This window comes from Anguilla anguilla, chromosome 8 (genome assembly GCF_013347855.1).
Source record: "Anguilla anguilla isolate fAngAng1 chromosome 8, fAngAng1.pri, whole genome shotgun sequence".
Classification (NCBI taxonomy): domain Eukaryota; kingdom Metazoa; phylum Chordata; class Actinopteri; order Anguilliformes; family Anguillidae; genus Anguilla; species Anguilla anguilla.
The window spans coordinates 48791300-48934048 of NC_049208.1; the positions used below are offsets into that span (position 1 = coordinate 48791300).

The window sequence follows — 142749 nt, forward strand, 5'->3', positions numbered from 1 at the left end:
ACGGGTTTTTGGAACAAAAATATAGCTGCCTGGCCAGTATAGTTTAAAGTCCTGCAACATTTTATGCTCTTGTGCCTTCAACAAGAACTAACTGGTTACATACCCTCACATACAGACTGCACATTAAACAGCAGTATTCATAAAATATTCATATTGCTGTGAGTTCACAGCTTATCAGAATGCACAAACAAATAAAAGACAAACATTAGCATCACTTAATAATTTAAACAGCCACAATAAAAAAGTAATATGCAATATTACTTTTTTATTGTGGCTGATAATATCCAGGACTTTCCAGCCTATACGGAATTACGACATATTGTAATTATTATCAAATATATTATTAAATATATTAGCAATTGGCACCTTTACACACTATGACATTTTACATACACAAAAATTGTATTCTTTTCTGCATTCTGTATACAACTGGCGATCAATAATATGTTTATTATATGCTCAGTATTTTGAGATATATCCAATATATATGCAATGTGTATTACATACCATACACATTAGATTTATCATTTTACAATTAACTTACATGTGGAATATGATTTTTTTTTATTAGAGCGCAAAACATGGCACAATAGGCTTATACCTGTATCATTCTGAATGGCAATCGTACACATTTAGTTTGTTATATTTCAGAAACCCTTACGGGCCCAAGTGCGGCCTTCCCCTGTGTATTATCGCTCACTAAAGAGGGGTCGCCACGGTTACGTGCACACTGCAGTGTGCTTAGCAAAAGGGCCCTGTTTGAAGCTCTCACACACGGATGATGTCACAAGCATGGCTGTGCATCCCCCCCCACACACACACTAACACAAACATAACTGACAAGCAGTCTGTATAAATAGTGAATATGGTAATGGCAGGACATGTTTGGCAATAGCTTTGATGTCTGCAGGAGATGAAGATAGATAAAGAGAGACAGAGAGAGAGAGAGTTTATGGGGCATGATTACAGTCTTCAATGATCCAGGCTGTAAAACTATCATTCCTGCTCACTGAACCCGGGAAACAAGAGAGAGAGAGAGAGAGAGAGAGAGAGAGAGAGAAAGAGAGGAAATGTTGTGTGATGTAACATGTTAGATGTATGAGGGAGGGGTTTGTGTATGAGCTTGGTACAGTTGAAAGCGTTTTACCGCAGCACAGAATGAAATTCCATTTGATATAAAACAGAATTTAACTTAGAGTAAGAAAGGGAGAGGTGGAGTAGAAGGAGATAAAAATGGAGGGAAAAAAATGATAGAGGGAGAAGGAAGAGAGATATAGGAAGGGGAAATACAGAGGACAGTGACACACAGAACAGAGAGGTGGTGGGGGGGGGGGTGGGGGGTTGGGAGGGAGACGGGTAGAGAGAGATAAAGAGAGAGGGTTTTCCTCTTCTGCAGGTTTTTTTCCCCCGATGATGCGCAATACTCTATTTTTACACCGTAATATTTAAACAGCTGAGGCGAAACTGGAGCGCCCCTGCCCCCGCTCCCACCCCCCCCGTCGCACGCGTTCGAGAGAAAAAAAACTGAGAGCTGCTGCTGATTCGTCCGCTCGAGGGTCTACATCACCAGCGGAACGGGCTTCGGGTGGAGCAGGGGTTTGTCCGTCGGGCAGGTGTGCCGTGTTGTGCTTGCGTGTGTTTATATTGCAAATGGAATGCCTCCTCCTGACCAATCTCCGTCCGCGTCCGCAGGAAGCCTCGGGGTGAACACCGAGGAGCGATTGGTGGAGCACCTCCTCAACCCCGCCCATTACAACAAACTGATTCGTCCGGCGACCAATGGGTCGGAGGTGGTGACCGTGCAGCTGATGGTGTCTCTGGCACAGCTGATCAGTGTGGTGAGTGAGCCGTTAATCCCCCAGTGCCGGTAACGCCATGCTGTTCTCTGCTGCCCTCTAGTGCCCAGTATGTGCTGCTGTTCTCTGCTGCCCTCTAGTGTCCACCTGCTGTCAGCACCTGAGAATTCTGAACTCAGCTGTGCCGACCTGCTCTTGTGACAAGGCGGCAGTGTGACACCACATGCTGGCGTAAAAACGTTATTTTTTCACGTCACACGTTCTGTTCTGTTCGCCGCTTCTCCCGCCACGATGGCCTCCCAATGAAATAAGGACACCTCTTTTTAAAAAGACATTCCTTATTGGATGCTAAAGAGCGTCTCGTTAGCGTAACCTGTACCATTTTCCATTATCGGTGACGTCTGCTGTTCGGTTTTCCATTCCAGCACGAGAGGGAACAGATCATGACCACCAATGTCTGGCTGACGCAGGTGAGTCACCTCATCACTTCCTGCCTCTCCCTTACCTCATTTCCTGTCAATGTCTGTACTGCCAGGGGATAGAAATGCCGCTTTTGCTCAAATATGCACACTAGAGAAGCACACACTACTTCAGTGGCCATTATCTTCCCTGGTGGAAATTCCAGCTCCCAGGCTAAGATGGAATTTGTTGATGGTTTGTTGTCGGTACAGAGCTGGCCCACCAGTTAGACATGGTCTTGCCAGCACGGTTGCTAGCTGAGTCATTTTGTTTCCAGCTTGTCCATCTCCAAACCAGCTTGAAACCAGAAACACACATACTCACACACACATGCACACGCCTCGCAGGCCGACTGTCTGTTATACCCTCCCAGGGCTGACTGTCTGGTTTACCCTCCCAGGCTGACTGTCTGTTATACCCTCCCAGGGCTGGCTGTCTGTTATACCCTCCCAGGGCTGTCTGTCTGTTATACCCTCCCAGGGCTGACTGTCTGTTATACCCTCCCAGGGCTGACTGTCTGTTATACCCTCCCAGGCTGACTGTCTGTTATACCCTCCCAGGCTGACTGTCTGTTACACCCTCCCAGGGCTGACTGTCTGTTATACCCTCCCAGGGCTGACTGTCTGTTATACCCTCCCAGGCTGACTGTCTGTTATACCCTCCCAGGCTGACTGTCTGTTATACCCTCCCAGGACTGACTGTCTGTTATACCCTCCCAGGGCTGACTGTCTGTTATACCCTCCCAGGGCTGACTGTCTGTTATACCCTCTCAGGGCTGACTGTCTGTTATACCCTCCCAGGGCTGGCTGTCTGTTATACCCTCCCAGGCTGACTGTCTGTTATACCCTCCCAGGGCTGACTGTCTGTTATACCCTCCCAGGGCTGACTGTCTGTTATACCCTCCCAGGGCTGGCTGTCTGTTATACCCCCCCAGGGCTGACTGCCTGTTATACCCTCCCAGGGCTGGCTGTCTGTTATACCCTCCCAGGGCTGACTGTCTGTTATACCCTCCCAGGGCTGGCTGTCTGTTATACCCTCCCAGGGCTGACTGTCTGTTATACCCTCCCAGGGCTGACTGTCTGTTATACCCCCCCAGGCTGACTGTCTGTTATACCCTCCCAGGGCTGACTGTCTGTTATACCCTCCCAGGGCTGACTGTCTGTTATACCCCCCCAGGGCTGACTGTCTGTTATACCCTCCCAGGGCTGACTGTCTGTTATACCCTCTCAGGACTGACTGTCTGTTATACCCTCCCAGGGCTGACTGTCTGTTATACCCTCCCAGGGCTGACTGTCTGTTATACCCTCACAGGGCTGACTGTCTGTTATACCCTCCCAGGGCTGACTGTCTGTTATACCCTCCCAGGGCTGACTGTCTGTTATACCCTCCCAGGGCTGACTGTTATACCCTCCCAGGCTGACTGTCTGTTATACCCTCCCAGGGCTGACTGTTATACCCTCCCAGGACTGACTGTCTGTTATACCCCCCCAGGGCTGACTGTCTGTTATACCCTCCCAGGGCTGACTGTCTGTTATACCCTCCCAGGGCTGACTGTCTGTTATACCCTCCCAGGGCTGACTGTCTGTTATACCCTCCCAGAGTTGTACGGCTGCCACTAGAAAGGGGCTGAATGTGTTTTAAATCATTATGGTACCGGCCGAGTGATGACAGGGAAAAGAGAGAGGGAGAGAGCAATCCAGAGAGAGAGAGAGGGAGAGAGGGAGAGAGAGGGAGCGAGGGAGAGAGGGAGAGAGAGAGAGAGAGAGGGAGGGAGGGAGGGAGGGACAGCCCACTAATGTTCTAGGAGCTGCTGAATGCGGACACTGGGAGGCAGTAAGGACACACAGCCCATGTTCTGCCTCAGAAGGCTACGTTCATTACCACGGTAAAAATGGTGCTGTCTGTCAAATGTGCTGAATTCACATAAATCTGTATCATTACCTTCATTTCCATTATTCTAAGGAATGTATTTTAAGCATTGAATATACCAAATCACCTGGCCCAGATAGCACAATATTCTAAATATTTCCACTCATTTGGGATATTGGCTAACATTTATGGGTGTAATTTCCAATGCATGTCAATTAATGTTTAATAATATTGTAAATCGTGTGTACAATGGTTTCAAGGCAGAAAAAAACATATCTGCTATACGTAATGCTGTATTTGCAGTGCAGCATAAGGGCATAACTTTAGTTTGAATATTGGGGGGTTTAAATGTATAGACCCTGAGAACTACAACTCTCTAGGGGCATGCTCCCTTCAGAAGAACAGCTGTAAAATGATCATTTCTGGTGAATTCTAAAGGGAAATATTTTAGATTAGTGGTCAGTGTATCCCACTCACAACTGAAATCTCCATCTTTATTATAGGAAATTCTTATTTTGGCCTGTTTTGTAATAACCCTAACCTCAACCCACCATAAATTATGCCCTTTAAAGCATATGCTGCCTATTCTCACCAAAAAAAAAACTAAAATGAAATAGAAACTTTATTGTTCATGCACAGTGAAGAAACCTGACGTTTTGAACACTCCAGATTTGCCGTTCGAGCTGCTTTTTTTCTCCCATGGTTCTGTGTTGAGGAGTGGCAGGACTACCGGCTGTCCTGGGTCCCCGAGGAGTTTGACGGTATGCTGAAGGTTCGCCTGCCCTCCAAGCACATCTGGCTGCCAGATGTCGTGCTTTACAACAAGTGAGTGTCCCGACCCCCCCCTCCCTTCCCCCCTCGAAACCACCCCCCCCCACCCCCCATCCCCCCCGTCCCCCCGCAGAGCCTCTTCCACCACCCCCTAGCGGGTGTGAATGAAGCGCTAAGTGAGCTAACGCAGGCCATTCCCCTGTAATTGTCGCCGTTGGTGTTAAGCGAGCTTAAGAGGTAATCACACACGCGCGTAACGGGACGCGTACGCCCAACAAATACGCCAAACTGTTTCGGTGCGGCGCTGGGGGGGGGGGGGCGCGCTCGCACCCCGCCGGCACTTTACCGAAACGGCGCCGGCGGTTCACCCTCGCAGACACGCGCGCGGCGCGAACGCCAGTCATTTGCGTAGAAATGGGCTTGAATGAAATGAAAGAACTGCTGGAGCTTCGTGATGAGCCCCATTGAGAAGAGTGCCACGGGATCTACTGAGCGCGCTCGCGGTGATGTCACAACGCGATGCCGTTTCCCCGCCAGAGAGTTTCCTCCGGGGTCCGTTTTCGACCCGGGCCGGCTTTTGAAGGTTGGGGACCGGATCGGGGATTACACGCCCCCGCGCCTGCAATCGGACTCCCGCGGAGTAACCGGGGGCGACGGCTGAGTGACAGGCGCGTTGCCGCGGTGTCATTACAGGCGTGTATGGGCCACTTAATGCGGAAAGAGGGGGCCCGGAGAGAGAGATCTGTCACCTTTGCCATCCTACCCGAGTCTGACATCAGCTGTCAGCTTTCTGCACCCTCCCCCCCCTGCCCCTCGCCCCTCCCCCCCCCCGACCTTGACCTTCAGCTGCTGTCAAAGTCAGAGTGCTGGAGAAGACTCCGGATGAGCCCGGATCTCCCCGGACGAGCCCCCCCCCCCCCCCCCCCCGCCCCCCCGCCCCCCCGCGTCAGCCTCACCTTGGGCTGAGGTAGCAGTGGTCGGGGGGCATTTTGGGGAGCTACTCGCGGGCAAACCTGGGCTTTTGTGCTTCGTTCGTTCAGCAGACGCTCTTATTCCGGAGCGCTTTAATATGTAAGCGAATGTAAGCGTATCCGCCTGAGCAGCGGTAAGCAATGATAGCGAACCGGGCGAACTGCGGCTGTCTTGAGTGTGCTATTTTTATTTTGGTTTTTTTCGGAGGGAGCCTCACCTTGTTGGCTCTTCACGGCTCTTACCTTTCGACTGCGCGTGGGTGGGGGGGGTTGGGGGGGGGGTGCAGTACCCCCCCCGTCCCGCTACCTTAGCCCGCCGATCGGTGTGACCGAGCCCCGCCCGCCGGCCCGCCTGACCGCACCTAATTAGCGCGGCTTCTCCGCCTGACGTCTTCGAGACACCTTACCCGCCCGGCGGTAACAGAAGTGTCCCTGCTGTCCTTACCTGACTCCCCTCTCGCCCTGCCCCCCCCCCCTAACCTTCCCACCCCCCCCCGCGAATTCTACCTGGGCACGCCGGGCTGCGGATCCTCTTGCGGGACAGCTGGCCGCCGCCGCGGGTGTCTCTGTCACCCCCCGCACGTACCTTGGCCGTCTTACCCAAGGGCCCCCCCCCCCCTCCCCTCCCCGCTCGTCGCTAATTTCCTACACCCCCCCCCCCCCCCCCCCCACCCCCCCCCCCCCCCCGAGGTGGCAGGTAACCAGCGCACGGACCGCTTGCCCGCGACGTACAAGCTTTTTAACGAACCTTCTGCGCATATACGTTCATACGCTGATTTACATCAATGTGCTCGATCTGTTATTTGTAACACTAACCTGTTTCAAAATGTGCTTGTGTACCATCTGGGTGCCAGTTAATCAAACAAAACAAAAAGAAATTACAAATGTATGTCTCTTCTACCAACCACTGTAACAAAATTCTTTGTATCTCCTTCATATCAAAAAAGAATAAATATATTTTTTTTACACTTGCTGCACCAACCGGAATGATGGCTTTTAGCAGGGAACGGGTCTCATGGGGACCGTGGAGGCACAGTGCCGACTCCTGCACAGACGGGGAAGCTCGGGGGGGGAAACTGCCCCGCACTTTAATATTGATTCCGGGGGGCCCTCTAACTTTATTCGACCGTCTGAACCTCACCGAGTGTGACGCTGGCCGGTGGCGTAGTGCGCGCTTCGAAGTCGAGCGCAATCTAAACCGCAGCTTGGACAGTTTATTTTTAGCTTTGGGTCAAGACTAAAGCTCCCGTGGTCCTGCTGTTCCCTTTCTGAGTATCGTTAATATTGGATAGCGTTACGTAAACACAACAGCCGGGGGATGATCCGTGCGGCTCTGTTGTTTTTTTGGGGGGGGGGGTGGGGGGGGGGGGTGCTTGTTTTGCGGGGAGCGGACGTGTGCCGCGCGGCGATAGCCTGACGGCGCGGGGGCGGGGCGCAGGCTGGCGCGGTGTCACCTTCGCGGCTGGCGGCTCTCGTTAATGTTAATTCGGCCTTTCGGGGGGTCGGCGGGTCCAACGCAGGGGACGGGTTCAGTGTGCCCGCCCTGCCGTGGAAACATTTACACTCGGGCAGAGAGACACCGGCTTGCCACATAATCTGGGCTCTCTCGGGCACATGTTCAAACAGGAAATGACGTCATACCCGACGAGCTGACCTGCTGAGCGTGAACGTGAAGACACTTATCGAGGAGCACCCAGCTCAGCTACCGTAGTATAATTAATGTGGAAATTCCATTAGCGATTCTGTGCTGTACAGATTCTGTGAGGAAGATAGTCACTGATTGGCTGGTGGCCTGGTTTAAAAATAGCAGCTATGCATTTAATAGGTTGGGTACCAAGTCATTGCTACACACGGTACTACAGCCAAACTGTAGAGGTCAAATAGAGGACGTTTTGAATTATGGGATGATTTTCAGTGGGTTTTTTTTTTTTGACTGTACTGCACAGCAAAAAGCTCACACTTTAAACAACAAGAGGCCATTTTAAACATCACCAGGGGTGGGCAGTGAGGAGAGGTTTAACGTGAAAGTATTTCGGCTAATCAAACGTTTAATACATCATAAGTACGCAATAACGTGTTCACACAACATCTCTGAGTGTTTTGGCTAATGGGGACTGCTAAGTGGCTAAATTTAGCGTGGTAACGGGTGCCTCTCGCCCCCTCCCCACAGCGCGGACGGGATGTACGAAGTGTCCTTCTACTCCAACGCGGTGGTCTCCCACGACGGCAGCGTCTTCTGGCTCCCGCCCGCCATCTACAAGAGCGCCTGCAAGATCGAGGTGAAGCACTTCCCCTTCGACCAGCAGAACTGCACGCTGCGCTTCCGCTCCTGGACGTACGACCGCACCGAGATCGACCTGGTCCTGAAGGCCGACGTGGCCAGCATGGACGACTTCACGCCCAGCGGCGAGTGGGACATCATCGCCCTGCCCGGGCGGCGCAACGAGAACCCGGCCGACGCGGCCTACGTGGACATCACCTACGACTTCATCATCCGCCGCAAGCCGCTCTTCTACACCATCAACCTGATCATCCCCTGCGTGCTCATCACCTCGCTGGCCATCCTGGTCTTCTACCTGCCCTCCGACTGCGGCGAGAAGATGACCCTGTGCATCTCCGTGCTGCTGGCCCTCACCGTCTTCCTGCTGCTCATCTCCAAGATCGTGCCGCCCACCTCGCTGGACGTGCCGCTGGTGGGGAAGTACCTGATGTTCACCATGGTGCTGGTGACCTTCTCCATCGTCACCAGCGTGTGCGTGCTGAACGTGCACCACCGCTCGCCCACCACGCACACCATGCCGCCGTGGGTCAAGCTGGTCTTCCTGGTCCGGCTGCCCGCCCTCCTCTTCATGCAGCAGCCCCGCCACGGTTGCCAGCGGCAACGGCTCCGGAGGAAGAGGCAGGCCTTCGAGCGCGGGGGCGGAGTCGAAGGGGGAGGAGGAAGGAGACTGGGGGGGGCGGCGCCGGCGGGGAGCGCGGAGTACCCCGCCCCCCCGGCCGAGAACAGCGACCCCTGCGCCTGCTACGTCAACCAGGCGTCCGTCAAGCAACTGGGGGCGGAGTCCGGGGGAGGGGGAGGGGCCACGGAGGGGCAGAACGGGCTGAGGGAGAGGAAGGACAGCGTGGGCGTGGGCTCCGCCCCCCTGCAGACCTCCAGCCTGACGCGGCCCGGGAAGCAGCCCTCGCCGCAGCCGTCTCCGCCCATCCTGACGCAGGCCCTGCTGGGCCAGGCCTGCCCCGGGTTCGAGGAGGCGGTGGAGGGGGTGCGGTTCATCGCCAACCACATGAAGGGCGAGGACGAAGACCAGAGTGTGAGTTGTCGATTATTATTGGTCATACCCCAGTAGAAGACCAGAGGGTGAGTTGTCGGTTTTTATTGGCCATGCCCCAGTAGAAGACCAGAGTGTGAGTTGTCAGTTTTTATTGGTTATTCCCCAGTAGAAGACCAGAGTGTGAGTTGTCAGTTTTTATTGGTCATGCCCCAGTAGAAGACCAGAGTGTGAGTTGTCAGTTTTTATTGGTCATGCCCCAGTAGAAGACCAGAGTGTGAGTTGTCAGTTTTTATTGGTTATTCCCCAGTAGAAGACCAGAGTGTGAGTTGTCAGTTTTTATTGGTTATTCCCCAGTAGAAGACCAGAGTGTGAGTTGTCGGTTTTTATTGGCCATGCCCAAGTAGAAGACCAGAGTGTGAGTTGTCAGTTTTTATTGGCCATGCCCCAGTAGAAGACCAGAGTGTGAGTTGTCGGTTTTTATTGGTTATTCCCCAGTAGAAGACCAGAGTGTGAGTTGTGGGTTTTTATTGGTTATGAATTCTCATGTTTTTATTGGTTATGAATTCTCATGTTTTTATTGGTTATGAGTTCACAGGCTTTATTGGTTATGAGTTTTCAGCTTTTTATTGGTTATGAGTTCTCTAGTTTTATTGATTATGAGTTTTCAGGTTTTGTTTGTTATGCCCCAGTAGCTCATGTACTCTGCTAAGTGTAAGTGGGGATGGGTATGGGGGTGGGGGGGTGGGGGTGCAGCCCTGGTCCAGTAGAGTTAAATTACTGGCCAGGCGCCGGCGGCGCACGGTCATTTGAACCGGGATCGTCGGGTAAACGAGCCTTTTAAGTTATTAACGGCGGGGATGAAACCTAGAGCCGGAGGACACCGTAGCGCCCGTGGCCCGGGGCCAGGGGCGGGGCCCCGTCTCGCGGCGCGCGCCTGTCCTCGGGTCCGATGTCTGCGCCCCGTGCACCCAACACCCGTTTGGGGAAAATAAATAAGTGCAGGGCAGGTGGCCCCCGAAGCTGCCAGGGGCCAGCGGGGGAGTGGTGTCTGCTCTGCTCCGTGAGGCCTGCCTCTCCTCCTCGCTCTTCAGGCTTAATCCCTCATATTTATTTTATCGCTGCTTTTCCTTTTGTGTTGCTGCGTTGTCCGCTTCTGTGTTGCTGACGTATCTGTGAGGATTGTTATACAAGGGGAGGGGGGGGGCACTTAAAGGATGTGGTGTGTCAGCACTTTTACATCTGGCAACTTTTTTTTTCTCACACCAAAAATTTTCACTCATCAAAATGCTAGTTAGCATAGTGGATTGAGAAGACTGCGGTTGATGTTGAATGTGGGTGTAAATATGCAATATGTACTGTAGCTTGCCTCTTTTGAATTTGGTGCTCACTTTCATGCCTCTTACCAAACACCCTTTAGGAATCACCGGGGAGCTGTGGGCTTGATTTCCAGGTTGGGCACTGCAGTTTTGCCCTTGAGCAAAGGCACTTAACCTGAATAAATCCAAGTCGCTATTTGTCTGCATAAATGGATCGTAAGCGTAAAAAGAAGCAATGCGACTCAATACCAGAGCGTTTGTGACGATAACAATAATGGTTTTATGTGTGTATGGCTCCTGTTGTGGCTCGCTCCTTAATCTACGAGGCACGGCGGCCATTTTGCACCCGACCGCTCAGCGCCCAGCAGCTGTCGGGATCTCCTTTTGCAGCAGCGCGAGGCTCCGTCCCTTTTCAGTGTTCAACCACGGTTACCAGGGTAATGAATGACATCATCGGCGCATGTTAAAACTCTTTCTCCAACCCCTGAACCCCCCCCTCCCCCCCAGGTGAGCGAGGACTGGAAGTACGTTGCCATGGTGATCGACCGGCTGTTCCTCTGGATCTTCGTCTTCGTCTGCGTGGTGGGCACGCTGGGGATGTTCCTGCAGCCGCTCTTCCAGAACAGCGCCGCCAAGCCCCTCGTCCACACGCCCGGCTGACCAATCGGCGCCTCCGCATCGCAGACGGACACTGCCAGCAGCCAATGCTGATCGAAACTGGACAGGAGGGGGGTGGGGGTGGAGGGTTAAAAAAAGGAAGGTCCTTTCCAGAAAGATTCTTTATTAATTTGCAAACTGGACTTGATGGAAAACCCAAGAGCAACCAACTTCAAGTTTATACAAGGTTTAGAAAATTTATATGAAACTTTTTTGATTTTTGTTTATAGATTGACAACCCCTTTCTTTGGGCGTTCCTTACCCTCCACACCCCCAAAAAATTGTTTTGAGAGACAACAGCACAAGGCAATCAGGAAGGGGGAGGGGACACACTTCTGTGATCCCTCTCTTCTCTCTATGCAGACAGAAATATAAAAATGTCTACTCAGCCCCCCTCCCAACCCAAAATGCTTCGAGCTTACAACAAACCACTGGAAACTTGGAATGAAGAAGCACACTCTTAAAACAGCAACGGAGAGAAGGACAGAAAAAAGAGGAAGAAACATATTTTTTTTGTGAAAAACATTTTCTAAAGCCGTGGTATGAAGGTTGAAGATATTTCCACATGACCTAATGAGACAGTGTCTTCTATATAGACAGATATTGATACAAGATATTGTGAGATACAATTATTTAGCTGAAATAGGAAATCTGACATTATGTACGACACATAAAAATACACGCACAAAACATGTATTAATACACTTCTGTATGGAGACAGTGCAGGGCATGTGACCAATCAGGTTTAGCCACTGGAAGAAAATGCTGTGATGTGGTGTATAAAAACAAGGTTTGAGCCAGACGTGTCTGCATGCATGTCTGTATGTCTGTCTGTCTGTCTCTCTGTATGTATGTCTGTATGTCTGTCTCTCTGTCCGTCTGTCTGTATGTCTGTCTGTCTGTCTGTCGCTCTGTATGTATGTCTGTATGTCTGTCTGCCTGTTTGGATGTATGTATGTCTGTCTGTCTGTCCATCTGCACTATGAGGAGTGGTTGCCGGGGTTGACCTCCCTGGAAACGAATCCTCAGACGACCGGAGCATGTGAGCAGGAAATCGAATGAGTTGGGGGGGGGGTGGGGGGGGGGGGGGGTTGGGGGGGGGCGGTGTGCGGCCGAGGTGCAGACGTGTTGGAATGCGTCGAGCGGAATGTAGCTCTGGATCAAGGACATTTTCTCCCCCCTCAGACGGGCAGAGGCAGTTTGGGTTCTGCGTCTAACTGTTCCCTGTTTCTTCCGCTTCCACAGCATAACAGAGACAGACAGTGTTTTTATCTTCCTGTTCTCCTTTCCTCCAACTCCCACTCCTCCCCTTCATCTTAACGTCTTCAGGCTTGGCCCCATTGCTCTACCGCACCTTTTTGTCTTTTTTCCTCCTTTTTCTGCCTCTGCCTCAGTTTTTCCACGCGTCCATCTTTCTCCTTCCTGGTTTAATCGGTCTGTCTCTCTCCCTCTTTCTCTGTTCAGGTATTCCTCACACCATATATTCCACTATCTCTCACTCCTCCATCTCTTCTTCATCAAGTCCCTATTCTTCTGGCTCCACCTCTTTTCCCACAATCCCCCATTTTCCAGTGTTGTGAGAACGAGGCTTCGTGAACCCAAAAATGGGCGGAGCTCAACTGCACATACAGTAGCCATATATTCCGTATGTACTGATATACATCAGTGACTCACTAATTTGAACAGTGACTCACTGTGGTCTGCCGTGGCTACCAGCACCCATCTATTGGTCCAGAAAAAGAAATGATTGACAGGCTCGCTCTAGCCCCGCCCATTGTGGGTTCGGTAAAACCTCGCTCTCCCATCGCGGCGGCCTCGGTCTCACCAGCCGCTCCGCTGAAGACCCCCCAGTGCCGCAAGCAGTGAAGAGCGCTCGCCTCCTCCCCTCCGCGTGTCAAATAAAGATGCTACGTCCAGCTCCATAGCGTCTGCTTGCGTGATAATGTGGGCGTGGCACTCATTCAGAAACAGGGGCATGAGGAGATTCAACCCATACGCAAACAGAAGCATACAAAGAATGCATGTGTGCACACAGTTAAAAAAAAAAACACAAACACACACACGAACACACAAACCTTTCATGGCTGCACAGTAATCTGTTTGAACAGGAGAGTTTGGTCTATGGATTTGTCCATTCAGCACAGGATAGGTGTAAAGGGGGTGGCAGTTGGGTTAAAACTTGTTTTTGTACCAGCAGCTGGTGCTGATTTTCAAGTCGAAACGTCCGTCAACGAAAAACCATGGAAACGCGGTCAAGGCCGAATGAAATGCAAATTCAACGGTCCAAGAAAACTGCAGCAGGAATACATATTCTTTTAAAAAAAGAGCTGTGCCCTCATCGCAAGCCAAAGCATGGAATTTTGCTCTGGAACCATTAGCGTGGTTTATAACCATATATTCCGTGGGGTGCTAAATATAAAGTAGAGCACATCACGTTTTTCCTGGGCCTTTATATTAGATCTACCATAAATATGGCATTCCCCCAAAGATTTATGCTGAATATGCCGGCTCATTATTTGGCCTGGCTGGCCAGCAATATTCAGCTTCACTATAAAATGTGAGTCAAGGCCACCAGAAGTAACAGTTGCCAATATACCCGAAACATATCCCAAGCATGTCATGCTGACCATAAATAGCTACTGTGGACGTGGACTATGTTTGACATGAGTACACTAGCTAGTTAGTTAGCTAGGTAACCTGCTACAGCATTCACAGATACTTGTAGCCATAGGCTTAGTCATGTCAGGCATGCTAAATGATTATTACAGATGCTCTCTGTGTGTATCTGAATAATCTGTGGAAAACAGGAATTAATATAGTCCTTGTAACATTAAGTGTCACAGCCTCGCTAGAAGACCCTGGAGCCATTTCTCCTCCTCCCTCCATTGGATGTCAATCATCAAGGGGCGGGGCTAATTAGCACATCTTTTAAAAAGATTCAAATGAAAGATTTACATTTAGCTAAATATTTAGTGTACAAATGGAGATATAAGATACAAGATAAATATTTCCTTCGGAATAAAGGATTTAAGATATAAATAAATCGTTATTTTTGGCTATACAGTTGGGGCCAAAAGTTTACATACACCCAGGATAAAGACATTCAAACTCAATTTTTTACAACTCCACACATTTCATGTTACTGTACAATTCCTGTGTTAAGTCAATTAGGATAACTACTTTATTTCCATAAGAGGTCATTTCAAAATAATAGCTAAGAGACAGATTTATTTCAGCTTTTATGCACTATTTCAGATTTTCAGTGGGTAAAAAGCTTACATACACTTTGTTAGTATTTGGTGGTATTGCCTTTTAATTGCTTAACTTAAATCAAATGCTTGGGGTAGCCTTCCACAAGCTACTCGCAATACTTCGCTGGAATTTTTGTCCATTCCTCCTGACAGAACTGGTCTAAGTCAGGTTTGTTGGCCTCCTTGCTTGGACATGCTTTTTCAGTTCAGTCCACAAATTTTATATGGGATTCAGGTCAGGACTTTGTGATGCATCAATCCATTTTGTTACAACTTTGGAGGTATGCTTAGGATCATTGTTCTGCTGGAGGACCCAGTTGCGACCAAGTTTTAACCTTTTAGCCGATGTCTTGAGATGTTGCTTCAGTATTTCTAGATAATCCTCCTTCCTCATGATGCCATCTATTTTCTGAAATTCACCAGTCCCTTTTCCAGCAAAACACACCCACAACATGATGCTGCCACCCCCATGCTTCACAGTTAGGATGGTATCTGATGCCTCCAACTTCTTCACCAGTTCCTTTGTTGTTGTCTTGGGGTTCAGTCGAACCTTCCGGACCAAAGTTCGTTCAGCCCTGAGAGTTAATTTGAACCTCCTTCCTGTCTGTCTGTGCAGTCCCAAGATTTTTATATTTGCAGACAATAGTTTGTACAGATGCTAATGGTATCTTCAGTTGTTTGGAAATTGCTCCTAAGTAGGAACCGGACTTGTGGAGGTCCACTTTTTTTTCTGAGGTCTTGACTGAGTTGCTTGGATTTTCCCTTGGTATCAAGGGCAAAAAGGCAGTGGCTCTAAAGGTAGGCCCTTAAATACAGCCACAGGTGCCAATTAATTCCCAGTTAACTTCTAAATATGACAGTTAGCCAATCAGAAGCTTCTAAATGTCATTACATCAATGTCTGGAATCTTCCAGAATGTTTTAAGAGACCCGTTGGAATCCTGACATAGTGAATTACGGCTGAAATAAATCTGTCTCTAATCAATTCTTTTAAAATTGCCTCTGATGTGAATAAAGTAGATGCCCTAATTGACTTGCCAAAAGAAATGTATGGTAACATGAAATGTGCGGAGTTGTGAAAAATTGAGTTTTAATGTCTTTAGCCTAGGTATATGTAAACGTTTGACCTCAACTGTATATTTAAAATTCTAACCAAGATTTGTAATAAATAAATGTTAAACCCAAGATTTAAGAAATAAATAAACACAAAATATTAAACTAAATATTTCAATTTAAAACACAAATTTGTGCTAAACATTTTTAAAATAAAATTCTGCACAAATTCAGCAAAGACAACTCATATTCAGCATAAATCTTTGGGGGAATGCCATATTTAGGCAAAATGTGAGAGAAAAACACAGGGAAAATGTAATGTGATTTACTTGACATTTGGCACCAGTTTTCACATGACTGTGTTTGCTCCACATAACAAGAGCTAAATATGTCTCCATTAATGCGGATTAAAGTGTATGCATTTCTCAAATCTTCCCATAGCTCCAAAAAAAAAAAAAAAAACTAAAAGTTTTATCTCGGATGTTGATTGATTTAGGATATTGTAAACTGGATCTAAGGCTGTTCCACCTAATAGAATATTACATTACAGGCATTTAGCAGACACTCTTATCCAGAGCGACTTACACAACTTTTACATAGCATTTTACATTGTATCCATTTATACAGCTGGATATATACTGAAGCAATTTCGGTTAAGTACCTTGCTCAAGGGTACAACGGCAGTGTCCTACCCGGGAATCGAACCTGCGACCTTTCGGTTACAAACCCAGTTCCTTACCCACTGTGCTACACTCCGTCCTATTATATTAATTCACAAGTGGGGCCTACAGTTATCACTTTTAGATCGCTCCAATGCCACCACTGAAGTCTCGTCCTAATCCGGTCTCTGAATGCAGACTCGGATTTCATATGTCGCGAGAAAAAAATATTTTGTGTGAGCAGAAAATCTGAAAAAACATGTTTTTTTTGGGGACCCCTCCAATAAGACTGTGTGCTGGTTACGACATCAGGACGTCTCCATCTTGTGGTGTGACATCACACTGCATTCATTTGTGTCATTTGTAATGGGCCTACAGCACTACCTGCCTATACAACACCGCAAGACTTTGGCACTTTCACAGGTTTGCAATACTGGATAATATTACCTGTGAACTTGAATGATGTAGACTTGAGAGTTAAAAGCCAAAGTCACTAGATTTTAATGCGTCTTATCTCTCTAAACACAATGAAAACTGTGTAATGAGACAAAGTCCAATTCAATTCAAAGACCAAAAATGGAAAAGGCACACAAGCTGGTTAAATATTAGGTTTATTTAATTAAATAAAGAGAAACAGTTTGGTACATAACAAAAGAAAACAAGTTATAAAGCTATAAAGAAGAAACCATTCACTCATTTAACATTGAATAAATAACAAATATTTATATCAATATTAATCTCTCGAAAAACAAAGTTCCTGTGGACATTACCCAAAATGTGTTATGTTACATTTGCTTTGGTCCCCATGGCTGAGGTTTGACTTTCAACAGACACTGAAGCGTAGGGTTTCTCATAGGAAGTAAGGAAGATAGGGACCGGGCCTCTGGCTCCGCCCCTGAGAGAGGGCAGAAGTTTGAGGAAGTGGAGTGCTGGAGGTGATGGCGTCTCCGTCCTTTTCCGCGATAGCGTGCCCTGCACCGTTTGATTCTTAGCGATAGCACACACCCCCGCTGTCGTGAGGAATGTGTGTGTGTGTGTGTGTGCGTGTGCGTGTGTGTGTGTGTGTGGAGGGGTTGTTTCTTCATCATTGTCCTCTTCCTCCACCAAGGTGTCGTAGAGACGGCTTCACCTCACGCTTTTAGCTTCGCCCACACTCCCGCCGACTCTGCGCCCCTACTTCTTCTCCTCGGCCTTCTTGTCGAAGAAGTCGTTGCAGGCCACCGTCAGCGCCCCCACCAGGATGATGAACTCGGTGAAGTCCACCTCCCCGTCGTTGTTGGCATCCAGGTCGGCCATAACTTTGTCCACCGCATCCTTATCCTGGGCGTTCTGTCGGACAGACGGACAGACAGACAGACAGACATAAGGGGCTGGTATCGGGGATAACCTGTGCCTGAGTGAGTGCATGTGTTTGTATGTGTATGTGTGTGTGTGAATATGAGTGTGTGTGTAAGTATGAGTGTAAGTGTGTGCGTATGTGAGTGTGAGTGTAAGTGTGCGTGAGTATGATTGCATGCGACTATGAGTGTATGCGAGTATGAGTGTAAGTGTGTGCGTGTGTGTGAGTATCATCATGTGTGAGTGAGTATGAGTGTAAGTGTGTGTGAATAAGAGTGTGAGTGTGAGTATAAGTGTATGTGAGAATGAGTGTTAGTATGAGTGTGTAAGTAAGAATGTGTGTGAGCAGGTGTGCGTGTGAGTGAGTATGAGTGTGAGTGTGAGTATGAGTATGTGAGTAAGAGTGTGCGTGAGTGAATATGAATGAGTAAGTGTGATTAAAAGTATGTGTGAGTGAGTATGACTGTTAGTATGGGTGTGTGTATAAGAGTGTGAGTGTGTGAGTAAGAGTGTTAGTACGTGTGTGTGTATAAGAGTGTGAGTGTGTGAGTAAGAGTGTTAGTATGGGTGTGAATATGAGTGTGATTGTGTGAGTAAGAGTATGAGTGTGTGAGTATGAGTGTTAGTATGTGTGTGTATAAGAGTGTGAGTGTGTGAGTATGAGTGTTAGTATGGGTGTGAGTATGAGTGTGATTGTGTGAGTAAGAGTGTGAGAGTGTGAGTATGACTGTTAGTATGTGTGTGTGTATAAGTGTGAGTGTGTGAGTATGCGTGTTAGTATGAGTGTGTGAGTAAGAGTGTGAGCGTGAGTATAAGTGCGTGTGAGTATGAGTGTGTGAGTGTGAGTAAGAGTGTGAGAGTGTTAGTAAGAGTGAGTGTGATTAAGAGTGTGAGAGTGTTAGTAAGAGTGTGTGTATAAGAGTGTGAGAGTGTTAGTAAGAGTGTGTGTATAAGAGTGTGAGAGTGTTAGTAAGAGTGTGTGTATAAGAGTGTGAGAGTGTTAGTAAGAGTGTGTGTATAAACGCGTGCGTGTGTTTCGGGGTTCTCACCCCCAGGTAGTTCCCCAGCTCCTCGGTCAGCAGCTCTTTGAGCTCGCCCCGGCTGAGGGTGAACCGGTCGCCCTCCTTGCCCGAGTACTTGTGGAAGGTCTGTATCATCAGCTGCATGGCATTCTCCAGGTTGGAGGTGGGCTCAGTGGACGACATGCTGCCGGAGGGAGGAGCCAGCAGGGGGAGGAGCCAGACACATAACAACACAGGACTTTATTTAACCTCCTAAGACCCGGACATGAGTCTCTGCTCTCAATTTCAAGAACCATACAGCTCTGGAAAAAATTAAGACCACCCCATATTAAAACTATATAAATCAACGTTACTCCACAAAATATTGATTTTTGGACCCTTACAAAATTACATTGTTATTTTTATTATTTATTTATGGGTATAAAATTTTTGTTTAGTTTGCATAATTCAGTGGGTAACAACATTTTTTATATTTTGACCAGTTGTCATTTTATGCAAATAAATGTAAATGAATGACAATATTTTTGTTTGGAATTAAAATCAAATATGGTCAATTGTTCATGAAAGAATATTAAAAAATGTGAAACTCAAAATTTGACATGTTCTCTTCATTTTTTTCAAGAGCTGTATATTCTACTATGCTGAAATCTACACAAGGCACATACAATAAAAATAAAATTCATTGAATTTTATTTTAAAATGAAATATTTTCTGAAATATATTTGAAAATATTTTCACTGGAACATGTTTTTATATCCAAGACACTTGTATTATGTCAAAAAAAAATATTAATAATAAATCATTTTAAAATTAATAATAATAATAAAAATAATTAAACTTCATTCTGCTGGGTTTCCAAAGGATAAACCTTTAAATGTGAAGAGAAGCATCACCCAGCCACGGGTTCAGTTCAGTTGAACTTAACTTAAAGCAACTTAAAGAAATCTAAGGCAGAATTACAGAGCATCTCATCATAATGTTGTGCTAGTAGGAACACTTTTCACTATTTGTCTTTTCAAAATGTACTTTTTTAAAGAAAGGATGAATAACATTTGCGTGTGTTCTGAATTTTGGCTTGAACCCTTACATTAAGATATCATCTTGCACAGATAGAAAAACCTTATTTAAGTATAAGAGTCATAATTCAGATGCTCAGTGGTCACGGATTCAAATAGCAATTTAATTACACTTAAAATGGCAAACACACCAGGAGGAAGGGGAAGTAACAAGTGCACGCACACACATACACACACACACACACACACACACACACACAAAATTGACACTATTCACATCATAAATTGTCAAACAGAATGCAAAACCTTGATACAAACATGAAACATTCCACTGATCTTCCTGGATGAGGCACCAGCCTCGGGTTTCAGATGTAGATTTAGTATGTGAGAAGAAAATAGATTTACTTGAACAGAAGAAAGTAGATTTAGTACTACAGCAGAAAGTAGATTTAGTACTACAGCAGAAAGTAGATTTAGTACTACGGAAGTAGACAGTAGATATAAAATTACAGAAGAGAGTAGATTTAGGATTACAGAAGACAGTAGATGTAGTACTATAGAAGTAGACAGTAGATATAAAATTACAGAAGAGAGTAGATTTAGCATGATAGAAGACAGTAAACTTAGCATTACCGAAGGTGGCAGATTTATCATTTAGCAAGCACATATAGGATTATCATAGAAGGAGAACCAAGGAAATGAAAAACCCAAAACATTATTAAGAAAAATGCATAATGATGAAAGGAACCACGGAGAGCAGACCACACACACCGCTGAGAGACAACAGGGAGACGTTTAGATGAAGGACCAGCAGCTCATCCAGCAGAAACCAGCACGCTACGGTACCCAGCACGGTGCATCACAGGCAAATACGCCACTTTTGTTCACTGCAAAATAACGACCACGTACAACCACCAACACGGCCCCCTGAAACGTTACAAAGGACTTTGATGTCGGCAAAGTTTTTGATCTCACACATACAGTAGAATGACAGAGTGAGAGAGACAGAGAGAGAGAGAGAGAAACTGCACCTGCTCGTGTGGATGGACTGCTCTGTAAAGATTATGGGTGTGGAGATAAGGAGTGCAGAAAAAGGATCTTTCGGGTTGGCCCTCAGCAATGACACGCAGTTAAAAGAACCCTCCGGAACCTCAACAATCTCCGGGGGTGAAGATGACCCCCCACTCCCTACCCCACCCCCCCCACAGCGATGACAGTAAAACAAAAGAGAATCGCTGACATGCATCCTGCAAATTGGGCCCCCCCATCGGTCGAGAGGGACAAAGAAGGAGCCCTCTCTCCTCCTCCTCCTCCTCCTCCGGTCTTACCTGAGTGGATGAAGGACGTGTGGCTTTTGTTTTCCGGTAAGAGGGAGAGGAAGACTGACGGGGAGAGAGTCCGCCGGGGGCTTAAATATCACCCTCCCTCCATCCCACCCCCTCCTTTCATTTCTCCATCCCTCCTTCCACCTGTCTCTTACCCTCCCCTATCCCTTTCTCCGGCTCCAGATACGATCTGATGATGCGCAGAGACACACACACACGCACACATACACACACACGCCCGCGGGCACACACACGCACACAGAGGTACACACACACATACACAGGTATACGGGCATGCATGCACACACACGCACGCACACACGCATGTGCGCACGCACACACACATGCACACACACACATGAACAGGTACACACACATGTAGACAGAGACACACAAGCACAGACGCGCACACACTCATGCACCCGTACTCTCACAAAGACACACAAGCACATATACACTCACAGAGACACACACACACACACTCATGCACAGGTACACACGTGCACGCACACGCACGCACACACACACACTCACGGTGCAACAGCAGAGCATTAACACACAGGAATAACAGAAGCGGCAGTGAGGACTCTTCCCTCGCGTTTTCACAGTTATTTTTTTTTATTATTATTATTTGTTTTAACAGACACAGGGGTGCACACATGCCGTGCTACGGCCAGTTGAAACAGCACTGCAAACGCACATCAGTCACAGCACAGTGAACGCGTACATCACATACACAGGGCATAGTGGTTCTTCTCGGATGGAGGCAGTGGTCTTGGCGCGGTGGGGTTGGTGGGTGGGTGGGTGGGTGGGTGGGGGGGGGGCTGTGTCTGAGCTGGGGTGTCAGCCCTAACTCCGGTCTAAGTCCAGGGGTTTGGAGTTTCAATTCCACTTTAATTTGGTCGAAATTTCTATTGATAAATTGCAACAAAAAAAAGGCCCAAATGTTGTTACCTGGGGGTGTCCTCCCCCCCCCCCCCCCCCCACCCCCAATTAATTACAAAATTTTAAATTATTAATCGCTTAATTTTGACTTAATTTCAATTCGTTTCCCCAACCGTGTGCATTGTAATTGAAACGGCCTCCATCCCCGTCTCTGACCGAGTGTCTGTCAGCCTGTCTGTATTTCAGCAAGCAAGAGTGGTTTACAGACAATTTGGCAACATGGCAATTTGGAGCGCGTTGGCGGTCGTGTCACGCAAAAGCGACACAGAGCGGCAGAAGTGGGGCAGGCTACTAATGCTACACGTGCAGTGGCTAGGGATAGGCCCAGACAGCCAGACGCGACAGGCCAGGTATGGAGACGTAAAGCTATACGTCCAGCTCCGCGCGGGGGGGGGAGGGAGGGCGGAAAGCTTAGCGTGCGGCTAATTTAGGGCGAAGCTAATGCGCGGTATAGTGTTTCAGGCGGCGAGCGGGACGGGGGGGCAGCGGTGCGGCACATCGCCGTAAGCGCCGGGCCACAAAGAGTCGCGCGTGCGTATATTTAGTTCGGGGTCCGGTCGCCCCCCCGGACCCCGAGCCGCCGCCGCCCGCGCCGGGGCAGTTACGCAAGTTAGCGCTGGAAAAACGCGTCCGGTAAAACGATACGGGGGCGTCGTATGCAATCCCAAGTCCCCGCGGCTGGATGGAAACTGCGGTGTCCCGGCGTCAGCGTGCATATATGCATGGGTGTCAGAGTGGATGGATGTCAGGATAATGTTTGCGACGTGCAGGACGCTTGTAATGGGAGGGGGTGTGGGGCTGTGTGTAGCTTGGATCCAGAACGGCGCGTGCAACGCTGGGGGGGTGATTAGGAGCGTGTCACTGAAGGAGTGCGTTCAGTGGAATCAGCCAAGGGTTTGTGTCACCGAAGGAGAGCATTTAGCAGGATTAGCCAGGAGTGTGTCACTAAAAGGCGCATTTAGTGGGATCAGCCGCGGGCGTGTCCCTCTGATAGCTCTAGGGACCTGGAGACAGAAGGTTATCCATTCAAAAGAATGGGCTGTTTTCAGCCTCAGAGGGCTACAGGGGTCCCCTGGTATTCATTGCCTCTTGGCCCTTAATTATTTACCCGGGGCCATTATATGGATGAGATGGCATGCACCTGATATTCCAGGCCTGGGTCCAAACGCTAATTGAGAAAAAGGTATCAATAAGTCAGGTATGGCGACCTGCGGCCTGCCCGACGAGGCGGGCGATGCCGGGGAGCACGCCGTCAACGCGCGTCGCAGCGGGCCCAATAGCGCGCCACGCACCTGCGCCCACATTGCACGTATGAAGGGAAGGGGTAGGGCCAGGAGAAGTCCAGTTCTAGGAATAGCGCTATTTTGCTAGCACTGTTATATGCTCTTTAAAAAAAATTTTTTTAAAAAACGAAAAAAAAAAAAAGCTCTAGATAAAAGCGTTAGCTAAATGCCTAAATGTAAATGTCCAGTCTTTACGCAAGGCACGAGGATCAGCTGCATCACAGACAGCAACCTTCTCCTTGCGCCTTCCTTCCGGGAGAAAATCTACAATTAGCTAACCGTGATCACTATGGAAATACACAAGGCTAACACGTGTAGTGCTGTACAGAACCGGGAAAGCAGTGCAAAAAAAATGGCGAGCACGTATGGAGCATCCAGATGTCAGCGTGTCAGAATGCTAATACAGCTGGCTACGTGGCGCAAAGTTTTATGGAGTGCACGCGTGTATGCGGCGCGCGCAAGTAAATGCTGTAGAATATGCTGTGTGGTGTGCATTAACACGATACGGTAAATTAGTGATGTGCACGTCTATATAGTATGCTATTTAAAATATTGCGGTGTATGGTTTTTAACTGAAAGGCATCACGCGCTTTCTCATATTTCACTCGTAACTAGCACTGGATAACGGCATCTGCTAAACGCCCGAGTGTGAATACAATATTATGTTTGATATCTAAAATAAAAATAAGCGTCGAAAAAGCGCACAAAAGACTGCGGTACTCCGGCCAGTAAAAGCCGCGACGTCCGAACAATGGAAGGTTCTCACCAAGCACCTTAGCTTTGCTGGAAGAACACCTCCGGCAGTTTTAGGAATGCTATATAGCCAAGTCTTCCCTTTGACCTTACACTAAGATTGCCCCCTGTATGCAACCCAATGCAAAAAAAAATAAAAATAATAAAATGTAAAAAAGAATAAGGAAGAAAGAAAAAAAACTATAACAAATTGCATTAATTGTTGTGAGTGTTCTGCATATTCGACTGGCAAACAATAAGCAGCAAATGCAAAATGGCAATAGACAGATTAATCATACGAGCTATGTAGTGTAGTGTGTAGTGATATACTGGGGTATGATGATTGGCATATTACGGTATATAACTGGTACGTGTTAACACGGTGGTGTGTGGGCATGGCCGTTGCAGGTTGAGGGGTCTATGTGGCCTCCTGGTCCCCCGCCGCGCCATCTCCCGCCTCTGGCGTCTCTGCAGGGTTGGCCTCCTTGGCGCGCTGTTCGCTAAGCGAGGTGGACAGGTAGCCAATCAGGGTCATGAATTCCGGGAAGCTGACCTTCCCGTCCTGGTTGTCGTCGAGCCCCTGACGCATGTCCTTAATGGCTTTGGAGCTGTCCGTGTCCTGAAACAAGCAACAGGGCGAATTAGCCTCGCGTGACATAACAATCTGACCGTGTCACAAGCCCGCACGAAACATTTTGTGACATCATTACATTAGAATCTTACAATTGTTTGTTACTGGGCAACCCGTGGACATTCTACAAAAAAAAAACAAAAAAACCAAAAAAAAACAAATTGTGTGTGACATCATCACAGTGGGTCTAGAGGTTGTTTGTCTCTTCGCCACTTTTAACACCTGCATTTGCTTTGTGTTTACCCCTGGTCTGACCGATTGGTTCCACTGATTAAAACAACCAGGGGATAATTGGGTTGTCTGTGAACTGAATAAGGAAACATTCTTTATTAAAAAAAGAAAAAAAAAGCTGGATCAAGCCTTATTTTTATGTATATTTTTATGTTATGAAATTTTATTTCAAATATTTCAGGGGCAACGTTTCAAAATTAAATTGTAATAGCATCAGAATTCCAAAACGTGGATGCTATCAATATAGACTATTTAATTGCATAACAGTTGTTGACCATATTGAATGTTCAGGGATTTAAAATTCCATTTAAAAAATCATCACCCATTCAATATTCAACCACTGCACTGTCATAGAAACGACTCTAGTTAACCTCTACATATAGTAAAATCATCAGTCAAACAGTGACAGATAAGGGCCATGGCCTGCACCTTTATGCAAATTGAACATACTCAGAAAATATACTGGAATCAAATATAATTGCAAGATATTGCAACACCTTACTAAATATGGCAAAATATAGAAATCATTTCTAATAATGAAATGTATACATTTAAAATAATATTCTGTAAAATGCATTTATCATTATATATTTCAAGAAGAAAAAGGCACAAATTCACAAGACTCTGGCTCTGGGTATTCCATTTCCTTAAGGCTGCGTGTAGTGGCTGGACAGTGACGTCTTTGACACCACACCATGGCTGAGGGCAGTGATGTAATTGACATGACATCATGGCTGAGGGCAGTGATGTCATTAGCACGAGGTCATGGCTGAGGGCAGTGACTTCACGGCTGAGGGCAGTGATGTCATTGGCGCGAGGTCATGGCTGAGGGCAGTGATGTCATTAGCACGAGGTCACGGCCGAGGGCAGTGATGTCATTGGCGCGAGGTCACGGCCGCGGGCACTGATGTCATTAGGGGCCGAAGGCCTGGGTTCTGACCGTCATGATGTTGTGCAGCTGCTTCTTGACCAGCTTCTGGAAGGCGCCGGCGCTCAGGCTGTCCTTCCCGCCGGAGGACTTCAGATACACATCCACTATAGTCTTAATGGCCGCCTCCATGAGCGCTGCTGCGGGGACAGGGAAAACGGGGAACCAATCAGACGAGCGGGTCCTGCATTCGCCACGACGCTCTGCCTGACGACCGCGGGGAGAGCCCCGCCGGTTACAGGCTGCGGCGATGAAGGCGGTCAAAAGGAACTCTTAATAAAAACCACTCAGCAGAGAGGAACACAAGCCATAACACAAACTGGACAGCGAAGCAGGTTAAGAGTGGAGACAGGTGAGGGGAAGGAAGGGCGGTGATACATGTAGGACTCTGGAAAAGTGAGCAAGTCAAATTATCTGTTCGAAAAAAGGAACACAAACAAAATATTGAGGGGCGTATGAAATCCCCCTCTCTCACACACACTGTCTCTCGCTCTCACAGACGCACATGCACGCACGCACACACACACACTCCCACACACGCACAGAGGCACACATATATGAAGCAAATCAGTGCAAACGGACGCTGACACATTGATGGCATGCCATTAGGGTGTGTATTCTGCCAATAATAGCATATGAATGGAAAGGTGATGTGAGAACACTTTAAAGGGCGACAGGGAGTCAGAGAGACGGACACGCTGCGATACACAATGACAGCTCTGATCTCTGATAGGACACCTGATCTACAGAACCACCACAAGGCCGAAGGCTCACCTTACCTGAGGGAGTACCTGCTACCTGTCTATTACTCTCTGTCTCTTTTTCCCCTCACACACACACACACACTTTATACACGACCCCTAACCCACACAGAAAAGCATGTACACGCAAACAGGTGAACACACATACACACGCACTCAGATACACACACCGAAGTGCAAGCACAAATCCACTCACATAAACAAGTGTGGACACACACACACACACACACAAACTTACAGAAACACGCAGAAAAAAAAGTGTGGACTCACAAGCACACACCATACACAGAAACACATGGAGATGCACGCGCACACACACACACAGATACACACACACACACCCTCCCCTCTTATGACCCCGGGGGAACCGGCAAGGCGATTTCTGCCAGTAGTCTCCAGTCTGACACAGATGCTCCACGCCCCAGCACACCCTAAAAATCCCCCTGCCCGCATTGTGAAACTCTCCCTCGGGCTCCAGGCCCGTTCAGCCACCGTATACCGTCCCACCCTCCATATCGACACATTGCGAGGCTAACCAGCTGCCACTGCGGTGACTCGTCACGCTTTTAGCTCGCGGGTGCCAAACTGAATTCCCAGGGGGCAGCAGTGTCTGCCGGTTCTTGTGTTTTCCTTTCAATCAGCTGCCAGTCAAGGCCTTGGCAACAAGGTGTGTGGATCGCTTAGCTAATCAATGACTTCACTGAACCACCGGTGCCGAGTACACACCGAAAACCAGCAGACACCGCGGCCCTCACGGACTTGAGTTTGAAACCTGTGCTTTAGCTTTTTCGCGACACTGCCTCCGTCAACTCAGCGGTACGACACATTCATTTAAAAAAAAAAAAAAATGGTACATCTGCACAATTGTAATTCAGGCTTCCAAAATGTGCCATCCAGTTTCCGCGGTTTCAGCTTGTCCTTTCAGAACAGTGCTAGCTACAAAATGACCACAGAAAGCGTGGTTCCATTGGTAACATGAATGGACAACGTTTCACAGATGTTCCGGTGGGAGGTCGTGGGTGGAGACTGCGTCGCTCTGGATAAGAACGAGCTATATTAATGAAATACAATGTAATATAACGGGCCGCGTCCATGCGCTAGGAATGAAGCGTGAAAATGGCTGCTTTACGCTCGTGTTCGATCTTTCAGCTGTTTTTAATTTTTAAATTTTTTTGCTTTAACCAGAATTAAAATAAATTAAAAAAAAAAAAACCGTTCACGGAAATTTCTGAGGGAGTTTGGACAAGGATTCAATATGTCACAGTTTGGTCTTGTTAGCCTACAGATTCAGATACTGATTCAGTTAAATGTTAAATGTTTTCGTAGGTAGGCTACAGTATAGATAAGCAACAATGTCGCATTTCTTAAACGTATACATTTCAATCATGTATTTAACACCTTTATGTAATAAAGAACAAGCTGACAGGTAGAACCATGACATTTCAAGGTCCCAATGCTGGCGGACAAAAATGTATTGTTCTTTTTCTGAAGAATCCAAATCATTCTGACAGAAGCCTCGTCGCAACCCGAGTCAGGAGTTTGAAATTTGGCAAACCAATCCAAGTGGCACTGGTGTTCAACGAGGCGTTATAAATCCACCCTCGATTTAAAAAGCCGCGGCATAGTTCAATGAACAACATTCACACACATGATTCACCTAATTGTTTCCAGTCTATGGTTTGAATAACATCCTTAAATCTACAACCGACCTGCGACAGGCCATTTCTCTTCCTAGATTTCTATGCCAAGGTCACAATTCTTGTCTTGCCATCTCCGGCTTTTCGGCACATTCATTATTAACAACCTAGCCGTTACCTGGCTAGGACGGGCGTGTAGTTAACAGACAGGCTCATCTAGAAACGCTGCCCGTGCCACCCCCGCCCCCCCACTTGCTGAAGGTAGGGCGGCTATATTGGGCCACACACCGGTCTTCAGACACTAAATTAACATAATATCCGTTAGTTACTGCAAACCTGCACTCCTCCAGAAACAAATAATAAATAAATAAATAAATAAATAAAGCAAGACTGAAATTAGTTAAATAAATTAACGGCGGGTTTCCGGTTTCCGCCCTATAACGTAAAAGAGATTGAGAGTTGGATTACCATTTGGGATAATGTGATATGTGTTCTCCCTGAGTAACGACAATACCGCCGCTCGTATGCTATGAAAAATTAATAGAGGAACAAGTTAGGCGGAGGCTACTGACTGCGCCAAACTGGCTAATAACTGTCATTTATTTTTCGTGGAATTAAAAATGCAATCGTGAGCCAATATAAAAGACAGGTACGATGAACGCATCTCTCAAAAGGTAACTTCCGTGCTTCCAGTTTACTGCAACCAAACTTCGAATCTCGATTTAAAAAAATTTAGCCTACGTTGGGCTACTATGTGAAGGTCCGTTGGGAGATGTGCGGTGGGGTGGAATGTGTGACTAATCCAAATGCACGGTACTCCATGATAACGGCCAGCATGCGTATGGTAACTTACTTGCCTATTACTGTTGAAAAGGCAGTTGTACTTGGCTATTTGCAGTCGAAAAATAGGCACATTAGTAACTTTTCCAAACCTTGTACTTATTTTAAAATATGCGATCTTTAGGCTACACGTTTTAATAAAGAGTACAAATCCATAGCTTACACATTATTCTATAGGCCTAATTTTAATCTACCTGTGTCATAAAGTCAACCATTTCCCCTCGATTTAACAATTATTTACAATCGTGCCGTGAAATACCACGCATAGCACAACACACATGATCCTGGCTTTGCCATACAGTTTCAATTAGTCTTTTGGCAAAGGAAGTTACTCTCTTCTAGCACTGCCTAACTTTTTTCTTTAAATCGCATAAACACATTGATTTAAATATGAGCATTTTTCTAGAATTAACACATCCCCTGTATCTGTAACCCTTGTGAACCTCGAAACGTCTCGTTGTCACTCAAGGGTGTCGGCTGAAACGTGGCCGTGGGGATATGATCGTGTCTTGTCTATAAAGTAGCTTTTAGCATAAGTAGCGGTACAATAGAGAACTTACCGTAAAATTTTGACCTAAAAAGAATCGACGAAACTTTTTTCTGTTTTTCTTATGCTATTCTCACTTTCCTTCTCTTCAACCCGCCTCTCTCTCTCTCTGAACCAGCAAACTTGCTAAACTAGACGGTCTGTGGAATCTCTTCCGTGCTGTAGTTTTTCTTAAACTTTTCCCCCCCGACAAGTCAAAGGGCGTGTACCTGGAAGAGTGTGAAGAGAGAGAATAGAGGGATAGGGAAAACGAACGCGCATTTGGGGATGCCAGGACAAGTACTGCAGCTTACAAATGGTTGCATTTTGCTTTTTTAATGATTGGAATGCAGGGTGTAACTTATTTTTGTTGTGCGTGATTTGAATGCAGTTTTCGCCAGTAAAGCTGGTTCGAATTAGAAAAAAAGGAGAGAAAAAAATCAGATTCACAGGACGCAGCTTCGAGGAGATGGGGAGGGGAAATGAGAGAAAGAGAGCGTGTCAACACAGGCTGCAGTGGGTAGGACAGAATAATAACCCTTTCCTGACTATAGAAAACCGTCGCTTCAAATGCCTCACCTTTTTGCCTATAGGCCTACGTTTATTTTAAAACCACTGTTGAGTTATATTGTGCACAACTGTGTCCTTGTCAGCGACAGGCTCCAATGTCGCAGGCTATGGAAAGCTGTCTGATTGCGCCTCGGGTACGTTAAAACAACGTGAGAGTGTCATTTATGTAGCCGTCAGGCTGCGTGAACGCCAAATGACGAACACGTACTGGCTCACTGAAACTACGCGTTCGTGTTGCGCAGCCGCCCAGTCCACCAGGGTGGAATGAGCGTTTTTCAGAAGCAGTCAGGCTTCAGCCGCGCCTTCAGTGTCAACAGGGAGTATTTGTTGAAGACTTGCCCCGACGCAAACTCCATTGTTTCAGTTTGTACTAACGGTGACCGAGGCCGAAGGTTTTAAAAGCATTCCAGCTCGTATTCATAATTCCTGAACGAGTTCTTGACATTCCATGAAAATACAGCATTCATATGGTTTTGGATTTAAATCCATTTTTAATAATTTCCCCAAAACCTTTTGCAAATATACGTGTACAAACACAACCTCCTGTATAAAGTAACGAGTTCACTTACATATAGTATAAGCATAGCCCTGTTACCCAATGAGAAGACACTATAGGCCTGCTGACAGAGTCTGTTTTTCACGTTTTGTTGAGAGTAGCCACATGGTTGCGAACGTTGTCGTTGCTGATTACAGGATGTTTTAAATGCAGGCTTAACAGTAGGCTTGGTGCATAATTAGCAATGATTCAGACCTGATTTATACATTTAAAATGAAGAGAGAAGGTGCATGTTAGCCCTGGTGGCTGAGAAACAAGGGCAGAAAGGATGAGAGACCGTGAGACACACAAAGAGAAGGTTTAAAATGAGAACAGCTTTATTATTACACTTCTATATCGGAAGAGGATTAAATAAATCATTTAGATTAGTTCTTATTAAAAAATGTACTGTATGATTACAACCACTTTTGGCCCAAATTTAAGAAATACCACAGCATTACAATGGATTTGCTAAGGAGAGCCAAATCACCCTGGCTTCTTATTGGCTGAAGCCCCCATGCTTGCAGGCCAATTTTCCAATCAGCTGCCAGAACTCCGGGAATGTAAGCTCGCCGTCGTTGTTTTCGTCCAATGAACCCATGAGCTGGTCAATTACCCCGGGATCACTGCTGTTCTGCGGACAGTCAACGATGAAAGAGAAAGCAGAAAATGTTCAGCGTGGCAGAAAGAACCGGTTGGGCAAAGAATGCTGAGCACCAGCGACACCTTGTGGCAGTGCGTGGTACCGCGCATTATTTTACATTCCTCATCCTCTCCAGATTAATAGAATCACCCCAAATTCCATTTTCATGTCTGAATCTTCTTTCACGGAGCAACAAACAGCACTGCTATTCAACAGAATACACTATATATCATAGTCTCTAGCTATATACACAGCATATTTTGTATTTGTTTTTTTTAGTGCTGGTTTTCAATTTTTTGCTTTACCTGACACGTTTTACCATGACCTGCTCCCATCAAAAATAAATAAATAAATAAATAAATAAACATACAGTACATAATTGTTGCCACATACACTTAAAGCTTTGGTGGTTTATACAGTAAGGGGCGTTGTTCTCGCTTTTTAACACTCCTCTTCTGTCATGTGCGAGCTAAATAAACGGGATAACAAGGACCAACGCATGGCACTGAAACTTCTAATCCATACATACATGACCTCAAGGCAGTACGCATGTGACCAGCCACTAGCTTGCCCTCCTTACTCCAGGTCATGGGTGTGAGGAGTAGAGAGGAACGGTGGACAACCTGCATGGTGCAACATAGCTATCCAGCGCCTGTTAACCCTTTGAAGAGGAAATTTCTCGGAATGTTTCTTCAGAGTTCTGTGTCAGTGCTCTAGAACTCCTTTGCTTTCAAGCACCAGTAGTGATCGTTACATCAGAATTAGAATGTCCAGTTAAGAACATTCTAATGACACATTCGTGATCTCACACCTTAAAGGGCTAAAAGTAGCCATCATCCACACGGCGGAGCGGGGCAAGTACGAGCCCTTCCTGCCCTTAAACTCGGACACACAGCCCCGACGACGGTCGTCACAGCAACGAGGAGCGTCCTTACTTTGACAAAGGTGGGCAGCTGGGAGGCGACCAGGCTGCGGAACTCCTCGCGGCTCAGGGTGCTGGAGGAGCCGTCCTTCCCAGCAAAGGTCTTGAAGTGAGTGACCAGGGTGCTGATGGCAGACTCCATTGTGAAGAGGGAAGGCAGTGAGGTGGCTTGGGAGAGAAAGGTGACAGGAAGTATGTTTTTGACCGGGGGAAACACCCCAGACCGGGGCTGCCCACCCTTGTTCCTGGAGATCTACCGTAGGGTGACCAGACGTCCCCATTTTTTGGGGACAGCCTCCGTTTTTGGTGCCATATTTTCTTTTCTCCCGGGAAATTAACTGAACAATTAGAGCTACTGATTGGCCAGACCGTCTTCACACCTGACTCCCAGGCAAAGGGAGGCTGGAAAACCAGCACGGCCCTCGAGGACCAGTGATTTGAAATCTGGTCACCTTAATCTACCGTCCTGTAGGTTTTCACTCAAACCCAAACCCAAGCCAAACAAAAGCACACCTCGTTCCACAGCTATAGATCTCCTCGAGTTGCTAATTATAGAATCAGGTCAGCCAAATTAGGGTTGAAATGAAAACCTACAGGAGGGTTGATCTCCCAGGAAGAGGGTTGGGCAGCCCTGCCTTAGACTGGCGGAGGCGTGCCTGGAGCGTGAACAAGAGGTTTGAGTAAACAAGAGGAAAAAAAGGGGGAGGAAAGAATGAAGGAATATCGACGGCCTTTCTTCTGAAGTTCAAACAGCTGTCCCGGATCTTCAGAAGATCGCAAGGTCGAAAAAAAAAAAAAAGGCCTCATACCTGCCGTTAGAACCGTCTGCGTCGGGATTACTCCGTGACATCGGCGCGCGCCTCCCCCCGCCGCGAACGCCGCTGACTAGCTCATTTATCGCACGAAGAAGGAGAGGGAGAGGGGGACGAGGGAAAGGAACAACAACAGCAAGAGTGAAAAGGAGGGAGTGAGGGAGAGTAGGAGATAGGGAGAGCGAGAGAAGGAGAAAAAGAGTTAAAAAAAGGGAATAGTTCATGTGAAGAAGAGGTAGAGAAGACGGAAAAGATATGGAAAGGGGGGTCAGGAAAGGAGGAAAAGAGAGGGAGGGAAAGGGAGAGAGCAGTAGGAAGAGGCAAACAGAGAGATATTGCTCACTCTTTGACTCACCAGCAGGGCAGTAGGCAGTAGGTAGCCGCAGGTTTAAACAGAGTTTCCTTTGCTTTTCTTTTATACCCTATTCTGCCCCTGAGATGAGCAGTGTCAGCGGAAAATGAATTCACCCAAATTCCCCCGGTCCTGTCCCTTAGCGGGGATGCTGTCCTCTTATCGGCACATCTTGGAAATTTCCATGCAGTACACGCACACACGCACACACACGCACACATACACACACATGCATACGCAAACATGCACACACACACGCATGCGCACGCATGAACACACACACACGTGCACACGCATACACATGCACACGCGCACACACATACAGGCACGTGCACGCACACATGCACACACACACGCATGCGCACGCACGTGCACACACACACATACACATGCACACGCACGCATACAGGCACACACGCGCACGCACATGCACACAAAGTGGCAAAATGGCACAATCACCTGGATGATGTTTTAAGCCACTGCTGTTAAAATGCAAGTGTATTCAAGATTCCTTTACTTGTCATTTTTTGTGTACTTGCATACGTAAAAACAAAATGTTGTTCCTCCCAGTCCAGAACAGTGCAAATGAAAAAGACAATATGCCTAGAATAATACAAGTACCAGCATCAGAATAAAATATCCAATAAATGTCCAGTGTTCAAGTTGTCCAGTCATAGAAGTAATACAATACTAGAAGTAATAAAATGTATAAATAAATTGTATAAAATGTATGCATTTTGAAATGCATTTATAACATTTTAATTGTCCATCTTATTTATCGAGTACAAGGGCACGTATTTTAAGAGTTCAGTGTTAAAGTGACCAGTGCTTGGGTGTTAGAGGGTGAGGGGAGTGGGCGTGCTTGCAGGGGGCACAATATGTTCATGATTTTGACCGCCTGGGGGAAGAAGCTGTTTTTCATCCTACTTGTTCAGGTTTTGGTCTACTCCTGGTCTGAGTCTGTGCACCAGCTAAAGCCTGTTTATGGCTTGGTTAACACACACATTGCTTTGATTTGATACAACAAATAATGACAAATAATATTGGACAAATAGTACGGTTTCCTGTTTTAAGTCTCATTGCTTGTGTTCTGTGGTGTCTTTGGCTTAATTGGTTCATTATTTGCAGACACGGTAAAATCTTTGTCGTTGTACTTTGTCGTGTGTAAATCCACCATCATGCCCCCATTGCCGTTTATTCCGCAAGGTGCACAGGTAAAAGAAAAAGAAAAGAAAAGAAAAAAAAACATATTGATGAGTGGACAGTTTGCATTCCTGTTTAACTGCACAGTGTGAGAGAAAGGGTGTAAATAAGGAGACTGGGATCAGGTTGGACGCCGCGTTATCTCGACTGAGTCAGCGCAACCTGACGTACTGCCGCCGCTCACGGCCGTGCAAGAAAAGACACGAACTGGCGGCTGGCGAGCAAACATTACCGCGGTACTCGAGGACACGGTGGCGCATTAATTAAGGGTGAACCGACAAAAGTAGCCGGGGCGGGCCATGCCGAAGTCTTGGCTGCAATCCTACTGCGGATGGGGCTCTTTGAACAAGGACTCTGGCCCAGGCATTTCTTGTAAAATTCTTGTGTAATGGTTATTATTCGTAGAACAAGGGGCGCAGGTATACTCAGTGTATTAGTCACTTCCTGGTGAGATTAACCCTTCGAAGAGCAGGTTTTTTGGAATGTCTGTCCAAAATTCTAAGTCTAAGTCAGTGTTCTAGAACTCCACTGTTTTCAATTACCAGCCGTGAATGTTCGGTCAGCAGTAGAATGTTCAGTTAAGAACATTCTGATCACATATTTGTGATCTCACACATTAAAGGGTTAAGGTAGGAACTGTATACAACAAAATTGTCAGCACGAGGGATTGCATCAGTAGCCAATGAATCAGCCCATGGCAGAGTTCAGCTCATTCAAAGAATGCGTTCAAATGTGGGTGTGCACACGATTGTGAGAGTATGTGTATTCACTAGTGCAGCAGTGCTAGCAGACTTTCTGGAACCTTCCACAGGAAAAATTCTGTCAGTTTTCATCTACATATCACTGCTACTACCATTTCCTCAATATAACAGATACTGTAATTATAACCCATGTAACAAATGTGGGCTGTTCTCTTTTTCTGTGGATACTTTATTTTCAGACACTGTATGCACATTATAAATAAAATACATAATTTTTGTGCTGTTCCAGTCTCTCTGCCTGTGGATGGAGTGCAGTTGTGAATGTTATGGCTGTTTAAATGCTTTTGTACACATTCAGACTGTTTCCCCTTTTGGTCTTAATTTGCTTCGTGCTCAACTCTGACCAGTGACTTCAGGCTTTTTTATTCTTCATGCACATTTTTAATTTAAAATTTCAGGTTGCATTTTCTTGTGAAAGACATAATCATGGTTGTAGATCTGTCTCACGTGAAGTCCTCCCTGAATTTGGCCATGCTCCTGAGAACTCAACAAAAATGTCCATTTCACATTCATGCAGTTTTATTATTTTTACCCCATAAAATTCAAAACTAATTTCTAATTGCATTAGCTGCTTGTGGTGTATAGTAACGGCTTTGCCTATAAATATATCCGGATTTATAAACACTAGATTTATCTCTCTCACCTACAGTAAAACTCAAAACTAGTAGAGGATTTCCCATCGGATAACTCAGATACCATGTACATCAACATTATTCATTAAATCGGCTGTGGGATTCACATTGGATAACTCAGAGACGGGCCATGCGCAGAAATGTCACTCATTGCAATCCCTCCCATTGGCTCTGGCCATTCCTGGAAAAAGGAAATCTGATCCGTTTTTGGCAAGCGCTTCGCACACCGCAGAATTGCGTTCCACACCCATTTTAATATAAAAATGGATTCATATCCAAAGTCTGAAGTGCCACAAAAAAAAGAAAAGAAAAAAAAAAAGCAGTGGAGCAGGATGCAAAGAGCTGAGAGCTGACAGGCAAGGCCTTCAAAGCAAGGGCCCATTTGAGAGGAGCCGAGCTGGATACGGGCGTCCGTTTCAGAGCCTGACAGATCCAACCTTTCTGGCTCAACTTCATGCCAGTGTCTTAAACCCGTGTGAGGAGTGAGATCACAAATGTGTGATTAGAATGTTCTGAACGGGACATTCTAATGCTGATGTAACAATGACAAATGTGTGATTAGAATGTTCTGAACGGGACATTCTAATGCTGATGTAACAATGACAAATGTGCGATCAGAATGTTTTTTAACTGAACATTCTAATGCTGATGTAACAATCACTACTGGTAATTGTGAAAACAGTGGAGTTCTAGAACACTGACTATAATTTTTTTTTTTTTTTTAATTAAAATTTTTTTAAAAGTAAAAACATTCAAGAAACTCTTCAAAGGGTTAAGATAAGGACCTGTTGTTCCAGTTTTCCATCAGTGAGTCCACTGGTGATGCAGGCAGCCTATACCCCAGGTTGCAAAGCCCCAGTTAAGATCACAGCAGTGACCCGACTTAACCCCCTCCAACAAAAACTAATACAGAGCCTATATTCAGTTTAGACAATGAAACTGCAAACCCCCTGCCATTGTGTTTCTCATTTCCTATGTGTATTTCCCTCATTAGCATGTCCACCTATCTTTAGCTGAGATGCTATACTGAGGTCCTGACTCACCACAGTTATAAAAGGTCCTGTGGCATTTGGGGAAAGAATAGAGGTGTTAATTCCCACAAAACTGGCCCTACACACTGGCCACTGACTCACGCGCTACATCTGCTCAGCTGCTCTATCCCTTAAATTCCCAACATGCTCATTTCCCGGGTTGTCCCTGCTAATGATAGTTGGCTCCTCAGGTGACCTGCCAGGTAAAACACAACTCTTTGTGTTTGACTTCTGTTACCACACCTTCTAAATCATCTACAGCTTATACTCAAATTGGACAGACTGATTAGCATTGAGGGTTTCAGTTTCCTTTTACATGATGTCTTTCAGGAAACGTGTACTTGCTTTTCATAATGTACTTGCCATTTTACCAGTATATTTTCATCTAGTTTGCTCTACTTCTGTGATATTTTAATGTATTGTCATTCATTAGTTACAGTGTTGTAATCTCAGGGCACCATAGTAAAAGAATTTTGCTCTCAATTAGCCTCTATCTATCTATAAAACACAAATGGAAAAAAAAGAAATGACACCACAGAAATGAATCCACTGGACATCAGCTGGTTTGAGCCGTTTAATATCAGGTCAAACAACTGGCTCCCCCCCCCCCCGTGCACAACAGGTGTGAATTTAAAACACAAATCTAAACTTTAGCCAAAGCGTGAACGCGCGTCAGTAGTAACTCTAGAGAGAGCCTGCCGTCGCAGCTGCGCCGGACGGGACTGAGTTTAAGAGACGCAGCTCGCTTTAGATTTAGGCGTGGCGTGTCACGTGACCGAACGCACACCAACGCCCCTACTTCATCTGAGAACATTCCACGGAGAGCGCTGTTTACTTCTACCACAGCCACCTCGCTAATTTAATTACACACACACACTAGCATTGAATGCTACGCACGCTACAAGACTCCGCGTATTACATCACTTCCTTCATTTCCAAACAGAGCCCCTAGTTGGCTAGAATACTAGGCTACCTAAAACAACACGAAGCACTGGATGGCGAAACAAAAGGGAACTTTAAACCGCCGCTGTCACTCAAACCCTCGGCTGCACCAGGACGTCCCGGTCCCTGGAGAGCTGCGGTTGTGCGGAGTAACCAGGCATCTTCCGGATAGGACACACAGGCTTGGGCACGTGGTCGGCTAAATTCAATTAGGCCACCGTCATGCCCAATTATGCAGTGAAAGGGTTTGGGTAAAAACTGAAAATCGGAAGAGGCTCTGGCATTCCGAAACAAGGAGAGCCTATCGCCCTGATCTACATAACTAAAGTGTACCAGGCTTAAAGGTCAACACCGGTCAGAGACGCAGACTGTATTCCATGTGCCGTGTTGAGTTGCGTACATGTTTATCCGAGCTTTTTGAGGGTTTTCTTGTGAACTAAGAATCCAGTCCTTCTCATTAAGTGCATAACTCAAGCCCAACAGCTTTCCACAACCGGGCATGTGACTGAATGGGGGAAATGTTCCAGGAAAAAAAAGAAGAAAAAAATCACCTCAGTTGTTGTGACCAGCTCTGTCAGCAAGTCAACAAGCAGACTTGCACGGAAAAACAGAGTGAGAACGCCAATCTCCAGTTTGTGTTTGCTGACACTAAAAAAATGAAAAACCAGGACACTGAAAATTTACAAGAGAAAATCTCACATTCTATTAAACAATGAGGGCAGATTAAATTTCTGAATTTCTTGCTACATACTATCCTAATTAGTCCTCTTCATTTACATGACCTGACATTTTAGCTACATTTGCTGGAAAGTCCACGAATGATAGCTACTCATATCCTCAAATGTCTTCACAATGTTTAACTGAGGACTGATTGCTGGCGTATTTAAACTAATCAGCTAGCCGATCTGCCCCAGTGGAATCCACAAAAACACACCAACCCTCCTGGAACACAGTATTGTGTTACTGGTTGTGTACCCCTTAGATTTTTGACCAGCAATCTCCTTTACAGATAAAAACAGGAACCATGCTGCTACAAAATCCAAAGAATCTGAAACATCTGAGACAGGAAAGAAAATAAGGAGAAAGAATTTCACTTCGAAAGGCGCTTGGTGAACGAGAGTCTTCACTGGCAAAAAAAAACAAAACAGTTGAAATGACTGTTGCTCAACTCCAGTTCCAGGTGGCCTTTGTCCAGACAGCTTTCCAGAAAACTCCAAGCAGATTGGATGGCGGCTAAAATCGGTTCAGAGCAGAGTGCCAATGATTGGCTGGATCACGTGGCTAAGTGCCTGGCAGGAAAGACGCCGTACCTACAGGCATCACGGCCCTCCATGACCACAGGCGAGTGGCGGTGGGTTAACATGGCTAATGTGAAGCAGCGGGTTTGTATTCACGTCTGACTGAGCGCTAGTACTGAGGTACCCAACGAAAACCGATTCAGTTCTGATTGGACAGGAGATCCACACCGCCCTATCCCACGCCGCACCTCAACAGTATTTACCCAATGAGCTCTCCCGATTACTCTATGTCCCCACCTCCCAATAGGTGTTCCCACTTCCTGCTGCAGAATGTTCTCCCCTTTTCAGTCCTCCACATTCAGTGTGAGGGATATTGCTTCAGGTCAGATTAAAAAGTTGTTGACTGTATGAAGAGCTCTAGTGGATTCACAAAAGACCGTTGGTAACAGTGTAGAAGAGGTAGAGGTGATGGCCGATTCCCTGGGACTTGTTTTGGGAACGGCTGACGTTCAGGGTCACGTCCTTTTGTGATGCACCAGGCTCAGTGCTCAGAAACTGCTCTGGTGCGGTGCTTCCACACTTTACCACTAACATCTTTAGCTAATTTCTGAAACTACAAATCGGCAACGCCTACTCCCTCCCTCTCTCTACTTCTACCCCAGCCCCGTTTCCTCTCTCTCTCTATCTCCTTCTCCATCTCTCCTCTTCCTTTCAGCCCCACATCCTTCCATCCTTCCCCCTCCTCCTTCCCTCCCTCTCTCCTCCGCCAGGCACGGCGAACCTCCTCAGCGCCTCCCTCTCGAACTCCTCCACCTCCTCTTCGGCATGGCGGTCGCCCTCCGCCACGTCCTCCAGCACGTCCGCAACGTCCTCCGCGAACTCCCGGAACGGGACCTTGTGGTGAGCGAAGACTCCGTCCGCGAAGAACTCCCCGACCAGCGACAGGACGGCGGCCTTGCTCTCTCGGGCGCCGTCCCCGAGCTTGCCCAGGTAGGACCCCAGGAGGGCCTGGAACTCCGCCTGCGTCACGGGGACGAGCCTCTCCTTCCGGGCGCACTCTTCAACACCCCTGCAGTCCACCGGGGGGCGGTTCCTCCGCAGTTTCTCCTGCTGCCGCTTCCAGTAGTCGACGTGGTCCAAGGCTAGCGGCTTCTTCGCCGCCGAGCCCTGCCAGTGCTTCTCCTTCTTGCTCTTGTCTTTGTCCATCCCTCGTTCCTCTCTCCAGTCTTTCTGCGCTTTCCATCCCTCTTTCTGCGCCTTCCAGTCTTTTTCTTTTTTCTCCGCCCGCCATCTGTCATGCCTCTGGTCCTTCCTCTCCGTCTTGTCCTTCCACGCTCCCTCTCTTTTTCTCTCACCGCCTTTGTACCACTCTCTCCCTTTCTCCCACGCTCGCCTCTTCTCCACCTTCTCCTTCCACTCTCTGTGCTTTTTTTTCTCTCCGTCCTTCCTGTGTTTCCAATCACTCTCTTCTCTCTTCTCCTTTCTCTCCTCCCTATGCCTCCACTCTTTGCTCTCCTCCCTCCCTTTCTTTCCCACCTTTTCCTGATGCCCTACCCTCCTGACCTCCCTCACTCTCCCCTCCCACTCTCTCTTCCTCTCCCCATCCCTCCCCGCTGGCTTCTCCACCCTTTCCGTCTTCCTCTCCTCCTCCTCTTCCCTCGCTCCATTCCCCGGGCCTCTCCCCAATTGTGCCCCTTCCTGTCCCGTGTCGCCCTCCTCCAAGGCCGGCACGTTCTGCTCCTCCCAAAGCCCACTGTGCACTGAGGTGTGGTTCTCAATCTGGCCAGCAGGGGACTCCTTCCCTGTCTCCTCAGCCTTGTGCAGCACCAAGTCCAGCTCCTCCTTCTGTGTCAGGGGCACACATGGCGATTAGGAAACAGCAGAAAAACTGTTGCTTAAACAGCTGTCATACACAGCAGATACCCCTTTGTAGGTACGAAAGCTGTTAGCTGAGCAGTGAAGTCTCCTATTTTAGCTCTAAGCCTTGGGTTTCGGTTTCTAGGCATTACTTTTCTTTTCTTTTTGCAGTGATAGCCATGTTTCTGAGATTCATACTTCTTGTTTCTTGTACTCCAGCTCTTTGGGTGTATAGAAATAATGGGCACATTCTGCCCAGTAGCTATAGTCCTACCCTGAAGCTATAGCTCTGACCTGTAGCTATAGCCCTTATCTGTAGCTATAGACCTTAACTATAGCTCTGACCTGTAGCTATAGCCCTGCCCTGTAGCTATAGCTCTGAACTGTAGCTATAGCCCTGCCCTGTAGTTATAGCTCTGAACTGTAGCTATAGCCCTTATCTGTAGCTATAGCCCTGCCCTGTAGCTATAGCCCTTACCTGTAGCTATAGCTCTGCCCTGTAGCTATAGCCCTTACCTGTAGCTATATCTCTGCCGTGTAGCTATAGTCCTTACCTGTAGCTATAGCTCTGCCCTGTAGCTATAGCTCTATCCCGTAGCTATAGCCCTTACCTGTAGCTATAGCCCTGCCTTGTAGCTGTAGCTCTGCCCTGTAGCTATAGCCCTTACCTGTAGCTATAGACCTTAATTGTAACTATAGTTCTGGCCTGTAGCTATAGCTCTGACCTGTAGCTGTGCCTGAAGTATCGCCATCTGCTGGTTGTCTTCTGCAAGTTTGCCCAGTAGCTGTGACACCTCCTTAGGGTCTGGAAGTTTGCCGTCGGGGTTAAGCCGTTCCTGATTGACAGAAAATGCACAGTTACATCACAACTTAATCCGGTACCACTGAGCTCACCACGCACACGCTACTCATTTATGCAGCCGGATACGAAGTGCATGCAACTCAACCCTGTGGAGAGGCACGAAATGGCCACGCCCCAAATCAGTGGCACAGCTTCCGGACAACGCTGCTTCTTAATGATCAGCCAAACTCCACCACAATGAGCACTCAAACTCTAACTGACAGCTGCTCATTAAAGATCAGCCACACTCCACTAGAATGAACACTCAAACTCTAACTGACAGCTGCTCCTCGAAGATCAGCCACACTCCGCTACAGTGAACACTCAAACTCTAACTGACAGCTGCTCCTTGAAGATCAGCCACACTCTACTACAGTGAACACTCAAACTCTGACACCACATCAGAAGTACGGAGAAAGAGGGGTTGAAGGGAAGAACACAAGGAGAACAGGAGAGGTAGAGTAGAAAAGATGAGGTGAAGAAAAAGAGCGGACCTGTTTTCCGTGCAGCTCTTGGTCTCTCGGCGGGGCGAAGTCCTCCTCTGTTAGCGTGAGGAATAAGACACTATGAAAACCGCAGCAACACTGCAAATGCTGATAATACATAACATATACACATAATTATGCTGTTTTACGACTCATGCAAAGTAATTCAAATCAACGGTCACACACAAACCATAAACACGGTGAGCAGTACACTTCGTTTAATAACAGGCTTAATCCAACACGAAACACATCTATGTGACACCACAGTGGTTTCACACACACACACACACACACACAGGTTGTGACACAGTTAACACTGTCGAATGCACAGGGACACCTGCACAAGCCTTTAATCTCATCACAGAGCACAGAACTACCACACAACAAAACAGCACCATTTCCAAAATGCTGGACCTCAGACTGGCTCCGGAACCTTCCGGAGTGCCGGGTGAACTAAAACTGCATTAAGAGTCCTCACAACCCCCTTCCTCTGCCAGTTAAGAGCTTCCAGTAGCTGAAGTGCTCCCAGCAGACAGGGTGGGTATAGTAGCAGAGGAGCATTTTCCAGGCTAGTTATCAGCTTAAATTAGAGAGTCAGCCAAAATGGCTAACCTGTAACATGTTATAGAAAATGTGGCAGTCTCAACAACCCAGCCATGGCACATGCATTGTGGTCATTGTAGGCACTGTACTGTAAAGACTTGGAAAAGGTACACTGAAAAAATAGTCGCCCACTGGAAGAATGGCTCGATGGATGTACCAAGGGGTTATAAAACCAGGTTTTTCTGAATTTTTATGACTTTCATTGGTCTCATGGGCTTCATTACCCGTTGTTTATTTTTTTTTTAGCGACTGATTCTAATCAAATATGATGACAAAACAATCCACAGAAGGTTTCTTCAGAGGCCTTCGCATGGTGTTCTTTATACAGTCAATTGCAAATACAGGAATATCAACTATTGCGCAACGTGCACAACCCCGCCCACAATTACCATCAGAGTCAAAGACAAGTGGCCTTTTGTTAGACTGAGCGTGACATGGGCGTGCAGTGCATTCTGGGTAAAGCAGGATCAGAGCTAGGTGTGTGAGTGGGAGTTAGTGTTGCAGCTCACGGTGCCCAGGTGTTCCTACCGTCATCCAGGTCAAGGAAGTAACCTGTAGGAGCAGCGAACCTTAGATCTCCATACGCCTCATATAACGAACAACCCCATCCATTTTGGGTTGGAATCTTTCGTTATTTATTTATCTCAGCAAGTTATGCGCAGCATAAATTATGCAAACATTGTTACTCGCATCCAATTATAGTTCACTGGAATTCGGTTAATTATATTACAACTCATCCCCTACAGCTACTTCATAACTACAACTACTAGGTTGTAGTTATTGAAGTGACATCACAAAAACAACAGCATTTACTAACAGACACATTACAACACCTCTGGGCCTACGCTACAGACATTACACATTACAGTTGCTACATCAATACAAACAAAAGCAAACACAATGAAAAGGTCTACAGAAACCACAGGAATGACAATGAGCACCGCTCTACACGAGAACTGCTCTTCTGAGCAACGTTCACTTATCCAGGCGACTCACCTGTAAATATTATGGACCCCAGGCAGAGCAGAACCAGAGCTCCCACAATGCACTTGTTCAGAGAGAACCAGCCCCCTTCTTCCTTCTTCTTCTCGATCAGGTGGAACTCCTCCTCTTCTTCCTCCTCCTCCTCGTCCCTCGCTCTCCGCGGGGGTTCTGGATGGGCGGGGGGTGGCACGTGCCTTCTCCTCAGCCCATCCCCCTCCGCTGCCTCATAGGAGTCACCACGAATATCTGTTGGGTGAGAAAAATGTCAGAGAAACAAAAGGCTTTTGAAGGCCCTCTGATTTTATCCGATTATTTTTTAAAACTTCCATTCCCCCTATAGCCCCACACCCACATGCCCCATCCACCCCCTCGCACTCTTACACACCCTCTGGAGGTACAACATCTGCCAGGATGTGAGCAGGCTCAGGCATCACCTCTTCCTTTTGGGGCTCCTCCCCTTCCTGTGATTCAAGGACAGACGCAGGCGGGACGGAGGCTGGGTGTTGGCTCTCAAGGGTGGGGGGCTCAGAGGCGGGACTTGCGTCAGTGTCGGTATCAGGGGCGGAGCTAACAGGGGCAAGACTCTCAGGGGCGGAGCCTGAGTGGGTGTAGATATCATGGGCAGGGATAGCAGCTGCAAGGAGCTCAGGAGCGGAGCTTGCGTGGGTGTAGATATCATGAGCGGGGATATCAGCTGCAAGGAGCTCAGGAGCGGAGCTTGCGTGGGTGTAGATATCATGAGCGGGGATATCAGCTGCAAGGAGCTCAGGAGCGGAGCTTGTGTGGGAGTCGATATCATGAGCGGGGATATCAGCTGCAAGCGGCTCAGGGGCAGAGCTTACGTGGGTGTAGATATCATGAGTGGGGATATCAGCTGCAAGGAGCTCAGGGGCGGAGCTTATGTGGGAGTCAATGTCAGAGGTGGAGCTAACAGGGATAAGACCGTCAGTGTCAGAGCACGGACTGGTGACTGCACAGGCATCAGTGTGCGGGCTAAAAGGGGCGTGACTCTCCTGGTCGGAGATCAAAGGCACATGACTGGAAGGGGAGGGGCTTAATGCAGAGGGGCTAGAGGGGGCGGATCCCTCCGACCTGGTTTCCTGGCAGACCTGGGAACGGGGAGGCAAACGCACAAACCGTAAGCAGCTAACCCGGAGCAGTATCTGTTGAAGCAGATTTATTAAGGCCATTGGCGATAGCTGGAACAGGTGGGACAACCTTCCGGCTTACAAATTAATCTGCGGGTTTGTCACACAAGGTGCAGACGCAGCCCGACAGACAGGAAAAGCAGTACGACAATAAACGGACGGATACCGAATGAATAACATTAAGCGGACGGACACGCGGAGAGGGAGACGCCAACTGACCTGCAGCCCCTCCTCGGACAGAGCCGCTTCAGCGGGTAACCCGCCCTCCTCCCGCCGTTCCTCGGCAACAGGCCCTGACGACAGAGAGCCCAGTGAGCGCAGCGCAGCGGTTGCCAGCCGGGCCTCCCGCTAACCCAGAGCACAGCCCTGGGCACTGTCTCTGTTACATGAAACAACAATGCTGCACTCCGCTTCCGCACAACCCCACGCCCCGTGAGGTCCTAACATGCAGAGAGTCAATGGTGCAAAACATTTATTTCTATATTTTCCCCCTCTGCGTGTGAAAGCAGTGAAACTGATGTAACTGACGCACATACCTGTCACTTCCTCAGAGAGACCTGGCATCTCAGCTGGACTACATCTCCCATCGCCCTCTGGGCCTAAGCTCTCCACAGGCGCTTCCTGTGAAAGGCAGGGGTTTTGTACACTTATTCACTCGTTTCCCAGTTACAGGAAAACCTGTCTGAGAGCACTCCCTAAAGTCTAAATGGCCTTGAAGAGAGAGCGAGAGAGAGAGAGAACCTTAATGAACAGACCAGTCACACCTTTCAATATCTTCTCTCTGGCTCCAAGGTCAGCACTAATGCACACCCACAAACAGGGACTAACCATGCTTTTAATCTTCAGCCAAAGGAATCCAGACAATCGCTCTGCTTGAAAAATACCTCTTTTATACTGGAGCTTAATCAAAGGAGTGTGCAACTGTAGTCACAATGTGGACTTTAAACTTGATTTAGCGGATACAGCACCGAGTTTTTACACTACTATCAAGTTCCATTTGGCAACACTCGAACAAACAACAACGAGGGAGTTCCACAGACGCTGCACAATTCTCACATGCACAGACACGCACAGTTCTCATGCACGTACAGCACAAAGAACATCCTAGACACAGTCTTCAAAGCCCCCGCACATCTCTGTAACGCAAGACCAAGGCAACTGTTGCAGGATATTCGCGTGGTGAAGTCCAATAGAGCCACATGATCGAGAGTGATGTCTGCTTTTATAGCCATCAGGAGGAAATAAGCCTATTCGTCTCTATTATAAAGCTTTACCACCCTAATATCCTACATTTGTTATGTCAGTTACCATGGAACCGCCCTTTAGATGCCCTTTAGATGATAGTTCCGGCTAAATAAATACAGGGGGAAAAAAAACGTAAATAAATGATCCTACAGACATAATAACAGATGTGCTGACAGACAGGGCAGCACCGAAAGGGAAACTCTGCGCTTTCCACACTCACTGGCAGAGGGGCGTCGTCAGGAGGCCCGTCCCCCGGCTCCACCCCCCCCGGGGGGGCCGTCCCGTCACCCGTCTCTGGCGCGGCGGGGCTGCCTGGCAACACAGCGGAGCGTGAGAAAGCAGAGCGAAGCGGCGGCCGCGGCGGCGACACGTCCGCACACGCCTCCCTGCCTCCGCCCGGAGCGGGCGGCCATCTTCCCTCCTTCAACCACCGCTCCTCCCGAACCAGCCAATGGGGTGGCGCGGTTCAAATGGACTCCACGTCCCCCTCAGCAGCATCAACGTATCGTTTGCGCCACGCCGGGTCATTGGAACAACCATGCGCTATACGTATATTTTTCTTTATATTTTATGCATCTTTAAATTTTATTCATAAGTTCAAGGACTAAGAAGCATATTCCATGACATTAAAAATAACTAGAAAAAAACGTAAATGAATGCAAGTAAGTATCTGTCACACACATAAACATGGAATATGCGCTCCTGCGTTAATGGTTAATTATAACCCTATGCACCAGTCCTCACATGTACCTACATGTCACTTTCTCACAGACGCTTGGCGGTTCAGCAAGGCTCTCAATCCCATCATCCCCTGGGCCTACGTTCTCTGCAGGCGACTCCTGGAAAGAAACAGGTGAGGTTTCCTCAGTCCTGCTAATGATTACAGGGAGTTGCCCAAGTGCCAGATCCTGCACTACACTCACAAACACACACACCACATAGATATCAGAATAATGAACTCCACACCCACTTCTGTAAACACACTGTTTGCAACTCCCATGGTTCTGTGATGACTCAATGCCGTGACATCATAGAGCTCACAGCTCACTGAGGGGCAATGGAGGAAACCATCGAGCGGAACCTCCCTTCACATTTTCAATCTGCAAACCGCTCATTATTAATGCGGTTGATACAATGCAATTATACAGTTAACTATGTATACTGTCATCCCCTCCATGGATACAGATGGGAAACAATCAATTGCTTGATTTCCCATTCTCTCCAATTTATATACTTTTTGTGAATGATTAGCAAGCTTTTCAACCATTAACTAAATGGTGCAGTTGGTCTTGAGTACTTAAAAAGAGAACACCACAAAGGCAAATGTCCATTTGCAATTATTTCCTTGATTTCCCATTTGGCTTTTTTTTCTTCTTTTAAAAAAAATTTTTTTTTTAAATTGCGGAGCGTGTCAACCGCATTCGTAAATCAGAATCAAAAAAAGCAAGTCGCAACGTGATGTCCGTCAGCAACTGCCTTTTCACTTCTGTGATTGGCCTGTCGTCTCCTCTTCCACCGGTGCGATCAGGTACCCTGCCAGGGATTCATTACAAGAAGACTCTGCGCCGGTTTAAAAATATACCGATGACACTAATAATATTCCACCCGATCAATCCATACATTTTTGGGCCCCAGCCAGCCTGGAACCCTAGATCCATGATCACTGGGAGCGTATCTGTGAGCATATCTATGTTCCCAGGGTCCTATGTTCCCAGGGTCCTAGGACCTACCCTGGGAGAGCACATATGTAGAGCTGGGGAACATAGGACCCTGGGAACATAGGACCCTTTGTCATGTTCCCATTATGTGCCATATAAATCTGGGGAACATAGGACCCTGGGAACACAGGACCCTTTGTCATGTTCCCATTATGTGCCATATAAATCTGGGGAACATAGGACCCTGGGAACATAGGACCCTTTGTCATGTTCCCATTATGTGCCATATAAATCTGGGGAACATAGGACCCTGGGAACATAGGACCCTTTGTCATGTTCCCATTATGTGCCATATAAATCTGGGGAACATAGGACCCTGGGAACATAGGACCCTTTGTCATGTTCCCATTATGTGCCATATAAATATGGGGAACATAGAACCCTGGGAACATAGGACCCTTTGTCATGTTCCCATTCTGTGCCATATAAATCTGGGGAACATAGGACCCTGGGAACATAGGACCCTTTGTCATGTTCCCATTATGTGCCATATAAATCTGGGGAACATAGGACCCTGGGAACATAGGAATGACCCCCTTTTCATCACATTAGCGGCACTCCGCAGCCATTCATTAAATACATTTGTTGTCATTCTGGCTTCTGTGTTCCTGCATTATTGCTGTTGTATTTGCAGTGACTTCATTCAAAAGACGGAATCCTGACGTTGTAAGTTGCTCTGGATTACAATATCTGCCAACTAAATAGATAAATAATCATAAAATAAAACGGTAGACCATCCAGGCTTAAAAGAATCGACCTCATCCTTAAAACTTGCCTCAGAAATGAGGTGGGTCCAACCGCCGACAATCCCGTTACTGTTAGTGATACCGTTGTCAGACATCGCCTCCTAGCGGTTCAGCGCTGATCCTGCAAGACACATAAAACCATTTATTTTTAGGACACGGATTCTCTCTGGTCTCTGAGAAGCCATCGTACCGCATTAGTTTATGACTCGCAGTTCTGGTAGACAATTACAAGCAACTAGTGATCTCGGCACAACCCTTTTCGTTAATATTGAAATCTTGAAATAATGATCAGGTGATTTAGGAATAAACAGTATAAGTAGGCCTAGGCTACTACAGTAATAAAATATGATTTTCAGTTAGTGAGCCAAACTGATTTCATTTCAGTATCCATCTTCTAAAATGCACTCTTCTGAAATGCACAGACATTTAAAAATACTGCAAGAATGGGAGGGAATTATGTTTTCAAACAATTGCGTTTGCCTTTCTTTTTACATTGGGCCTGCACTTAAAGCATGCATTAACAGTTCGCCTGCGTTTCTGCAGCTGTGCTTGTTTTGGCTCGCGGCAGTCCAGTAAATTCTTTGGCAGAGAGCTACAGTGGCTAAGCATGCTTTTCACGTATGGCTCAACTGACATAGGCTACATCTGAACCAGACACAAAGATTTGTGTACAATTTTGCTTTCCAAGTGAGAACTGGCTGTCTAATTCTATGTTGGGTAAACGTCGCTCTGCGTCAATACATATTTTTCCGATGGACAACAACTGTTTATGTAAGGTTGCACAGTTCTTTGAGGGCTATCACTGAACACGTATAGCTTGCCAACAAGCATGGCCAGTTTTTTTTTTTTTTTTTTAGTTCAGAACTGCGTGAACTCATTGCCATACCAAAATAAGCTACAGTATACCGCGTGCACCGTATACTGTACTTCTGAAAGGAAATTTGCCAGAAAAGGACATTTGCCATAAATTACAGTTTAAATGTAACAAAGTTGCAGAAGGTCTTGAAGCACATCCGAACGCTAGAATCCATCTAAACATGTTTGCATCTATACTTGAACGCTTTTTAGTAAAGTTTTGCCGTAGTTTTGCATTTAAGTACAACCAGGAAACGTCATGGTGACAGGTGAGATTTTTAACTTTCGCTTGGAAACTAGTCATTCAGTCAACGAGCTTGCAAGTTTCATTTTCCATTTCACATAACTTTAGTTCACACGTGACTCTCGTGTGTCCGTCCTGCCATCACGGGTACGTCAAAATGACCAAATATGTACAAACAGCACAGAACTAGCGACTTTGCATTGCCTGCTTTGTTCCTGATTGCACGTAAAAACAATTCTCTGATTCAGCAGTTCTTTCTAATAATTTCTAATAATACCCAGCGAGCTTACAGTCCTGCACTGACAAAAAGCAATTTTCCAGCGAAAAGTTAGCGAGGTAGCAAAACAGTACTCAACGTCATTCTCGCCAAATAGGATACTGGTTACGTTACACAATTGTATGTAACGTTATGTAACATGTCATTTAGTTACCTAATTGGCTAAAATGGTAAAGTTTGTATCCTTATTTATAACCGTGTAGCTGGGGCTTGCGACCTAAAACTAAACCACACAATTGCAATGTAGTTACCTAGCATTAGCTAGCTATAGTATCGCTATCAATTAAATACTTTGGGAAATAAAGGTATCTATAAAATGGCAATTAGAAAGTTCAATTAAACAGATATAAATTTTTCTCGCACATACTTACGGTTTTTTGCATATCTGGATTATCCAATGTGTTAAGAAACGTAGTTCTTCCGATTGCCTGCGTTCTTTGCGCGGACCTTAGAACTTTAGGAATTCCTACCTCCGCACTTCTGTATACGCTTCTTGTTTTGTCCAATAGGATAACAAGGTTTACGGATTTTCCGTATTGCTTTAACGGCCTCAGCCAATCATTAAGGAGGGATGCCGTGTCAGAAAAATAGCTAATTTTTGCCACTGACTGACAATCGCAGGTGAAAGTGACGGGTGATGATATGCAATACCTCAAACATGGACGCGTGACTACGATGACTGGGCGCACAGATGCGCGGACACGCGTGTTCACCCAGACATTTACTGACACGTCCGCGAGTGCTATATTTGTGGGGACTTCCCATGGGCTGTTCCCAGCTCCATTTGTGGCTCGCCAGCTTGCATGAGATTTCCATTATGTTATGCCAGTTCCCATACTCTTTTTAATTATGCAGATTCTGCCCAGTGCTGAGAAGATACGGGCAGCCAACGCTAATATATCAGTGCTATATTTGTTGGGACTTCCCATTGCCTTCTCAAATCGATATTATCCATTTAAGGCAATCAACCTTCTCGTAATTGTCTTGGTTTACTTTTATATGCCTTCCCCCAAGGGCATTGACTCTGGCACTGGATGCCAGTCTGTCGGTCTTGAGTTCGTCCAAGGGGCGCGGTTGCAGTCAACGCAGAATCGAAGGGGCGAGGACTGGAACCGTCCGGTAAACACTATCCGTACAGTTCTTGAGACTTTTTAATATTTAGGAAGAAATACGACCACTTTTCCCACACCTGTATTTCCAATTAAACATAATTTTAAAATGTCTGTGAGGCAGCAACTGTTGAATGAAATGACAGAACAATTCTTACTGACAAATCATTTCTAAAAGGTCCTTGGAAATAATTTACTTTTTTGGCCATTTGATTAAAAATCTATTTTGGCTGTGGCCTTGTGGGAGTGCAATTCTGCAAATGTCCAGGAGATGGGCACACAAGTCAAGAATAGTCAAGTTTGAATTCCGCTGAGCGGGAATATCTAAACCATCTCCATTTTGTTACGTCCTTTCCCATTAAAATGGATTTCGATAGATTTGACTTTTGATCCAAAATGAGCAGTTTTACAGTTGAATTCTACGCTAATGTACGACTAGTTTTATTCGTCATACCTATCACTGCAAATATAACGTCTCTCCTTAAACTTTCATGAGAATGGAAGCGTGAAACTGTCTGCACTCACATTTTTGCACGTGCACTGCTGTGAGCCAAAATGGCATACGTTCCTCTGTTCTAATTTGAGCCAACATGGTAGTTTGCACTTCAGTGAGTGGGTCCGGCTTCCAGCTGCATTTGCTTGTGAATGAACTGCGGTAGAAGGGTGTGTACGAGGCGGATGTGTGGAAATGCACTTGCTCCACTTAATTCCCTTGAGCTGCACCTTTTACTCTTTCAGCCTGACTCTCCCTCTCAGACCAATCTGTCTTCATGGTTTCTAATCCCCCCCCCCCCCCCCCCCCCTCAATTTAATACCAGCCAGGAAATGCCAGCTCACATTAGCCGCGCCCCCTTACATTGGCTCTACTTCAGGGACGAGCCTCTTCCTGCCCTTCTTTTTTCCATTCCACCCATCTCCGCCCGTCCTTCACTCATCCTTACGCCTGTCCGTACGGCTGCTCTGCCTCTCTCCAGCTCCCTCCGTCCTTTTTGTCCTTTCCCTCAATCCGTTTCTGAAAACCGCCTTTCCTTCACCCCCCCGCCCCAGAACGAGAAGCACAAGCAACAATGAAAAACAATGAATCGCCAACGTTTTAATCGCAGCTAATCTCTCACACACCCCCCTCCCCCCCCCCCGCCCCCCATTAAGCTGAAAGCATTCAGTATCTGCAGAACGTTCCCACCACTTCAAGCCAGGTTCAAGTCCTTTATTTCTGTGCCAAATTCTCCCCACTAAGCCCAATACAGACAGCATTTCACTCGTCTTTTCTTTTTGTTGGTGGACAAAAGTCATTAAAACTTTCCTGTAAGTTTTCTATCACAACCTACTGACTGATCAATATTCATATTTTCCCCATATTCTCACCCCCTGTTGATGGCTCTGGCAGTTGTGAATACCGCTACCCACACACACAAGTAAGCATACCTCAAGACATCAAATTCAGTTTGTAAAAATCAAGAAAATATATTTGAAACCATATTAGAGACCAAACCCACCAAGGAGGAATATATGGTGTGTGTGTGTGTGTGTGTGTGTGTGTGAGAGAGAGAGCAAGAGAGACACCAACCTTAAAAATAAAAGTATAATAAAGATACAACTTAACAAAGAAACAATGCAAACTGGGTAAATAAGCAACAAATCTTTTGGTTTGTCAAGTATTATGCACTCATTAGGCAAGCTCACATGCAAGGAAAAAGCCATAATGTAAAAAGACAACGTATTCAGACGCAGAAGAACAGGCGCCGTCAGCATTATGAGCTGCTAGACTCTGTGGGCGGGCCACCTGATGTCTGAGCAAAAGTTCCAAAAGAACACAAACAAAAAAAAGCGACCAAAAGTCAAACAAGTTCCTTTGTGCAATAAGCAAGAGTCTGTATTAGAACAGACAGAAGAAACATCGAAAACAAAGCATGTGACATATAGCTGAACAGTTAAAGATACTGAACCAAGTTTTTTTTTTTTTTTTTTTAAAAGAAAAAGAAAATGCCAGTGATGGTACAGACGAGCATGAAAATAAAATGGAAAAAACAAAAACTCTAGAACTGGTAGACAGAACTGCCTGACCCCTAAAACTCAAAGACTCACCATTTTTGGCTTATGTCAAAGATCAAAAGCTTTCAACCGATCCAAGTTACCACAAAGCACGCTTTACATACCACCATTTACGCAGAGAATAATGTACAGGTAAGTACAGCAGACATTATATAGCATGTGTACTGTGCACAGTGTGAACATTCTGGCTTTGAAGGTAACCGGCTGTCCTTTGCCAACACCGTAACGCAGAGAAAGCTCTTTCATTTCAGGACAACTGAAGCCACGCTTTGTCCATTCATGCATGTAATGTTCCACTAATCCAGGGAGATAAAGCTATTCAAATCACAAAAGGTAGAACTGATGGGTATTTCACAAGCATTAAAATGTCACAGATCACCAGCGGCAGCCTCAACAGAACAGGGGGCCGGCCCACTTTGGGCTACAAATATATTAGGAAAAACCTGGAGCGAATCTGAAGGGAGAGCAAGTCGATGTCACCTGAGGGAATTCCAGGAGGTCACACTTGACTGACATCAGGTTTCTGGGCAACTTTTAAGTGCACAAGTACGGCTGAATTTGATCAATATGGCTGCTGCAGCGGTGGAATAAGGCACAGTTAGATTAAAAAGGAAAAAACACGAGAATAGGGAGAGGGAGAGAGGGAAGGAGGAAGGAACGGAGAGAAAAGATGAGGTAGCACACCGAGGTGCATCTTTTCTCTTCTTGCCTCTCTCCCACCTCTGATTCCACGGAGGTTCCCAAGCCTCACTGGAACATATTTCAAACCAAACCGCAGATCACAATTTCTAAACAAACACAATTATTCTTCAAATGATTACTTTGACACAATCATTAAAAAAAAAAAAAAAAAAAACAATACTATGGATACTTTGACAGATCCTCCAATTAGTTCCCTTTTCCATCTAGTGGTAAAACTAAGGTACTACCATCACTTTGTGGGAGCCCCTTATTGGGTAAATGAAGTGAGGGACTTCGCCGCAACTAAAAAACACCCACCTGAAGCAAATTTTATCCCCTCCCCCCTGATTTTGTTGATTTAAGTCTGATAACATTTCTGACACACGATTAAATGCACAAACTAGCCATAACGTAATGAAAGGGGACAGAATGCCGCATGACGAGGATCATTTATTACTTCCCATTAAAATAAAACCCTCGGGAGGGTTCACCAGCAAAAGCACGGGTCTTTGACGCACCCCATGGCCTGTAGGAGCCTCCCAGCCAAGCCAGCGGCAACCACCGCTGGGCGAGACCTGATTGGCCACAGGGTCGTCGAGGCGAAGGAGGGCATCGGGTAGTTCCTCGCCTCACCGTGCAACTGCAACTCCTCTGACCAATCAGACGCCAGCAGCAGCTGCCTGCACCAGCCGCGCGACTCCGCCTCCCTGCAGATCAACTGGCGGCTGGCGGAGAGGAAAAAAAACCGCGGCTGGCTGTGTGCTGGAGGCTGCGGGGGCGGGGCAAGTTCCCATCGCAAACGGTCGTCCAAAAAAATTGCCATAAAAGGGCAAAAAAAAAAAATTTGTCTAAAAACAAAATTTGGATTTTAGTGCTTTCACTACACATACAGATATACCAGCAAAGGTTTCAATGCTGAAAAACTGAAGACTAGAAAGGAGAAAGCTGCCCCCTTAAGTAATTGAGGGATATAGGCTAATCATAGCCCTGCATAGCCCCCAGGCCACTTAACGCAATAAAGCCTGTGGGTTCCCACATCCGTCTGAATGCAGGTATGGAGGCAAAATCCTTGTCCCTTTTAGTTGTGTTTATTGAATTTGAAAAGCTTCCCTCTCGTCAATCACCTTTCAAATGTGCTAAAAATCAACCTTGATATTTTAAGGCATTTCTAAACACGGAGCAGGGCCAGTCTTACGCTGTTATTTTATCAACAATAATAGAAACGACAATAATTAAAGCAACACAGCAGTGACTACATGGAAAGACTACACTGTCAGTTATTCAATGCTTGAGCAACTTTTAGGCACTATATTAATGGCTCTCCATATTAAAATGAAGGGAGTGCTTTAAACCTGAAATAATCCAAACCGTTTCTTCCGGAAGCGTTTCCAGTCTCTCTCTTTTCTTATTTCTGCATTTAATTACTTTTGCAGCACCTACAACAAAACCCACCTCCTCACTAACCAGTGTTGGAAACCGCAGAAATTCCATTTAAAATTATTTTTAAATGGTTTTTCTAAACACAGGGAGTGTGTAAAAGCACGTGAAGGCATTGAGGTAGATCTTGGAGTGAGTTTAAATCCGAAGAGAACAAAAAAAAATAAAAATACTGTACCAAAAAAAAAAAAAGGCGCCTCTGACCGAATGACCATTCAAACCTGAGAGCCAATCAGAGTCAAGCGCTCAGTGTTTGATGAGGATTATTTGCAAAAAGAAGGAAATTACAGAAAGTGCTTTGGCAACATATACAAGGAAACCATTTTCAAAGCGAATAGTATTCCACAAATACACTGAAACCTTAACTGAAACTGCAACTGCCAGAAATAATAGTTATTTTAAAAGTGTTTAAGCTTGTTGCATGCATGGATTGTGAAGGTATGCTAGAGCATGAAACTTAAGGTTAAATGTATTCAATTGACAGGAGGCAAGTACTGATAGGATTGTCATTGCAACTCAGGGGTCAACTGGATTGGACTACACTTCCTGCACTGCACCAAGAAATCAAAAGCAAGAACGACAGCAGGGAATTACTGGAGATGTAGTTCTGAAATGGCAACAGGGGTTTGGGCAGATATCATCAAAATCAGCGAGGCAGCCTACAGTTCCCACAAGGCAGCAGGGCAATACTTGTGAGCTTTAACCTCATTCATCCCCCCCATTCCCTTCCTGTCCTGACCCCTCATTTTCCACAAATGTCTTTTTTCCCTTCTCAACCTATAGGTGCAACGTGATTGTTTCTGTGGAAAAGCTTTGTCACCTAAAAGAGGCAAAATCACATCCCACTCACACAAGCCGTACGAAGACTGAAGATTGCTACATTAGTACTGAAAATGATGAAGAGGGCTGAGAGACGACCACAACCCCGCGAGCTGAACCAGGTCAGGATAACTGTCAGTTTTGTGGCGGTAGTGTTTCTGTCCACAAGGCAAGGTCGAAAAGACCTTGGTCCAAGGGACATCCTCAATGGGTCGGATGGTGCTCCAGGTTGGCCGACAGCTGTCCAGCCGGAGCCTCAACAAGATGGGCCCAGGAGACGGTTTTAGCCCACTTTCATTCACCTGCTCCCAGGGAAACGGTCACAGGCGGGAGGGAGGAGCCGCCCAGTCCGTCTCCGTCAGAGTCCGCGAGTCTCGCACGCGTCGGGAAACTCGGGCCGCCACTCCTGTGGCCTTCCCATCGGTCCCGGCGTCCATCACTCATTCGAAATTTCCCACAATTCCCATGGTCCTTCTGCCCCAAGTCTTAAGCGTTGACTGCCGGTACTGGCGACTATGGACAGGGCACCGATAACACAAGGCACTCCTGGGATACCTGCGAGTTTGGCGGGCAGGACGGCGCGTGGGGACGGGTTGGCGGGTCGGGTCGGGGCGAGGGGGGGGGGGGGGGGGGGGGGGGGGGGGGGGGGTGGGGGGTAATTTGGGGATCTCCGCATCAGGGGACGCGCTCCACGGGGCGCTGCAGGCACACCTCGCTCCCCGCCGAAACGATGGGCAGCCGATTGTCCATGTGGTAGGTGATCAGGTGACTCACGCTCTCAAAGCGGTGGTGCTTGGTCCGGACCTGGAGCGGGAGCGGGGTGGGGAACAAATCCAGTCGAACAGAAAGGAGGAAGAGAGAGAGAGAGAGGGGGAGAAACAGAAGGAAAAAGATAGAAGGAAAAGACAGAGAGAAAGAAACAAGCGTTAGAAAGGAAGGGAAGACGAGAGAAAGAAGGAGGGAGAGAAAAAAGGTTCAGTAAGGGGAGGCAGGTGAAATGTAAGGACAGGAAGTGTAAACTTCACAATATTAAGACCTTTATCAAAAAATAAAAATAAATAAAGGTGACCCCCTTCCCAACTCACCACTCCCTCTGGGTCCACCAGCAGTAGGTGTTTGGGCTGACCCCCCTGCTGCCCCGTGAGGACGTACTGTCCCGGGGTGGTGCCGGACTCGCGCACCAGGAAGTCCCCGTCCCTTCCCAGCAGCCTCTCCGCCTGCCGCCGGCTCAGGCTGCCGTGGAACCAGGGCTCGCGCTGCAGCTGTCTGGCCAGAGGGGGCACTGTGGTGCCGTCGTCAAAGGACTCTGGAGAGGGGAGGGGGGGGGGAGTAAGAGATAGGGATAAGTGGAGAAGCTTAAAAAAAAGAAAAAAACACTTGGGCGGAGTGAACACCGTGTTCCTGACAATAAACCAAATGCAGGCACAGGCCATTTCAAGGTCCTGTTCCGTCAAATTTAACGGTCCTGTATCACCAGTAGGCAGCCAATAAAGCAGTAAAAACAAATCGAGCGACATAAAGCAATAAAAATGACCTCGATCGTTGAAAGAACTTTGAGTCCATGATTTTTTTAATTATTATTTTTTTTTAATCAGAGGAGACCATAAATCAAAGACTTTTAAGGACTGTGGGAACCCGGTACACGCCCACACAAACGAACACTGAGAGCTGAGTGGCCCTCGGTGTTCGCCATGCGCCTTACCATTGACTGCAAGAGGAGGGGGGCGGGGCTTTTCAACGTTGACGTAGGAAGGGTCATCGAGACTGCCTGCTGGAGAGAGAGGGAGAGGGCAGAGAGAGAGAGAGAGAGAGAGAGAGAGAGAGATGGAGAGAGATATGGGGGGGAGAGATAATGCCAACTGCAATGTCTCTAATCTGCCCTTTCTAACCAATAGCATCGCAGCAGATTGCCAGCGCTGGTCACACACTTAAAGACAGCGGAGATAGGTGAGTTAGAGAAGGACGGGGGGATGTGCGCGTGCGAAGGAAAGGGATGTCCGACCTGTCATGGGGGGGAATGGCTGCTTGTGCCCGTCCGTCTGTCCTGGCTGTCCGTACGGCTGCAAAGACAATCGCACCGATCACACACCAGACGCCCGCACGTGGCGTGCCGAGAGGGTCAAGATGAAGTGCACTATACAAGCTCTACAGGACTAATGTAGGATAACGTAGAAGCAGTGACTGTACTCCAAAAAATACACACACAAACACAGACACGGACATGCACGTATGCACACACACACACGCACGTACGCACACACACGCACGTACGCACACACACACACGCACGCAGACACAGACACGCACATGCACGTATGCACACACACACACGCACGTACGCACACACACACACACACGCACACACGCACGCAGACACAGACACGCACAGGCACGTACGCACACGCACACGCACACACACACGCACGCACGCACACCAACAGCCTTAAATCCTGAGTCATGCTCGACGACTCCAACAGGCCACGCTCATGTTGAGGAGGAGGAGGAGGAGACTCTGGCTGAGGTGACCCGGGGGCCGCAGGCTTGCCTGGTGTAATTGCAATGCCTTTTCTCCCCCGAGCGCGGCAGGGTCCAGGCAGGGCCTGGTAAATAAGTTACGCTGCTGGACGCTGCCCGTCGTTTGTTTCATAATCTCATATCTTTTACCCATGCGTGGAAGGGTAAATTCATTTTGCTCTTTTCCAAATTACAACAGGCAGGGCCTTGTGGGCAAGGGAAATCAAGCAGGGCTAATGGGGGAAATGGGTTCAATTTGGCCTCACACAGCAGCTGCCTGTCTGTGTAACACAAACAACCAAATCTCTACAGCACAGAGACCCAAATCTCTAAAGCACAGAGAACCAAATCTCTAAAGCACAGAGAACCAAATCTCTAAAGCACAGAGAACCAAATCTCTACAGCACAGAGAACCAAATCTCTAAAGCACAGAGAACCAAATCTCTAAAGCACAGAGAACCAAATCTCTAAGCACAGAGAACCAAATCTTTAAGCACAGAGAACCAAATCTCTAATCACAGAGAACCAAATCTCTAATCACAGAGAACCAAATCTCTAAGCACAGAGACCCAAATCTCTAAGCACAGAGAACCAAATCTCTAATCACAGAGAACCAAATCTCTAAGCACAGAGACCCAAATCTCTAAATCACAGAGACCCAAATCTCTAGAGCACAGAGACCCAAATCTCTAAGCACAGAGACCCAAATCTCTAAATCACAGAGACCCAAATCTCCAAAGCACAGAGATCCAAATCTCTAAAGCACAGAGAACCAAATCTCTAAAGCACAGAGACCCAAATCTCTACAGCACAGAGACCCAAATCTCTACAGCACAGAGACCCAAATCTCTAAAGCACAGAGAACCAAATCTCTAAGCACAGAGACCCAAATCTCTAAGCACAGAGATCCAAATCTCTAAAGCACAGAGAACCAAATCTCTAAAGCACAGAGACATAAATCTCTACAGCACAGAGACCCAAATCTCAAAAGCACAGAGACCCAAATCTCTAAAGCACAGAGAACCAAATCTCTAAAGCACAGAGACCCAAATCTCTACAGCACAGAGAACCAAATCTCTACAGCACAGAGACCCAAATCTCTACAGCACAGAGAACCAAATCTCTAAAGCACAGAGACCCAAATCTCTAAAGCACAGAGACCCAAATCTCTAAAGCACAGAGACCCAAATCTCTAAGCACAGAGACCCAAATCTCTAAGCACAGAGACCCAAATCTCTAAGCACAGAGACCCAAATCTCTAAATCACAGAGACCCAAATCTCTAGAGCACAGAGACCCAAATCTCTAAGCACAGAGACCCAAATCTCTAAATCACAGAGACCCAAATCTCCAAAGCACAGAGATCCAAATCTCTAAAGCACAGAGAACCAAATCTCTAAAGCACAGAGACCCAAATCTCTACAGCACAGAGACCCAAATCTCTACAGCACAGAGACCCAAATCTCTAAAGCACAGAGAACCAAATCTCTAAGCACAGAGACCCAAATCTCTAAGCACAGAGATCCAAATCTCTAAAGCACAGAGAACCAAATCTCTAAAGCACAGAGACATAAATCTCTACAGCACAGAGACCCAAATCTCAAAAGCACAGAGACCCAAATCTCTAAAGCACAGAGAACCAAATCTCTAAAGCACAGAGACCCAAATCACTACAGCACAGAGAACCAAATCTCTAGAGCACAGAGACCCAAATCTCTACAGCACAGAGAACCAAATCTCTAAAGCACAGAGACCCAAATCTCTAAAGCACAGAGACCCAAATCTCTAAAGCACAGAGACCCAAATCTCTAAGCACAGAGACCCAAATCTCTAAAGCACAGAGACCCAAATCTCTAAAGCACAGAGACCCAAATCTCTAAGCACAGAGACCCAAATCTCTAAGCACAGAGACCCAAATCTCTAAGCACAGAGACCCAAATCTCTACAGCACAGAGAACCAAATCTCTAAAGCACAGAGACCCAAATCTCTAAAGCACAGAGACCCAAATCTCTAAAGCACAGAGACCCAAATCTCTAAGCACAGAGACCCAAATCTCTAAAGCACAGAGACCCAAATCTCTAAAGCACAGAGACCCAAATCTCTAAGCACAGAGACCCAAATCTCTAAGCACAGAGACCCAAATCTCTACAGCACAGAGACCCAAATCTCTAAGCACAGAGACCCAAATCTCTAAGCACAGAGAATCAAATCTCTAGAGCACAGAGAATCAAATCTCTAGAGCACAGAGACACAAATATCTACAGCACATTCCCTGGAGGGGCACTATGGTTGTACCCTTGAGGCAGGTAAGTGTACATCTGTATGAATAGACAGTGTGTTAAAAATGCTACCCTATAATGTAGCATTTTGGCGCTCTGTATGTCTGCTTGCTGATGTGTGACGTGATGAGGTGATATGGTATCGGGGGGTGGGGGGTGGGGGGCGTTTCGGGCGGGGTGCTCACCAGGGTGGGTCCCGTGGCGTGACACCTCATGTCCACCAGCCCGCCCAGGGGGGGCAGCTTGCCGGGGAAGTCGTTGTAGTACGCCACCTCAGGGGCGGGGACGACCTCGTCCTCCTCCTCCTCTTCCTCCCACGCCGACCCGTCAAAGGGAGCCATCCTGCACGGAGAGAGGGGACGCAGGAGAGAGAGAGAGAGAGAGAGAGAGAGAGAGGAAGGCAAAGGAAGGGAGAAAGAGAGAGAGCAGAACAGGGGAAAGGAAGGGAGAGAAGGAGAGAGGGAAATAATGAAAGGGAGGGACAATGAAAGAAGAGGGAGTGTATGAAAAGTAAACCTTTATCCTAAAAACAGTGGAGTATGTGTTAATGTGTCCTGATCTGCGGTGTGGACGGAAGTTATATGATAACTGCAGCTAAGCAGCATTTTGTTTTTTTTTTACATCTTTGGTAATACTTAACTTGTCAAATGCATTTGAATTTGAGACAGCGGGATAGACGAAGAATGGTCCCCCCCAAATGCATTTGAACTTGTGACAGAGGGAAAGAGGAAGAACGATCCTTCCTGTTCGAATGCATTAGATGACGGATGAAGAAAAACAGCCTCGGGGGAAGGTTGGGGGGGGGGGGTGTGGACTGACCTGTCGTGGGGGGCCACCAGTTTGGGGGGGTTCTTGAGGTACTGCTTGAAGCGCAGCTCGAAGGCCTGCCCGATGGTGCCGATGACCTCCTGGGCAGTGCCCTCAGGGCACTCCAGCACGTGGCAGGCTGGCGCGAGGAAGAGGAGGAGCGCGGGGGAGGAAAGGGGGGGGGGGGGGTCAGTCTCACTATAGGGGACATTTATGCCTCAAAAACGCAGAACACACACCGTTACTACACTACTGCGCCCGATCAGTGCACTACAGAGCATCACAATGCAGCACACTTCTTACATGCACACATTTATTAAGCTTTTTTTTGTTGCCATTTTTCTCCCCAATTTGGACGTTATACCAATTCCCCGTGTGAATCACAGTCCTGGTCGATGCGCTATCCTCTGTTGGTCTGGGGAGGGTGTAGACTACCACATGCCCCCTCCGACGCATGTGGAGTCGCCAGCCGCTTCTTTTCACCTGACAGCGAGGAGTTTCAATGGGAGAGCGTAACGCGTCTGACCAAGCTGGAAGTACCGCTGCCAGGGATTGAACCCGGGTCGCTGTGGTGGTAGGCCAGTGCTTATACCTCTACACTACCCAGACGGCCTTATTATTCATTTTAACAAATCTATTAATCCCCAGATCTATTTACTTCTGGATTCTTAACACAGGAAAAAGAACTTTACTGTGGGCACCCAGTATGAATCACACTCAAACAGAGGGGAACGAGCAGCAACCTGACTCGGACTGGATCATTGGGAAAACCTCCCTCTCACCTCTTTGGTTGACAGGGTCTTTGGCAACGTAAGCTACGTATTCCTCCGTGTCCTGGGAGAGAAAAAAGAGGGGGGTGGAGGAGGGGGGGTGGGGGCCGAGGAGAGGACGGAGGGATGAGGAAAGTCAGGTGAGAAAGGTGGAGGAGAACAGGAGTGGGGAGAAAAGAGGGAGGGAGAGAGGGAGGAGAGGAAGCATGTTAACCCACGCAGTAAAATGACAAATGAATAAGAAGATTAACAGAGGAAAGGATGGGAGGAGGGGAAAAAACAAACAATATGAAGAGAATGAGATTATTGAACTGAGGGGAAGAGAGAAACAGACAGAGAAAGAGAGAGAGAGTAGAGAGGGAGATGAGAAGGAGAACACAAAGACAGAGAGAGATATATAGAGAGGGACACAGAAAGAGAAATGGGGAGAAAGAGAGGAATGGAGAGGAAAGAGAGACAGAGAGGGGGAGAAAGAGAGAGAGGAAGAGAGAGAAGGGAGAGAGCGACAGAGAGAGAGAGGCTGTGACTCACGGGGTCTCCTCCTGAGGCGAATGAGATAGACTGCATGTGATGGTTGGCGATAATCTGTGGCGGGAGGGAGAGAGGGATTATGGGAATGACCGCGCCGACCAGAGGACAGAGGGCGACGCACGAACGAGAAGAGAGGAACAGGAATAGTGCCAAGCCGACCGGGGGGAAGGAGGCTGGCCGGCACAGGGCCACTTTCACACGCGCTCACATGCGACAGCTGTGTGACATCTGCACAGCACAGACATATGTACATAAAAAACCCAAAACACACAGGCACAAAATGGCCGACACCGGCGGACACTCTCGTTTCAAAACCTCTCAGATTCCACCTCGGCGTTTCTACTTGTGAGAAAATAAACAGAGAAAGACCCTTCCCTTCACCTGGAGGTGAGGAACTTGAAGGTGGCACTTACACGCATTTGTGGAAAACCCAGTTTCAGAAAGTAAAAGTCCCCCTCCGGTATTTTGTTCCGGTCACCTGGGTTTGCTAATTAGCAGTTATTCAGCCAGGAGGTGCAGAACTAAGTGGTGAAATCAGCTGGGCTGAGTTCATGGGTGGAAGAAACACACGGCCTGGACTTTTACTTTCCACACCCCTGGACTTTCCACCCCTGTGGACCGGGCCAACGACACCGTGTGCCCTCTCACAGCAGAGGGCTTTGACCTTTGCTCAGCTCAGCTGAGCCCATCTCCAGCTCTTGCGGCGTGCGCTAGGCACAGGAAACGCCCTTTTCTCAGACGCCTGGGCTGAAAGGACTCTGTTCTGGCGCCGCGCGGGACAGGATGTGAAACCGGTCGGTCTGAGGCGGCGTCAAACGCAGAGCGCCTCAGAGCGCCGCCCTGCCCCCGCGGCGACAATGCGGCCAGGTAGAGTTCCCCTTTTTAACGGGGACAAAGTGTTCCTTTCAGGTGGCGCAGCGGCACGCAGGTCTGGGTCTGAGAGTGGGTCTGCGCTGAGCTGGTCTGAGCTGGACTGAGCTGGACTGAGCTGGACTGAGCTGGACTGAGCCGGTCTGAGCCGGTCTGAGCCGGTCTGAGCCGGTCTGAGCCGGTCTGAGCCGGTCTGAGCTAGGTTGAGCTGGACTGAGCCGGCCTGAGCCGGTCTGAGCCGGTCTGAGCCGGTCTGAGTGGGTCTGAGCTGGTCTGAGTGGTTCTGAGCTGGTCTGTGCTGGTCTGAGCTGGTCTGAGCTGGTCTGTGCAGGTCTGAGCTGGTCTGTGCTGGTCTGTGCTGGTCTGTGCTGGTCTGAGTAGGTCTGAGCTGGACTGAGCTGGTCTGAGCGGGTCTGAGTGGGTCTGAGCTGGTCTGAGCTGGTCTGAGTGGTTCTGAGCTGGTCTGAGCTGGTCTGAGTGGTTCTGAGCTGGTCTGAGCTGGTCTGTACGGGTCTGTGCTGGTCTGTGCTGGTCTGTGCTGGTCTGAGCTGGTCTGAGCTGGTCTGAGCTGGTCTGAGCTGGTCTGTGCTGGTCTGTGCTGGTCTGAGCTGGTCTGTGCAGGTCTGAGCTGGTCTGTGCTGGTCTGTGCTGGTCTGTGCTGGACTGAGCTGGTCTGAGCGGGTCTGAGCGGGTCTGAGCTGGTCTGTGCTGGTCTGTGCTGGTCTGTGCAGGTCTGAGCTGGTCTGTGCTGGTCTGAGCTGGTCTGAGCTGGTCTGAGCTGGACTGAGCTGGTCTGAGCGGGTCTGTGCTGATCTGCGCAGGTCTGAGCTGGTCTGTGCTGGTCTGTGCTGGTCTGTGCTGGTCTGAGCTGGTCTGAGCTGGTCTGAGCTGGTCTGTGCTGGTCTGTGCTGGTCTGTGCTGGTCTGAGCTGGTCTGTGCTGGTCTGAGCTGGTCTGTATGGGTCTGAGCTGGTCTGAGCTGGTCTGAGCGGGTCTGAGCTGGTCTGAGCTGGTCTGAGCTGGTCTGAGCTGGTCTGAGCCGGTCTGTGCTGGTCTGAACTGGTATGAGCTGGTCTGAGCTGGTCTGAGCTGGTCTGTGCTGGTCTGAGCTGGTCTGTATGGGTCTGAGCTGGTCTGAGCTGGTCTGAGCGGGTCTGAGCTGGTCTGAGCTGGTCTGAGCTGGTCTGAGCCGGTCTGTGCTGGTCTGAACTGGTATGAGCTGGTCTGCTCACCTGTTTGCAGCTGGAGGCCAGCAGGTTGAGGCTGCTGGTGGACACGGTGAGAGTGATGGCCATGCCAGCAAACTGCAGGTTGCTCTTCCCCAAGATGGACAGGCACCGAGAGGGACCCTGCGGGAGGGGGGGGGAGAGACAGGAGGGGAACAGGGATATGGAAAGACAGAGAGAAAGAGAGATGGAGAGGGAGAGATGGAGAGAGAGGAGGATATGACAAGAGAGAGGGAGAGGAAGAGCAACAGTGGGAAAAAAAGGGAGAGGAGGGGAAGAGGGAGATGGAAAGGCACAGAGAGAGAGAGACAGAGAGGGAAAGAGAGAGTGAGAGGGAGAGAGAGAGAGAGACCGATAATACAAACATTTTAATTCTGCATTTACAGTCTTTTCCCCAAGCTGGGGGGAAAAAGATGGCTACAAATTTTACGAGACTGACGTCACCCTTATTGTTCCTAACCCGGCGCAGTCGCCAGCCTGGCTTCTTCATGCATTCTCATGGCCGCAGCTCAAGGTCACCCTGGCACGCCGTGCGCCTGGTCACGCCCCGACGGCTTTCACCGCTTCCCTATCGGCGCGTACTGAACGCGGGCCGCGCGGGAGGCCGTCGCCTCCAGCAGTCCGGCTCACATCACTGCTACTTCTTTTTTTTAAAGAAAATGAGAGCAGACGTTCGTATTCTCCCTTCAGAACTCCTGAAAAAGTGCTCTGTGACAGTTAGCCACGCTACGCTCGCTGAAAACGGGCCGAGCGCTCCGTCCGTCGGTGCTTTCGTCAGTGAAACGTCCATTTTAAAACTGAGAGAGGAAGGAGACGGGCAGGGAGCGCCGAGGCTAACTGACGAGCCGGAGCAGGCCTATGGCCTGGTAGAGAATCAGGGCTGGATGAAATCGAAGGTGGCAGTGCCCACCAACACAGCATAGGAGTGTGTGTGTGTGTGTGTGTGTGTGTGAGAGAGAGAAAATATGTGTGTGTGTGTGTGTGTGAGTGTGTGCGCATATAGTATCAACAGTACACTGTAGCACTAAATCTTGTTGTATAGGAAGAGGAGGAGAATGTTTAGGGGAGGGTTAATGTTTTTGTTAATGCTGGGTTGGGGCAGAGAGGGGGAGAATGTTCCGGAAGGGGAGGGTTAATGTCCTTGTTAATGCTGGGTTGGGGAAGTACCTTTCGCCTGTGCTGGGTGCCTCTGGCACCAGGAACGGCCTCACAAACCACAGTAATGGCCTCCCTGAAACACAGCAGGGGACACAGCTCTTAAACACGTACGCACACACACGCACACACACGGGCACACACACATGCGCACACACAGCATATGCATACACGCACGCATGCACACACCCCCACACACACGCACGCGCGCACGCACGCACACACACGCTAAGTGCACAGGCACTAAAATAGCACGGCCCGTCTGTTTGCCATTTCTGCACAAACCACAGAAAGATAATTGCCTGTTAATGCGGGGGGGGGGGGGGGGGGGGGGGGGGAGGGGGGACGTTTTATGAGAGCAGGAAATGAGAAGTCGAGAGGGGTGGGGCAGCTCGCGGGGGGGGTGGGGGGTGGGGATGGAGGAGAGAGAGAGAGATATGCTCACAGTAAACCTGAGAAAGAAAACGAGAGCGCGAAGACAAAAATTTGGTTCAGCGACTTTTCGTATAAATATGCAGCATGAATATATTCCCTTACGTGGGATCTGTCTTCCTTTTTGGTACTCAAACTATATTTTTAAAATGTCTATCGTACCAAGGAAGGTAACGTCTATGTAAGTACATCAGCTGACTAAGTACTTAATGATGTCTCCTAGCAACAATGGGCTGGGAGAGGGCATTATGGGGTGGACGTGATGTCACCGGTCTCCGAGGACAGCGGAGATTTGCCGTTAAGTCCAAAGGAAGGACGGCGTGAAATGAATCCAGCTGAGGCTCTGAAACACATGACTCATCGGCGCTCAACACAGCCGAGACGAGTCTGGCGGTCACACGGTCCGAGACGGAGGGTCCGTCTCTCTCTCTCTCTCCGTCAGACCGCTCGGCGACCGGCCTTCGGTCATCCGTGAGTCACCGGGGCGCCCGGTGATGTCACCGGAGCGCCCGATGATGTCACCGGAGGGCCCGATGATGTCACCGGAGGGCCCGATGATGTCACCGGAGGGCCCGATGATGTCACCAGAGGGCCCGACGATGTCACCGGAGCGCCCGGCGGCGGCAGCGCGCGCCCGGGGGACGGGATGCTCCGCCCCCGCCTCCTTTGTGGGCAAATGAAACGCTTTTTTGCCGAAATGCGGTCGCAGCCAAGGGTTGACGGGTTTCTCAGACGGACAGGAAGTGAGGGCAGAGGGCGAGAGGCCGCTCTCCAACCAGACAGGAGTCAGGACAGGATGTACAGTAGGGCCCTGGGAGGCACAGTCAGGACAGGATGTACAGTAGGGCCCTGGGAGGCACAGTCAGGACAGGATGTACAGTAGGGCCCTGGGAGGCACAGTCAGGACAGGATGTACAGTAGGGCCCTGGGAGGCACAGTCAGGACAGGATGTACAGTAGGGCCCTGGGAGGCACAGTCAAGACAGGATGTACAGTAGGCCCCTGGATGGCACACTGACCTCCCTGACTACAGTAGGCCTGTTACTATATTAATGAAGAGGCTCCATTAGCACTCTTAACTTGGCAGGGGAGCGGCCTGCACTCATGCCAACGCCACTGAAAAAGCCTTTATGCATTCAGCTGTCAGGGGTAGACTCATTCACTAGTGATTCATCACACGCATGCACACACAGACATGGACACAGACATGCACACACACACACACACGCATGCGCACACACACACACACACACACACACACACACGTACGCATGCACGCAAACACACACACGCACATGCACACACACACACACACACACACACACACACACACACACACACACGCCCCGCACATGCTCAGGAATGCAGTTACCTTGTGACCTGAGTTCTTGTGTTAAAATCCAGAGCTCTCATAGACTGGAGCACCTCCACGCATCCCATATACTAGAGAAGAAAAAAAACAGATTAATCAACAAACAAAGTCAATTCAATTTTAACACTCGCCCAGACAAACAGCCCATGTGCCGGGAGACACAACCTCTTATTATCAAGAACAAAGGCAACAAATGCGTAACATCACAGGCAATTACACTCACAAAGGAAACCCGCCATTATGAGGCTGAAGCAATTTCAGCAACAGGCGAATAATTAAATAAGACTAATACAGGACAGAAAGCACTACAGGGTCTACATGTGAACTTGGTAACAGCCAAAAAGTCCAAGACAGGGGTCTCACACTTAGGTCCTGGAGGGCTGTTGAGTCTGCTGGGTTTTAGTGTGTTCTTGCACATAAGAGGTTACTTTAACCATTTGAATACTTCTAGAATGTTTTTTCCAACATTTTAAGTCAGCGTTCTAGAACTCAACTGCCTTCGATTGCCAGTAGTGACTGTCACATCAGCATTAGAATGTTCATTCTAATCATATATTTCTGACCTTGCACCTTAAAAGGTTAAGGTTGTGTCATGAGGATTGAAACAGACTTACATAATGAGCTGAAGGAAATCCATGGTCTTACCTTACAGGTGAGCTTAAAGATGTATGCTATATGATCAAAAGTACCTGGACACCCTTTGGTCTGCAGCTGTTTTCCATGGTTTGGGCTAGGCCCCTTAGTTCCAGTGAAGGTAAATCTTAATGCTACAGCATACACATTTCAGCTGATTCTGTGCTTCCCCGAAAGTTTTGGGAAGGTCATTTTCTGTTTCAGCAGGACAATATCCCCGGGCACACAGCAAGGTCCATATAGAAATGTTTTTTTTGGGGAATTGGTGTGGAAGAACTTGACTGGCCTGCACAGAGCCCTAACCTGTCCCAACCAACACCATTCAAATTAATTGGAAAGCCAACTGCGAGCCCGGCCTAATTGCCCAATCAGTGGCTGACCACACTAATGCTTTTCCGGCTGAATGGAAGTCAATTTGAAGCAATGCTCCAACATCTAAAATCCAACATCAACATCAAGCCTTTCCAGAAAAGTGGAAGTTGCCATAGCACCAAAGGGTGGACCAACTCAATATTAATGCCCATAATTTTGAATGAGCTTTCGGACGTCTGGTGTCCACATACTTTCGGCCATGTAGTGTATAAGTCAGTAGCGCAACTATTGCTGAATACGGGTTTTCTATTGACTGTAATATTATGTCATGAGTGTGAAACACAAGCAGCATCTCAAAGCCTTGAAGGAGTTTGGCGATGGCGGACGCGGGACGGCGTACCCGTACGGAGTAGGACACTCCCGCTCCGCTCAGCACGGTGTCGGCGTGGAGCCAGCCGCGGGTGGGCTTGTTGACGAAGGACCCGTTCCGCGTCCACTCGTCCCCGCCCAGCTGGCCGCCCTCCACCCGGGCCCGCCGCGGGGCCCCGCCCTGCCGGTTCATGTCCTGCGGGAGGGGGCGGGGAGAGGGAGAGGCGGCGGTTAGCGGCGGAGCGGGTTCCGGCGGCGGAGGCGGCGGTTCCTCGGGGGGCCCCTCGGGCTCCGGGGGCAGCTGCGGCCTGCTCCCGGCCTTCAGGCCTGGGAGCAGAGTGGCTGACACGCCCAGCCGGAGGGCGCCCATGCGGGGGAAGAAGGAGCAGAAGGTGGTGGGGCTGTTCTCGGCCGGGCGGGGCGACGAGGGGGGCAGGATGGCGGTCAGGGAGGTAGAGGACAGCGAGGAGGACATGCCGGGAGGGGTGAGGGGGGTGAGCGGGGCGGAGTTGGGCAGGGAGGGGTTGGAGTTGGTATCGTCCGTTGAGCTGAGAGACTCGCTGCGGAAGTGGGTGTACTTCGTCTTTGGAACCAGCTCCATTTTGAGCTTCGGAAACGGGGAGCGGTATTCAGCGGCTAAAAAAAAGAGGATTATACCGCCACCCACACCCTTTTCGAGCAGCAGATCACTACTCCCTTCCAAAGGTCCTTGGAGTCACTTTCGTTCTCCCCTCCTGAGTAAAAGAGCCCGGAACTTTCTTCTCAAAACAAGGCCCGTGTTCCTCTGTCCTTGCGAGTCCCTGTGTACCCAGCATCATAGGCCGGCCAGCGCGGGACAGCCAGCCAGCGCGGGACACCCTGGGTCCGACGGCAGCGCGGGCTCGACCGCCGCCAAGCGCAGAATCCGCTGCGGCTCAAACTTCAGAGACTCCTCAGCAGACCGGCGACAACGACACCGTCATCACCACCATCATCATCATCATCACCGCTGATGGGACGGTGACTCAGCCCCCGCGGCTGCCCCTCCCCTCCCCTCCCCTCCCCTCCCTCCCACCCCCCCACCCCCCGTATGACACACTTCTGTCTCAGTCCGCGCGGGGGGCCCGGAGCGACTCTGCGGGGCTGGGAGGCCCTGGAAGCCCGCCGCGTGTCGCTCAAAACGTGCCTCGGCTCGGGAGAAGGGCTCCGTGAGGCCCTGGGGCTCCTGCTAATGACAGCCGGCGTCTGCGCGTGGGGGGGTGGGGGTGTGGGTGGGACCTGGCTGATCGATACCGCGGAGAGCCTGGCAGGCGAGGCGAGATGAAGGAGCTCACAGAACACCAGCGAGAGCACGGCACCGCAGCCAAGGCACTAGCTTAGCAGCATAGCATCGTTATTAACTCCAGGCTTTACGATGCAGATTTTCTCTACTCGCACAGCACAATAAAAAAACTAAAATGTTTTTTTATTATTTATTTTCTCCCAGTCCTGCCCTGTGAAGGAAAAGGGAGTCCCTGAACCGTGGATGACCTTGTGTCCTCTCTCAATGGGCGAGGAGACGGGTTCTTGCAGAAACCCGGTTCTCTCTCTCTGTCCCTTCACAAACTCCTCCCTTCCTCCGTTGCTTACACACCTCCTTCTCCTTCTCCTTCTCCTCCCCTCTCCTCTCCTCTCCCAGGTGGTCCCTCGCTTGTGCTCCTCTCCGCTCTCGTTCCCCGGGCCTCCTTTTCTTTCTCTCTCTTTTCTCAATCCCCTGTCCTTTCCTTGCCTTTCTCTGTCCTCCCTGACACACCCACACACCAAGAAGCCAAACAAAACCAAGGAACCAAGCCAGAGATAAGACAAAAAGTACAGCTGTTGGCCTGAGTTGGTCTTGTGGAGGCTAAGGCTAGTTAGCAGGCGGAGGGACACACACCGCCAACCCACAAATCTGAAGCTAAACGAGGACAAGCGACGAAACTCTGGGGTCCAGTAAGGTCACCACACTGTCTTACAAGGTCAACTTAATCACAATTAGGATACTGACAGCTTCCCACCCCCAGAAAGCATTAATTATAATCGCGCTAAGTGAGGCTAAGCCTTCTTCACTGTAGGGAAGCGTGACCAACCAAAGAAACTGCAATTAGTCACAGGAACTCGTTAAACTGCAGTCAAAATTCACCAGTACGCAGAAACCAGCAACATATTCGCCGAAAAGCTTTCGCAAATTTATTTTTTACAACTTGTACGCCGGTCTGCATAATCGCTCGGGGGAGAAGAAAAAAAAAGGTGAAGTGAGGACCGCCTGCTCTCGGCCGCCGGTTTTCCGCGGACGAGACGACTCGGGGTCACCGGGCCAGGCACTGCGCGTCGGCACCAGGTTGCCGCGGAAACGGCGCGCTACGTTTAAACGTCGGCCCGCGCTGAACCGGCCCGGGAAAGAAATCCGGAAGCTTCCGTCGGAATAGGGAACGCTTCCATTCGCCACTTAAAACGCAGCTCCGCGAAGCATATCCAAGCGCCGGCGCGTAAAGCGATATTAGGGGGGAAGTTAAGTGAGCGCTACAACCTTTGAGTCAGCGACAGAAGCGTCGGCGCAGCAAAATCCGGCGACCCGGTTCGCCGCCGTCGTTACAATGCAGGGCGGCGACGGTCCGGCGCCGCGTCGCAAACGTCCCGCGAACACGGCGCGCTAGCCCGTTAGCGACGGCCGGCGCTTTACAGCGGAGCGACGGTAACCACGGGAACGGAGCGTGAGGGACCAGCTCAGGTCCTGAGCGAGGCGCGACGCTGCGTTAATGCACTGCAAAGGTACGAGCCGCTGGAAATGACAGAATTAACACTACAGCGTTAGCCCTTCAACTGGCACAACAATACTCTCAGACATGATATCTCTTCGGTGAGTAGACCACCAAAAGGGTTCACACTGTAAAAATGTGGCGTGTTGAGAGCGATTCTACAATATTAACCAATTAATCACATCGTCAAAATGCCTACGGCACAGTGTAAGCCATTAATGGGCCCTGACAACTAGTGGATTGTTAATTAGAGCAGGGATTGCATATACTGGTCAATAAAACATGTTTCACTCAAAATGGTTTGAAAATACAAAAAAAAAAACCCTAAGTCCACTGCACGTGCCAGTACAGCAGGTATGCAAACACACACACACACACACACACACACAGTTAGGAAAAGGCAGGCACCGCGATAGAAAAGGACAGATTCGAGCCGCACAGCGCGCTGGCGTGCGGGCGGAAGCTAACGGCTACGGCGGCGGATAGGCGGTCAGCGAACGCGGTCGACGAAACAACGGGACGCGATTGGTCGGCAACCGCAGGGGCTCAACCCCGTCCGCGACCGGAAGGGCCACGTCGCCGTCTTCAGAACCAGCCAGTGGAGCGCACAGCCTTTCCTGCAACAACGTAAATCTAATACACGCAACAACCGTGCACCCAGCCAAGAAGACTGAGGAGTCCTCCCGGCGACAGAAAGACTGAGCAGCGGGTAATTTAGTTTGTGACGCCACGCGGTCAACAGGGCCAGCTAAAACCAGACCGGCTTCAGGAGGCCAAACCGGCACAGGTAACGACTGCAGCAGCGAGAGCTCATCTGTGAGCCCTCTGCAAGGCCATCGTCACGGATAATCACATCACAGCTCGAGCCATCACGACCCGGTCCGTCAACGCACAGCTAGCCGTAGCGTACGACTCAAACGGAGGGTTCCTGCTAAATCTGAAACTACGGCGAGGGCCAATCAAATGTCGACAGCCGAGGACCGCCGGTTTGGCAGAACGCAGATGATCAATAGGACCAGAGTCCACTCCGCCGGGCAAAATATGAAATATTGATCAAGGAAAAAATATTAAGCGGGGCGCCATATCGGGTTCTGTAAATGGTGCCGCAGATGGAAGGAAGCACATGCACATGAGCAGGAAACGCAGACGGATCGGTAGCAGTAAGAAATGCACACAGCAACGATGATGACGAAGATGATGACACTCCCCCAGATAAGCAATACAAAATGCAAGCGAATCACTCAAGTCAGATAAATCGCAAAATTTCCCAAGAATTAAAATGCAATTATTATTTTTTAAATTGTGCAAATAAATCGCTCCCTAGAATTTTTCCTCCAGTCCTTCTGTCCAGTGCTCTTCGTTCAAAAGAAGAAGAAGAAGAAGAAAAATCCTGGGCTGTTCCTGGCTTTTCCCCGTAGAAAGACGAGCGATGAGAAAAGGACTTTGCGGAGCGAGTCTGTTGAACAAACAGACGCGTGTGTTCAGATACGGGCGCTGTGGCGGCGTTAATAACAGGGACAGTCACACCACACCCCTCCAGGCTCCTCCCTGTCCGCGTGTTCCCTCTGGCTCCCTCTCTCTCTCTCTCCCTCTCTCTCTCTCTGTCTCTCTTTAAATTACACAGTCATCACTGTCGTTCCATCTCTTCCTTGGTCCTCTCTTCCTCTCCTCCGGATCCGTGTCCGCCGAGTTCTTTATTTAAAAGGAGGAGAAAACGATCTGTCCTGCCTTCTCCTCCTCCTCCTCCTCCTCCTCTTCATTCAGTCGGGCTTTTTGAGTGGCGGGGCGTGACGGGGCAGGTCCTCTCCGTTCCCCTGCTCTCCCGTCTTGTCTGTGGATTGATCCACGCGCACACAAGTCCCCCCCCACCCCCAACCCCAACCCCATTGACTCAGTAATGCACTCTCCCAACAGCACGCGCACTCATACACAGCCCCTCCCGCACACACACCCCAGTGTGCACACAGCCAGGATGGAGGGAGGGGAAGAGAGAGAAAGAGGGCAGAGAGAGAGAGAGACAGAGTAAGAGAGAGAGAGAGAGAGAGAGAGAGACTGTGGGTCGAGCAAAGAGCCTGTGGCTTCTCCTCCCTTAATAGCACTTGGTAATCTGAGAGCGAGAGAGAGAGAGAGAGAGAGGGGCAGATGGAGGAAGAGGAAGGGAAAACCAATGGGAGGGGGAGACTCTTCCTTCCTGTCTCTCGCTCTCTCCCTCCTTCCCTCCAGCATGGCAACAACACAATCGCATCATCGCAGCCCTGATGTGAGGGGCACAGCTCCACAGAACCGGCACCCGGAGCTGCTCAGAAAATACACCCTGCAGGTTATTTGGGAATGTTTTTTTTCTCTCTCCAAAATTCTTAGTTGGTGTTCTAGAACCCCGCTGATTTCAATCACCAGTGGTGATGGTTACATCAGCACTAGAATGTTCGGTTAAGATTAACATTCTAATCGCATATTGGTGATGCTAAGCCCTAACGGGTTAAACTGAGGTAACTAGCTGGAATAAAACCGATCATACGCACTGGCCCGGAGTTGCGTAGCCCAGCCTTACGGGAAGGGGGCAGGCAGAGATACCTGCTCTCCATTAGAGGATTTTGATTGGTCCATTGAAATGAGCAACTTACCCTTTCCACATAACCCACACCTGGGCTTGCAGAGACAAACAGAGACAGAATGCAAGGAATTGCCCAGAAGGAATAAAAAAAAAGTATGCCTCGGCTTGCTCTACTACAAAAAACCCTGGGCCCAGGCACCATAAAAAAGACAACAGTCATGGCTTCGCTCGGTGGAAATGGAAATAATAAACAGCACCCTGTAAATATTACTATTCCAAGCCCCAAACAAGGGACACGGTCTTACCACTGTGTCTGAATAACATGCCCGTCATTTGCAATTAATCGGAAACAACAGGGCAGAAACAGAGAAATACACAAAAACTACCGATTGGTGTACATATTGATCTGCTGGCATTTACCAACAGGACTCTTACCGACTGTAAGATAAACTCCTAACGCTAAAGACGTTCTTAGGTTCATATTGTAACACGTACCAAAATTATACAACAAAGTCCTTGAATAGAATGATAAATCCACCCCATGACCGGAAAATCGAAGGGCAAATCAAAAACGGGGGACTCCGGACAAACCATTGTCTAAAAAAGAGGGCTTTCTTTCTCTGTGTTCTTACAGTTTACACTGTGGTATCTGCACGAGTATGTTTATGTTCGCTCTCTCTCTCTCTGGTTTCCGTACCGTATCTCTGGCTACACTAGTCTTAATTTAAATGTTATCATAAGGCAGTGGCAAACTTACGTATTAAACAAGACCTCAGAAATCCTGTCTGTCTAACCGCAGGTCTTCCTGACGCGCATATGGCTTTGTCCGATAAATTATCCAAAGTGTGAATGTGCGCAGGCACGCGCACAGACAGACACCAACATGTGCTGAAGCATATGCCCCATGTCCTGAGACAACAAAAGTGCTGTTTTGGTCATAGCGATTTCTATTTTATTTATCTTTGCAACCTGCGAGCCCCCATCCAGGAATTTCAGCATATGCCCTCCTTAAATTTTTTTTAAATATTATACTGTAGCAGGCTATTCCTCATAAAATACTGCCAGCTTATTATACAAGTACATTATACAAGTACAGACACTCGCACATGCGTTCTACACACAACCATACACATGATAACAGCTTACAATAACGCCAGACACAACAATAGCATTTGTTACGTCGAAAAATTGCTAATTAGCCTCACTTCATTCCAAAGACAAAACATTAGAAAACTAACGTTGACTGGCAATGTTTCTTTAAATAAAACGAATCAAAGCCAATTCGTTTCTTTAAATAAAACGAATCACAGCCAACACATTTCACATTAATGGTGTGTTTCACCGAAACGAGGTTGTGCTGCCCCCTCCCCCCCAAACACATTTAACTTTAATCAAAGTTCTGGTAACGACCCTGTCAGAAGTGCAGAACTGCACACCAAGTCAACAAACTACTGGCAACGTAGTCTCAACTCACCAGCTGTCTTCTTTCCTCTTTTCCCCCTACTTCTTCAAATTGCGTTTATAGAAATGGCCGGAAGAAGTCGTCAACTAGCTAGCCAGAATCTCTATTCTGGCGAAGTCGACTCTTAATTCTGAAGTTTGCAGTCAACGCTTATTATAGTACCTGTGGTGGGAAGTAGAACTTATTTCTACCCTTCCCTGTCCCTTTCTCGTTCGACCCAAAGAAAGTTACTTCCGCGAAAAGATTACGTCACACACCTCTGTGTCCGCACCTGGATAGTGTATTCTTGTCGCGCGGCCTGTGCAGTCATAACTTTTTTGACTTGCATTGACCAATAGGGAAATCTACCATAGTGTGCTTAAAATGACTTTCACACTGTCGTCTGCTTATCTAGCGACCCTGCGGCAAGAACATAACAATGCCGAGGACTAAACATGCCGTTATCACTTTTACGTCGTTTAAAATCAGGTATTGGTACACTAATGAACTACCTACACGTTACTTCACGTTCAGGTGACTGGAAGTAGTTTTTGAGTCACGTGACAGGGTCGCACCCCCCCAACACACAATCCAATCTTTCTAAAGACTTTTTGGCCAATCACAGAGGTGAACATTTAGTCACGTGCCCGTTTCATAAGCTGGATAGTCCAATAAGGAGTTGGAAAGTATCTGTTTGAATGGTAAAGGCGCCAGCAAAACACACAGAGAGGGAAAAGCACGGGTGGTGTTTTCCAAGAAAAAATAAAATAGGCTGTTACGATCATAGTCCGTATAAAAATAACTATCTAGATTTTGAAAGAAACGTCAACCATTTCCAGGTAATCACGCGAGACTGGTCGGTTAGAAAGTTAAACGGTTGCTTGATTTTTCTTTTCTATATCGTGAAGAAATACATTTTGCCTGACGCCACCGGAGTGACAACGCAGGGTGGGTCGTGGAAATTCTAATGCTCTTTTAAATGCCTGATGTGATAAATTAGTAAATTCAATTATCTTGGTAGCCAGCAATTTACCATATTTATGCTGTTATACGAGCGAGTTATACTGTCTCTGTCAAATATTAAAATGTACGATACAGTAGCAAGTTCACAAGCATTAGCCAGCTAATTTAGCTTCTATTCTGAATCGTGGTTCTTGCTAGCTGACTTACAAAGTACCGTATCTGGCTAACAGTATTATTTACGTCTAATACTACTGTAAAACTGTTGCTTAACAAACTTTTAAAAATGTATTTATCATTTTGATTATTAGCCGGTCATGTCGCAGAAGCAGATCTACTATTCTGACAAATATGACGACGACAAGTTCGAATATAGGTGAGTCATTGATTTATTGTACGGTCGCCCTTTTTGCCTGTGTCTGTCTGTCTAATAAGCCTACCGTTAAGGTTAGTGGCTAGTGGCTACTAGAATTCATTATGCGCTGCTATGCTGTGTAGCTTGCTAATGTTAGCTGGCTAACCTGTTGCACGACAGAAAGCTTGAGACTGTTGGCTTCCTTTCAGGCACGTGATGCTTCCCAAAGATATCGCCAGGCGCGTGCCCAAGACCCACCTGATGTCGGAGACCGAGTGGAGGAACCTGGGGGTGCAACAGAGTCAAGGCTGGGTGCACTACATGATCCACGAGCCAGGTCAGTGGGTGCTTATCGTTAGTGTGTTTATTTATATACAACAACTCGGCCAGAACTGGGCCACCTAACTCCCCGTGACTAACATCCACTGACACTAGTCACAGACAGGGGTTTGCCATTGTCTACCTGTGCGGGGTGTTATGCTTTTGTTGTACATTTAAAACTAATCTCTCCCTGCACCTATACCAACCATTGTGTAAAGCCAGCAAGTTGTCACAAAAATATGTAAAATATTCTCCTTTGCAAATAAATGGTATGGGCCAATCTGGGAAAGCCCCCCAGAAAGTGTAACTGGCCCTTTAATAATACAGACTCTGTCTGCATCTTACCCAGAATCCAGTTGGTCTTTCTGCCCCGTTTCACCCGTCTCCCCCTCTGCATCTCCCCTCAGAGCCTCATATCCTGTTATTCAGACGACCCCGGCCACCCAGTGCCTCCCAGTAACAACCCCCCCCCCCCCCCCCCAAAAAAAAGGGAGTGATGGGCGGGAGCTTCAGGAAGGTGACGGACAGCTGATACGAGGAAGTCTTCGAGAGGTGGATTTTTGCGTGGCCGTGACGAGGACGGCGATCGGCTCCTGTGCGCACCCCGGCGAAGTGAACGCCCCCCGGGTTCCGAACCGAGATAGCACGAACTTCTTTTCTATTGCTGCTGCGAGTTTGTTTGTTTGTTTGTTTTTCTTTCAACATTTTCTCTCTTGTTTTGGGAGCCGGTCGGATCACAGTACTTGTGCTTGCGCGCCCAAGCCCCTGGCTCGTGTTGCGTACGTTTTTAATTGCGTCCACTGCCAAGTTTAGTTGAGTATTTTTTTTCCTTACTGCACCGAATGGGGATGTTTTAGAATGTGGCTTGGTGGTGGGGCGAGGAAGAGACTCTCTGTAATTTGAGTAATGCACACTACTTGGTGCATGTCACTGTATCGGTATGAAACATATTTCTGTTGTGAGCTATTTATTGATATCACCTGACCCAGTTCTGGGTTGACCTTGACTTTGAAAATGGCGCCAAGTCTAGAAGACTCCTTCCTCTACCTGCTGTCAGGCCTTGTTAGGAGGCGGGGCACACAGTCACATCAACATGCGGCTGGTAGGGGTTGTGTATGAGGAGTATGGCAAGTCAGAGGGGCCAGAATAGATGAAACTTGAAAAATGTGACCAGTGAGAGGTCTATAATACTCGACAGGCCAAAGTACAAACCAGTTTGTAATTATTTTGTGCACCAGTTCAAAATGATGGCTTGATGCTAAATGCAAGGTTTAATGACCCACCACCCATTTATATCTTTCATTTTTCCATCTTCTTCTGTAGCAAATGATACAAGATGGCCCAATCATTGAGTAGCTAATGGGTCCACACACCTGGTTTCGAAGGCCTACATTGGCTGCCAACTGAAAGGAAACTACAAATCCTGTAGTCCTCAAGGTCTTGAGTTGTGTGCTCACGATTTAGGTTGATTTGTGTTTTGCCAGGACAAATATTGGAGGCCTCGTTTCTCGTTTGGTCTGTTCGAACTCTTCTGGCCTGCTGTAGAGGCAGGAGGTACTGCACCCTGATATTCTGAGGTCTGCTTGAGCCCCCTGCTGGTAAATCATGGAATTGTACTGTGACTGCTTTGCCTTGGAAGTCAGACTTTTTTTTGCTTTTTGAAATACATTTTTGCTAAGGGAATTATTATTTTATTATTTCCGATGGCGGGGTCAGTTGGGTGTTGGCCAACTGTCACATTCACCTTCTGATCGTTTGGGGTCCACACAAGTCCACATGCATGTGGTTTATACTGTGTGTCCAGATTGCCTTAAATGGGGTCAATAATGCCTGCATCACACACAAGGGAAATACAACGGGCAAACATTTTCTGCGCTAGGTAGACGTTGCATGAAGCGAGGCCCTGCTGGACTGTTTAGGAGTAGCCTGGGGTAATGACATGTCATGAAATTCTCATTTTAGATTTTTAACTAACGCACTCAACGTAATGGAACAATTCAAGTGACTAACCTGTCGCCTGTGACTCGTCCTTGTTCTCAAATAAACCAATAAGAGTGTCATAAAGATACCGATTTATTTGGTTCTTAATGGTTTCACGTGTTCTTAATTTTTTAAAATGTGAAACTACCGAAGCTTCCGATTGAATAAGGGCATCGACGCCGCAAGGTGCAACACGAGGTTATTAAAAACCGCAGAATCGAGGCGATGCTCCACTGACGGAATGTAACTCGAAGCGCTCGATGTCAGGAAACGAACGCTGCAGCTGTTGATGTTTTGGCTCGGGTGCGAAATCCTGATGGCGGCGGCCTGGTTTTCTGTGGGGATGGAGCTGATCTTGCCCTGCTGCCTGTTAACGGAGAAACAAAATCAGGTCACACTCGGACACTCCTGAGATGAGCAGGCATATATACGGTGCAGTCCAAAAGTATTTACAACATTATTTATTTTCGGGCTCTACTCCAGCACATTGGATTTGATTTAAGGCAATAAACATGAGGTTAAGGTAAAGACTCTGCTCTAATTTGACATTTACATCCACATTGGGTGACCTTTTTATATGTAGTCAAACCCCTCCACATCCATATTTTTGGGTACTGGAAGTAATTTGACAATTGGCTGCACAGTTGTTTCTTGGCCGGCTGTGTTGTGCCATTCATTTTGCATTTGGAGTCTGTTGCTGTTTTCTCTCTAAATGAGGACCAAAGAAGTGTCAATGCCTATAAAGCAGGTCATCATGAGGCTGGGAAATCAGACTAAGTCAATCAGAGACATTCCTCAAAATATTGGGTGTCTCAAAATCAACTGTTTGAATGCTTGTTATGAAGCCGGAACGTACTGGTGAGCTCACCAAAAGCAAACAACATGGTAGACCATGAAAGACCACTACAGTGGATGACAGAATACTTTCAGCTGTGAAAACTCCTTTTCGTCTGTTGAAGAGATCAAGAACACTCTCCAGGACGTAGGCCTAGATGTTTCAAAGACTATCATAATGGGATGACGACGCAAGTATAACCTCAAAGAGCTTCCTCCCTATGCTTGCGTGTTCTCACACGGTTTCCCAGGTTTCCCCAGGTGTGGGTATTCCCACACACCAAAAAAAACGGCCAACTGCTCCCACGAAGCTAGGATGGGACAAATGCTGAGACACATTTCCCCACAGGGTTGAATAAAGTGCAATTTAACCAACTTCAAACTGACTTTAAACATAAAGACCAGAAAGAGTTAGAGAGTTAATTTGCTTAAAAACAAACAGATGAGACAAGTGTTAACTTTTATGAAAGTGATGGAAAGAAAGGAAAGAAGCTGCTCATGATGCAACCCCCCCCCCCCCCCCCCCCATATGTGAGACAGGGGGGATGAGGGGCTATGTATAAGAAGTGCTGTCATCTCTACATGTTGAAACCCAAATGTAATAAAATATGCTTTAATAAAAGCAGAGAATCTCAGCTTTAACCACATATGAATTGATTACAAATCTAAAATTAAGGGGTACAGAGCCAAATCAAGGAAAAATATGGCTTTGTCCCAAACATCATGGAGATCACTATATATGCAGTACAGGGCAAAAGTATTAGGCAAATGCTTTTTTAAATTTCTACTGACTTTAACATTATTATTTTTTTATTTAACCTTTATTTACCCAGGGTAGGTTCACTGAGCACGGATGCTCTTTTGCAGGAATGCCCTGCTTCCCACTCATACACATTCACACCTGGGAGCTGCCAAGTACGACCGCAATCCTCTATTGTTGGCCACTGAGCAGCTCCACTGGAGGGAGAGAATATTTTTTAGCCAATTAAATCAGGGGATGATTAGGTGGCGAGAGCCAGATCTGGGATTTTAGCCAGGGCACTGAAGGACCCCCTACTCTTTACGGATAGTGTCATGGGATCTTTAATGACCACAGTGAGTCAGGACCTCAGTTTAATGTCTCATCCGAAAGATGGCATCTCCTACAGCACAGTGTCCCTGCCCTGGGGCATTGGGGTTTATTTGACCAGAGGGAAGATTGCCCCCTGCTGGCCCACCAACACCACTTCCAGCAGCAACTCAGTATTCCCTGGTGGTCTCCCATCCAAGTACTAACCAAGCCCACACCTGCTTTGCTTCAGCCAGTCATTCATTAGGTACACCTGTTCAACTGCAAACTGCACCAGTTAACGCAAATATCTAATCAGCCAATCATGTGGCAGCAACTCAATGCATTTAGGCATGTAGACATGGTTAAGACGATCTGCTGAAATTCAAACCAAGCATCAGAATGGGGAAGAAAGGTGATTTAAGTGACTTTGAACGTGGCAGGGTTGTTGGTGCCAGACAGGCTGGTTTGAGTATTCCAGAAACAACTGATCTACTGGGTTTTTCACGCACAACCATCTCTAAGGTTTAAAGATAATGGTCCGAAAAAGAGAAAATATCCAGCAGCAGTTCTCTGGGCGAAAATGCCTTGTTGATGGCAGAGGTCAGAGGAGAATTGCCAGACTGGTTTGAGCTGATAGAAAGGCAACAGTAACTCAAATAACCACTCGTTACAACCGAGGTATGCAGAAGAGCATCTCTGAACGCACACCACGTCAAACCTTGAAGCAGATGGGCTACAGCAGCAGAAGACCACACCGGGTGCCATTCCTGTCACCTAATGAATTGGCCGGTGAGTGTATATATATATATAACAGATGGTTTATTACATTTGCACATGCCCAGAAATGTTTGAAATATTCAAAGCAGGCTAGCTCCCATTAGTCCATTTCCAGCATCTGTCAATTTCAAACAGTGACTGTGACAGTGACTTTTGAAGGCCGATCTGGCCAGTCTGCTCAGAAGGCTGCAGCTGTTTGTAGATTTCCATGGAGCCAAAACCTGAAATGCCTCCAGTGCTGAATTTATTCATTGATCCTAGATTGGTCACCGATGGTTCATCTGTAATTCAGTTTCCCTTATATAATAGTGTGTACACCGTTATCCTTTGCACACAGTAATGACGATGTGCGATAGATTACCGAGTCTGTTTCAGGACCGTCCAACATGAATAAACATTTTTATCCGTTTCTGAGCTGCTGCATTAATCAGAATTCATAATTATTCCATCCCCATCAAACATCTCGGACAAGAAAACGTTGCCATAAAGGTATGAAAAATTTAGAGAATTTGATCCGCCGTGTCAGCCGAAAGTAGAACATGAAGTTCTGCACCCTGACCACATGGGTGCGCTGTAAAACCGTTTTAGCCACGATTTTCATACTTTGCTTCTCTCTGCCAGGAAATAAAAACAACGTTCTGGCAAAAATGAGGATCAATACAGGACAATCTTGTTTACAGTCCCTTCTGGACACACTAACTAGTGTGCCCCAAATTAGCACCACGCGGTCCGTTCAGTGCTAGTTTTGAGGTTGACTTCAAGCGAAGACTAAAGACTCATCTCTTCAGGCTGCACCTCTCCCCACCCCTCCCTAGCCTATAGTTTAGGCTAATGCGATCACGTTAGTTTTTATTTGGCAGGATTGTTTTTGTCTGATTCTGATTAGGCAAATGTGATTTCAGTGCTAGTTTGTACTTGGCAGGATTGTTTGTTTGTTTGCTGAACAGGTTACCCTACAGGGTTGGAGTCCTGATCTATCTGGTCACTTCTGGCACTACGGTCTTTACTTCACTCTAATGTGTTTCTTTTGCACCTCTGCACCTTGAACTGATGTACTTGTTGTATGTCGCTCTGGATAAGAGCATCTGCTAAATGCCTGTAATGTAATGTACTGTAATGTAATGACTTTGTTTTATTATTATTATTTTGCCTGATTAATAGTATTGATTTCAGATATCATCCTCAGTGCATTCTTGTAATTAACAGAACTTGTTTTTTTCTCACCTCGCTAATAAAGTACATTGTTAGCCTACTTGACGATGTGAGGGAGGGAGGGAGGGAGAGAGAGAGAGAGAGAGAGAGGGAGAGAGAGGGAGTGTATGCTTTGACAATAATTACATTTGTATTTCATGCCAATAAAGCAACTTGAATTGAGAGAGAGAGAGATCTCCAGCTGATGAGCTTCTCCTGCTCTGACTGCTGAAGCTCAGCTTGTTAGCAGCCCTTACAACGGGGGCCAACCTGCGAGACAAAATGTTGCTGCTGAATATGAATGAATATTGTTTGGCCAGCAGAGGGCGATATGTCCTCCCGATTTGGGATCACCACCCAATTGGATTGGACAATCACCACCTGAAGCTCAACCCGGGTAAGACGGAGCTAATCTTCATTCCTGCTCTAACCTCTCCCCTCATTGATTTCTCCATTTCCCTAGGGAACACCTTGGTGACGATGTCACCCTGTGCCAAGAATCTCGGAGTGGTGATGGACAACAGGCTGTCCCTCTCCAAGAACTATCCCGCCTGGACTACTGCAACTCTCTTCTGGCTGGCCTACCGGCATCTGCCATCAGACCCCTGCAACTCATTCAGAATGCTGCAGCTTGTCTGGTCTTCAACCTCCCCAGACACTCCCACGTCACCCCCCTACTCACTACCCTCCACTGGCTGCCCGTTATTGCTCGCATCAAATTCAAAACATTGGTCCTAGCATACCAGGCAGTCAAGGGATCAGCCCCAGCATACCTCCACAAGATCTTCAAACCCTACATGCCAGCCAGACCCCTCCGTTCCCCTACCTCAGGACGCCTGGCACCTCTTCGCACTTGCGCTTCCCGGTCACGTCTCCTGTCTGTTCTGGCTCCACGATGGTGGAATGACCTTCCCGTGGAGGTCAGAACAGCTGAGACCCTGACCACCTTCAAAGGACTACTGAAGACTCACCTCTTCAGGCTGCACCTCTCCCCATCCCTCCCTACCTCCCTGTAGTCTCTAATTGACTATGTAATCTTAGGGTTGTAGCTAGGTAAGCTGTTTATCTTAGTTGACTTAGTTATTGCACTTGTGCCTACTCAACTATTGTTTGTATTATTTGCATAGACCGCTTTGTTGCTGTTTTTAGAATAGAATAGAATTTCTTTGTACTGGTGCATACAACAAAATTCAGGTGCACTGCCTGAGTGGAGCTCAAATATACAAGATGAAACAAGGTAATAAAAATATAAAAGATAAAAAAGGAAAAAGAAATAAATTTTGTTTGTGTTAACCAGATTAACCTACAGGGTCCAAGTTAAATTATGCGGTTGTTCCTTGCACTTGGAACGGTACTTCTCTTTAGGGTTTTCCACACACTTGTTCCTGGTTATGGTTATACACTTTGCTGTACGTCGCTCTGGATAAGAGCGTCTGCCAAATGCCTGTAATGGAATGTAATGGGATGTTCAATCGAAAAAGTTTTTTTTTTGGCCCAGCACTATGACACCTGTAATATGTTCAAATTGAAACAGGAACAAGTGCATACATTGTGATTAAACAGACAAAGAGGATATGCAAATGTCTGATTTGCAAATAAAATTGACTGTGATGCATTTATATAAGTCTCTGATAACCATCTGCTGTTTCTACAGAATAAAAGGGCTCTGAGATGCACAGTAGAAGGACAGATGAGTGTACGGCTATGGGATCTTCATTTGTGTAAAAGCTTTTTATGTGTTTTATTTGACATTCAAAGCAAGGAAATGTGGAAAATCTCACTACGATATGCTTCAGGGAGCTCACTCGCACTCTACAGCCAGGCTGGCCTTAGGAAAGATCAAGTCTGTTCCTTATTTTTTCTACATGGCTGAATTTCTAAAAAAAAAAAAAAAAAAAATAAGAAAAGAAATTTACTTGCAGAGCTGTTTGTTTCATTTTCTGTTTGCGCCATCGCGACTTTAAATATATGGAAAATGCCAATGAAATTTGTTTTTGCATTTTAGACGCATCATTTGAAATGGTTCCAAGCAGGGACGTGCAGAGGGGGTGGCTAGAGTGGCCCGAGCCGCTCCCTCCTTGGCTGAAATGCCCCTCTGGACCAAATACATTTAAAAAAAAATTCTTATTGTTGTTGTGCTGTTGCTGCTGTTTTTGTTACAATTATGATTACTGTTATTAAATCTGATTAAATGTCAGAAGATAGGCCAACTGGGGCAGCAGCTGCTCTTGTCACGTGAGAGACGTGACGCTAACGTTAGCTGTCAACAGAACATTCAGTCACCTCACTGATACCTTCAACTGGAATTTTTCATCCAGGTACATGGTGCGGAGAAGTCTGTGTGTGCATGTGTGCGTGCGTGCATGTGTGAGAAAGTGAGTTTTCATAAAATGTAATGATGTAGCGTGCCGACGTCGGGGAGTGGGGGGGTGGGGGGGGCTGGTTTCTTGGCTTGAGCCCCTGCCCCTCAAAATGTCTGTGCATGCCCCAGCTTTCAGGTGGAATTTCTCATGAAATCTTGCATGCCTTCTGATGTCATTTAAAGCAATAATAAAAACACCAAAGCGTTTCACATTTCAAACCATTAAACTTACCAGATATGGCATGGAAGATCACAAACCTGCCCAACGTGGGCTCTGAAGACGTTCCTCTGAGTTCTCCAGCTCATAGCCCACCTGCACATTACTGTGAATAATTAAAAGGCAAAACTTTGACGTATATGCAAAAAGAAAAAAAAACATTCTGCCTTCCAGCGTTGTCCTTCAATGTAATTTGTTAATGTAATCAGTGTAATTATCATTGTGTATTATTAGTGTATGCTGCAGGTGCTGCAATGCGAGATTTAAGTATCTTGTTCAAGGGTACAACAGTCGTGTCCGAATCAAGCCTATGACCTTCAGGTTGCAAGCCCTGTTCCTTATACTACACTGCCGCCCGCCCACTGCTGTCTTGGTTGTGCAGTTAAGATAGAATAGTTCGGTAATGCAGCAAAAAAAAACCTATTCTGTCTGAAAAAGTTCATTCTTGTTATTATTGTCCCTTTAGCGGTTTTATGGGCAGTCTTGTAGTCTTGCCAGTTAAAAGTGATGTCGACACGCCAAACTGTTCTTGTCAGCACAGTGAAAATGCAAATTCACCATCTCACTTACCGTGCATCTCACTTATAGCATGGGTAGAGGTAGCATTGAAATACATTTATACAACACTGCGATAGGAAGACACAATCACCTTTATACAAAATAAAAGATGAAGCACTAATGAATGAGAGTGGTTTTCATAAGTCCCGTCCTTTAGAAAGCAATTACTCGGTTTCCTTTATCAGATTGCAGCCAAATTCTAAAACGATGAATCTGTGAGAGAATGGATCATGGGAACTTCCTCATTTGTGAACGTGATGCCCATAATTAATTTACTCTCAGCTTTTTTTCTTAGAAAAGGGAACCATGTCAGTCAGTTTTGGACATAGTTAACACAGGCAGTCCCCTAAGGCAGCATTCGTCAGGCAGGGGGCGGGGGGCTGGGGAAGGGGAGGTGGGTTCCAGACAGGTCCACACTTCCTATCTACAGCACCGCCCCACCCCCACCACCACCCCCACCCATCTGCAATCTCACCTAGCGAGGTCGAAAGGCTGCAGCAATGTCTCATGTTGATGAATTCAGAAGTATTTCTTCTGCTTTTTTATTCACTGACACACATTGACAAAATCTCCCAATTTGTTATTTGCGAACTGAATGTTCAACACCCCTTCCCCTGCTTTGGTAATTCTGTTCTCTGCAATAAAGTCATTTGGCAACACTATCACTCCTTTCTGATGTCGCTACCTATGTGAATATACAGTGCCTTCGGAAAGTATTCAGACTCCCTTTTCCACATTTTGTTACGTTATAGCCTTATTATAAAATTGATTAAATTTATTTTTATTCTCATTATTTTACACGTAATACCCTATAGCATAGTGACAAAGTGAAAACAGGTTTTTAGAAATTTTTGCAAATGTATTAAAAATGAAAAAAAAAAAAAAAATCACATTTACATAAGTATTCAGACCCTTTACTCAGTACTTTGTTGAGGCACCTTTGGCAGTGATTACAGCCTCGAGTCGTCTTGGGTATCATGCTGCAAGCTTGGTACACCTGTGTTTGTGGTATTTCTCCCATTCTTCTCTGCAGATCCTCTCAAACTCTGTCAGGTTGTATGGGGAGCGTTGCTGCACAGCTATTTTCAGGTCTCTCCAGAGATGTTCGATCGGATTCCAGTCCGGGCTCTGGCTGTGCCACTCAAGGACATTCACAGATTTGTCCCAAATCCACTCCTGTGTTGTCTTGGCTGTGTGCTTCGGGCCGTTGTCCCATTGGAAGGTAAACCTTCACCCCAGTCTGAGGTCCTGAGCGCTCTGGCGCAGGTTTTCATCACGGATCTCTCTGTACTTTGCTCTGTTCATCTTTCCCTTGATCCTGACTAATCTCCCAGTTCCTGCAGCTGAAAAACATCCCCACAACATGATGCTGCCACCATCATGCTTCACCGTAGGGATGGTATTGGCCAGGTGATGAGTGGTGCCTGGTTTCCTCCAGACGTGACATTTGGCATTGTGGCCAAAGAGTTCAATCTTGGTTCCATCAGACTTGTTTCTCATGGCCAGAGAGTGCTCTAGGTACCTTTTGGCAAACTCCAAGCGGACTGTCACGTGTCTTTTACTTACATTACAGGCATTTGGCAGACGCTCTTATCCAGAGCGACGTACAATAAAGTGTATAACCATAACCAGGAACAAGTATAAGGAAAACCCTAGAGAGAAGTACCGGTCCAAGTGCAGGGAACAACCGCATGGTTCAACTTGGACCCTGAAGGTTAAACTGATTAACACTAACACAACGAGAACAGCAACAACGCAGTCTATGGAAAAAAATACAAGCAGTATTTAAGACAGGTGCATTAACTAAGTCACCTACGAAACAGCTACCTAGTTACAACCCTAAGCTTAGTCATTTAAGAGATTACAGGGAGGTAGGGAGGGATGGGGAGAGTGCAGCCTGAAGAGGTGAGTCTTCAGTCGTCAATTGAAATGGGTCAGTGTCTCAGCTGTTCTGACCTCCACGGGGAGGTCATTCCAGCATCGTGGGGCCAGAACAGACAGGAGACGTGTTCTGGAAGTGCAGGTGCGAAGAGGGGGAGCTAGCAGAACGGAGGGATCTGGCTGGCATGTAGGGTTTGAATATCTTGTGGAGGTATGCTGGGGCTGAACCCTTGACTGCCTGGTATGCTAGGACCAATGTTTTAAATTTGATGCGAGCTATAACGGGCAGCCAGTGGAGGGTAGTGAACAGGGGAGTGACGTGGGAGTGTCTGGGGAGGTTGAAGACCAGACAAGCTGCAGCATTCTGAATGAGTTGCAGGGGTCTGGTGGCAGATGCCGGTAGTCCAGCCAGAAGAGAGTTGCAGTAGTCCAGGCGGGATAGAACCATTGCTTGGACCAGGAGCTGGGTTGAGTAGGTGGTGAGAAAGGGGCAGATTCTCCGGATGTTATACAGGAAAAATCTGCATGCTCGGCTTACTGCTGCGATGTTCTTGGAGAGGGACAACCTGTTGTCCATCACCACTCCGAGATTCTTGCCACAGGGTGATGATGTCACTAAGGTGTCCCCTAGGGAAATGGAAAAATCAATGAGGGGAGAGGATAGAGCAGGAATAAAGATTAGCTCCGTCTTTCCCGGGTTGAGCTTCAGGTGGTGATTGTCCATCCAGCTCTGGATGTCCCTCAGGCAAGTGGAGATGCGGGCAGGGACCTATGTGTCCAATGGGGAGAAGGAGAGAAAAAGTTGCGTGTCGAGAAGTGGCTTCCGTCTGGCCACTCTACCATAAAGGCCTGATTGGTGGAGTGCTGCAGAGATGATTGTCCTTCTGGAAGGTTCTCCCATCTCCAGAGAGGAACTCTGGAGCTCTGTCAGAGTGCCCATCGCGTTCTTGGTCACCTCCCCAATTGATCAGTTTGGCTGGGCGGCGAGCTCTAGGAAGAGTCCTAGAGGTTCCAAACTTCTTTCATTTAAAATGTTGGAGGCCACTGTGTTCTTCAGGACCTTCAATGCTACAGACATTTTTTGTACCCTTCCCCAGATCTGTACCTTGACACAATCTTGTCTCGGAGGTCTACAAACAATTCCTTCGACTTCGTGGCTTGGTTTTTGCTCTGACATGCACTGTCAACTGTGGGACCTTATATAGACAGATGTGTGCCATTCCAAATAATGTCCAATCAATTGCATTTACCACAGGTGGACTCCAATCAAGTTGTAGAAACATCTCAAGTATGATCAATGGAAACAGGATGTACCTGAGCTCAATTTTTAGCGTCATGGCAAAGGGGTTGAATACTTATGTAAATGTGGTATTTCATTTTTTTATTTTTAATAAATTTGCTAAAATTTCTAAAAAACAGTTATCTGTTTGTCATTATGGGGTATTGTGCGTAGATTTATGAGAATAAAAACAAATTAAATTAATTTTAGAATAAGGCTATAACGTAACAAAATGTAAAAAACGTGAAGGGGTCTGAATACTTTCTGAAGGCACTGTATGAACATTGAACATACAGAACAGACAAGTGATTACTCAAGCATAGTGTGTTCTCCTAGAAGCTCTCCTGACATTCATCCAAATGTGTAAGATATGTGTTCGTTAAATAAATAAATAAATAAATAAATAAATAAATGTGTGTACAGCAGAAGGTCTGAGATACTAATGCTTCTATAGAAAAGTAGCCCCCCCCCCCCCCCCCCCCCCAAGGCTTGACATTGCAGAAAACCTGCATAAAATCTACAGTAGTTGCAGCCAATTTCCTCTGCTCTGTTTTGTGTGTTTATATACTTCTGGGTAATTATATATTTTTGTTCATATGAACGACTTCTGAATTTAGCATCTGCTACCCCTGGCAATACATGTGAACCATTATTCTTTTCCATCATGCAAAAAAAATGGAAACAGGTCGTGAGGAAGTGAGGAAGGTTAGATGATGCTGATATTAATGGCCCTGTCTGTATGCAAACCAGGCCAGGATGGGGAAATGAAAGGTAAGTCAAGGTAACTCAGTTTATATATGGAACCTTTTAGCTGTTGTGACAGTCACTGAGGCAGTAAAAGAAGAGAGGGATCTCTTAAGAAGACTAAGAAGAGGAGGATGAGGGAAACGAGAGCCATTACCTTTAACATTATATGACACACTATACACCATACTACTGTAGAAACTCCAGCCTACTCTAGCCCATGTTCTACAGCCATGAGAGGATCAAGACATCAAGTGCTTCATTGTTTATCCTGGAACATTAATGGACTGAAATCTAGTAAAATGAAAGGAGTATTGAAAGAAATCAAGGATTCACACATCATGTCTTTCTTCAAGAGACCCATATTGGCCCAGTGACACACATGTATTTGATGAGCTGAATGGCTTCAGGAAATACTTCACAAAGTAGGATGAACGACGAAAAGGAGTGGCCATCCTAATAAGGGAGATGATGGATTGGGAATGTTCATCACAGTGAAGATAATGAAGGAAGCAGGATTATACTTTGCTGTAAACTACATCTTCAACTTTACACCTTCGTGAATGTGTACAACCACAAACATGACAAACATGTTTTAGACAAAATCACATCCTGCCTAAAGGGGATTGATTTAGGGGTGCTAGTAATTGGAGGAGACTTCAACACTGCTCTCGAGCCACACTTAGACAGGACATCAACAGCACCAAATAAACGACATTCTGCTTTGCGGAAATGTGTTGAGAGATTCACAACATCCCTCAACCTTGTGGATATCTGGAGAATAATCCACCCAACAAGGAGAGGATACACGTATGCTCAAGGACTTACCAAGTCAAGGTTAGATTACTTTTTCATACAGGAAACTTCCGTCAGTTTAGTTCAGGGTTGTGAGATCAGACAAACAGAGACTTCAGACCATGACCCTATTTGCCTTAGCTTATTTTCTGGCACTCATGGTATCCTTATCTCCTTTACCCCAAATTTGCATTTAGAATCTGAGAACTTGGCTGCAAAAGCAATGCAGCTTCAAAAAGTGAAGTATGGGCATGACAATGACATCATTATGGCTACACTTTCAAAGGCACAAAACTCCAGACCCAGTGCCCTCGAGGCAAAAATAGACCCAGGTGAATGCCTCATTGGCTATTTCCTCTTTGCTGACTACAGACTGGTGGCACAGGTTTTCATCAAGGATCTCTCTGTACTTTGCTCTGTTCATCTTTCCCTTGATCCTGACTAATCTCCCAGTTCCTGCAACTGAAAAACATCCCCACAACATGATGCTGCCACCATCATGCTTCAAGGAATTAAATGGATCCTTATTTCACCCGACATGGATTTTGACAGTTTGGATGTTGACATGGATTCTTATTGGCTGATACTGATATGAATTTCAGCTCATCCAATACTGGCACTGATGTGATTTTTGCTCATCGGGCAGCAACATAGATTTTCCAGTCGATACTGACATTCTTCTTCTTCACTTACTAACCTGGATTCTCACTAGTCTAATGAAGATACAGATAGGGATTCCTTCTCATCCAGGCCTCACATGGGCTCATCAGATACTGCTGTCCATTGAGAATGAAATGGATATGAGGCGAAAAGTGGAGGACGTGACATCACATATCACATGACCCAGTATATAAAAAGTAATACGTGAATACAATTGGAATGCTCATTTTTGTAAAGTACAAAATGCAGATTCTGCTATTTTCTCATTCTTTTGCTGCTGAATGTTGTGGCATATCAGTTTTCCACTCTCTGTTTAAGTAAAAAGAAGGTAAACCAAAATAAACTCCTTAGTGTTAAAAAAAACCAGTAAAACCTGATCGTTTTGGGTTCTTACAAATTGTGGTAGTGTGATGGTGTGGGTATGCTTTGCTTGCTCGAGACCTGGGAGACCTGAGTAACCATGAATTCAGCTCCGCACCAGAAGATTCTTAAGGATAATGTCTGGTCATCTGTCCATGAGCTGAAGCTGAAGTGTTGGTTTATGCAACAGATTAATAATGTGTCATGGGGCTTAATGACACATTATATGTAGCCCAGTCAAATGACTCATGTTTGAGAACATCATTTAATGAATGTGATGAATGTTGAGGGAAAAATCTGAGCACACTCCAAGCCTAATGTGTAAAGGAAGGGGCAAGATAAAGAGTGCAAGTATGATGTGAAAAAAGAAGAGAGATTGGAAATGAGAGAGGGAGATATCAAGAGAATAAAGTGATACAGGTGTGGCCCACCCACTCTTTGCATTTGGCTGTTTGCAGTGGCTGTTTGTCCACAGAGAGAACCGTGCTTCACCATAGCGAGCCTTTTAACTCCACCCCTCCCTCCTGTGGTCATTCGCCTATACACTAGTGTTGTAGCAGGATACACAATGGTATTTATGCAGGCTACACAAGCCAAAGACAGGTCTGCATCTACTACATGTGTTCATTCGCCACTCAGATACTCCCGCTGTTTGGTTTGTGGAGGGCTTTCTTACAGTTGATGAGTTCGATGTGATGAGTTTTGGTTTCTTGCTGTTGGTGAGCTCGAAGCACTGTTTGATGTATCTGAGGGGCTTCCTACAGTAGTTTGCGCAGTATAAGCAGTACAGCAGTAGCCTATTACGCAGTTTTGTGGACCAAATTGAGGAGGAAAAGCATTCATTTTGTTCACCTGTGTAGCCTAATGTAGAATCTAATGTCTGATGGCTGTGAAGAAGATACTGATCTGCAAGTACAGAGCTGAAAGACCAGTGAGTATTCTAATACGACCTTTTTGTTCTCTGAACGTAAAAATCTGGTTCTGTGGTACAGTGCAGACTTGCACAAATATTTTTGCAGTGTTTCCCTTCTTGATAATATTCGTAGAAGCCAGAAATGGGGAAAATAACTGCTTAAAACACTTTGACCCAGTAACATCCCCACAGATGAAAACTGACAATTGAAACAGAAACATTTTGTTGATTATTCTGCAATGTTCAGAACAGAAGTCTTATTTCACATCTTTGTTCATTTTTGTTAGTTGTATGTTTAGTCAAAAATTCTCAGTGCAAGAGAATTTGATGAAAAAAGGGAAGTTTTTTTTACAAATATGATTTCAAAACATAAAAATGTATTTTATTATTATTATTGATACACAAATGAATTAATTCCAAATGTAAAAAAGAATAATTATATGTTTAAAAAAACAGTCTACCTGGTGGGCGAATAAAGCTATAAGGGAGAGGAACAGAACAAAAGTGATCACATTGCTCCGTTTCTTTGGGAGGCAGTAGAGGACTGAATTGCACACGTACAAACCAGAAATGTCTTTGGGAGCGCTGTTATACATTAAGTTATTGACCGTGTTGCATTTATCAAGCCTTGCATTTATGGAAACTCTCCCCATTGTTTGCGAAAGGAAATAATCTTTAAAAATATATAAAAAAAAAAAAAAATTACTTCATCTTTAGGAGCAGTTGCTCGTTAGAGTAGCTGTGAGATGGTGACTCTAGAGATGATTGGCTATTTGGTATGGAATTAAACAACTTAAAGCTGTATTTTGAGATTTTTCTCTACTAATGAGATGTGTTAAGATGCTATCTAGTTTGTATGTAAACTGAGCACTACAGTAGGTACAATTCAAAGGTAAGAAAATGGCCAGCAATGTTGCGCTGAATGGTCTGTTCTCGTCATTATGTTATGTTGTGTGATTTATCATGTCTGGCCATTGGACTGAAGACAAACACCTTGACCTGACTGTAAACATCACATCATGTGACTGTAAACATGAAAGACTGTGAATGAACATGAATAGACAGTGCAGTTTACAAATGTGCATTGTATTGATTTAGCCACACCCCAGCCTACACTGAGCAACCTAACAGGATAATCTGGTGCCAGTGTTTTCACTTTCGTTTTTTCATTTTTGAAAGTCAAATTTTATCTTTTGGATTTTGAACTTCCTCAAAAAAAAATGAGATCAGTAAAAAGTAAAACTAAAATGCATATTAACAGATTTAAATGTTATTTTCTCCCTTTTAATTATTATTTTCTTTATGCAGGAACTGTGACCAGTCTATCAACAGTAGTAAAATAGCAAAAAAAGTACTGCACATATGAAAACAATACTGAGGAGAATTAATTGTGTAAAAAATAATTTGTGGGTTTCCGTACCGTACACATGTATACAAAGATGTTAAAATCAAAACACTCCTTGTTTTATCATAATCCAAGTCATTGATTACACATGCAAAACTTTATTCTGCCATGGGAATATGGGAGACAAATTAATTTGTTGCTTTTTTGAATAAATCTCAGAATCACGTGACAAAAGCAACACAGCTGACTGTGGGGTCTGAAAGCTAGAGATTTGTGACTGGATGTTGTTTCTGTACAGATTGGACCATGTAGTCTAATTCCAGCTCCATCTGCTTTATCACTAAGAACTGCTTAAAAACAGTAATTACACCCTGATTTGAAACTATTTACATTGTTTTAACATCACACACATATAAAGAATGATAAATTCAGCATTTATTTGCATATAACCTATTTTCACAAAAATGAAACTCAGACTCTATAATTCTCACGTTACGAAACACAGATCCTCATAGGTGTCACCATGCAAAACCCCACTCCTTTATTACCTCATCTTCTTTCATGTGTTCTATTCTCATTCCTCTGGCATGCACAGTCTCTGTTCATCTGAGTGACCAAACCTATAGATTGGCATTATTGAGTCACATGGTTTTGAGGGGTGCGTGACACAAAATACAGATTCTCAAAACTGTCATCAAACAAAACACCACTCCTTCTTTTATCTGTTAACGTTTATTTTCTAATTTTTTCACCATGTGTTGAATCTGTGTGTACGTCTGAATTAAACCAGCTGATCTGCATTATTTTGTCAAATGGTGTTGTTGACCAAAATGAGGAGGTAAAGCATTGAGTTTTAACCTGGGTAGCCTACTGAAGAATCTAATGTCTGATTGGTGTGAAGAAGCTGCAGGTACAGAGCTGAAGGACCAGTGAGTATTCAAATAAAATCTTATTATTCTCTGAAAGTACACATCTGGTTCTGTGGTACAGTGCAGATTTGCACCAATATTTTTCCAGTGTTTCCCTTTTTAATATTCGTAGAAGCCGGAAATGGGGAAAATCAATGCTTACTTTAGCCCAGTGACGTCCCACAGATGACAATTGAAAATTGTGGCCAGTTCTATGTTATGTTAAAAATTCTCAGTGCTAGAGAATTTGTTGAAAAAAAGGAAGATTGCAGGTGGGAAGCCGGTGAGGGTATGAGTCCTGATCATTGCATTAGCGATTCCTACTGGTTGGTCGGGGCGCCTGTCCAGCAGGGAGGGGATCTGGGGGAGATAGCGTGAACCTCCGTGCACGTTACACTCTACCAGTGAAACTCCTCGCTGTCAGGTGAAAAGAAGCGGCTGGCGACTCCACATGTATTGGAAGAGGCATGTGGTAGTCTACACCCTCCCCAGACCAACAGAAGGATATCGACCAGGACCGTGATACACACGGGGAATTACTTTTTAGTACTTTGTTGCATATCCTTTGCATGCAATGACTGCTTGAAGTCTGTGACCCATACACTGTAAAATAATTGGCTGCAGATTTACAATACATTTCTGGCTGCTAGTTGCAGTGCTTTCATAATAAGCTTCACAGCAATTTACTGTTAAACTATTCACAATAATTTACTGTGACATATTCACAGTACTGTGAGAAATTGCAATTAAATGACAACAGTATACTATGATTTCACAGTGAACAAGACTGGATTACTGTGACAAAGCTGCTTCTGTAGCTGCTTCCAAATGACAGTAATCACCTGGAATTTCACTTTCACAGTAATGCAACTCAGTAGCCAGTAAGTTACGATAAACATTTTACCATCTGCGGATAAATTGGTGGCAGGTTATGAATTTAGACAGGACACCAGAGATCCCCCAACTCTTTACAATGACTGTTGTGGGGTCTTTAATGACCGCAGTGAGTCAGGAACTTGATTTTAAATCTCATCTGAAAGGCAGCATTTCCTGCAGCCCAGTGTCGCCATCACTGCACTGGGGCATGAGGGATTATTTGACCAGAGTGAAGATCACCGCCTACTGGCCCACCAACATCACTTAGCAGCAACTTAACTTTCTGAGACAGCCTGGAACTAACCAAGCCCATAGTAGCTTAGCTTCAGCAGGAGCAGGGTGCATGGTGGTATGGCTGCTGGCATTCTACCATACCTTTTCTAATCAGGTAAATTAAAATAAAACAAAGACAATACCGATTTTACAAATCTATTATGCTACCAAAAGACTTAGAACATCATAAACATCATTGAAAGCTTAGAAATAGGCCTGTAGTTATTTAGCCCTCAAATCTAAGTTTTTGGAGACACTGGTGTGTGATCAGATCAAGGGATTTTTAAGCAACAACAATATCAGGTTTTAGAAAGCAGCATAGCACTACTACTGCAGCAATTAAAGTGGTTGTTATCAATGATTTTATTAGTGCTCTGGATAAGAAGCAACACTGTGTAACCCTTTTTATTGACCTGTCAAAGGCATTTGACACTGTAGATCATGACACCATGCTACAAAGATTAGTCAATATAGGATTTTCTGACCAGGCAGTTTCTTGGTTCAGAAGCTACCTCCTAGATAGAAGACAATGCATCCAGTTTGATGGAAAGACATCTTGTGTTTTAACTGTACAGAATGAGGTGCCACAGGACTCGGTCCTGGGACCTCTTTTATTTACGATTTATTTAAACAATATTGGCAAACACATGGCAAATGCCAGTTTTCATTTTTATGCAGATGACACCTACTTTTATGCAGAAACAGTAAAAAAGGCTTTGAAGACCTACAGTCTGCTTTTAATATCATACAGGCTCAACTTTATCAGCTGAAGCTTATTTTAAATGTTGATAAAACCAAGTTTATGCTCTTCACTAGGTCAAAGATAGAGCCACAAACATTACCTTGTATCGTTACCACACAGAATAAACCAATTGAATGGGTGACAACTTACAAGTACATGGGTTTTTTAATAGATAATGGTCTCACTTTTAAGTTTCATATAGATTCCCTTGTAAAAAAGCTTAGGCTTAAGTTGGGTTTTTATTTTAGAAAAAAGTCCTGTTTTTATCTTGAGGTGAGACAGAGGCTAGTCTCAGCTACTTTCTTACCGGTAATAGATTATGGAGACATTTTATATATGCACCTTTGGCATCATTGCGTCGGCTGGACATGGTGTATCATGGGAGGTTTGTCACAAATTAAACAGTGTTTTATTGTCTGTGCCAAAGGCTTGTACTGAGGCTGACAAAAAAGCATTCCAGTTCTCAGCTCATTCTGCATGGAATGAGCTCCAGAAAGAATTTAATTTACAAGAGCTTGTATCATTAATTGATTTTTAAAAAAGGTTTAATGTTATGGAGGAAAGTGAAATTTGTAATTGCTTTGACCCTTAGTTGCACTACAGGCTATTTATGTGTGACCAGATTGTGAAACTTTCAACATTGCTATATGTCTGATTTTACAGTATGTTAAATGTTGAAATTTGTTGTGTCTTTAATCGACTGCTGCTTTCTTGGCCAGGTCTTTCCTGAAAAAGAGATTTCTAATCTCAATGAGACTAACCTGGTTAAATAAAGGTTAATCAAAAATAAAACAAAAAAATAAAGGATTTATCAGAAGTTTACACAATGACATCTGGATGCAAACAATCAGCTTCTTTCTTACATTTTTATTATGCAAAACAATGTAAACATATTTTTAAAATGTATATGTGCAAATGCAATAACACTGAAACCTTTTTTTATCCATTTAAAAACAACGGAAAAACAACCATTTAAAAACCTCTAATGAATGAATGAATCGTTACATTTATATAGCACTTCTCCAGAAGCTCAATGTGCTATACATGAAAGAGAGGAACTCACCCCAACCACCAGCAATGTGTAGCACCCACCTGGATGATGCACAGCAGCCATTTTGTGCCAGAACGCTCACCACACATCAGCTAATATAGTGAGGGAGTGAATAAACAACAATGCAGCTATAAAACCTCCAGGGCAAAAACAGTACATACTCCAGACAGAAAATTATGTCTACACTGACAGCCACTCAAAATCAACTAGTTGTCTCAGAAAAGTGCTAACTCTTTCATTGAAACCCGTCCTTTTCTTTGATTTCGAGCCACTCTCTGGGTTGATGCCCAATAAGCACCTGTAAACAATAGGCCCCCCCAAAAAAAGCTTTGCGTCTCATAGACATTTTTGGCATTGCAACTCCAAGGCACATGCAATAATACCTCTTTCTTCCATCCATCCATTATCTACTGTATACCTGTTTATCCTGGGCAGGGTCACGGGGGGTGCAGGAGCCTATCCCAGTGTCCAGTGGCAGAGGCATGAATACACCCTGGACAGGCCGCCAATCAATCGTAGGGCACACACACCATTCACTGACCATTCGGTCACACACCATTCACTCATACCTAACATAACATAATGCGCCCCTTATATAACAGATTCTCTGATAGGGCATAATGGAATTCTACAGTCGGTGACATACGGTACACATCTGCATGCACAGCAGTCATGACTGCAGATTTCCCTTTATCTGTGCAAAACGGAATGACTTAAGGAAAAAGCTCCAGCTCTGTGTAAATAAATGGGGCAATAGCACTGAGAATGTGCTTTTTCAGGAGACCAGATGCATTGAAACACCTGAGGTGCCTTTTAATAACATCCCTCATCTTTGTTTTACACAGGCCTGCTGTTTCACACAGGTACACAAGGCCACACTCACCTGAAGTGAGAGTGTCAGATCTGGACCAGAGGAACTCTATTGTATGTGACATCTGAAGCAGAGGAACTGTAACGTATCTGATGCCTGAAGCAGGGGAACTGTGGTGTGTATGTTGCCTGAAGCAAAGGAACTACTAAATGTGAATTTTAAAGCGTGAGAACTCTACAATATATTAATTCTGAAGCTGGGGAACTCTACTGCATATGCTGTATGACACAGGGGAACTCTACTGTACATGGTATCTCAAGCAGGCGAATGCTACTGTATGCTCTGCCTTCAGCAAAGGAACAACTGCATGTGAATTCGGAAGTATGAGGACTCTAATGTGTGAATTCTGAAGCAAAGGAACAACTGTAAGTGAATTCTGAAGCAGGGGAACTCTATTGTATGTGAATTTTGAAGCACGGAAACTGTATGTGACGTCCAGATTTTCTTGCATTGCAGCCATGGCCAGAGCTGTGATATCTCTTATATCCTGGAATATTAATGGGCTTAAGAGAAAAGTGCCTTATGTCACTGATGTAGCCAACAAGAACAAAGTGGACATTGTATTTCTTCAGGAGACTCGAATCGGACCACAGGACACTGGTGTATTTGACAAGTTAAAAGAATGGCACAAATTATTCACAGCGCATGATTCACGCACAAAAGGAGTTGCCATACTCATTAAAAAGGACATTGATTATAAGTTGAGTGAGGAACATATAAATGATTCTGGAAGTTACATCATAGTGAAATGTAAATTACGAGGCCAGCTTTACACCCTTGCGAATGTGTACAGCCACAAGTCAGAAAAAAATATTTTGGACAAAGTCAGACGGCACCTACAAAAGAGTGCTGATGGCCTGTTGGTGATTGGAGGAGACTTCAACACTGCTCTCAATCCGTACTTGGACAGGACATCAACAAACACAAATAAAAAACATGAAGCTTGGCGGAAATGTGTTGCAAAATTGACAACATCCCTCCACCTTGTGGATGTCTGGAGAAGAATCAACCAAACAAAGATACAATACACTTACTCTCAAAATGATAACAAGTCCAGGTTGGATTACATTTTCATGCAGGAAGAGTCCATGTGGCGAGTTAACAACTGTGAGATCATTGACACTCCTAAAAAGTGCTCAGACCATAAACCTGTCTGTCTCCAGCTTACCTCAACACCATCCAGCCATGGTCCCCTTAAAGACACCAATGAGATGACAGTCTTCACAGAGCTCTATTTTCACGTGGCTCCAACACTAGCCTGGCTCCTGGAGAAGAGTTTTAATAAAATGACTGCACAAACAGAAGAGGAAAAGAACAAAACCGAGAGTTTGCTAGTGATCCACTCAGGAAGAAAAGAGAAGGTAAAGTGGTCTTTGCTGGAGGAGGCAATAGAAGCACTGGAGGATTCCTTTCTTAAATCCACCCTCTTTGACAAGCTGCTGAGAAGATCAGACCAGGACCAGGACTGCAAACAGCTACGGTGTGGGTGTCTCTTCACCACAGCCCTGCTCAAACTGTATGTTACACATCACGTTATCAAAATACTAACATTTATATTGCCATCAGGCAAGACATTAGCTGCTCTCATCTATGATTATACTGTAATGATCAGCCTGTCATTCCACCCCAAAGACAACCTGCTAGCTATGGTCAAGAATGAACTTAGAAGGCTGGATCATTCGTAATGTACAATATTGCGCCAGACCTTTTTTCCAGAATGTTCTGACAGTAGCTGAGCAGCAAAAGGTACCGCATATATGAAAATGTTGTGGATGACATATTTTATATGAATTCATTTTGTCTCCTTAACAAATACAGTAACTAGCACTGTAGTTTAGGAGGAGGCCTGGTCTGGAGAGGGAGTTCTGCCCAAACTTTCTCTCTAAAACACTAAATCTGACCTTATTGACCTTATCTGGGATACCAGTAAAATGTAACAAGTAATGATTTGCCAATGCTGTAAAAACACTATATACAAAAACTAAAGAATATGCTGGTCAAGTCATGTTAAATGACTGAGACCTGACATGTTAACTTTTATTGATTGTTAAACCTATATTCTTTATACCCATAAGAGTTTAAAGGGGGAATGTTGGAGTTAAAATTTAACATTTTATACATGTGTGTATTTTCTTAACAGAATTAATGAATATTGTCAGACATGTAATTCACCATTTGGTCGTTCTCAGCCATAGGAAGCTTCAAAGTGCCTGGCCCGCATAGACTGCAGATAGAGCAGGAACTGGGGGGTTACTATATGAGGTGTGAATGTGTGTCTCCGTGTGTGTGTGTGTGTGTGTGTGTGTCAGAGGGGGTGTCCATGCCCCTGCCCCTCCTCTTTTTCATCAGATAAAATATGTGGCTTTCTTTTGGTCTGTCAGTTTTGGGCAACTTTGAAAGAGGAAGTTTGGTAACAGTTGGAAGTGGGCATCTGAGTCCTGTATCTATGTCAGGTTTTCTACATCTCTGGTTCTTTTAGAATATTTTGCTGCCTTTCCTGCTGGTTTTTGCATTTTTGGATTACTTTGAGACCATTCCTGTGGCCTTGTTAATTATCTTAAGGTAGTTGAAGCTTTTTTTTAAGATTAGATATGAATATTTATTGTAACTTAATACATTTTTTAATTTTCATCTGGTTGTGAGCTATACATTTTGATAAAGGTTGCTCCAACAGTTTGCTCTGTCTAGCAACGAATTTGGTAATTTAACTGATAGTTGATGTCTTTGATGATGATGACCAAATTTAATCAAATAAAAATATCTTACATGTTGGGTAAGTGAGGTGTTTTAACTGTTAGTGCACTTAATGGTTAAAACTACAGGGTTCGGATAATGAAACATATTTCAATTAATCCTCACTTTGCTGAAAATAATCAATATTATCCATTATGCATAATTATTAATATTGTAGTTCAGATGGGGGGGGGCCCAGGTCCTCTCTCTCTGAAGCAGTAAATCTGACCTTATTGACCTTATTTGGGAGACCAATGAACATAACAAATGATTATTGGCTGGGCTGAAGGCAAGCACCGAATGATGTGATATGACTGTTATAAATGCCCAGAGGGACTGCCCCTCTGTGGAACTTGCATCTTGTGTGAACTGAGTCGGCAGAATAAAGAACACTAATTATTTAGAGTTCCAGTCTCTTTAGCTTTTTTTACCTACTCTTGGAGTCTTACAAAAACAACACTGAGAATAATGAATTGTGCTAAATTGATTTGGCTCTCCAATTTCCTAAATTCGATTGCCATTTGCACATAAAATGCAAAACCTTAACAACGCACTTCCTGTTTTGTTCTGCCTCTCGGAGTACAAAGATGGTAGCCGTATCCAAAACAGCAAGTTTTATGGAATTATTCAGTTTCTTGAAATTAAGGACAGATGTCACATTCGACAGACAACACACAACAGAAGATGGCTGTCCAGATTAAGACTGCAGCCGCACTGGCTGCAGCCTAAGAAAAGTTTGATTCCTGTAACTACTCTTAAGTCTGTTCTGAACAGAATTATCCTTCCATATTGCTAGGAAGCATAGTTTTGCTTAAAGTCCAACCACCCGTGTCCTCCATTCTTGCTGCGATTGTGAAGCTGCATGTGTTCTGTATCAGGGGACAGCTACGTCATGTGACCTTATTCTTTGGGATGAGGTTTGATAGTTAAATGGGTCTTGGAGAAATGGATGCATTTGCACTTGCATAACTTCTGTCTTGAATGCATCTCAGACCACCTCCTGAAGTGGTTTAGGCGATCAAATTTGAATCTGCTCCTAATGCATCTCAGGAGCATTCACACCAGCATTCTGATGTGGATAACCCTGATCTGGATATAATCCAGATGCTCAAGATGCATAAAACGACCATGTGTAAATGGCACAGAACCAGTCATATGTATTACTGTACATGTCCCATGTTCCCCAAGGCTCCACAGCCACAGACATACATGTTACATGGATGACATGTAGTCCTGTGCTGTTAGGGCATGTTTGTCATCTATACACTTGGACATGTCTTTGTAACAAAGAGATCAGCTCAAACACATTAAAGCACACACTCTTACAACAACCACGTTTATTGATTACATTCACTTCATTGAAAAGAAGGAACCCGATTGCAAATCTTCACAGAAGACAAAGAGTTCTTCACTAAAATGTTTTTTTACACACACATCTTTTTTTCTCCAACCAGCTTTTCAAAACCTACTCACAACACAATTGTGCAGTGGTGAGGTGGTTGTACAGTTGGTGATCAAACCAGATAAAAGTGGGTTTGTTCCAGAAGAGAGCATACTGGGTCCTGCAAGCTTGGGAGTTCCTCAGTCACCCGTAAGATGAACCAAGAGAGGTGTAGACATACAGCAGTAAGTATCTGTACACACATTATGCTCTAGATGGAAGTTTGATCCTGATGGATACATGCAGCCTCACAGAACTTGCATATTCCTTTCAGTTGTACAGTAGCTTGTGATGTCACTGTCTGGAGGCGGATTCATCCCAGGTCACCAGCTATGGCAGTTAGCAAGGCTCATACACAACACACAAGTCCATCAATGGAGAGTGAGAAGCAAACCGTGGAGTCAGGGATCACTGTTCATTTGAGTTTTTATTCCAGATGACCTGGGTCTTTGGGTGCAGGCGGGGCTACATTTTTATCCAACTAGCAAGTGCCATTCTCCCAAGCGACTTATGACACCAAGTGAATGCAGGGCTGTGTGTGTCATCACAGGCTGTACGCCATGCTCCATAAAGCTTGTTCACAACATGTCCTCTTGTTCGGCTCCCTGCTGTCCTACTCAAGATGCTCTGTGAATATCCAGTGCACAGTGTGAGCTGATGTGGGGAGGTTTTCAGTCCGAACTTATTACCCCTGCCAGTGAGGTTGCAAACCCTTCTCTCTGGCGCCCCCTTGAGGAGAATGTAATGTACAGCACAGTCTACTGTAAGGACACGGTCCATCAATCAGAAGGGCGCCTATGGACCCTGCATGACCTCAGTCTCAATTCTCTTATCTAAACATCTGCAGGTTATCACTGTCCTCAAAATAAGAGAATGTACAAACAAGAGCAGAGAATCAGCTCAGTACAAGCGCTACAGTGTCTTTCACATATTTCCTTATTAAAGCCTTTGCCGCCATCTATAGGAAAAACCAAGGTACTGCACTGTCACCACTTGCTTCGACTGCAACCCTTCATCCAATGAAAGCTATGCATTCCAAGAATCCTTCTGATATGTGTCGACCATTGGAGGAGTCCAACACTGAGGCAGGCCCCAGAAAATCCAGAGTTATGTCATGGAATGCACTTCGAATAGGTTCATACACATCCTATACTCCAAACCTAACCAGTCCAGTAGAGCACATACCCAGTTATACAGGTTTTGTGAATTTCCACATCCTTAACAAGCAAGCATCTGACTGTTCAAGTTATGTGCAGTTACACAGAATTGCCCTGTCTTACACCCACAAGTCCTCACCTGTTGAAACAATAACCCGAATTCCGCTCTGCTAAACAGGTTCTGCACACTTGGTAGCGAGTGTTAGCTGGTCTTGGTGAGAGATTATCAAAAATACAGATTCCTCACTGAAAGATTTTTCATGAAGGGCAGAAATGAATTCTTATTTCACCTAATTTCACCACTGATTTTAACTAGTTGGATATTGACATTGATTTTTGTTGTCTAATGCTGATATGAATTTCAGATATTCCAGTACTGGAACTGATTTTTTCTCATAGGGCAGCAATTTCCTCCCATTTGATATTTACATGCATTCTTCTTCTTCATCCACTGACCTGGATTCTCAGTCGACTAACAAAAGATACAGATAGGAATTCCTTCTAACCCAGGCCTCATCCATGGACTCATTGGATACTGCAGTCCGTTGAGCACAAAATGGATAAGAGGTAATATGTAGAGGAAGTGACATCACAGATCACATGACCCAGTATTATAAAAAAGTAAGATGTCCCTCCTGGAGGCAATAGCAGTGTCTGAAATGGCTCACTACTCCCTGATGTCTAATCTAGTGAATTTACATGTAGGGAACTAAATAACATACTTAACCCTCCTGTAATGTTGCGGGTCAAATTGACCCTTTTTAAAGTTTGAAAATCTAGGAAAAATACTTTAAAGTATTTTTCAGTATGAAACTTCTTCTACTGGCCTTAATTAGTGTAATCAACATTTGAAATGAAAATGGTTCATTTCATGTATTTGCAAACCCCCCCTGCATGTTTATATCACAGAGATACTGTTCGGGTCCATTTGACCCGACAGTGAAAGTGGAGGCTAAAAGGGGTCAGAAGTGTCAAATTTAGACCATTTCTTTCTTTGCAGATGTGAGACATAAGGTATTTCCTACTCCCTCCCACCATATTTCACCCCAATCACACACACACACACACACACACACCCGCATGCACACACACACACACAGACACACATACCTGTAAAGTGCGAGAAAGTGCAAATATGCCAAACTGTTGGTGATCAAGTATAGGGCCCTTAAATTGTCCAAGTTCGTCTTCACAGACACCACAGCCCTAGTGTCTCATGCGCACTCTCCATAAAAATGCCGAAATCAGCACCAGAGAGGACCAGAAACCAAGCATGATCCTAGATTACAATGCCACCAAAGGGGGGGTGGAACAACTTGGACAAAGTAACGGGTTCCTACAGCACCAAGCGAATGACTGCGCGCTGGCCTTCAGGCATCTTTTATAACATAATTGATGTATCCGCCTACAATGCGTTCATCATCTGGACGGAGATTTTTCCTGAGTGGAATGTGTCAAAGCTGTACAAGAGGCGCATCTTCCACGAGAAGCTGGGGAAGGCACTTGTGGTACCGCATATACAATGGAGGCAGCACAAGGACCCCAGCCACTGCAGCCACAGTGAGGGAGATCCAGGAGAGGGCTGCACCTAGTACACCAGTGCCTGAGGTAAGTAAGTGTGTGTATGTGTGTGTGTGCGTGCGCGTGCATGTGTGCGTGTCAGGGGATCAGGATAAGCAAAAAGACATAGTAATCATCTCCCTCATCTTTCTAGGTTGCTGCTGGGGGAAGAAGGAAGTGAAAGAGGTGCCAGGTCTGCATGACATCAAGATGAGCACGACATGTGCGACGTGCAAAATTCATTTGCACAAAGCATACCGTGACGACTTGTCCCTCATGTGCTGTGTAGATACACAGATACACACGCACACGCCTGTAATAAGATCCCTTATTACATTTCTGATACATCCATTTACCTCTACACCAGGCCAGCCAGCGGAGGATGGGCTCCCCCACTATAGCCGGGTTCCTCTCGAGATTTCTTCCCATCGGGGAGTTTTTTCTCACCATGGTTTGAGTGTTTTTCTTCCCACTGGGGAGTTTTTACCTCACTCTCTTTTTGGGGGTTTAGTTATGGTTTTTGCCCAATTATTCTTCTGTTACTCTGTGAAATGCCTTTGTGGCAGTTTATCATAAAAAGTGCTATAGAAATAAAATAGACACATTTACAAGGCACTGGGACTCCTTTTGGGACTGAGTGACCTGTACAAGCATGACAGACCTGAACCAGAGGGGTACTAATGCACTGGGCCAGCTTATGCTTGGGGTAGCACCAGATTATTTAAACTAAGAACCTGTGAGGCAGGCAGGTTTGAGAGTGAAAAGGGTAAGGACGCACAGACTGCGAAGACAGATGCTGTCAAGCTATAATTGTGAGAACACTGATAAAATCTTTCAAAAACAAAATTTTAGTAAAGATGACTTGGGGCAGCGAGGAGTAAGGGAACAGGATGCGTTGAAGTAATAGTCTGAAATGTCTTTGTTTAAATGTAAAAAATATAAAAAAATGTTTTTTTGGAGCTAGAGGCTACTCTGATTAGTGGGGGCTATTACATGCCTTGGGTAAGGAAAATGTTAAAAAAAGTACGTTCAAAAAACAGCCTACCTGGTCGATGAATAAAGCTGTAAGGGAGAGGAAAAGAAAAAAAAGCGATGACATTTCTCCCTTTCTTTGGGAGGCAGTAGAGGACTGAATTGCAAACCAGAAATGTCTTCGGAGCACCATTGTACATTAAGTTATTGACCGTGTTACATTTATTAAGCGTTGCATTGATGGTGACTCTCCCCTATGTTTGCGAAAGGAGATAATATTTTAAAATCTTTTTTTTAAATGTGACTTCTTCATCTTTAGGAGCAGTTGCTAATAAGAGAAGCTGAGAGATGGTGACTCTGGAGACGGTTGGCTATTTGATATGGAATTAAACAACCTGAAATAGTAAAGCTGCGTTTTGAGGTTTTTATTTACTAATGAGACATGTTAACATTTAAAGGAGACATGAGTTCTCACTACATGGACTAGCTTGCCAGGTCATGCTAAAGTTGAATCAGAAACTCTGGGGGTTTTGAAGACCAGGCCTTATAGCTGTGCTAGATGCTATCTAGTTTGTAGGTAATCTGAGCATTACAGTAGGTACAATTCAAAGGTAAAAAAATGGCCAGCAATGTTGCGCTGAATGGTCTGTTATCATTATGTTACGTTATGTGATTTATCATGTCTGGCCATTGGACTGAAGACAAACACCTTGACCTGACTGTAGACCTCACATCATGTGATTGTAAATATGAAAGACTATGGAATGACAGACAGTGCAGTTTACAAATGTGCATTGTATTGATTCAGTCACACCCCAGCCAACATTGAGCAATCTGACAGGATAATCTGGTGTCACTTTCATTTTTTCATTTTTGAAAGTTAGATTTTATCTTTTGGTTTTTGAACTTCCTCAAAAAAAAAAAAAATGAAATCATTAAAAAGTAAAACTAAAATGCATATAAACAGATTGTTTTCAATCTGTTTAAAACAGATTATTGTTATTTTCTCTGTTTTAATTATTGTTTTCTTTATGCACAACCTGTGACCAGTCTATCAACAGTAGTAAAACAGCAAAAAGGTACTGCACATATGAAAACTATACTGAGAGAATTCGTTATGTAAAAGCTAATTTGTGGGTTTCCGAAAATACTGTACAAATGTGTACAGAGATGTTAAAAAACTCTCCTTGTTTTATCATAATCCAAGTCATTGATTACACATGAAAAACTAAACATTTGTAATTTATTCAGCCACGGGAATATGGGAGACAAGTTAATTTGTTATTTTTATTTGAACACATCTCAGAATTACTTGACAAAAGAAACACAGTTGACTGTGGGGTCTGAAAGCTAAAAGCTATCTTGTGACTGGATCTTATTTCAATACAGATTGGACCATGTAGTCTAACTCCAGGTCAACATCTTCTTTATCAATAAGAGCTACATAAAAACAGTAATTACACCCTGATTTTAAACTTTTTTCTTTTTTTTAACATTACACACATATAAAGAATTATAAATTAAGCATTTATTTGCATATAGCTGATTTTCACGAAATTGAAAATCTATTATAACTCTCGGGTAATGAAATTCATACCCTCATAGGTGTCACCATGCAAAACACCACCCCTTTATTATCTCATCTTCTTTAATGTGTCATTTTCTCAATTCCTCTGGCATGCATTGTCTCTGTTCATCAGAATGATCAACCCTGCAGGTTGGCATTAGTGAGTCACATGGTTTTGTGGGCTGTGTGATGAAAAAATGGAATTATAAAAATATATTATTTCAAAACAGTTATACATTATTATAACCTTTGAAGAGTAGGTTTTTGGAATGTTTAAAAAAAAATGTTTTCAGTGTTCTAGAACTCCATTGCTTTCAATTACTAGTAGAGAATTTTAGAGTGTTGACGTGTTAGAATTAGGATGCTCAGTTAACAATTTTTGGTTTACAGGAATGACAAAATACATAAAATGAAAAATAATGGAAATTCCAACAGGATACTGCATTTGTGTGTGTGTGTGAATATATATATATATATATATACATACACATACATACATACATACATGTTCATAAAATCATAAAAATAGCTAGAATTAAATCATCACCAGGACTAAGACCTAGTCAGATGAAACAAAAATTGAACTTTTTGGCCATAATGTTTGGTGTTATGTATGGAGGAACTGTTTGGCGCTATGCATGGAGGAAAAGGGGTGAGGATTAATCTGAAGAACACCATCCCAACTGTGAAACATGAGGGTGGCAGCATCGTGTTGTGGAGGTGTTTTGCTGTAAAAGGGACTGGTACCATTCAGAAAATAGATGCCATCATGGGGAAGGAGGATTATCTAGAAACACTGAAGCAACACCTCAAGACATCAGCTAGAAAGTTAATACTTGGTCGCAACTGGGTCTTCCTGCCAGACAATGATCCTAAGCATACCTCCAAAGTTGTAACAAAATGGCTTCAAGACAACAAAGTGAAAGTATTGGAGTGGCCATCACAAAGCCCTGACCTGAATCCCACAGAAGATTTGTGAACTGAAATGATAAAGCGTGTCCGAGCAAAGAGGCCCACAAACCTGAGTGAGTTACACCAGAGGTGTGTTCAAGTTCAGCGAACAGTTCGTGGCAAACATGTTTTCTTTGAACAGTTCAATTTGAACGGCTTTTTTATGAACATTCCAAATTGTTTGCATTAAACATAAACAGACATGGCGACGAGAGCGTTTGTACTCACAGCTGCTTCTGTGATCATCGATAATAAGAAACAATAGCTAGCGAACAATAATAACGTTGGCCAGTGTTAGCAATAACATTATTGAAAAAACTGATCACACTCAACGGCATCTTCAATTGAAATACCCATCTGGGAACATTTCCCTCAGTCCAGCGTCCATTTTTGTTTGCCGTAAACTACCTTTTCAGACCATTCTATTATGTTTGCAAACGTTCGCGGCAAACACAAAGCTAATGGAAAATTTTTTAAAATAGTTTGCAAACGTTTGCCTTGTTCGCTGAACTTGAATGCACCTCAGTTCTGTCAGGAGGAACGGACAAAAATTCTGGCAAAGTATCGTGAGAAGCTTGTGGAAGGCTACCCCAAGCGTTTGATTCAAGTTAAGCAATTAAAAGTCCATGCCACAAAATACTTACAAAATTTATGTACACACTGTAGGTGAGGTGAGGTGAGGTATATATATGTATGTATACACACATATATGCATGGCCCCAGAAATACCCCCAGAATTTTTTCTAGCAGCCGTACATGGGTTTTACAAGGGTTCTTGAGTTCACAATGCAACTCAATGTTGCACGTACGCACACACAAGCACACCCGCATGGCTAATTCTTGGAACTTTACTTCAGTTGATTGGCACTTTGGCTGATTCCCTGACTTTGGCGCCAACATTTTTTTCACGCATACCATAATGTCAGTCATCCATCACTGGTACGTTTTTACCAACTGGTACAGCTGAATGGGGTAGCAAACAACAACACAAGACATAATGCCTCCTGAAACAACGAACAACAAATAAAGATGTTGCATTTTACAAGATGACTTGAAAGCGGTAAATGAGCAAAATACTTTCCAACATTTTTCATTTCTGAATATGAACAATATGCCACCAGACATTCTGCATTGGCACTGTCCAGCTGGTGCCTCTATGTAACTGTATACAATATATATATATATATATATATATATATATATTAGTTATTTACACAGTATATTATTGTATTATAACTAAGAACAGAATGAACAGACAAGACGAGGAAGTACGCATCATCTTTTCATCTTTCTTTGTCTCAGGAATGGAGGTTCAACATGCGCGGAAGTAGTGCAGGGAGTCACATGCTTATCTTAATCATCTGATACTTGTCTTTCAGGTTCGGTGAACTCATGTGGCCTCGACAGGTGTACTCACAATTGTGCAGGTGAGTAAAATTACATTACTCCAACACAGCGACAAGCTAAATTGCAGTAATACTGCACAGTGTCATGCTATCATAAAACAATGATTGACATGAACAACATTGAACAGTTTTGTCTGAAGGAAACCAACACAGCTCACACTAATGTCTACTATTAATGTTATAGATAGACATTAAATCTATACAAGCATATTTGATCTATTATTGGTTTGGATTTATGGCACCAAGCACTCAAATCAATAATATTTTCACGGAACTGTGAATGAACAGCACACAAAGGGAATCTGCTGTGTCATAAACGGTACCAAACACAGACTGCACTAGATGGGTGATTTATCTGGGATTTCCAGGCTCAATCTGAGTTACTTACACAGTCCTAACATAAGATAATGCGCCCCTTTCATAACACATTTTCTAATAGGGTATAATGCAATTCTACAGCGTGTGACATACAGTACACATCTGCACGCACAACAGTCATGACTGCAGATCTAGCAATCTTTTTATTCCCTGCAAACTGAATGACTTAAGAATAAAACTGCAGTCCTGTGTATATACAAAGGGCTATAGCACTGAGAATGTGCTTTTACAGGAGACTAGATGCATTGAAACACCTGAGGTGCCTTTTAATAACATCCCTCATCTTTGTATTATACAGGCCTGCTGTTTCACACAGGTACATAAGGCAGCACTCACCTGAGATGAGAGAGTCAGTTCTGAAGCAACAAAACTCTATTTTATTCGACGTCTGTAACAGGGGACCTTCATGAACTGCAGCCATGAACAGACATGAAGCTCAGATATCTCTTATGTCCTGGAATATACATACTCTTAAAAATAAAGTGGTCACAAAAGTAACTACAGAAAGACGAGTGGACATTGTCTTTCTTCAGGAGACTCACATCGGTGTATTCGACACGTTTGGAGAATGGTACAGATTCTACACAATGCATAAATAAAACCGTAAAGGAGTTGCCATCCTCATTAAAAATGACATTGTTGATCAGTCTATTGAGTCCTGTAAAGATAACAATGGCAGTTACATCACAGTAAAATGTAAAATACTAGGCCAGCTTTACACCCTTGTGAATGTGTACAACCATCCATTAGAGAGAAATATTTTGGACAAACTCATACTATACCTCCAGGAGAGAGCTGAAACTGTGTTCATGATTGGAGGAGACTTCAACACTACTCTCAACCCATACTTGGACAGGACATCAATAGCACCAAATTCACGACATAACTCTTTGCGAAAATGTGCTGCAAGATTCACAGAATCCCTCCATCTTGTGGATGTCTGGAGACGAATCAACTGACGAAGAGAGATTACACTTACCTTCAAAATTATAGCGAGTCCAGGTTAGATTACATTTTCATGCAGGAAGAGTTCATGTGGCGAGTTAAAACTTGTGAGATCCTTGGCACTCCTGTCGAGTACTCAGACTATAAACCTGAATGCATCATAAAAGTTCATACACATCATATACTTAAAATCTAACCAGTCCAGTAGAGCACACACCCAATTATATAGGTTTTGTGCATTTCCACAACTTAACAAGCAAGCATCTGACTGTTCATGTTATGTACAGTTACACAGAATTTCTCTGGCTTGCACCCACAAGTCCTTACCTCACTTCACCTACAGCTCTGCTGTACAGGTTCTGCACACTTGGTAGAGAGTGTTAGCTGGTCTTGGTGAGGGATTATCAAAATACAGACTCCTCACTGATGAATTTTTCATGAAGGATGGAAATGGATTCTTATTTCACCTGATATGAACACGGATTTTAACTAGTTGGATAATGACATGGATTCTTATTGTCTAATACTGATATGAATTTAAGCTATTCCAGTAATGGAACTGATTTTTGCTCATCCGGCAGTAATGTCCCCTCATTCAATATGTACATGCATTCTTCTTCATCACCTACTGACCTGGATTCTCACTCGTCCAATAAAGATACAGATAGGGATTCCTGTGTGGCACAGTGGTGCAGTGAGTAGCAATGTCGCCTCACAGCAAGAAAGTCGTTGGCGGCCTGTCCAGGGTGTATTTCTGCTTCTCACCCAATGCATGCTGGGATAGGCTCCAGCACCCCCCGCGACCCATTATCTATAAGCGGGTATAGATAATGGATGGATGGAATGATAGGGATTCTTTCTCATCCAGGCCTCATCCATGGACTCATCGGATACTGCACTCCGTTGAGCATGAAATGGATAAAAGGGAAAATGTAGAGGAAGTGACATCACAAATCACATGACCCAGTATTATACAAAGTAATACTAGAACACAACTAGAATACAATTAGAATACCTATTTTTGTGAGGTACAAAATACAGATTCTCATATCCAACACCACACAAATCACCACTACTTCACTGCTATATCTTCTTTCTTCTGGTTATCTTTATTTTCTCATTCTTTCCTGCAGAATGTTGCAGCACACCGTTATCAGTTTCATGAAAGAGACGGTGAAGCCCCCTTGTGTTTATTTAAATAATAAAATCTGATTGTTTTTGGGTTTTAAAAAGTTTCCTCTTGGCCTTCTCGCTCTTTTTGAACCCAACTAAGAAATTCTTCTGAGCCTGGAGATGGAAGGTGTGGGATCACTGGCCGCACCAGATGTCCATCCTGGTGGCAATAGCTGTGTCTGAAACAGTTCATTACTCTCTGATCTCTAATCTAGGGAATTTCCATGTGGTGCACTAAATAACATACTTAAACAATGAATTTGATCACCAGACCTTCTCTTTTGTCATAATTCAGTGTTGACACCTGGGCTACATGTCTGTCACAAAACCTTCAACATACCATCTAGCTGGTTCTTTATTCATTGGTGTGATAACTAATGATCTATTACAAATGTTTTTGACTCTGCCCAGTTAGTTTGCCTTCCTCATTCATCGATCCATTACGTTGCTTGTACATGTAAGCATATAATAAAGATAAAAATCTTTACAGACAGTTTGCAAAGAATCGTGGTTTACTTCCACCTTTGTAGTGATCACGGCTGTTTACACAATATTACAGTGCATTGTGGGATATTTTTAGTGCTCTAAAATGAATGCCAAATTTGATAAGACAATTCTGACATTAGATTTCGACAGTGCCTTATCTTCACCGTTTCTTTTTCCCTGGGTCTCCTGTGCTTCCATTGCCCTGAGCCCATGGACCTCTCCGGCCCTCTCCCTCACCCTGAGTTTGCAGACTGCTCCAGCCCTGTCCCGCTCCTGGTTCAAGCCCTCACCTTGATGCAATGTGGAGCCCCTGATGCAACACCATGCCCGGTTGAACTGCATATTATATATCCCTTCATTTGGACTTTCTTCGTCACTAACTAGTTTAATATCTCAACTGTAACCTTCTCAGCCCATTTGATTATTTGTAATGATAGACCCCTTATTACATTTCTGGTACATTTTACCTCCACACCAGGCCATCCAGCGGTGGATGGGCTCCCCCACTATAGCCGGGTTCCTCCCGAGATTTCTTCCCATCGGGGAATTTTTTCTCGCCACCGTTTGAGTATTTTTCTTCCCGCTGGGAAGTTTTTACCTCACTCTCTTTTTGGGGGTTTAGTCCTGGTTTTTGCCCAATTTTTCTTCTGTTACTCTGTGAAATGTCTTTGTGGCAGTTTATCATAAGAAGTGCTATAGAAATAAAATAGACACATTTACGGGGCATTGGGACTCCTTTTGGGACTGAGTGACCTGTACAAGCATGACAGACCTGAACCGGAGGGGTACTACTGCACTGGGCCAGCTTATGCTTGGGGTAGCACCAGATAATTTAAACTAAGAGCCTGGGAGGCAGGCAGGTTTGAGAGTGAAAAGGGTAAGGAGGCACAGACTGCGAAGACAGATGCTGTCAAGCTATAATTGTGAGAACACTGATAAAATCTTTCAAAAACAAAATTTTAGTAAAGGTGACTTGGGGCAGCGAGGAGTAAGGGAACAGGATGTGTTGAAGTAATAGTCTGAAATGTCTTTGTTTAAATGTAAGAAATATAAAAAAATAGTTTTTTGGAGCTAGAGGCTACTCTGATTAGTGGGGGCTATGACATAGTTGAAATTCCTGAGACATGGCTTGGGTAAGGAAAATGTATGTTCCAAGTATGTTCAAAAAACAGCCTACCTGGTCGATGAATAAAGCTGCAAGGGAGAGGAAAAGAAAAAAAAGCGATGACATTTCTCCCTTTCTTTGGGAGGCAGTAGAGGACTGAATTGCAAACCAGAAATGTCTTCGGAGCACTATTGCACATTAAGTTATTCACTATGTTACATTTATTAAGCGTTGCATTGATGGTGACTCTCCCCTATGTTTGCGAAAGGAGATAATATTTTAAAATCTTTTTTTTAAATGTGACTTCTTCATCTTTAGGAGCAGTTGCTAATAATGTGGGCGACATAGCTCAGGAGGTAAGACCGATTGTCTGTCAGTCGGAGGGTTGCCGGTTCAAACCCCGCCCTGGGCATGTCGAAGTGTCCTTGAGCAAGACACCTAACCCCTAACCCCTAACTGCTCTGGCAAATGAGAGGCATCAATTGTAAAGCGCTTTGGATAAAAGCGCTATATAAATGCAGTCCATTTACCTTTTACCATTTAATAAGAGAAGCTGAGAGATGGTGACTCTGGAGACGGTTGGCTATTTGATATGGAATTAAACAACTTGAAATAGTAAAGCTGCGTTTTGAGGTTTTTATTTACTAATGAGACATGTTAACATTTAAAGGAGACATGAGTTCTCACTACATGGACTAGCTTGCCAGGTCATGCTAAAGTTGAATCAGAAACTCTGGGGGTTTTGAAGACCAGGCCTTATAGCTGTGCTAGATGCTATCTAGTTTGTAGGTAATCTGAGCACTACAGTAGGTACAATTCAAAGGTAAGAAAATGGCCAGCAATGTTGCGCTGAATGGTCTGTTATCATTATGTTACGTTATGTGATTTATCATGTCTGGCCATTGGACTGAAGACAAACACCTTGACCTGACTGTAGACCTCACATCATGTGATTGTAAATATGAAAGACTATGGAATGACAGACAGTGCAGTTTACAAATGTGCATTGTATTGATTCAGTCACACCCCAGCCTACATTGAGCAATCTGACAGGATAATCTGGTGTCACTTTCATTTTTTCATTTTTGAAAGTTAGATTTTATCTTTTGGTTTTTGAACTTCCTCAAAAAAAAAAAAAATGAAATCATTAAAAAGTAAAACTAAAATGCATATAAACAGATTGTTTTCAATCTGTTTAAAACAGATTATTGTTATTTTCTCCATTTTAATTATTGTTTTCTTTATGCACAACCTGTGACCAGTCTATCAACAGTAGTAAAACAGCAAAAAGGTACTGCACATATGAAAACTATACTGAGAGAATTCGTTATGTAAAAGCTCATTTGTGGGTTTCCGAAAATACTGTACAAATGTGTACAGAGATGTTAAAAAACTCTCCTTGTTTTATCATAATCCAAGTCATTGATTACACATGAAAAACTAAACATTTGTAATTTATTCAGCCACGGGAATATGGGAGACAAATTAATTTGTTATTTTTATTTGAACACATCTCAGAATTACTTGACAAAAGAAACACAGTTGACTGTGGGGTCTGAAAGCTAAAAGCTATCTTGTGACTGGATCTTATTTCAATACAGATTGGACCATGTAGTCTAACTCCAGGTCAACATCTTCTTTATCAATAAGAGCTACATAAAAACAATAATTACACCCTGATTTTAAACTTTTTTCTTTTTTTTAACATTACACACATATAAAGAATTATAAATTAAGCATTTATTTGCATATAGCTGATTTCCACGAAATTGAAACTCTATTATAACTCTCGGGTAATGAAATTCATACCCTCATAGGTGTCACCATGCAAAACACCACCCCTTTATTATCTCATCTTCTTTAATGTGTCATTTTCTCAATTCCTCTGGCATGCATTGTCTCTGTTCATCAGAATGATCAAACCTGCAGGTTGGCATTAGTGAGTCACATGGTTTTGTGGGCTGTGTGATGAAAAAATGGAATTATAAAAATATATTATTTCAAAACAGTTATGCATTATTATAACCTTTGAAGAGTAGGTTTTTGGATTGTTTGCAGTGTTCTAGAACTCCATTGCTTTCAATTACTAGTAGAGAATTTTAGAGTGTTGACGTGTTAGAATTAGGATGCTCAGGAATGACAAAATACATAAAATGAAAAATAATGGAAACAGGATACTGCATTTGTGTGTGTGTGTGTATATATATATATATATATATATATATACATACACATACATACATACATGTTCAATGATTCATAAAATCATAAAAATAGCTAGAATGAAAGCTACAGGTCATCACCAGGACTAAGACCTAGTCAGATGAAACAAAAATTGAACTTTTTGGCCATAATGGTTGGTGTTATGTATGGAGGAACTGTTTGGCGCTATGCATGGAGGAAAAGGGGTGAGGATTTTAATCTGAAGAACACCATCCCATCTGTGAAACATGGGGGTGGCAGCATCGTGTTGTGGGGGTGTTTTGCTGTAAAAGGGACTGGTACCATTCAGAAAATAGATGCCATCATGGGGAAGGAGGATTATCTAGAAACACTGAAGCAACACCTCAAGACATCAGCTAGAAAGTTAATACTTGGTCGCAACTGGGTCTTCCCGCCAGACAATGATCCTAAGCATACCTCCAAAGTTGTAACAAAATGGCTTGAAGACAACAAAGTGAAAGTATTGGAGTGGCCATCACAAAGCCCTGACCTGAATCCCACAGAAGATTTGTGAACTGAAATGATAAAGCGTGTCCGAGCAAAGAGGTCCACAAACCTGAGTGAGTTACACCAGAGGTGTGTTCAAGTTCAGCGAACAGAGGCGAATGTGCGTGGCGGACATTTTTTCTTTGAACAGTTCAATTTGAATGGCTTTTTTACGAACATTCCAAATTGTTTGCATTAAACATAAACAGACATGGTGACGAGAGCGTTTGTACTCACAGCTGCTTCTGTGATCATCGATAATAAGAAACAATAGCTAGCTAGCGAACAATAATAACATTGGCCAGCATTAGCAATAACATTATTGAAAAAACTGATCACACTCAATGGCATCTTCAATTGAAATACCCACCTGGGAACATTTCCCTCAGTCCAGCATCCATTTTTGTTCACCGTAAACTACCTTTTCAGACCGTTCATTTATGTTTGCAAATGTTCGCGGCAAACACAAAGCTAATGGAAAAAAGTCTGAAATAGATTGCAAACGTTCGCCTTGTTCGCTGAACTTGAATGCACCTCAGTTCTGTCAGGAGGAACGGACAAAAATTCTGGCAAAGTATTGTGAGAAGCTTGTGGAAGGCTACCCCAAGCATTTGATTCAAGTTAAGCAATTAAAAGGCCATGCCACAAAATACGTACAAAATTTATTTAAACTTTTGCCCCACCGAAAATCTGATATAGTACATAAAAGATTAAATAAATGTCTCTTAGATATTATTTTGAAATTACGTCTTATGGAAATAAAGTAGATACCCAAAATGACTTGACACAAGAAATGAATGGTAACATGAAATGTGTGGAGTTGTGAAAAATTGAGTTTGAATGTCTTTAGCCTATAGGTGTATGTAAACTTTTAGGCCTCGACTGTATGTATACATACACACACACACACACACACACACACACACACACATATATACATATATATATATATATGTATGCACACATATATGCATGTCCCCAGAAATACCCCCAGAATTTTTTTCACGCATACCATAATGTCAGTCATCCATCACTGGTACGTTTTTACCAAGTGATACAGCTGAATGGGGCAGCAAACAATAACACAAGACATAATGCCTCCTGAAACAATGAACAACAAATAAAGATGTTGCATTTTACAAGATGACTTAAAAGCGGAAGTAAATGAGCAAAATACTTTCCAAAATTTTTATGTTTTAGTTTAGTTATGTACCCAGTATATTATTGTATTATAACTAAGAACAGAATGAACAGACGAGACGAGGAAGTACGCATCATCTTTTTGTCTTTCTTTGTCTCAGGAATGAAGGTTCAACATAACTATGGGCAGGGAGTCACATGCTTATCTCAATCATCTGATACTTGTCTTTCAGGTTCGATGAAGTCACGTGGCCTCTACAGGTGTACTCACAATTGTGCAGGTGAATAAAACTACGTTACTCTAACGCAGCGACAAACTAAGTTGCAGTAATACTGCACAGTGTCATGCTATCATTGAACAATGATTGACATGAACAACATTGCACTGTTTTGTCTGGAGGAAACCAACACAGCTCACACTAATGTCTACTATTAATGTTATAGATAGACATTAAATCTATACAAGCATATTTGATCTATTATTGGTTTGGATTTATGGCACCAAGCACTCAAATCAATAATATTTTCACAGAACTGTGAATGAACCCCAGGCATAAGGAATCTTCTGTGTCATAAACAGTACCAAACACAGATTGCAATAGACGGGCTGTTCATCTGGGATTTCCAGGTTCAATCTGAGTTTCTTACACAGTCCTAACATAAGATAATGTGCCCCTTTGATAACACATTTTCTAATAGGGTATAATGGAATTCTACAGTCTGTGACATACGGTACACATCTGCATGCACAGCAGTCATGACTGCAGATCTAGAGCTCTTTTTATTCCCTGCAAACTGAATGACTTAAGAATAAAACTGCAGTCCTGTGTATATAAACAGGGCTATAGCACTGAGAATGCGCTTTTACAGGAGACCAGATGCATTGAAACACCTGAGGTGCCTTTTAATAACATCCCTCATCTTTGTCTTATACAGGCCTGCAATTTCACACAGGTACATAAGGCAGCACTCACCTGAGATGAGAAAGTCAGATCTGAAGCAACAAAACTCTATTTTATTCGACGACTGAAACAGGGGACCTTCATGAACTGCAGCCATGAACAGACATGAAGCTCAGATATCTCTTATGTCCTGGAATATACATACTCTTAAAAATAAAGTGGATCACGTCACAAAAGTAACTACAGAAAGACGAGTGGACATTGTCTTTCTTCAGGAGACTCACAGACTCACGTGTATTCGACACGACACGTGTATTCGACACGTTTGGAGAATGGTACAGATTCTACACAGTGCATAAATAAAACCGTAAAGGAGTTGCCATCTTCATTAAAAATGACATTGTTGATCAGTCTATTGAGTCCTGTAAAGATAACAATTGCAGTTACATCACAGTAAAATGTAAAATACTAGGCCAGCTTTACACCCTTGTGAATGTATGCAACCATCCATTAGAGAGAAATATTTTGGACAAACTCATACTATACCTTCAGGAGAGAGCTGAAACTGTGTTCATGATTGGAGGAGACTTCAACACTACTCTCAACCCATACTTGGAAAGGACATCAATAGCACCAAATTCACGACACAACTCTTTGCGAAAATGTGCTGCAAGATTCACAGAATCCCTCCATCTTGTGGATGTCTGGAGACGAATCAACTGACGAAGAGTGATTACACTTACCTTCAAAACAATAGCACGTCCAGGTTAGATTACATTTTCATGCAGGAGGAGTCCATGTGGCGAGTTAAAACCTGTGAAATCCTTGGCACTCCTGTCGAGTACTCAGGCTATAAACCTGAATGCATCATAAAAGTTCATACACATCATATACTTCAAATCTAACCAGTCCAGTAGAGCACACACCCAATTATATAGGTTTTGTGCATTTCCACAACTTAACAAGCAAGCATCTGACTGTTCATGTTATGTACAGTTACACAGAATTTCTCTGGCTTGCACCCACAAGTCCTTACCTCACTTCACCTACAGCTCTGCTGTACAGGTTCTGCACACTTGGTAGAGAGTGTTAGCTGGTCTTGGTGAGGGATTATCAAAATACAGACTCCTCACTGATGAATTTTTCATGAAGGATGGAAATGGATTCTTATTTCACCTGATATGAACACGGATTTTAACTAGTTGGATAATGACATGGATTCTTATTGTCTAATACTGATATGAATTTAAGCTGTTCCAGTAATGGAACTGATTTTTGCTCATCCAGCAGTAATTTCCCCTCATTCGACATGTGCATGCATTCTTCTTCATCACCTACTGACCTAGATTCTCACATGTCCAATAAAGATACAGATAGGGATTCCTGTGTGGCACGGTGGTGCAGTGAGTAGCAATGTCGCCTCACAGCAAGAAAGTCGTTGGTGGCCTGTCCAGGGTGTATTTCTGCTTCTTACCCAACGCATGCTGGAATAGACTCCAGCACCCCCTGCGACCCATTATCTATAAGCGGGTATATCATAGATAATGGATGGATGGATTGATAGGGATTCTTTCTCATCCAGGCCTCATCCATGGACTCATCGGATACTGCACTCCGTTGAGCATGAAATGGATAAGAGGGAAAATGTAGAGGAAGTGACATCACAAATCACATGACCCAGTATTATACAAAGTAATACTAGAACACAACCAGAATACAATTAGAATACCTATATTTGTGAGGTACAAAATACAGACTCTCATATCCAACACCACACAAATCACCACTACTTCACTGCTGTATCTTCTTTCTTCTGTTTATCTTTATTTTCTGATTCTTTCCTGCGGAATGTTGCAGGACACCGTTATCAGTTTCATGAAAGAGACGGTGAAGCCCCCTTGTGTTTATTTAAATAATAAAATCTGATTGTTTTCGGGTTTTAAAAAGTTTCCTCTTGGCCTTCTCGCTCTTTTTGAACCCAACTAAGGAATTCTTCTGAGCCTGGAGATGGAAGGTGTGGGATCACTGGCCGCACCAGATGTCCATCCTGGTGGCAATAGCTGTGTCTGAAACAGTTCATTACTCTATGATCTCTAATCTAGGGAATTTCCATGTAATGCACTAAATAACATACTTAAACAATGAATTTGATCAGCAGACCTTCTCTTTTGTCGTCATTCAGTGTTGACACCTGGGCTACATGTCTGTCGCAAAACCTTCGACATACCATCTAGCTGGTTCTTTATTCATTGGTGTGATAACTAATGATCTATTACAAATCTTTTTGACTCTGCCCAGTTAGTTTGCCTTCCTCATTCATCGATCCATTACATTGCCTGTACATGTAAGCATATAATAAAGATAAAAATCTTTGCAGACAGTTTGCAAAGAATCGTGGTTCACTTCCACCTTTGTAGGGATCACGGCTGTTTACACAATATTACAGTGCATTGTGGGATATTTTTAGTGCTCTAAAATGTATGCCAAATTTGATTTGACAATTCTGACATTAGATTTCTACAGTGCCTAATCTTCACCGTTTCTTTTTCCCTGGGTCTCCTGCCCTTCCATTGCCCTGAGCCCGTGGACTGCCCTCTCCCACGCCCTGAGTTTGCAGGCTGCTCCAGCCCTGTCCCGCTCCTGGTTCAAGCCCACACCTTGACGCAACGTGGAGCCCCTGATGCATCACCATGCCCTGTTGAACAGCATATTATATGTCCCTTCATATGGACTTTCTTTTTCACTAACTAGTTTAGTACCTCAACTGTAACCTTCTCAGCCCATTTGATTATTTGTAATGATAGATCCATTATTAAATTTCTGGTACATCCATTTACCTCTACACCGGGCCATCCAGCGGAGGATGGGCTCCCCCACTATAGCCGGGTTCCTCCCGAGATTTCTTCCCATCGGGGAGTTTTTTCTCGCCATGGTTTGAGTGTTTTTCTTCCCACTGGGGAGTTTTTACCTCACTCTCTTTTTGGGGGTTTAGTCCTGGTTTTTGCTCAATTTTCCTTCTGTTACTCTGTGAAATGTCTTTGTGGCAGTTTATCATAAAAAGTGCTGTAGAAATAAAATAGACACATTTACGGGGCACTGGGACTCCTTTTGGGACTGAGTGACTTGTACAAGCATGACAGACCTGAACCAGAGGGGTACTACTGCACTGGGCCAACTTATGCTTGGGGTAGCACCAGATAATTTAAACTAAGAGCCTGGGAGGCAGGCAGGTTTGAGAGTGAAAAGGAGGCACAGACTGCGAAGACAGAAGCTGTCAAGCTATAATTGTGAGAACACTGATAAAATCTTTCAAAAACAAAATTTTAGTAAACGTGACTTGGGGCAGCGGGGAGTAAGGGAACCTGATGTGTTGAAGTAATAGTCTGAAATGTCTTTGTTTAAATGTAAGAAATATAAAAAAATAGTTTTTTGGAGCTAGAGGCTACTCTGATTAGTGGGGGCTATGACATAGTTGAAATTTCTGAGACATGGCTTGGGTAAGGAAACTGTATGTTCCAAGTATGTTCAAAAAACAACCTACCTGGTCGATGAATAAAGCTGCAAGGGAGAGGAAAAGAAAAAAAAGCGATGACATTTCTCCCTTTCTTTGGGAGGCAGTAGAGGACTGAATTGCAAACCAGAAATGTCTTCGGAGCACCATTGTACATTAAGTTATTGACTGTGTTACATTTATAAAGCGTTGCATTTATGGAAACTCTACCCTATGCTTGCGAAAGGAGATAATCTTTTAAAATCTTTTTTAAAAATGTGACTTCTTCATCTTTAGGAGCAGTTGTTAATAAGAAAAGCTGAGAGATGGTGACTCTGGAGATGGTTGGCTATTTGATATGGAATTAAACAACTTGAAATAGTAAAGCTGCGTTTTGAGGTTTTTATTTACTAATGAGACATGTTAACATTTAAAGGAGACATGAGTTCTCACTACATGGACTAGCTTGCCAGGTCATGCTAAAGTTGAATCAGAAATTCTGGGGGTTTTGAAGACCAGGCCTTATAGCTGTGCTAGATGCTATCTAGTTTGTAGGTAATCTGAGCACTACAGTAGGTACAATTCAAAGGTAAGAAAATGGCCAGCAATGTTGCGCTGAATGGTCTGTTATCATTATGTTACGTTATGTGATTTATCATGTCTGGCCATTGGACTGAAGACAAACACCTTGACCTGACTGTAGACCTCACATCATGTGATTGTAAATATGAAAGACTATGGAATGACAGACAGTGCAGTTTACAAATGTGCATTGTATTGATTCAGTCACACCCCAGCCTACATTGAGCAATCTGACAGGATAATCTGGTGTCACTTCCGTTTTTTCATTTTTGAAAGTTAGATTTTATCTTTTGGTTTTTGAACTTCCTCAAAAAAAAAAAAAAAATGAAATCATTAAAAAGTAAAACTAAAATGCATATAAACAGATTGTTTTCAATCTGTTTAAAACAGATTATTGTTATTTTCTCCCTTTTAATTATTATTTTCTTTATGCACAACCTGTGACCAGTCTATCAACAGTAGTAAAACAGCAAAAAGGTACTGCACATATGAAAACAATACTGAGAGAATTCGTTATGTAAAAGCTCATTTGTGAGTTTCCGAAAATACTGTACAAATGTGTACAGAGATGTTTAAAAACTCTCCTTGTTTTATCATAATCCAAGTCATTGATTACACATGAAAAACTAAACATATGTAATTTATTCAGCCATGGGAATATGGGAGACAGATTAATTTGTTGCTTTTTTGAATGAATCTCAGAATCATGTGACAAAAACAACACAGCTGATTGTGGGGTCTGAAAGCTAAAAGCTGTCTTGTGACTGGATGTTGTTTCTGTACCGATTGGACCATGCAGTCTAATTCCAGCTCCATCTGCTTTATCACGAAGAACTACCTATAAACAGTGATTACTCCCTGTTTTTAAACTTTTTACATTTTTTCACATCACACACATATAAAGAATGATAAATTTAGCATTTATTTGCATAGAACCTATTTTCACAAATATGAGACTATAATTTTCATGTCATGAAATACAAATCCTCATAGGTATCACCATGCAAAACCCCACTCCTTAATTATCTCATCTTCTTTCATGTGTTATATTCTCATTCCTCTGGCATGCACAGTCTCTGTTCACCTGAATGACCAAACCTGCAGATTGGCATTATTGAGTCACATGGTTTTGTGGGGAGTGTGCCACAAGATCTGTATTGTCATACTTGTCATCAAACAAAACAATACTCCTTTATTATGCTACGTTCTTTTATCTGTTAATCTTTGTTTTCTAATTCTTTCACTGTTGGCTCTGTGTGTACGTCTGAATTAAACCAGCAGATCTGCATTATTGTGTCAAATGGTTTCATGACGTGTTTGATGTGCTTGAAGACAAAACTGGGAGGTACAATATGTGCAATTTTTTTATAAGACGTTTTTGCAGTACAGTATAAAACAGAACAGCAGCAGCCAATTACGTAGTGTTATTAACCAAACTGAGGAGGTAAAGCACTGAGTTTTCACCTGGGTAGCCTACTGAAGAATCTAATATCTGCTTGGTGAGAAGGAGCTGCAGGTACCGAGTTGTATTCAAATACAATCTTATTATTCTCTGAAATTACACATCTGGTTCTGTGGTACAGTGCAAATTTGCACTGATATTTAACCAATGTTTCTTGTCTTTATAATATTTGTAGAAGCCAGACATGGGGGGAAATAATTGTTGGAAATATTTTAATCCAGTGACTACCCCACACATAACAACTGACAATGTTGGTCAGTTTTATGCCAAGTCAGAAATTCTCAATGCTAAAGAATTTGTGGAAAAAAGAACATTTTTTTTGATATATGATTTTAAAATATAAAAATGACACCTAACAGTTATTTTGCTCTTTGGAGAGTACAGTTTTAGGAATGTTTATTTTTCTCAAAATTCTAAGTCAGTGGCCTAGAATCGCATTGCTTTCAAATTAGCAGGAGAGATTGCTACATCAGCATTATATGTGTGTATGTGTGTGTGTGTGTGTGTGTGTGTGGGGGAGAGAGAGACTCAATGTTGCATGGGCACACACAGGCACAAACAGGCGAGCACGCACACTACCGATTGTTGGAACGTTTCTACAGGCTGATTCGCATCTCAGCTGATTCACCGATGTTGGTGCCAACATCTTGTTCATGCATACCATAAAGTCAGTCATCCATCACTCGTATTTGTTTACCAGTTGCTACAAATGTGTGGGGAAACAATCGACACCACAGTAGACTCCCATAATGCCTCCTGAAATAACTAACAACAACTTTTAAGACGTTACATCACAAGATCACTTAAAAGTGAAAGTAAATGAGTGTAACCATTTAGTGCTTGAAATTTGATATGGCTCTGTGCTGCTGGTGCCTCAGTACAGCAGGGGAAATGCTGTATATAGGCATAAATTTAACAGTTTTGTAAAGAGTACATACACTTTTGCGAAATGGGCTGCAGATACGTATACAGTATTCTGCCTGAGGTTGAATTTGAGTGAATTCAAGAATATTGAAAGTCGTGGTCATTGAATAAATTTTGTCTCAAATCAATGAAAAGTCATCATTCACAGTCTGGTCCACATTGACTGTTGTTGTGAAAACTGTGTAACAAGTTTTGAAGTAGTGACCACGATACTGAGAAATGCTTCTAACCAATCGCAATAGTAAATATTTAATAGTATATCCAATAATATATGATTTTTAAACAAATATCTGCACTGCAATGCATGGTAAAATGCATTCTTCCTGTTGCTATAATGATCAATTATAGTATGCATTTTCTGCCTGGGCTTTTTCTTCCACGTTAAAGTGTAATAAACTGTACAGAATAGTTAAGCAGTATTTTTAAAAAATCGAATTCATTAATAATTTCTGGGGATACTAAATAGTGTATTCAGCAGACCAATGATATTTGCTTTGAACTCCCATGAAGCTTAGATGATGCTTATATGGGTTTGGGGAGTGACATAGCTCAGGAGGTAAGACCGATTGTCTGGCAGTCGGAGGGTTGCCAGTTCAAACCCCGCCCTGGGCGTGTCAAAGTGTCCTTGAGCAAGACACCTAACCCCTAAATGCTCTGGCGAATGAGAGGCATCAATTGTAAAGCACTTTGGATAAAAGCGCTATAAAAATGCAGTCCATTTACCACAATACCCAGCTACACTCCTGGGCAAAAAAAAATGGGCCAAGCCCAAAATGACAAAATAATAAACTTTTATTCTCTAATGTAACTTCAGACATAATGAAGCCAGAAACAAACACAACGCAGCCAGGAAAAAGCGCAACGCAGCCAGAAACAAGCGCAACGCAGCCAGGAAAAAGCGCAACGCAGCCAGAAACAAGCGCAACGCAGCCAGGAAAAAGCGCAACGCAGCCAGAAACAAGCGCAACACAGCCAGGAAAAAGCGCAACGCAGCCAGAAACAAACACAACGCAGCCAGAAACAAGCGCAACGCAGCCAGAAACAAGCGCAACGCAGCCAGGAAAAAGCGCAACGCAGCCAGAAACAAGCGCAACGCAGGCAGGAACAAGCACAACGCAGCCAGGAACAAGCGCAACGCAGACAGAGATCAAGCCGATATGTCTAATGTCCTGGAATATACATGGGGTTGCAACAGGAACCAAAAGAGCAGAGAAATTTGGCGCCATCGCTGAGATAGCCGAAAAGGAGAATGTTAACATTATTTGTCTTCAGGAGACTCACATTGGACGAAATCACACTAATGTATTTCAAACTTTAAGTGAATGGGAACATTTCTACACAAAGTATGGCCAAAGCAGCAGAGGAGTTGCCATTTTAATTCGAAAGGACATTGGTTTTCAGCTGTTAAATAAAAAATTATCTCATACAGGAGATTACATTGTAGTGAAATGTACACTACAAGGCCAGCTTTACACCCTTGTGAGCGTGTATAACCATCGGCTAGACAAAGCTGCTTTGGACAGACTCAAAAAATACTTAAAGAGGAATACTGAAGGAGAGTTGGTGATTGGAGGAGACTTCAACACTGTTTTGAACCCGGACGACGACAAGACATCAACAGAACTAAACAAGAACCATCGTAATAGGCAGATACAGGTAGAGGGAATGATAACATACCTTAAACTTGTGGATGTCTGGAGAACAAAGAACCCAGACGAGAAAGGATACACCTTCAAGAAAAAGGATTACATGTCCAGGTTAGATTACATCTTCATGAAGAAAGAGTCTATGCATAGAGTTGAAAACTGTAAGATCCTTCCTCAAACTTGCTCAGACCATGAACCTCTCTTGCTCCAGCTCTTTAAATCAGCCACCAATGTTATCAGGGATGAACTATTGCATGTGCCTGTAGATAGTAATAATGATGATGATGCTGCTGCTGTTGCTGCTGCTGCTGGTGCTGCTGAAACTGCTGCTGTTGATGCTGTTGATGCTGCTTATGCTGCTGCTGATGCTGCTGCTGGTGCTGCTGAAACTGCTGCTGTTGATGCTGTTGATGCTGCTTATGCTGCTGCTGATGCTGCTGATGCTACTGATGCTGCTGCTGATGCTGCTGATGCTGCTGATACTGCTGCTGCTGCTGCTGCTGCTACTGCTGCTATAGCTGCTGCTGCTACACATAATGCTGCTGCTCAATCTGCTGCTGCTCCTAACTCTTCTGCTGCTAAAGATGCTAATGCTGCAGCTGCTAAAGCTTCTAGAACTGCTAAAGCTGCTACTAAAGCTGCTGATAAAGCTGCTGCTAAAGCTGCTGAACTCGCTGATGCTGCTGTTGCTGCTGCTGATGCTGCTGCTGCTAAAGCTGATGTTGCTGCTGCTGCTGCAAAAGCTGCTGCTGCTAAAGGTGCTAAAGCTGACGCTGCTGCTGATAAAGGTGCTGCTGTTGCTACTTTTACTGCTGCTGATGCTACTACTGCTGTTGCTACTGCTGCTGTTGCTACTGCTGCTGTTGCTACTGCTGCTGCTACTGCTTCTGCTCTTGCTACTACTGCTGCTGAAGCTGCTGCTGAACTCCTCCCTGGAGTTAATTCACATTTAGGACCAGGACATGGACCTAAACCAGAAACAGTAACAGTAACAGTAACAGTAACAGTAACAGTAACAGTAACAGGACCAGGAACAGGAACATGACTGCATACAGCTGTGCCATGGCTGTCCACTCACCCCAGCTCTTTTCATCAGCCCCATTATTAAGTGTACCACTGTCCCAACCATTAGGGTGGTCTACGGTGGACTGCAATGACCAGCCTTCTGTTCAGACCCAAAGACAGCCCAGCAACAAGGGTCAAGGAAAATTTCACACATCTGGGATTATCTGAGGTGATTATTAATTTCTGCAGGGAGCCACTGTTACCTCACAGCAAGACGTTGGAGGAATGACTCTCTGGATACTCCTGAATGCCGAGACACAAGTGCCTGTCAATCATCAGAGGCAAAACCTCCTGGGAAACACCTACTTCCAGACCTCTCTGCAATATGCTGACATCATAAATGTGTCTGATTGTTGGGTTTGCACACATATTCCTCAAGCACACAAAAAGCTGCAATAATGATGCAATACCTCTTTACCGGTGTTCCACAATGACTTTTTAAAATTACTATCAGACATGACATTGAAGATTATTCATGCAGTAACACTGAAAAAGCTCTGTTTCATGTGTTAGGATATGATGCAATAACCACATCACCCTGCTGTAGTGAAATAAAGTAACACTCAAGCAATATGCCAGTCAAGCCATCTTAAAATGAGCGAGACCTGACATTTTAATCTTTTTTTTCTGTGAAACCAATATTCATTATATCCAAATATACTTAAAGGGAAGATCGTTTGGGTGAAAATGTCGGAATGACTTATATTCTATATGTTTGTGTGTATATTTACTAATATTAACTAATACAATAATTCCAATCCTGTCGTTTAGATGTTGGAGGTAAAATGTTACATTTTACATATGTGTGTATTTTCTTAACATAATGAATTACTATTAATCAATATTATTGTTTCTAATTGTTTCTAATTACTAATATTGTAGTTCAGATGGGAGGGGAAGCAGTAAATCTGACCATGTTTACCTGATTTGGGAGACCAGCAAACATAATGAATGATGATTGGCTGAGCTGAATGCAAACACAGAATGATGTAACATGACTGTTATAAATGCCCAGAGGGACTGCCCCTCTGTGGAAATTGCACATGCATCTTTGTTGTGTGAACTGATTCCCCTTCTGCCAAATAAAGAATACTGATTATTTACAGTTCCTGCCTCAAACCTTTTTCTCCCAACTCCTGGAGTCTTACAAAAAGCAATACTGAGGAGAATGAATTGTGCAAAAAATTATTTATTATTATTTATTATTATTTGGCTTAAATTTCTGTACAGATTAATTCAAAAAGAGATGGTATAAAAAACTCACAAATTCATGAAGTGATGCTTAAAAAAACTCTAGTCATTTTTATAATTTCCTAACAAGTCATTGATTACACATGAAAAAATCATCATTGGGAACATACACAGTGGAGGGAATATGGGAGACAAATTGATTTTGTTGTTAATGAATGAATCTCAGAATTGATTACTTCTACATGCTCATACTGCTTATTCAACACCCGTCATACCCACTCCCATGACCTGGTTCCCCCACTTAGCCACCACTTTTGGATGACAGATAGGAACCACCTGTTAGTTCTGTTCTGTCTTACTTCAAAATTATAGTGCCAAATATAATAATGATATGCATTTCAATAATAATATATTTCTTAATCCCCCCCCCCCCCCCCCCCACCATTTGTGTATTGTGTAATATGCAGGAGGGTCAATGGCAGATACTTCTTTATAGACTTTATTAAATGAAAGCAAAAGCGTGATTACACACTGTGTGTGTATGTATGTATGTATATATATATATACACATACTGTATAAAGCTCACATGCACATTGAATATTGGCCTGTAATGCTGCTATTAAATACTGCTGGGGCACCCTCTAGAGGCCAGTACTGAACTGCAGGCTGTACTAAGATACAGTGTGGAAGTGTGCACTTCCTGGGTTTACAGCTGGGGGTCTGTGGACCACAGGGGGTCGCAAAGGTACCACCGTGGGTCTGAGATCACACCCTCTACTCCACCTCCTAGCCTGGGTGGGGGTCTATGGATCAGAAATGATTGAAAACCCCCAATGTACACAGTTAGCTCTCATAATGTTTTATAGTATGGCTGGATTTTCCCTGCAGACCAAAAATAAAAAAAGTTACCAAAAGGATGACATACTCCCCAAAGACTTGAGGATCAGTATTCATGTGTCAACTTGGACATGTGTGCATAGCACTGATGAGTCAAATTTATATGGAGTATGTGACATGTTCTCAAAGATCCCATTTTCACCTGGTCACTTCAAATGACTTTTATCTAGATTGTGTCTGATTAAGACTTAACCACATTACATTTACACCTGCATCACAGGTTAGCCGGATTGAAATATGATTGCCATTTTGGGAGAAAAATACAAAACCTTAACAACCCACTTCCTGTTTTGCTCTGACTCTTAAAGAACAAAGATGGCAGTCGCTTCCAAAACAGCTTGTGTTATGCCAAGTTTTCTTAAAGTTAAGGAAGGATACCATATTCGATAGCTAACATACAACAGAAGACGGCTGATGAGATAGATTAATCCTGCGGCCCACCCTGAACAGGATTATCTCTCTGTATCAATAGTCAGCCTAGTTTTGCTTGATGTCCAACCACACGTGTCCTCCATGCTTGTTGCGATTGTGAAGCTACCTGTGTTCTGTATCAGGGGACAGCTGTGTCACGTGACCTTATACTTTGGGATGAGTTTTGGTTGTTAAATGGGTCTTGGAGAGAACTACTGTCTTGAATGCATCTCAGACCACCGCCTTAAGTGGTTTAGGCGATCAAATTTGAATCTGCTCATAATGCATCTTGAGAGCATTCACACCTGTATTTTGATGTGGATAATCCCAAACTGGACATAATCCAGATGCTCAAGATGCATAAAACGACCAGGTGTAAATGGCACAGAACCAGTCATATGTATTACTGTACATGCCCCATGTTCCCCAAGGCTCCACAGCCACAGACATACGTGTTACATGGATGACATGCAGTCCTGTACTGTTAGGGCATGTTTGGCATCTATACACTTGGACATGTCTTTGTAACAAAGAGGCCAGCTCAAACACATTAAAACACACACTCTTACAACAACCATGTTTATTGATTACGTTCACCTCATTGAAAAGAAGGAACCTGATTGCAAATCTTCACAGAAGACAAATAGTTCTTCACTAAAACGTGAAAAGAAAGTGTAAAAAAAAATTTTTCCCCACATGTATACATGCACTCTTCAAAACCTACTCAGAACCCAATTGTGCGGTGGTGACGTGGTTGTACAGTTGGGAATCAAACCAGATAAAAGTGGGATCGTTCCAGAAGAGAGCATACTGGGTCCTGCAAGCTTGGGAGTTCCTCAGTCACCCGTTAAGATGAACCAAGGGAGGTGTAGATATATAGCAGTAAGTATTGTGGCAGCCGCCCGGAAACAGACAGGGGAGTGGTGATTGAGGGGAGGTACGTGGTGGCGCGCTGGCTCCACCCCCAAGCCTTATTGGGAAGTTCCGGGGCTAACCAGATGCACCTGCATCCCATTTGACCGGCAGATTTAAAAGGAGAACAGCCCTAGCATTCGGTGTGAAGTGCCGAGAGGGAAAAGCGTTGGAGAGAGTGAGTGGAAAAACAAATTACTTTGGATATACGAATTTGACTGGAACGAACGGACAACCCTGCACGTGGAACGACCCCCTTTTTTGGATGAGGAACTGGCTTTCGAATACGGACTTTGGATTACGGATTTTGGTTTACGAGAACGGTTTGCAGACTGTTCCCTAACCACCCCCCTTCCCCGAGTTTGTTAATTCCCCTGATAAACTATGGGTACCATTTACCTTGTGTGCTGCACTTTTGTTGCTGATCCTGGGCGGAGTTGAGACCCAACACCCTTGGTCCTGCTACGGTATCTTTGCACACATATACTCTTGATTGAAGTTTGATTATGATGGATATATGTAGCCTCACAGGACTTGCATTTTCCGTTCAGTTGTACAGTAGCTTGTGATGTCACAGTCTGGAGGCGGGTTCATCCCAGGTCACCAGCTATGACAGTTAGCAAGGCTCATAGAGTACAAAACACGAGTCCATCAATGGAGAGTGAGAAGCAAACCCTGGAGTCAGGGATTACTGTTTATTTGGGTTTTTAGTCCAGAGGACCTGGGTCTTTGGGTGCAGGCGGGGCTACATTTTTATCCAATTAGCAAGCGCCATTCTCCCGAGAGACTTACAAAATCAAGTGAATGCAGGGCTGTGTGAGTCATCACAAGCTGTATGCCATGCTCCATAAAGCTTGTTCACAACATGTCCTCTTATTCGGCTTCCTGCTGTCCTGCTCAAGACGCTCTGCGAATATCCAGTGCACAGTGTGAGCTGATGTGGGGAGGTTTTCAGTCCGAACTTCTCACCTTATTAGCCCTGCCAGTGAGGTTGCAAACCCTTCTCTCTGGCGCCCCCTGTCCACAAAATAAGAGAATGTACAAACAGGAGCAGAGAATCAGCTCAGTACAGGGGCTACAGTTTCTTTCACAGATTCTCTTATTACAGCCTTTTCTGCCATCTGGAGTAAAAACCAAGGTACTGCACTGTCACTACTTTCTTAAACTGGAACCCTTCATCCATTGAAAGCTATGCATTCCTAGATTCCTTCTGATATGTGTTGACCATTGGAGGGGTCCAACACTGAGGCAGGCCCCAGAAAATCCAGTTATGTAGTGGAATGCACTTCAAAGAATGTCATATTGGATTTGAAAAAAGGCAATAAACATGAGGTTAAGGTGAAGACTCTCTGCTCTAATTTGATATTTACACCCACATTGGGTGATCTGTGTAGGAATTCAAACCTTTTTATACGTAGTCAAACCCCCCCCCACATCCATATTTTTGGGTACTGGAAGTAATTTGACAATTGGCTGCACAGTTGTTTCTTGGCCGACTGTGTTGTGCCATTCATTTTGCATTTGGAGTCTGTTGCTGTTTTCTCTCTAAATGAGGGCCAAAGAAGTGTCAATGCCTATAAAGCAGGTCATCATGAGGCTGGAAAAGCAGACTTAGTCAATCAGAGACATTCCTCAAAATATTGGGTGTCTCAAAATCAACTGTTTGAATGCTTGTTATGAAGCCGGAACGTACTGGTGAGCTCACCAAAAGCAAACAACATGGTAGACCATGGGAGACCACTGCAGTGGATGACAGAATACTTTCAGCTGTGAAAACTCCTTTTCGTCTGTTGAAGAGATCAAGAACACTTTCCAGCACGTAGGCCTAGATGTTTCAAAGACTATCATAATGGGATGACGACACAAGCATAACCTCAAAGAGCTTCCTCCCTATGCTTGCATGTTCTCACATGGTTTCCCAGGTTTCCCCAGGTGTGGGTATTCCCACACACCAAAAAAAAACTGCTCCCACGAAGCTAGGATGGGTCAAATGCTGAGACACATTTCCCCACAGGGTTCAATAAAGTACAATTTAACCAACTTCAAACTGACTTTAAACATAAAGACCAGAAAGAGTTAGAGTTAGTTTGCTTAAAAAAAAACAGATGAGACAAGTGTTAACTTTTATGAAAGTGATGGAAAGAAAGGAAAGAAGCTGCTCATGATGCAACCCCCCCCCCCCCATATGTGAAACAGGGGGGATGAGGGGCTATGTATAAGAAGTGCTGTCATCTCTACATGTTGAAACCCGAATGTAATAAAATATGCTTTAATAAAAGCAGAGAATCTGCGCTTTAACCACATATGAATTGATTACAAATCTAAAATTAAGAGCCAAATCAAGGAAAAATATGGCTTTGTCCCAAACATCATGGAGATCACTATATATGCAGTACAGGGCAAAAGTATTAGGCCTCCTGTGTGTTTACAAAAAAATTAATTTAGGTAGAATAGAATTCAGTTAACATTGGCTGATTTATTAAATAACAAACCAAAGAACAAACGCTTTTTTCCATTTCTACTGACTTTAACATTATTATTTTTTTATTTAACCTTTATTTAGCCAGGGTAGGTTCACTGAGCACGGATGCTCTTTTGCAGGAACGCCCTGCTTCACGCTCATACACATTCACACCTGGGAGCTGCCCAGTACATCCACAAACCTCTATTGTTGGCCACTGAGCGGCTCCACTGGAGGGAGAGAACATTTTTTAGCCAATTAAATCAGGGGATGATTAGGTGGCGAAAGCCAGATCTGGGATTTTAGCCAGGGCACTGAAGAACCCCCTACAGAATGCGTGGTGGTTTGGCTGCTGGCCAAAAAGGTTAGTTTTACTTTAGCAGATGCACATCCTTTTAGACAAGCAGATTGTAGTCTCTGTTTCACTGCAGTCAGGGAAACCGGCTTCTCTCTGGTTGCATTGAGTTCTTCCTGTAGTTGTGGTGCATTTTTACGACTGTTTCTTTTGCTGGACTTCACAGGATATTCTGCCTCTGATGTTATCCTTCTTCTCCCTGATCTTCTCCTGCTGACACCACAGCCCGTCATCCGGACCTTCCCGAAACATCAATCCATCCATCCATCCATTACCTATACCTGCTTATCCTGAGCAGGGTCGCAGGGGGTGCTGGAGCCTATCCCAGCATGCATTGGGCGAGAAGCAGAAATACACCCTGGACAGGCCGCCAATCTATTGTAGGGCACACACACCATTCACTCACATACTCATACCTATGGGCAATTTAGGGTCTCCAATCGATCGGCCTACCTGCATGTCTTTGAACTGTGGGAGGAAACCGGAGTACTTGGTGGAATCCCACGCGGACACGGGGAGAACATGCAAATTCCACACAGAGAGGCCCCAAGTCAATATATATAATGTTTATATATAATAATATCAATGTATATGTAACAGATGTTTTATTACATTTGCACATGCCCATAAACGTTCAAAGCAGGCTAGCACCCATTGGTCCATTTCCAGCATCTGTCAATTTCAAACAGTGACTTTTGAAGGCCGATCTGGCCAGTCTGCTCAGAAGGCTGCAGCTGTTTGTAGATTTCCATGGAGCCAAAACCTGAAATGCCTCCAGTGCTGAATTTATTCATTGATCCTAGATTGGTCACCAATGGTTCATCTGTAATTCAGTTTCCCTTATATAATAGTGTGTACACCGTAATCCTTTGCACACAGTAATGACGATGTGCGATAGATTACCGAGTCTGTTTCAGGACCGTCCAACATGAGTAAACATTTTTATCCGCTTCTGAGCTGCTGCATACATCACAATTCATAATTATTCCATCCCCATCAAACATCTCGGACAAGAAAACGTTGCCATAAAGGTATGAAAAATTTAGAGAATTTGATCCACCGTGTCAGCCAAAAGTAGAACATGAAGTTCTGCACCCTGACCACATGGGTGCGCTGTAAAACCGTTTTAGCCACGATTTTCATACTTTGCTTCTCTCCGCCAGGAAATAAGAACAGCGCTCTGGCAAAAAAAGAGGATCAGTACAGGGCAATCTTGTTTACAGCCCCTTCTGGACACGCTAACTAGTGTGCCCCAAATTAGCACCACACGGTCCGTTCAGTGCCAGTTTTGAGGTTGACTTCAAGCGCAGACTAAAGACTCATCTCTTCAAGCTGCACCTCTCCCCACCCCTCCCTAGCCTATAGTTTAGGCTAATGCGATCACGTTAGTTTTTATTTGGCAGGATTGTTTTTGTCTGATTCTGATTAGGCAAATGTGATTTCAGTGCTAGTTTGTACTTGGCAGGATTGTTTGTTTGTTTGCTGAACAGGTTACCCTACAGGGTTGGATTCCTGATCTATCTGGTCACTTCTGGCACTACGGTCTTTACTTCACTCTAGTGTGTTTCTTTTGCACCTCTGCACCTTGAACTGATGTACTTGTTGTACGTCGCTCTGGATAAGAGCGTCTGCTAAATGCCTGTAATGTAATGTACTGTAATGTAATGACTTTGTTTTATTATTATTATTATTTTGCCTGATTAATAGTATTGATTTCAGATATCATCCTCAGTACATTCTTGTAATTAACGGAACTTGTTTTTTTTCTCACCTCGCTAAAAAAGTACATTGTTAGCCTACTTGACGATGTGAGGGAGGGAGGGAGGGAGAGAGACAGAGAGAGAGAGAGAGAGAGAGAGAGAAAGGGAGAGGGAGGGAGTGTATGCTTTGACAATAATTACATTTGTATTTCATGCCAATAAAGCAACTTGAATTGAGAGAGAGAGAGATCTCCAGCTGATGAGCTTCTCCTGCTCTGACTGCTGAACCTCAGCTTGTTAGCAGCCCTTACAATGGGGGCCAACCTGCGAGACAAAATGTTGCTGCTGAATATGAATGAATATTGTTGGGCCAGCAGAGGGCGATATGTCCTCCCGATTTGGGATCACCACCCAATTGGATTGGACAATCACCACCTGAAGCTCAACCCGGGTAAGACAGAGCTAATCTTCATTCCTGCTCTAACCTCTCCCCTCATTGATTTCTCCATTTCCCTAGGGAACACCTTGGTGACGATGTCACCCTGTGCCAAGAATCTCGGAGTGGTGATGGACAACAGGCTGTCCCTCTCCAAGAACATCGCAGTGGTAAGCCGGGCATGCAGATTCATCCTGTACAACATCCAGAGAATCCGCCCCTTTCTCACCACCTACTCAACCCAGCTCCTGGTCCAAGTAATGGAACTATCCCGCCTGGACTACTGCAAGTCTCTTCTGGCTGGCCTACCGGCATCTGCCATCAGACCCCTGCAACTCATTCAGAATGCTGCAGCTTGTCTGGTCTTGAACCTCCCCAGACACTCCCACGTCACCACCCTACTCACTACCCTCCACTGGCTGCCCGTTATGGCTCGCATCAAATTCAAAACATTGGTCCTAGCATACCAGGCAGTCAAGGGATCAGCCCCAGCATACCTCCACAAGATCTTCAAACCCTACATGCCAGCCAGACCCCTCCGTTCCCCTACCTCAGGACGCCTGGCACCTCTCCCTCTTCGCACTTGCGCTTCCCGGTCACGTCTCCTGTCTGTTCTGGCTCCACGATGGTGGAATGACCTTCCCGTGGAGGTCAGAACAGCTGAGACCCTGACCACCTTCAAAGGACTACTGAAGACTCACCTCTTCAGGCTGCACCTCACCTACCTCCCTGTAGTCTCTAATTGACTATGTAATCTTAGGGTTGTAGCTAGGTAAGCTGTTTATCTTAGTTGACTTAGTTATTGCACTTGTGCCTACTCAACTATTGTTTGTATTATTTTCATAGACCGCTTTGTTGCTGTTTTTAGAATAGAATAGAATTTCTTTGTACTGGTGCATACAACGAAATTCAGGTGCACTGCCTCAGTGGAGCTCAAATATACAAAATGAAACAAGGTAATAAAAATATAAAAGATAAAAAAAGGAAAAAGAAATACATTTTGTTTGTGTTAATCAGATTAACCTACAGGGTCCAAGTTAAATTATGCGGTTGTTCCCTGCACTTGGAACGGTACTTCTCTCTAAGGTTTTCAACACACTTGTTCCTGGTTATGGTTATACACTTTGCTGTACGTCGCTCTGGATAAGAGCGTCTGCCAAATGCCTGTAATGGAATGTAATGGGATGTTCAATCGAAAAAGTTTTTTTTTGGCCCAGCATTATGACACCTGTAATATGTTCAAATTGAAACAGGAACAAGTGCATACATTGTGATTAAACAGACAAAGAGGATATGCAAATGTCTGATTTGCAAATAAAATTGACTGTGATGCATTTATATAAGTCTCTGATAACCATCTGCTGTTTCTACAGAATAAAAGGGCTCTGAGATGCACAGTAGAAGGACAGATGAGTGTACGGCTATGGGATCTTCATTTGTGTAAAAGCTTTTTATGTGTTTTATTTGACATTCAAAGCAAGGAAATGTGGAAAATCTCACTACGATATGCTTCAGGGAGCTCACTCGCACTCTACAGCCAGGCTGGCCTTAGGAAAGGTCAAGTCTGTTTTCCTTATTTTTTCTACGTGGCTGAATTTCTAAAAAAATAAAAATAAGAAAAGAAATTTACTTGCAGAGTTGTTTGTTTCATTTTCTGTTTGCGCCATCGCGACTTTAAATATATGGAAAATGCCAATGAAATTTATTTTTGCATTTTAGACGCATCATTTGAAATGGTTCCAAGCAGGGACGTGCAGAGGGGGTGGCTACAGTGGCCCGAGCCGCTCCCCCTTCGTCCTCCTTGGCTGAAATGTCCCTCTGGACCAAATACATAAAAAAAAAAAAATCTTGTTGTTGTGCTGTTGCTGCTGTTTTTGTTACAATTATGATTACTATTATTAAATATAATTAAATGTCAGAAGATATGCCAACTGGGGCAGCAGCTGCTCTTGTCACGTGAGAGACGTGACGCTAACGTTAGCTGTCAACACAACATTCAGTCACCTCACTGATACCTTCAACTGGAATTTTTCATCCAGGTACATGGTGTGGACAAGTCTGTGTGTGCATGTGTGCGTGCGTGCATGTGTGAGAAAGTGAGTTTTCATACAATGTAATGATGTAGCGTGCCGACGTCGGGGGGTTGGGGGGGACTGGTCTCACTTATAGCATGGGTAGAGGTAGCATTGAAATACATTTATACAACACTGCGATAGGAAGACATAATCACCTTTATACAAAATAAAAGATGAAGCACTAATGAATGAGAGTGGTTTTCATATGTCCCGTCCTTTAGAAAGCAATTACTCGGTTTCCTTTATCAGATTGCAGCCAAATTCTAAAACGATGAATCTGTGAGAGAATGGATCATGGGAACTTCCTCATTTGTGAACGTGATGCCCATAATTAATTTACTCTCTGCTTTTTTTCTTAGAAAAGGGAACCATGTCAGTCAGTTTTGGACATAGTTAACACAGGCAGTCCCCTAAGGCAGCATTAGTCAGGCAGGGGGCGGGGGCTGGGGAAGGGGAGGTGGGTTCCAGACAGGTCCACACTTGCTATCTACAGCACCGCCCCACCCCCACCGCCACCCCCACCCATCTGCAATCTCACCTAGCGAGGTCGAAAGGCTGCAGCCATGTCTCATGTTGATGAATTCAGAAGTATTTCTTCTGCTTTTTTCTTCACTGACATACATTGACAAAATCTCCCAATTTGTTATTTGCGAACTGAATGTTCAACACCCCTTCCCCTGCTTTGGTAATTTTGTTCTCTGCAATAAAGTCATTCAGCAACACTGTCACTCCTTTCTGATGTCGCTACCTATGTGAATATACAGTGTCTTCGGAAAGTATTCAGACCCCTTTTTCCACATTTTGTTACGTTATAGCCTTATTATAAAATTGATTAAATTCATTTTTATTCTCATTATTTTACACGTAATACCCTATAGCATAGTGACAAAGTGAAAACAGGTTTTTAGAAATTTTTACAAATGTATTTAAAAAAAAAAATGAAATATCACATTTACATAAGTAATCGGACCCTTTACTCAGTATTTTGTTGAGTCAAGTCGTCTTGGGTATCATGCTACAAGCCTGGTACACCTGCATTTGTGGTATTTCTCCCATTCTTCTCTGCAGATCCTCTCAAACTCTGTCATGTTGGATGGAGGGTGTTGCTGCACAGCTACTTTCAGGTCTCTCCAGAGATGTTCGATCGGATTCCAGTCAGGGCTCTGGCTGTGCCACTCAAGGACATTCACAGATTTGTCCCAAATCCACTCCTGCGTTGTCTTGGCTGTGTGCTTCGGGCCATTGTCCCATTGGAAAGTGAACCTTCACCCCAGTCTGAGGTCCTGAGCGCTCTGGCGCAGGTTTTCATCAAGGATCTCTCTGTACTTTGCTCTGTTCATCTTTCCCTTGATCCTCACTAATCTCCCAGTTCCTGCAGCTGAAAAACATCCCCACAACATGATGCTGCCACCATCATGCTTCACCGTAGGGATGGTATTGGCCAGGTTATGAGTGGTGCCTGGTTTCCTCCAGACGTGACATTTGGCATTGTGGCCAAAGAGTTCAATCTTGGTTCCATCAGACTTGTTTCTCATGGCCTGAGAGTGCTCTAGGTACCTTTTGGAAAACTCCAAGCGGGCTGTCATGTGTCTTTTACTTACATTACAGGCATTTGGCAGACGCTCTTATCCAGAGCAACGTACAACAAAGTGTATAACCATAACCAGGAACAAGTATGACGAAACCCCTAGAGAGAAGTACCGGTCCAAGTGCAGGGAACAACCGCATGGTTCAACTTGGACCCTGAAGGTTAAACTGATTAACACTAACACAACGAGAACAGGAACAATGCAGTCACCTACGAAACAGCTGCCTAGTTACAACCCTAAGCTTAGTCATTTAAGAACAGCAACAATGCAGTCACCTACGAAACAGCTACCTAGTTACAACCCTAAGCTTAGTCATTTAAGAGATTACAGGGAGGTAGGGAGGGAAGGGGAGAGGTGCAGTCTGAAGAGGTGAGTCTTCAGTCGTCAATTGAAATGGGTCAGTGTCTCAGCTGTTCTGACCTCCACGGGGAGGTCATTCCACTATCGTGAGGCCAGAACAGACAGGAGACGTGTTCTGGAAGTGCAGGTGCGAAGAGGGCGAGGTGCCAGGCGTCCTGAGGTAGCAGAACGGAGGGATCTGGCTGGCATGTAGGGTTTGAATATCTTGTGGAGGTATGCTGGGGCTGAAACCTTGACTGCCTGGTATGCTAGGACCAATGTTTTAAATTTGATGCGAGCTATAACAGGCAGCCAGTGGAGGGTAGTGAGCAGGGGAGTGACGTGGGAGTGTCTGGGGAGGTTGAAGACCAGACGAGCTGCAGCATTCTGAATGAGTTGCAGGGGTCTGGTGGCAGATGCCGGTAGTCCAGCCAGAAGAGAGTTGCATTAGTCCTGGCGGGATAGAACCATTGCTTGAACCAGGAGCTGGGTTGAGTAGGTGGTGAGAAAGGGGCAGATTCTCCGGATGTTATACAGGAAAAATCTGCATGCCCGGCTTACAGCTGCGATGTTCATGGAGAGGGACAACCTGTTGTCCATCACCACTCCGAGATTCTTGGCACAGGGTGATGATGTCACTAAGGTGTCCCCTAGGGAAATGGAAAAATCGAGGAGGGGAGAGGATAGAGCAGGAATAAAGATTAGCTCCGTCTTTCCCGGGTTGAGCTTCAGGTGGTGATTGTCCATCCAGCTCTGGATGTCCCTCAGGCAAGCGGAGATGCGGGCAGGGACCTGTGTGTCCGATGGGGAGAAGGAGAGAAAAAGTTGCGTGTCGAGAAGCGGCTTCCGTCTGGCCACTCTACCATAAAGGCTTGATTGGTGGAGTGCTGCAGAGATGATTGTCCTTCTGGAGGGTTCTCCCATCTCCACAGAGGAACTCTGGAGCTCTGTCAGAGTGCCCATCACGTTCTTGGTCACCCCCCCAATTGATCAGTTTGGCTGGGCGGCCAGCTCTAGGAAGAGTCCTAGAGGTTCCAAACTTCTTCCATTTAAAATGATGGAGGCCACTGTGTTCTTCAGGACCTTCAATGCTACAGACATGTTTTGTACCCTTCCCCAGATCTGTACCTTGACACAATCTTGTCTCGGAGGTCTACAAACAATTCCTTCAACTTCATGGCTTGGCTTTTGCTCTGACATGCACTGTCAACTGTGGGACCTTATATAGACAGATG

At 45.0% G+C, this 142749-nt stretch overlaps 7 protein-coding genes across 17 annotated transcripts; 2 read left to right on the top strand and 5 right to left on the bottom strand.

Moving 5' to 3' along the window:
- The first annotated feature begins 1698 nt into the window (after positions 1-1698).
- LOC118233459 (neuronal acetylcholine receptor subunit beta-2-like) lies at positions 1699-11913 on the top strand. Of its 2 annotated transcripts, XM_035429249.1 has the most exons (6): positions 1699-1838; positions 2222-2266; positions 4840-4949; positions 8037-8904; positions 9001-9177; positions 10962-11913. In XM_035429249.1, exons 1-6 carry the CDS (start codon positions 1809-1811, stop codon positions 11112-11114), a joined length of 1383 nt encoding a protein of 460 aa, XP_035285140.1. In that variant the 5' UTR covers positions 1699-1808; the 3' UTR covers positions 11115-11913. The 2 variants fall into 2 exon arrangements, with proteins under 2 accessions (XP_035285140.1, XP_035285139.1); XM_035429248.1 differs by having other exon boundaries at positions 8037-9177.
- Positions 11914-16667: 4754 nt separating this feature from the next.
- LOC118233166 (protein S100-A1-like) lies at positions 16668-20857 on the bottom strand. Of its 2 annotated transcripts, none has more exons than XM_035428551.1 (3): positions 20778-20857; positions 18461-18617; positions 16668-17402 (listed from the first exon to the last, which is right to left on the bottom strand). In XM_035428551.1, the coding sequence occupies exons 2-3, from the start codon at positions 18614-18616 to the stop codon at positions 17247-17249; spliced, it is 312 nt and encodes a 103-aa protein (XP_035284442.1). In that variant the 5' UTR covers position 18617; positions 20778-20857; the 3' UTR covers positions 16668-17246. The 2 variants fall into 2 exon arrangements, with proteins under 2 accessions (XP_035284442.1, XP_035284443.1); XM_035428552.1 differs by lacking the exon at positions 20778-20857 and adding an exon at positions 20221-20621.
- A 2702-nt stretch (positions 20858-23559) lies between these two features.
- On the bottom strand, positions 23560-29600 carry LOC118234579 (protein S100-A9-like). Of its 2 annotated transcripts, none has more exons than XM_035431206.1 (3): positions 29323-29600; positions 25537-25661; positions 23560-24353 (listed from the first exon to the last, which is right to left on the bottom strand). In XM_035431206.1, the coding sequence occupies exons 2-3, from the start codon at positions 25654-25656 to the stop codon at positions 24153-24155; spliced, it is 321 nt and encodes a 106-aa protein (XP_035287097.1). In that variant the 5' UTR covers positions 25657-25661; positions 29323-29600; the 3' UTR covers positions 23560-24152. The 2 variants fall into 2 exon arrangements, with proteins under 2 accessions (XP_035287097.1, XP_035287096.1); XM_035431205.1 differs by having other exon boundaries at positions 25537-25664; positions 29323-29596.
- A 1110-nt stretch (positions 29601-30710) lies between these two features.
- On the bottom strand, positions 30711-33210 carry LOC118234436 (protein S100-A11-like). Of its 3 annotated transcripts, none has more exons than XM_035430960.1 (3): positions 33126-33210; positions 31972-32127; positions 30711-31027 (listed from the first exon to the last, which is right to left on the bottom strand). In XM_035430960.1, exons 2-3 carry the CDS (start codon positions 32098-32100, stop codon positions 30893-30895), a joined length of 264 nt encoding a protein of 87 aa, XP_035286851.1. In that variant the 5' UTR covers positions 32101-32127; positions 33126-33210; the 3' UTR covers positions 30711-30892. The 3 variants fall into 3 exon arrangements, with proteins under 3 accessions (XP_035286851.1, XP_035286852.1, XP_035286853.1); XM_035430961.1 differs by having other exon boundaries at positions 33114-33142; XM_035430962.1 differs by lacking the exon at positions 33126-33210 and adding an exon at positions 32768-32829.
- Positions 33211-37310: 4100 nt separating this feature from the next.
- pbxip1a (pre-B-cell leukemia homeobox interacting protein 1a) lies at positions 37311-50586 on the bottom strand. 3 transcript variants are annotated; one of them, XM_035430684.1, is made up of 12 exons: positions 50304-50586; positions 48586-48677; positions 46847-46931; positions 46313-46404; positions 45384-45468; positions 45067-45140; positions 44085-44808; positions 43712-43945; positions 43244-43267; positions 42122-42168; positions 41512-41622; positions 37311-40774 (listed from the first exon to the last, which is right to left on the bottom strand). In XM_035430684.1, exons 2-12 carry the CDS (start codon positions 48649-48651, stop codon positions 39641-39643), a joined length of 2676 nt encoding a protein of 891 aa, XP_035286575.1. In that variant the 5' UTR covers positions 48652-48677; positions 50304-50586; the 3' UTR covers positions 37311-39640. The 3 variants fall into 3 exon arrangements, with proteins under 3 accessions (XP_035286575.1, XP_035286576.1, XP_035286577.1); XM_035430685.1 differs by lacking the exon at positions 43244-43267 and having other exon boundaries at positions 50304-50585; XM_035430686.1 differs by lacking the exons at positions 46313-46404; positions 46847-46931; positions 48586-48677; positions 50304-50586 and adding an exon at positions 46156-46174.
- Positions 50587-56676: 6090 nt separating this feature from the next.
- LOC118232709 (SHC-transforming protein 1-like) lies at positions 56677-76581 on the bottom strand. Of its 3 annotated transcripts, XM_035427757.1 has the most exons (13): positions 76083-76581; positions 69330-69494; positions 67985-68055; positions 66194-66257; positions 65033-65149; positions 62932-62985; positions 62413-62464; positions 61643-61769; positions 61009-61165; positions 58033-58090; positions 57733-57801; positions 57116-57336; positions 56677-56834 (listed from the first exon to the last, which is right to left on the bottom strand). In XM_035427757.1, the coding sequence occupies exons 2-13, from the start codon at positions 69489-69491 to the stop codon at positions 56706-56708; spliced, it is 1281 nt and encodes a 426-aa protein (XP_035283648.1). In that variant the 5' UTR covers positions 69492-69494; positions 76083-76581; the 3' UTR covers positions 56677-56705. The 3 variants fall into 3 exon arrangements, with proteins under 3 accessions (XP_035283648.1, XP_035283647.1, XP_035283646.1); XM_035427756.1 differs by lacking the exon at positions 76083-76581 and having other exon boundaries at positions 57733-57798; positions 69330-70314; XM_035427755.1 differs by lacking the exon at positions 76083-76581 and having other exon boundaries at positions 69330-70314.
- Positions 76582-76737: 156 nt separating this feature from the next.
- LOC118233007 (cyclin-dependent kinases regulatory subunit 1) lies at positions 76738-79749 on the top strand. Of its 2 annotated transcripts, none has more exons than XM_035428296.1 (4): positions 76738-76888; positions 77321-77385; positions 77574-77701; positions 78093-79749. In XM_035428296.1, exons 1-4 carry the CDS (start codon positions 76748-76750, stop codon positions 78143-78145), a joined length of 387 nt encoding a protein of 128 aa, XP_035284187.1. In that variant the 5' UTR covers positions 76738-76747; the 3' UTR covers positions 78146-79749. The 2 variants fall into 2 exon arrangements, with proteins under 2 accessions (XP_035284187.1, XP_035284188.1); XM_035428297.1 differs by having other exon boundaries at positions 76739-76997.
- Positions 79750-142749: the final 63000 nt, after the last annotated feature.

Excerpts from the sequence above, each read along its gene's own strand:
- LOC118233459 (XM_035429248.1), top strand. The coding sequence starts at position 1,809 with ATGGTGTCTCTGGCACAGCTGATCAGTGTG. Across the intron at positions 2,267-4,839 it reads CCAATGTCTGGCTGACGCAG|GAGTGGCAGGACTACCGGCT; the intron begins GTGAGTCACCTC and ends TTCTGTGTTGAG. Across the intron at positions 4,950-8,036 it reads GATGTCGTGCTTTACAACAA|CGCGGACGGGATGTACGAAG; the intron begins GTGAGTGTCCCG and ends CCCTCCCCACAG.
- LOC118233166 (XM_035428551.1), bottom strand. The coding sequence starts at position 18,616 with ATGTCGTCCACTGAGCCCACCTCCAACCTGGAGAATGCCATGCAGCTG. Across the intron at positions 17,403-18,460 it reads AGCTGGGGAACTACCTGGGG|AACGCCCAGGATAAGGATGC; the intron begins GTGAGAACCCCG and ends TCTGTCCGACAG.
- LOC118234579 (XM_035431206.1), bottom strand. The coding sequence starts at position 25,656 with ATGGAGGCGGCCATTAAGACTATAGTGGATGTGTATCTGAAGTCCTCC. Across the intron at positions 24,354-25,536 it reads AGCTGCACAACATCATGACG|GACACGGACAGCTCCAAAGC; the intron begins GTCAGAACCCAG and ends TGCTTGTTTCAG.
- LOC118234436 (XM_035430960.1), bottom strand. The coding sequence starts at position 32,100 with ATGGAGTCTGCCATCAGCACCCTGGTCACTCACTTCAAGACCTTTGCT. Across the intron at positions 31,028-31,971 it reads AGCTGCCCACCTTTGTCAAA|AACAGCAGTGATCCCGGGGT; the intron begins GTAAGGACGCTC and ends GACTGTCCGCAG.
- pbxip1a (XM_035430684.1), bottom strand. The coding sequence starts at position 48,651 with ATGTCTGACAACGGTATCACTAACAGTAACGGGATTGTCGGCGGTTGG. Across the intron at positions 45,141-45,383 it reads TCTCTCTGAGGAAGTGACAG|GGCCTGTTGCCGAGGAACGG; the intron begins GTATGTGCGTCA and ends CTCTGTCGTCAG. Across the intron at positions 40,775-41,511 it reads TACTTCAGGCACAGCTACAG|AAGGAGGAGCTGGACTTGGT; the intron begins GTCAGAGCTATA and ends CCCCTGACACAG.
- LOC118232709 (XM_035427755.1), bottom strand. The coding sequence starts at position 69,899 with ATGGAGCTGGTTCCAAAGACGAAGTACACCCACTTCCGCAGCGAGTCT. Across the intron at positions 61,770-62,412 it reads AGACCCTGTCAACCAAAGAG|CCTGCCACGTGCTGGAGTGC; the intron begins GTGAGAGGGAGG and ends TCCTCGCGCCAG. Across the intron at positions 61,166-61,642 it reads CTGGTGGCCCCCCACGACAG|GATGGCTCCCTTTGACGGGT; the intron begins GTCAGTCCACAC and ends CTCTCCGTGCAG.
- LOC118233007 (XM_035428296.1), top strand. The coding sequence starts at position 76,748 with ATGGTAAAGGCGCCAGCAAAACACACAGAGAGGGAAAAGCACGGGTGG. Across the intron at positions 76,889-77,320 it reads GAAACGTCAACCATTTCCAG|CCGGTCATGTCGCAGAAGCA; the intron begins GTAATCACGCGA and ends TTTGATTATTAG. Across the intron at positions 77,386-77,573 it reads GACGACAAGTTCGAATATAG|GCACGTGATGCTTCCCAAAG; the intron begins GTGAGTCATTGA and ends GCTTCCTTTCAG.